This window comes from Anolis sagrei, chromosome X (assembly GCF_037176765.1).
Source record: "Anolis sagrei isolate rAnoSag1 chromosome X, rAnoSag1.mat, whole genome shotgun sequence".
Taxonomy (NCBI): domain Eukaryota; kingdom Metazoa; phylum Chordata; class Lepidosauria; order Squamata; family Dactyloidae; genus Anolis; species Anolis sagrei.
The window spans coordinates 18,748,808-18,892,986 of NC_090034.1; positions in this window are offsets into that span (position 1 = coordinate 18,748,808).

Below are 144,179 nucleotides of genomic sequence, written 5' to 3' on the forward strand. Positions count from 1 at the left end.
GGAAAGCAAGGCAAGTAAACTGGTTTCAAGTTACGAAATCCATTTCTTTCTAACCGAGAAACCCTCTTGTTCAGCAATCCTGTGACACTGCCTGTCTCTCCAGGATTCGGCAGATACTTTCTGAATAGCTGGCTTTAGCTCATGAAGTTAGCTTTTGGCTTTCCATCATAATAAGGTCTCTCTTTTTTTTGACAGAATCCAGGAGAGAATAGCGAATGCATGAATCCCATTCACCTTATGCCCTTTAAGCTCAGTGTATCCTACTGATTCAGTTAAAATTTTCACAGAAAGAGACTCGGAGATTCATGTTCTTTGGCGAGATCCCAAACTATTTTCGTCTATTTTTTAACCTCTTCTGGGAGCAAACCTGCCAGCAAACAGCCTCCATGTTGACACAAAAACCAGCCTGTAAATGCAGTATAATGATACAACCCTGCAATGAACTGAGGAGCCTTCCCCATTTTTTTTTAAATTCTTTAGGTTTCAAGGTTTGTTTTATTTTATTTTTGTCTGGCCTCATTTTGCTCCCCAACGTAAACATATTCCCTTTAAAATACATCTTCAAAGCCTACTTCAGCTTTCACCCTTTGGGGACTTGACATATCAAAAGAAACTTGCTGACATAAACTGGTATGTGGAGTTTGATCTATTCTAATATATGATTTTAATGTTTCTCATTTTCCTGGCTTGCCAACTCACATCTATCATACATTGTCACATTTAAGTTTCCTAAATTACTGCTTTTAACTTTTTTTTGTCACTTCCTCACCAAAGAGATATATTCAAAAGCTCTGCTATTTTCCTCCTGCCATGATTGTATCTTAATATTAATAGGTTGAGGGAAAATGGAAAATTTTGCTCACTTAAGGAGACAGCAATTTTTTGATAGGGCTTTAGAGATTCAATATTCTCCTGCTTTTCAAATCCAAGACTCGATTTAATCTCTGGGCACATAAAATGAAATTTAGGATGGCAAATCAAACAAGGGAAGGGGTGGAGGATGGGAACGTCCTCGCATCGTTTTAATTATGGAACGGCGGAGTGAGAATTTCCTTTCTGCAGATAGGGAGGCAATATCTCTCCTGTGGAGAGAGCAGGAGAAAATATAAAAAAGTGGGTTTTGGGGGTAAATTCTGTTGTTCTGAGGATCAAAAGAAACAATGGAAAGTCTCTTGAGGAACGCAGCAACCTATTTTTAATCCACTTGGTTTTGATCTCCATTTTTTTACATTTCTTCTTTGATCTCTTTTGCTGTTCTTCTATTCTCAGAGCTCCAGCCCAGGTATACAACTGGCAACGGACAATAATATTTTTGTTGCTGGATGGTGCTCTGGGATTTTTCCCCTCGGATTCTATTTGAAACAAGATTTTGAATTGAGCCATAGGAATCCTACACAGGAAAAACTATCCATAGAAATGCTGAGGAGAATAACATGAGAAGGTTAGAAAAGGTTGCTCACATCTCTGAAGTTTTTCCAGATTGTTGGTTGGATTATTATGGCATGGACCTGAGAAATTTCCCTACCACTATTCAATGTAATATTAGATGGAATTGTGTTATTAGATGGAATTGTTATTCCTAATGTTCAGGTGGAATCTCTTTTCTTGTAGTCTGAATCCATTGTTCCATTTGTGCCTGAGTCTCCAGAGCAGTGGAAAACAAGTTGACTCATGCTTCAATGTGACATCCTTTCAAATATTTAAACATGGCTCTCATGTTCCATCTTAGCCTTTTCTTCTCTAAGCTAAGCATATCATAGAATCATAGAGTTGGACAAGACCACCATCCAGATCCCTAAGCTCCTCTTCAGAGGGCTTGGCTTCCAGACCTTTTAACCATTTGGTCACCTTTCTCTGGACACATTTCAGCTTTCAATATCCTTTTTGAATTGTGGTGTTCCATACTGAATCCTTTTTGAATTGTGATGTTCCATACGGCTTAACGATGCAAATGGACATGGATTTAAACCCAGAAGTCATTGATTTTTATAGTTTTAAATTGTTTTTATATGAATTTTATTATGTGCTTTAACTGGTTTTAAATTATGTATTTATATGTGTTCGGCATCTAATTGTTGCCAGTCTGTATGCTGCCCTGAGTCGCCTTTGAGATAAAAAGGGTAGGATAAAAGTGTAGTAAATAAATAAATAAATAAATTTTGTTTTCAGGCCTTCTGGTGACCATTATATAAGAAAAGTGGTCATGTTGATCGCTAGAGTCAATGTGATAAAGCCTGACTAGTTTGGAAAGGAAGCAAGATGTAGTGACCTGAACTCTGGACACTATGGAAACCCATCTTAGGTCAGTTCCACTCTTTGAGTCTCAGAGGAAAGCAATAGCAAACCTCTTCTGAACATATATTGTCAAGAAAACACCATGACTCACCCAACCACCCAATGAGTTTCATGGCTGAGCAAGGAATTGAACCCTGGCCTCTAGTCATAATTCCATGCTCAAAACACTATCAATTGGCTTATTTAACTTCTGCAGATTAGATTTCATTAATATGAAGTTGACCATAGGTTCAAATTGGAGGACTTAGATATTTCTAGAGAGATTAAAAATAGTGGAGCTCTCATTAAAAGACTCTATAAAAGTCAACCAATAACATAGCACACCATTGAATATCAACCACAATTCATTTCTAAGAATCCAAATAATGCTTTGACAGAGAAGGATGTCAAGGTGGGAGCCAAAGAGGCAAGCTAGGGGCAACCACCAAACAGGTTCTTTACCTTGTTCTGACCAAATGATCTTAAGAGTTAATTGAGCAGAGAGAAAGGCTTCTCCAGGAGGCATTTGTGCTCCAGAGAATTCCTTCAGGAAGATATGACTCTTCCAATATCCTGGACCCCAGCCATATTTGTTGCATGAGTAATTGTTATATGAGCAAAGCTATGCCTGAAAGGTTTTGGTGTTATCTAAGTATCATTCCCTTTCTGCATTGAAGAGGAGACAGCCTCAGGCAAAAGGAGTTATCCAACTCCCAAGAACTTTAATTTTCATTAAAATGTTCCTTCTGCTATTTGCGTGCTGCCAAACGCAATGCTAACACGAGTAACATTTATTTATTTCTCAATGCCACAAGGCACTGAGGTTAGCGATTCATCTTAACCTTCCATTTGGAGGCCTAACTTAATTTTGACTTAATTAACAGGATGCTGTTTTGGTATTTTTCACAGGGAAAAATGCAAATAAATATGATAATCCATCACTGGAAATTTGTCTTAATTAAGGGGATGTTCGCGAGGTGATTTCATGCATTTCGAACCACGGTGGACTCCTGAACTGAGGGCCATAACAGGAAGGAGAGAAATGGCTTGCAAAGGTAATTGCAATAGGTCCTGAAGAAGTTTTTCTAAATTAAATGCAAATTATGTTATAGGATAGTACACATGGCATATCATTTGCAACACTCTTCTCTGGTGTTCCTCTTTGTTATTGAATATTTCCCAGATGCAAGGCAGTTCAAGATGCAATTATTCTTTACCTCCTTATTAATGTCATAGTTGGATCCGGATCTCACACTGGAGGGTCTGGAGCTGAATATTGTGCAAGTCTCGCACAGAAAGCTTCGGAGGTTCAAATATCATCCTGCTTTACATAATTTCTCCTCCTCTTTCATAAAACAAATTCACTCAGGGTGCATCTAAACTGTAGAATTAATGCAATTTGTCATCACTTGAACTTCCATGGCTCAAGGTTATGGGATCCTGGGATTTATAGTCCAGTGAGGTACTAGCATTCTTTGGAAGAGAAGGTTTAAATATTGTAAAACTACTAGAATTCCATAACCTTGAGTCATGGCAGTTCAAGTGGTACCAAAGTACTTTAATTCCACAGTATAGATGCACCCCCTATGTCTGTGTATGTGCCTTCAAGTCATTTGTTGACTTGTATTGACTCCATAAAGTTCAGAGGTGATTTTGTTGGTTCTTTCTCCAAAATATAGTCCACAGCATCTAGTCTTAAAATCATAGAATCACTGAGTTGGAAGAGACTTTGTGGGCCATTCGGTCCAGCCCCCTTACAGAAAGCATTCAAAGCACCCCCGACAGATGGCCATCCTGCCTCTGTTTAAAAGCCTCCAAAAAAGAAGCCTCCACCACATTCTGGGGCAGAGAGTTCCACTTCCTCGACAACTTACCATCCAAACACTGAAGCAGGGCTGACCTGCTCTATCTTCTGATGTTTGATGAGCTCTCGCACCTTTAGTGTATTTAGGATTCCCGCTTTAACCAGCTAACAGAAAAGTAGCCATTTTGATCATGCTCTCCAGATGGAGACAGTGTTTTGCAATCTCTCTGATGGTATCCAGAGTCATTATCCAGAGTTATATAACGTTTCCATCCTTTCATAATGGCCCATAGTTCAGCTGAGAGGGAAACTGCTTCCTCAGCAGTTATGTTAGGTAATTCTCATTTAAGGCTCTGGCGTGATCGTTGTCTCTCAGTTGTCAGGGAGCATTCGAAGGGAGATTGGTGATGTGGTGTCCCTTTTGGCAAAATGTCACTTTATTTTTAGGTGTAGGCTGTGAAGAAGAGATGCCTCTCCACCACCACCCCCTGCCTGAAAGGAGCATTACAGAGAAATAGGACGTACAGGGTAAATGGAAGGCCCTGCACTCTTTAGCATTCAGAGCCTAGGGGAGACACTGAGGCACTCCTCATGAGATTTTTTTTTTGCAATTTTTTTTCAAAATGCTGCAAATATTTTGATATTTCTCCTGAGCTGAAACAGCTCAACATGTGTATCAGACTTCTTTCTTTAACTTCAGATGAAACCAAAAGGCAATTGAAGGGCATAGGAACAACTGAAGTTCACTTACACTGAGTCAGCCCAAGGCATTTTGGATTTTATTGCATGGCACAGGCAAACCATTACTGAAGTTGGAAAGTCACCTTTGGTGATGATCCGTATTGCATGATGCATGTGCACCCCATTGTCTACTGTACACAATTATCCCATCCCCCACTAAACACATCAATAGCTCCCATCCCGCAAGGTTCCCATTGCTTGCCTTGGTGCAATGGGTTCATTTTCATCTGTACCAGCAAGATGGAAACGACACCAAATTAGGAGGGAGAGCCAATACTCCAGAGGACAGGAGCAGGATTCAAAATGATCTTGACAGATTAGAGAGATGGGCCAAAACTAACAAAATGAAGTTCAACAGGGACAAATGCAAGATACTCCACTTAGGCAGGAAAAACGAAATGCAAAGATACAGAATGAGGGACAATGCCTGGCTCAAGAGCAGTACGTGTGAAAAAGATCTTGGAGTCCTCATGGACAACAAGTTAAACATGAGCCAACAATGTGATGTGGCGGCCAAAAAAAGCCAATGGGATTTTGGCCTGCATCAATAGGAGTATAGTGTCTAGATCTAGGGAAGTAATGCTACCCCTCTATTCCGCCTTGGTTAGAACACACCTGGAATACTGTGTTCAATTCTGGGCACCACAATTAAAGACAGATGTTGACAAGCTGGAATGTGTCCAGAGGAGGGCGACTAAAATGATCAAGAGTCTGGAGAACAAGCCCTATGAGGAGCGGCTTAAGGAGCTGGGAATGTTTAGCTTGAAGAAGAGAAGGCTGAGAGGAGATATGATAGCCATGTATAAATATGTGAGAGGAAGTCACAGGGAGGAGGGAGCAAGCTTGTTTTCTGCTTCCCTGGAGACTAGAACAATGGCTTCAAACTACAAGAAAGGAGATTCCATCTGAACATGAGGAAGAACTTCCTGACTGTGAGAGCCGTTCAGGAGTGGAACTCTCTGCTCCAGAGTGTGGTGGAGGCTTCTTCTTTCGAGGTTTCTAAACAGAGGCTAGATGGCCATCTGTCAGGGGTGCTTTGAATGCAATATTCCTGCTTGTTGGCAGGGGGTTGAACTGGATGGCCCATGAGGTCTCTTCCAACTCTATGATTCTATGATTCTATGAAACAAAGTGATGTCTGAGGCTGGTATTCTTCCTTCCTTCCTTCCTTCCTTCCTTCCTTCCTTCCTTCCTTCTCTACCTCTTTCCTTCCATCCTCTCCCTTTTTCTTTCTCTCCTTTCTTCCTTCTCTACCTATTCTTGGACTGTAACTCCCAGTAGTCCTCCTGATTGATCTATGTACCTGCTATCTATCTCTATCTAATGTATATATCTTATCTATCTGGAGGATTGCTGGGTGCTGCAGTCCAGGAATAGGAAATAGGAAATATGTACAGATTGAGATGCTCTCAAAGAAATCCAAGGAGAAGTAAGCTTGCAGCTTGGAAGCAGTGCATTTGGAGCATCCTCCTCCCCTAAAGGGCCTGGTCTAGGGGATGCTGGGATGCGTTTTTGCGCATGTGCTGTATTGTCATTTAGCTTTTGGGGTTTTTTAAGCCCTTTCTGCTGTTTCTTGGGCGGGGTTTATGAGTGATGGTCACTCATTGGTCTGTTAGGGGTGTAGTGTCCAAATTTTGTATCAATTTGGTTAGTGGTTTTTGAGTTATGTTAATCCCACAAATAAACATTATGTTTTTATTTATATAGATTTTGTTGTTCTTCTTGGCTAAAATCTCAAAATTAAAAATTGTGACATTACAACATTGCAAAATTATATTATGGGCCAGCAGAAATGTGAGATAGCATGGCCTCGAGGGTACATAGAAGTAAAATCACAGAACCATGGATTCTCGGATTGACACAATTGTGCAAATGAAGAGAGGTCTGATATTGAAGATGCTCATCCCAGTATGTATCTGCCATGAATGACAGTGTGACTGTAGAATAGTGGCTTCATGTGACAAACTCCTATGTTGTATGAGGATACAATGTAGCCTATCTTTCCTTATTCTACATCCAGAAGCCAACTAAACTGGCAGACAAAACATACTTTAGTACTTCTTTGGAACTGTTTTCCAGGGATTTCCACTCAATCACACTAGTGTCCCAACTAGCGTTTGTCCAGTTTTTGAGTCTATAATTCCCAAAATGCGCTATTTGGAGAAACTCAGAGAAATCAAGTTTGGGGGATTTTTCATATCCTTAAAATAAATAAAAATGTTTGTGGGTGCCCATACTTTTTCCTCTTTGGAATATTCTTTCACATTGAATTTAAATCAGAGATTGGGGCTCAGGTGATCTGATGAAATGCACCTTCCAGTTTGCATGTGGCAACATCCATCAGAACCATGCTTCTTTTGCAAGTTTTGTTATATTGAGCATCACATCAAAGCGCCATGTGAAGGATCTATATTTTTATTTTATTTTTTGTTCTTTACGGTATGTGTGCCCCATGCAAATTTAAATTTAAAATGGCCCTTCTCAGCATGAAGGGTTGAATTTCAAGTTTAGCCTGTGCTCACCAGGGAGTGACATGTTGGCAGTGAGGTGATTCTCAGGCTATTTCATAATTTATTCTGATGATAAAAAGGCCCTTCTGTCTTAAAGTCAACAGCTGAATTGTGTAGTGGCATCAGGGGGAAATTAAATTGGAGGGGAAATTATAGCACTTGTGTGAATGTGTACATTATTCCTGAGTCTTCTAATTCTATGGAGCCAAGATGGGTTAAACCGCTAAGCTGCAGAACTTGCTGACCAGAGGTTGGCAGTTCAAATCCATCGGACGGGCACAGTTCATAGAGCAATTGCTCTTTGGCAGCTGATATGCCTTCAATGTTGATTGAGATTATTGTCATGGTTGGTCCTAAAAAGGTCCGTTGGTTAGTTTGCTTGTTTGGTTGCATCCTGCAAGTTGCTTCTGGTCGCTTCTGGAGTGAGAGAATCAGCTGTCTATGAAGATTTTGCCCAGGGGACACCCAGATGTCTTGCAAGGAGGCTTCTCTCATCCTGCAAGGAGGCTTCTCTCACGGGGTGAACTCCCATTGTTAGCCCCGGCTTCTGCCAACTTAGTGGTTTGAAAACATGCAAATGTGAGTGGATGAATATATACTGCTTCGGCAAGAAGGTAATGGCGCTCCATGCAGTCATGCTGACCACATGACCCTGGAGGTATCTATGGACAACACCAGCTCTTCAGATTAGAAATTGAGATGAGCATTACCCCCCAGAGTCAGACTTGACTAGACGTAATATCAAGGAAAAACCAATAATAATAATAATAATAATAATAATAATAATAGGAAGATGAAATAATAGATCATATCCTCAGCTGCAGCAAGAAGATCGTGCAGACAGATTATAAGCAGAGGTATAACACCATTGCTCAGATGATTCGTTGGAACTCGTGCCACAAACACTATCTGCCTGCGACAAAGAACTGGTGGGATCACAAGCCTGAAAAAGTTACAGAAAATGAACACGTCAAACTACTCTGGGACTTCCGAATTCAGACTGACAGAGTTTTGGGGGACAATACTCCTGACTTCACGATCGTGTTAAAAAACAGAGTATGGATTGTTGATGTTGCAATCCCAGGCGACAGCAGGATTGAAGAGAAACAACTGGAAAAGCTGACACAATATGAGGATTTAAAGATCGAACAAAGACTCTAGCACAAACCAGTAAAGGTGGTCCCAGTGGTGATCGGCACACTGGGTGCAGTGCCTAAAAACCTTGGCCTGCACTTAAACACAATCAGCGCTGACAAGATTACATTCTGCCAGCTGCAAAAGGCCACCCTACTGGGATTGGCACGCATTATTAGCTGATAAAATCCCGAGGAAATCCCAGCAGATTTCAAGGATGCCATCACCATCACCCTCTTCAAAAAAGGGGAAAGAACAGACTGCGGAAACTATCGAGGTATCTCCCTTCTAACCTCAGCTGAGAAAATCCTCGCAAGAATCCTTGCAAACCGCCTTGTACCCCTCCCAGAATCCCACAACAGCTTCCGCCCCTCCAGAGGAACTGTGGACATGATCTTCACTGCACGACAGCTCCAAGAAAAATGCGGGAACAAAATCAACCTCTGTACATGGCATTCATCGACCTTGCAAAGGCATTCGACACAGTGAATCGCAGCGCTCTCTGGACCATCCTCCAAAAAATTGGGTGCCCAAACAAATTTGTGAACATCCTGCGGCTCCTCCATGATGACATGATGGCAACAGTCCTGGACAGCAATGGCTCCCAAAGTGACCTATTTAAGGTGGAATCAAGCGTCAAACAGGGATGTTATTGCCCCAACTTTATTCTCCATCTTCATCGCTATGATACTTCACCTTGTTGATGGAAAGCTTCCCACCGGAGTGGAAATCATCTGTCAGACAGATGGCAAGCTGTTTAACCTAAACAGACTGAAAGCTAAAACCAAGGTTACAACAGCATCTGTTATAGAACTCCAGTATGCTGATGACAATGTCATCTGTGCGCATTCAGAAGAAGATCTACAAGCCACTCTAAACACCTTCACAGAAGCATACCAGAAGCTCAGCCTGTCATTGAACATCGAGAAAACCAAAGTGCTGTTCCAGCAGTTGCCAGCCAACCCCTCTCCAATGCCAGAGATACAACTTAGTGGTATAACATTAGAAAATGTTGACCATTTCTGCTACCTTGACAGCCACCTCTCCACCAAAGTCAACATCGACACCGAAATACAACACTGCCTGAGCTCTGCGAGTGCAGCATTTTTCCAAATGAAGCAGAGAGTGTTTGAGGACTGGGACATCCATAGGGATACCAAAGTGTTTGTCTATAAAGCTATTGTCTTCCCAACCCTGCTATATGCCTGTGAAACGTGGACTGTCTACAGACGTCACATGCAACTCCTAGAACTATTCCATCAGTGCTGCCTCCGGAAAATCCTGCAAATCTCTTGGGAAGACAAGTGGACAAACGTCAGCATGCTGGAAGAAGCAAAGACCACCAGCATTGAAGCAATGGCTCTCCGCCATCAACTCCGCTGGACCAGCCACGTTGTCCGGATGCCCGACCACCGTCTCCCAAAGCAGTTGCTCTACTCCGAACTTAAGAACGGAAAACGGAATGTTGGTGGGCAGGAAAAGAGATTTAAAAATGGGCTCAAAGCCAACCTTAAAATCTCTGGCATGGACACTGAGAACTGGGAAGCCCTGGCCCTTGAGTGGTCCAGCTCAAGGTCAGCTGTGACCAGCAGTGCTGCAGAATTTGAAAAGGCATGAATAGAGGGTGAAAGAGAGAAATGTGCCAGGAGGAAGGCGCATCAAGCCAACCCCAACCGAGACCATCTTCCACCTGGAAACCAATGCCCTCACTGTGGGAGAAGATGCAGGTCAAGAATAGGGCTCCACAGCCACATACGGATCCACAAGAATACTGATCCTGGAAGAATATCCTACTCATCCAACAAGGGATCGCCTAAGTAAGTAAGTTTTCACTAATACATCACACAGGCCTAGACACTTGGGAAGTGTCCAACGTGTGATGCAATACTACAGCCAGCATTCATCTTGTTGTGTTTCAAATAACAACAACAACAACAACAACTTGATTTTTGTACCCTACCTCCATTTCCCCGAAGGGACTTGGCGCAGCTTACATATGACACAATGTACCTAAAACAATGCATAGTAAACACACAATACAATACAAGATAAAACTAATAACATATACAACGAAGTTTAAGCTCAAAACAGTGCCCACTATAATGAGAACTGTCACAAAACATAGCCAACTGCAAACAGGAGCAGGGAATAAGATGCATTTTTTAGCTAACAAACGAGGGCATGGGGAGAAAGCGCTGTACTGTGGCATTAATTGCAGACCATTGGGACTAGACATTCTCAAAGGCTTGTCCAAACATCCAAGTCTTCAATTCTTTCTGGAAAGAGAACAGAGTGAGGGCCTGCCTAATTTCCCGAGGGAGGGCGCTCCAAAGCTAAGGAGCCACCACCAAAAAGGCCCTCTAATTTGTCCCCAGCAACTGTGCTTGTGACAGTAGTGGGATCATGAGGAGGACCTCCCCGGCAGATCTTAATGCTCATGCAGGAACATTTGGGGGGGGGGGGGGATGCGGTCATGAAGATAGGCAGGGTTCGAGCCATTTACCTTTACTAATTCTATCAATTTGTGGTTTTGTTTTGTTTTTTTTGGATTAGTAAAGGTAGCTTAAATTTTGATTCTGGGGGAAAGTTTATATATATATTTTTAAAAAACACTTGTGCCTGTCCTGAATATTTGTCATTTCCGCAGATTCCCACAAACCTTTGCAAAAACAAGGTAGAAATGATTTGTCCAAAGTGTGTCATCACACGCAGGAAGAAATCTAGCCTTTCTCTTTGCTTTGTGCAACACTTTCAGGGAAATGAACATTTTCTCCCTCTTGCTCAAAAAGATCAAATCAAGCCTTTTTTTTCGAAACCATGCAATTCAGCAAAAACCTAGCCATTTTATTACATTGCGCTCCCCAGACTTGAAACGCTGTGATCAAGGAGGAGATTAAACTGTTTCACAATGGGATAAACTATTGCTTCGCTTTCCAAAATCAAGTGGAACACTATCAAGGTAATCACAAACTTCACTCATCCATACCCTCACTTACTTTAATATTTAGATTCTTTAGCCTGCAGAATACTTCTGTTGGTTTATCAAGGGGGAGTTGAGAGATTGACTGAGTCAATACAGCTTGCTGCATTGCATCTCTCTGCTCAGGTTACCAGCAAATGATAAATTAATCTGGATTGGCAAAATAAAGGCAAAGGTACAACTAGATGATTTGTAAACAAGGGAAACTCTGAAATAGAGTCTGGATCTTGGCCAGCTCCAGGGAAAAGGAACAATTAGGATCTGCCATAGCTCTCTGCTATGGGATCATGGGAGTTGTCATTGGGTTATTTTCTGGGCTGTATGGCCATGTTCCAGAAGCATTCTCTCCTGACATTTCACCCACATCTATGGCAGGCATCCTCAGAGGTTGTGAGGTCTGTTGGAAACTAGGCAAGTGGGGTTTTATATATCTGTGGAATAATGTCCAGGGTGGGAGAAAGAACTCTTGTCTGTTGGAGGCAAGTGTGAATGTTGCAATTCACCATCTTGTTTAGCATGCAATGGCCTTGCAGCTTCAAAGCCTGTCTGCTTCCTGCCTGGGGGAATCCTTTGTTGATAGGTATTCGCTGGTCCTGATTGTTTCCTGTCTGGAATTCCCCTGTTTTTTTAATGTTGCTGCTTATTTATTGTCCTGATTTTAGAGTTTTTAAATAGTGGTAGCCAGATTTTGTTTGTTTTTATGGTTTCCTCCTTTCTGTTAAAATTGTCCACCTGCTTGTGGATTTTGATGGCTTCTCTGTGTAGTCTGACATGGTGGTTGTTAGAATCATCGAGCATTTCTGTGTTCTCAAATAATATGCTATGTCCAGGTTGTTTCATCAGGTGCTCTGCTATGGGTGACTTTTCTGGTTGAATTAGTTTGCAGTGCCTTTCATGTTCCTTGATTCATGTTTGGGTGCTTTGTGTGGTGGTCCCTATGTAGAAATGAACAAAATCTGGCCACCAGTATTAAAAATATTCTAAAATCAGGACAGTAAATAAATAATAACATTCAGAAAACAGAAAACCATCAGGGCCAGCTAACACCTCCCAACAAAGGATTTCCCTCAGGCAGGAAGCAGCCAGGCTTTGAATTTGCAAAGCCATTCGATGCTAAACAAGGTGGCATATTGCAACATGCCCACTTGCCTCAAGCAAGGAGTCCTTTCTCCCATTCTGGACTTTATTCCACAGATATATAAGCCCCACTTGCTTAGTTTCCAACAACCTATGAGGATGCCTACCATATATGTGGGGAAAACTTCAGGAGAGAATGCTTCTAGAACATGGCCATACATCCCGGAAAACTCACAGCAACCCAGAGTTGTCATTCCCTGCCCCAAAGTGCTGGCGATTTACCAAACTACAAATCCCATGACTCAGTAAGATTGAGCCATGGTAGGTAAAGGGGTATCAAACTGTATTGTATCAGCAGTACAGAGGCACAGTAAGAGTAAGGGTAAGTGATGGCAATTTAAGATGACATCCTCCCCCCCCCCCCCCCACACACACACACAAGGCACACAAGAAAACTATTGTTTGACATCATAATGGCTGTTTTCTGTACAATGACACAAATGTTACCAAAAACATGAAGTGCCTTTTGGTCCCATGATCCCCCTTCCTTTCTGGGCTTTTAATTGCTTTTTTAAAATGCACATATTAACTTTGATTGATTACATTTTCCCATCGTGTAAACTGACTTTTTCTCTCCGTTGATGGTAAAGGGGGGTGGGGGGTGGAATATTGTGTATCACGGAAAGGTTATATTTCAGGTGTCCGAAACCCTTCTACAGAAAACCGGTTGTCAGCCGAAAGAGAGAATGATAAATCAAAAGGCATCTAACACTATGTATGAAATACCTGTAACAATAGCTTCTCATTCCACTCTCGAGCCACTGATAGAGTGTGATTTGTAATCCGAGTATGAAAAAAGGCATCCCTTTCATTTGAAACCAGCCTGGCAGACGGAGAAAGATAACAAGAGAAAGAATATTCAATTTGAAGATGCCTTCAAGGAAAGCCGTCAAAAGGGCCCACCAAAAGATTTATCAGTGTTGAACTACAGATTCAATAAAATCTTTGACACCTTTAGATAAGAAAAGTAATATTTTATGATTCAGAGAGGGCCAAAGGCTTAGCTGAAGAGTACAGTCTTAGCAGGTTTGACTACAAGGCTCGCGCTTTGAATAAAGAATGGGATTGAAACAGCCATCCATGGAACCAATGTTCATTGGAGGCTACCTCCAGTTTTTGCCTGCTAGCCTGGGGCGGACGGGAGGGAAATGCATTAATAAGATTAATGATCCTACCCCCTCTTTTTCACACACGTACAGAGAAAAAACCACATTATACCATCTCCCACCTTGCTCCCTATCAAGCTTGATGTTAAATCATTATCTTTGCAAGCTCTGGAGCTCAATGCCCAGTTCAGACATTAGGAATTTGCCTTCAAGGATATCAAAAGGGCTTTAGCACATTAAAGAAATGATTTTTCAATGGCAGTGGAATCAATGGGATTTGGAAAGCTTTAGGGCATGGGCAATCTTTTCATACTGAAAGAGGGAAGGGTATAAGATGCTGATTGAGCATATGGTTATAGCAAATCCCATAAAATTGATGGTGGACCAATTGGGAAGGAGGAGGAGGAGGGACTTTGATGGTACTAAATGCAGAGAGGGTACAATGTGAAGCTAGGGATGGGAATGTTTCAAGTAGGAGCATTTCCTGCATCTGTGGTGGTGACTCCCACTCTCCTCCATCTCAAATTATGTTTGAGGGACCTCATCTTTGGGATATTTATACGTGTGAAGATTACTGAAGACACAGACTGCAGACAGGAAATCAAAAGATGTTTATTTCTTTGGAGGAGAGCTATGACCATCTTGATAAAATAGTTAACAGTAGAGACATCACACTGGCAATGAAGATCCGCATAGTTAAAGCAATGGTATTCCCCATAGTAACCTATGTGTGCATGAGCTGGACCATAAGAAGGGCTGAACAAAGGAAGATATACACTTTTGAACTGTGGTACTGGAGGAAAATTCTGAGAGTGCCTTGGACCGCAAAAAGATCAAACCAGTTCATACTCCAGGAAATAAAGCCTGACTGCTCACTAGAGGGAAGGATATGAGAGGCAAAGATGAAGTACTTTGGCCACATAATGAGAAGACAGGAAAGCTTAGAGAAAACAATGATGTTGGAGGAAATGGAAGGAAAAGAAAGAGGGGCTGACCAAGGGCATTATTATTATGGATAATAATAATAATAATAATAATAATAATAATAATACTTTATTTATACTCCGCTACCATCTCCCCAAGCAGGAGTGGCTCAACACATTACGCAAAGTAAGCATTTGCAGTATAGTTGATTTTGCCCAGGGGCGCTCTTGAGGCGCTCTTGGGGGAAAATAGACCTTGACATATGTGAGTTGTAGTTACTGGGATGTATAGTTCACCTACAATCAAAGAGCATTCTGAACTCCATCAATGATGGAATTGAACCACATATAGCACACAGAACTCCCATGGCGAACAGAAAATATATATCAGTGATTGGTTGGGGTGGGGGGGAATACTGTTTGCTTACCGTTGAAAATTACCTAGGGCCACCTCTGTCGGTGCGGCTTACATGAGGCCGAGCCCAAAGTACATCAACAGTAAAAGCAATAAGAAAACAATCAATACAACAGTTAAAATAAATCTCATAGACAAAAGTAAACAATAAATAGTAACAATAACAACAAGCATTTAAAACCTATGACTGGGCCAAATGCAATAATTTAAAATTTAAAAAATAATGCTGGACATGGACAAGGTAGGATATAACTGGGATAGAGTTTTCAGGTAGAGATGGGGCGCGCAGACAATCCCAAATCAGTGATAGTGCATTTAGGGACATATTGCTGAGGGTATTTCCTTATTCTGGGAAGGCACACTGGAACAACCACGTTTTCAGGCTCCTCCTAAAAACTGCCAGTGTTGGGGCATGTCTGATGTCCCTGGGAAGCGAGTTCCAGAGTCGAGGGGCCACCACCGAGAAGTGACTGGCTTGACTTTGAAGGAGCTGGGGGTGGCCACAGCTGACAGGGAGCTCTGGTGTGGGCTGGTCCATGAGGTCACGAAGAGTCGGAAGCGACTGAACAAATAAACAACAACAAATCTTTGGAAGGATAGCATTTTTGAGATGAGGTGACCCGAACCCCATCCCAGTGTCATAATAGGGCTGTATACTTCACTTCAAATATCTCCACAGTTTTCTTCTGATTTTTCCAACCCTTGAATATCCAATGGCACAAAATCCATTTCCACCAGTATCCTAGGCACAAAAATATAACACAGATGGTGATGGTGAAGACCCACCATAAAGTGAAAAATATTCCTCTTCCACCTTATCTTAGACCAGTGGTTCCCAACCTTTTTTGATGAGGGATCACTTTAACCAGGGACCACTCTCCAACATTAGTACCAAAAGGATTATGAATCAGTTTTTTATCAACGTTAGATTCGGTTTGGTTATTTGGAGTGCTGATTCTGAAAATTGCATTGGATAGACCACATCAGCTTGAGTTTCTGACACAGAACATATGCCATCCAGTTGTCGCCATCTGCTTGCCCATAGAAAACCATATTTAATAAGCCTCAGCACTATAAGAGGGTTTTGTGAGACCAGTTGCTATCATTGCAGTGGTGTAGAAACAGTGAGGCCATGGACCATATTTTAGTTCTTGGGGAGCACAGATTGGGAACTTCTGTCTTAGACTATCAAAAACTACCGACCTTTAAAGCTTTCTCTAAAAATCCTCCTGTCAAAATGTTGAGCAGGGCATTTATTTTTCTTGCCCTCTCATAAGGGATCACAACAATCCAAACCAAGGGTTCTCAAACTTTTTCACCCACGGAGCCCTTTTTGAAGCAAAAGTTTCTCATGGAGCCTTTTGCTCACAGGGGCAATATTGTATTTTAAAATTTGACAGATGGGACGGGCCAGTGGCAGGTGGGTGGAGAATATTTGTGTGTACTAATTGAAAAAAACATGAACAAATTCCTATATACACTACACATATCTCATTTGTAGTGCAAAAAAAAAATAGAAAGAAGTTCAATATTTAAAATGTGGTACAGTTTTAACCAACATAAACATAACAGTATTTCAGTTGAAGACCCCCAGGGGCCATCCAGTCCAACCCCTTTCTGCCATGCAGGAAAAGCACAATCAAAGCACCCTCAACAGATGGCCATCCAGCCTTTGTAATAATAGTAGTAGTAGTAATAGGAGCAACCCCAGGGGCAAACTGTTGGTAAGGAAAAAGGCTTTGGGGGATGAGGAGGCAGAGGGAAGGGGGAGGGAAAGCTTGAAGGGGAAGGAGGAGGAAACCACAGAGCCCCTCAGAATGCTTCACAGAGCCCTGCGGATGCACACTTTGAGAACCACTGGTCTAAACCATAGCACTCAGCTATGTTCCAATTGTAGTTTATCATGCAAACCAGAATTCCCTTGCATTTCAGTATTATAATGTATTTTAACTATGTTGTGCTCCACCTCAAGCCATAAGAAGAGGCAGGTAACACATTTTAAAAATTATTATTACTTTATTATTACCTTATTTACAAGGGAAACCATACTTTGCTTTGGTTCTAAGGTACAATCTACCAATTAATGAACTTCAAAACAGCATTATATGCTCAGTGTAGGCACATTTAATGCAGTTCAATGCAGTTAAGCTGCATTAAATACTTACCATATAATTCAGATTCAAGGTGGTTACAGATGGGCCACCTATAGGTGAAATCCTATTGATATCTTGGGTGTGTTTGTCTTTCATATGCTGAAGACACATGGGTATTTGTGTCTGATGCAAAATGCTTGCATTCAGTGAAAAGTATAGAATCAAAATGATGTGTATGGATGTCATTGCATATGCAGAAACCCATGCAATGTGCATGCAATGTATAGATAATGCACAACACGTTAGATTGTAATTCAGTTATGTAACACTGATATTCAATGCAAGGTCTATCTTGCATAAGAAAAGAGAAACACACCAGTATGACTCTCTCTGTGGTCAACTTCCATTGAAAGCTGGCCATAGAATCACACTCAAGCTGCATTATGTGGCATTATACGGCAGTAGTAAAGATTCCTATAGAGAACGTTTTAATCAAAGCCATGAATATACAGTAAATTCTGAAATTGTGGCGCGCCAACTGTACCCAATCATGACATAAAATCTTGTTCCTGATTTCAGAGATTTCATTTTGAATTGTAACCCGCTTGCCTTAGGGACCTTGAGCTGAGAATTCAAAGCCTGAACACTGTCAGTCTTCTTGTCTTAATGCAATTCACTGTTTTAAAAGAAACCCTCCGCTCCTCCCGCAGAAGACAAAGAGGGCTGCTAGTGCCAGTCTTCCTGGTTTATTCATTCTTCCGTTCCTTCTTCTGGTTTCCCCTCCCTGTTCCTTGATTTATTTGACTTAAGTTCAAGCCAGAGTATAAATCACTTTAATGTTGCTTCAGCATTGCAGCTGGAACCCACTGGTGCATGCTTTCCATGGCTGCTTTCCAAGAGTTGCATGTTTATTATGCACAGCAATTAAACTTCTTCTCTTCCCCCATAACACACATACACACACACATTTTTTCTTCTTCCCTGAGATAAATTAGAGCCAAACTTGTTTGTGATCTGGCTGGCAGTCTTACAAATCTCACAGTGTTTTCTAATTTTTCGGTATCACGATGGATGTCATATGGCGAGGGCTCTTCCTTTTCCTATGCAAAGCTTGTAATGATTTTCTCCTGATTAAGTGGAAATAATGCCAACTTCCATAACTCCTGGATAGCAGAAGGCTTCTTTCTTTCTTTCTTTCTTTTTCTTTCCTGGTATTGTGCATTCCAAACAATGGAGCTGAACTATCAAGGACAGGAAATATTGCCGTTGGAGGGGTGGGGAGGGGGGGATTCATAAAATTTCTTCCAGAGTACAGGAAAGAGCTCATGGAAGCATTCCAGAGAGCATCCACCACATCCTCCCTTTTGGAAATAATAACAATAAAAGAAAGTTCTTTTCCTCTGGAGAGAAAAAGGAGAAATACATCCATAGGATGGAAGGATACTGTGCACCTGATAATTTCTCAGGGCCGATGGAACAGGGTCCCCATTCGCTCAATGCCAGCCAGACTCCTCTTTAGCACTGTGGAAGACCAAAAGGGCATTGCCTCCTCTTCCCCTCCTTCCACCGCAGGACTTTTCTTCAGAGATGCATTAGCATTTGGGAGTAATCTAATTGATAAATGGGAACTTGGGGTTGCAAATTTGCAAGATAAGGTTAATAATGTTTTACATGAGCAAGGGTCTCTTCTGGAAATGTCAAGGATTATGGATTCTTTTTAAAAAAAGAAAGAAAGAAAGCACATACAACAGTGGAAATATTTCCCCACCTGACCAATCTCCTTGAAATGAGGCCCAGCACTGGAACAGAAAAAGTATCATAACTGCAACAACCGCTTTTGATTTGAAGTACAAAAATACTATGCAGACAATGGCAACTGGAGACTTCCATGCCAATAGGCCTTTTTTTACATTGGAGCTGATAAATGCCAGCATGCTGGAAGAAACAAAGACCACCAGCATTGAAGGGATTCTCCTATGCCATCAAGTCTGCTGGACTGGCCACATTGTCCGAATGCCATTCTCGAAGAATGGGAAATGTAATGTTGGTGGACAGGAAAAGAGATTTAAAGATGGGCTTAAAACCAACCTTAAAAACTGTAGCATAGACACCAAGAACTGGGAAGCCCTGACCCTTGTGTGCTTTAACTGGAGGTCAACTGTGACCAGAGGCACGAATGGAGGGCAAAAGGGAGAAACATGCCAAGAGGAAGGCTCGTCAAGCCAACCCTGACTGGGACCGCCTTCCACTAGAAACGGATGTCCTTACTGTGGGAGAACATGCGGATCAAGAATAGGACTCCACAGCCACCTATGTATCCATCGCCAAGACGACACTTGGAGGACCATCATCCTTGGGCAAAGTAAAGTACTTTGGAGCTATCCAGGGTGATGAATGCTATCTTGCAAAAAGATTCAGCATTTCAGATCCAGTCTGATTTTGGAAACTACATAGGGTCAACCCTGCAGGATATCATTAAGAGGAAGGGACTGACAAAACCATAATTGCATATTCTTTTCATATTTTATTTATCATGTCAGAAGTGAATTATAATATATAGAAAAAACACAAACAAAGTTACGAACTTGGCATGAGCTTCCTTTGACCAGTAGCTGGCCACTTGGAGTGTCTCTGGCTTCGCAGTGAGAAGGTCATTCATTGTATATGCGGCAGGTCTCAGGTTGCATTGTAGTAAGTGGTCTGTGGTTTGCTCTTCTTCACACTTGTATGTTGTGGACTCCACTTTGTAGCCCCATTTCTCAAGGTTAGTTCTGCATCTTTGTTCAGCGCCTTCCAAGTTGCCCAGTCTTCTGTGTGCCCAGGAGGGAGTTTCTCACCCGGTCTGAGCCACTGATTGAGGTTCTGGGTTTTTGCCTGCCACTTTTGGACTCTCACTTGCTGAGGTGTTCCTGCAAGTATAACTGTAGATCTTAGCAAGCTCTTTCTTGATTTAAGGCATTGGCTTGTTGGCTTATATCCGAACAGAGGATGGGCCAGATATGTCAATGATTTGGTCCTTTCATTACAGACTACTACATCCTGACAGATGTCAGGTGGTGCACTACAGGCTTTCTTTCCTTTCCCATGAGATGTTTGAGTTTACTAACAGTTGGTAGGCAACCTGAAGGCACAAACACTACTGTGAGTGAGGTTCACCTTCGTAGATGCACAAAGGTACCAAGAAATGATCTCCATAACTGAATTAAGGGAGTGCTTCATCTTGCCTCTGTGACACCCTCAACTGATGTCCTGTCTTCTTCCACATCAAGTTCTCTTGGATAAGAGTCACTTCCTCTCTCAATTCTTCTTCATGGTTGCTCCTAATTGTTGGGATTTTCTCTCAAGGGAGACAAGAAAAGGTCCTTCTTTGCTCTTCTTCCATTAGCAAACTAAAACTTGCTATATTCCCACAAGCTTTTTAGGAACTGACTGCACTAACATTGAGCAGTGTGCCGTTCTATTTATTTTTACCTTTCGTTTTTTTAATGGATTTGTTTTTCGAATGGCACTCATTCTATAGAAAAGGGAGATCATCCCAGTGGAATTGAAAGAGACAGAATCTAGCTGGTACACTATGCCAGTGTAAAGTGGTTGTGCAACACTCGTCCTTTCCCAGGAGTTGGATTTGACCATTTCCAAAATGTAGTGTTCTCAGCCAGTTGGAAGATGGAAAGTAAACCAAAACTTTTCTCACAACTTTCACGAACTATTTTTCTTATCCCAGACTTTGTAACTACAGTGTTCGAATATGGCACAACTCTACAAGGCAAAATTGTACACCTATAACAAGTAAAATTGCACATTTTTACAGGTCTCTGAGTGGTTCAATGTTGAAAAGGGGAGAATGACCCATAACTGGCCATATACTGGCTGCAAGTGTGTCTGTTTACTTTCTCTACTCCCAGAAAGATCTCAACCCCCCCCCCCCCCAAAAAAAAGCCTAACAAAAAAAGACAAATATGGACACAATCACATTCTCCATTGTTGCCCAACCTGGCAGAGGGCCGAGGGCTTAGTCTACAACGCAGCCCTTGCCTTCAGCTTTAATACTTGGGAAACAATGTCATCTCCTTTGGGCAAATGCACTCACAGTCAGTCTTGTTTTTCGGAGCTGTCATTCCAGTGTACACTTTCAGGATTCCCTTGGGCACAACTAAGCTGGCCACAGCTCAGCAGATACAAAATCGTGAAAGCCCAATGAAACCACACACGCACAACCTGAAATTCAAACCTACAAGGACATTCAAACACAAAGGTCTAAAACTAAACTCCAATCAAGGAGAGTTGATCAGAGTACAAGAAAAACAGTGCCGATTTAAGACTCATTCCTTGCTCTCCTTCTTCCCGCAAGAACCTCCTGACATTTTACAACCCTTTCTGGGGAGGCGTGCGGCACACAGCAGCCCTTTTTGGAAAAGACACTGATCGCCTGCTTTTCAAGAGCTGCCAAACGTTTAAACACCATTTTCCTCTCCTTTGTGGCTTTTATGATACAATTCGTGTCTTTGTTGTTCTAGTTTCAATTGACTCCACTTGCTTTTCAACTCCCTCCAGCCTTCCCTCAATTGCATTTACCTTGGTCCCAAAGGAGGCCACAGACGCTTGAAGGTTATTGATTTTGAAATGAAGAGATGCTGGCTGTTCTTTTATTGAGGTGTCTAAGAAAGGAAGAGGAGGACGGGAGGAAAGCAGGGAAGGGGAGCTTGCAAATAACTAGTTACAAATAACCAGTTGTTTGCAATTTATTCTTTCTTTTTTCTCAAACAGTCAAAGCATAGTGAATTACATTATGGCCCAAATCTCTCTAGAATGGTGTTATTGTAACCTGTTATCAAGTCGACTCTGATTCATGAGCCAAGGCAACGTAGGGTGCAATTACACTGTAGACTGAATGTGGGTTGACACCACTTAAACTGCCTTGGCTCAATGCTATGAAATCCTGGGATTCATAGTTTGATGAGGCACCAGCATTCTATGGCACAGACATCAAAAGATCATGTAAACTAAGTTACAACTGCCATGATTCTAAACCACTGAGTCATGGCAGTAAACGTGATGGCAAACTGCATTCATTCTGCAATGTAGATGCACCCACAGTGGTTTGAGTACTGAACCATGACACTGGAGAAAAAGATTCACATTTTGACCATGAAAACTCATTGGATAGCCTTGGGCAGATCAGACAAACTCAGCCCCAGAAAACAGAAAGATATGTGTCCTTCTTAATATTGTCATAACTTGGATATATATGATGGTAGCCTATGATGATGTATGTATACACACACACATAATTACATGTATCAAATACTTAAAACATACATAACTAAAAATAGACCTTCCCCTTCTCTTCCTTTCCCCCCTTTTTTCTTCTGTCCCCTCCTTCCTTCCCTTCTTTTTCTTTCTTCCTTCACTTCCTTCTTCCCGTTATTCTTCTCTACCTTTCTCTTCTCTTTTCCCCTTTCTTTCCTCCTCTCCTCACCCTTCCTTCCTTCCTTCCTTCCTTCCTTCCTTCCTTCCTTCCTTCCTTCCTTCCTTCCTTCCTTCTTTCTTCCTTCCCCTCCTCCCTTGCTTTCCCCTTTCTTTCTTCCTTTGTTTTCTTCTTTCTTTCTTTCTTTCTTTTATTCTTTCTTTCTTTCTTTCTTTTCCTTCCTTCTGTCCTTCCTTCCCCTCATTTACATGTGGCAGCAGCCAAGCCTCTTCTTTCTCTGTCACATCGTCCTTCACCTAGCCAGTGGTTCTCAACCTGGGGGTCCCCAGATGTTTTTGGCCTTCAACTCCCAGAAATCCTAACAGCTGATAAACTGGCTGGGATTCCTGGGAGTTGTAGGCCAAAACACCTGGGGACCCACAGGTTGAGAACCACTGATAGCCAATTCAATCCCTTTGTTTCTCTCTTTTCTGGGCCCAAAAGGGGTGGGTTTTTTAAAAGGTTGAAACCCCTCCATTATGTTAAGTTGAATCATGAAGAGTCTGTGTGCCAGGTTTGGTCCAGATCCATCAAGGCACAGAGGAGTCTTAGGGGTATAAACCATCCAACCAATCAACCAACATACATACATTGACTTTGAATTGACACTTATATAGAGATATCACATGTTCAGCGCAAAGAAACTCTTTCTTGAACCAGTGGATAGGATACTTGCACAAGATAGATTTAGATTGTATAAGCCACCCCATAGAGAGAAATTAGGCAACATTGTTACATAGAATCATAGAATAATAGAGTTGGAAGAGACCACATGGACCACCTAGTCCAACCCCCTGTCATGCAGGAAAAGCACAATCAAAGTATTCCTTTGAACAGGAAGGCCTTGGCCAGTGAAAGAAAACCAAGGTGTTAAAATAAGGATTGCATTTTTTTCCATGTCAGAAGTGACTTGAGAAACTGCAAGTCACTTCTGGTGTGAGAGAATTGGCTATCTGTAAGGATGTTGCCCAGGGGGCACTCTGATGTTTTACCATCCTGTGGGAGGCTTATCTCATGTCCCTGCATGGGAGGCTGGAGCTGACATACAGGAGCTCACCCCGCTCCCCAGATTTGAACAGCTAACCTTCTGGTCAGTAGCCCTGCTAGTACAAGGGTTTAACCCATTGTGCCACCAGAAGATTGATCCACTCGATTCCTAGCATGAGAGAAAGAGGAGCAATATCCACTAAAAATAGTTTTCTTCCCTTACACCCCTTTTCTCTTTCTTTTTAATTACTCAGACTGACTTTTATTGGCTATGAAAAATGAGATTTCCTGCATAATGAAAGCGGCAAAATGCAACAATTTCTCGAAACTACAGCATTAATTTTCAAGGAAGGGGGAAAACGCAGATCCTCGGACTATATGGAAATGGAAAGCAAGTGTTCTAGAAACCTTCGGTGTAATAATTATTGATTTCTCGTTATGTAAGTGTCGCTGGGGATGACGCGAGTGAAGCTGGAGATATTTTAATTGAGACAATCCTTTCCTTTTGTTCAAAAAGACGACGACGAAGAAGAAGAAGATGGTATTCATTACTGACAAATTGATTAAAATTGATAAACCGGTGACTGGAGCTGTGCAGCGGGATGGAGAAATGTGTTTATATTCATTAGGGAGGACAGGAGAAGATAATAAAATAAAAGGCTGTTATAGGGGATTAGAAAGCCCAGCCTAAGGAACTGTATACAAAACAAAAAACGCCAGATCCATTTTATTATTGCCATATGCAGCAACTTGATAGCGGCATCCAATATCTATATATTTTTTTCTGGAGAAAAATGCGGCGGAGTTATCCGCTGACTCTTCAGTTCAATACGTTAATTGACAATAAATCCCATTTGCCTATAAAAAGCACTTGGCTGGTCGTTTTCAAGATGGCTATGACTTTTTATGACGCGGAACTTTTAATTTACAGGGATGGTAAAAATAGATTTACCTTCAGCCACTTATATCTGATTTAATTAGCTAATCAGAGATAAATCATCAGCTATTGAAAAAGTAATTGAAGAGTGATGATAGTTTGCTGTCAGTTTGCTCTTAAGTACTCAAGCGTTCTGGAAGCAAAAACCTGAAATGTCATTACTGTCTTTTTTAAAAAGGAAGGAAACTAATGTCCACTGAGAAAAGGAGGGGCGAGCCCAGAAATGTTGGATCATACATTCATGTGCTACTTCGGGAACGACTGGATTAAGGGTGCATCTCTACACTATGGAATTAATGCAGTTTGACACCACTGCCACTTTTGCTACCATGGCTCAATGCTGTAGATAGAATCACAAGAGTTGAAGTTTTACAAGGTATTTATTTATTTATTTACTTCATTTCTACCCTGCCTTTCTCATTCGAAAGGACTCAAGGCAGCTTAAAAATCAGGCAAAAATTTAATGCCATAAAAACCAGTACTAACAATAAAAATCAAACAGTGAAAAACAATTAACATTAAGCAATAATACACATACATCAGCATACAAAAATTAAAAAGCATATAAAGTACACAGTTCCATTCGCCCATAACCCTGCTCATAATCCTCAATCCGGGCACAATTCAAAGTGCTGGCGTTAGCCTATAAAGACCTAAACGGTTCTGGCCCTACTTACCTCTCCGAACGCATCTCCTCCTATGAACCGACTAGGACACTAAGATCACCTGGGGAGGCCCTGCTCTCTGTCTCGCCTGCATCACAGGCGTGCTTGGCGGGAACGAGAGACGGGGCCTTCTCAGTGGTGGCCCCTCGGCTGTGGAACGCCCTGCCTGCAAATATCAGATTGGCCCCCTCCCTGCTGGCATTTCGGAGGAAAGTGAAGACCTGGCTGGTCGAACAAGCATTTGATTAAACAGTGTAATTGAACATAGGAATACGGAATAATGGATGATGAGACTGGATTCTGATTTTACTGTTGAGGCGCTAATGATTGTTATACTGATGTTTAATGATTTATGTTACAATTGCTTTTAATTACTTGTCTCGTGATGTTTTTTATCGATGTTGTTCACCGCTTTGAGTCGCCTGAGAAAAGCAGTATATAAATAAAGTAAATAAATAAATAATAAATAAACGTATTCTTCGAACGCTTGTGCACAGAGCCAAGTCTTCAGGTTTTTTTCTAAAACCCAGAAGGGATGGGACCTGCATAATGTCACTGGAGAGGGAGTTCCACAGACAAGAGGCCACCACTGAGAAGGCCCTCTCTATCGCCCCCACCAGTTGCACGTGCGAAGAAGGTGGGACCGAGAGCAGGGTCTCTTAAAGATCTTAAAGTTCAAATAAGCTCATAAGAGGAGATGCGTTCAGACAGATAAGCTGAACCAGAACTGTTTAGGGCTTTATAGGGCAAGACCAGCACTTTAAATTGGGCTCGATAGCATATCAGCAGCCATTGGAGCTGACGCAACAGAGGAGCCACTCCGGTTAGAAGTCTGGCCACCACCTGTTGGACTAGCTGGAGCTTCCAGGCCATCAACCCTACATAGAGCACATTGCAGTAATCTAAGCGGGATGTAACAAGAGCATAGCCAAGTCTGACTTTCTTTTTAGCCTTCACTGCAAAGGAATGCTGGTGTCTCAACAAGCTACAAGACCCAGGAATTCATGGCATTGAACCATGGCAGTGAAAGTGTCACCAAACTGAATTCATTTCACAGTGTAGTTAGTTTTATCTTAAGTAGTCCCATTGAATCAATAGGATTTACCTCTTTGTTGACTCCACATTCCGTAACTGATTCCATTAGCCTAAGTTTGTTGATATTAATCAGTTGAATCCAGATCTTTGTCATCTTTCTAACTTTGAAGCTTGGACAAAGAGCATTCATTCTAAAGATGGGGGATTAGGTGTTGGGGCATCCACACACCAGTACACTTTAGTTGTATCTAAAACGCAAATTGAATTGGATGATACAGCAGTGTATTATTATTATTATTATTATTATTATTATTATTATTCCTTTGTCAAAGAGTGCTGGTACCTTACCCAACTACATCTTACAGGATCCCATAAGACTGAGCCATGGCAGTTAAATAGATGTCAAACCGCATTAATTCTATAGTGTAGATATCGTCTAGGGCTGCGAAAAGCTCCTACGTTCCAATATTGAGGCAAAAATAGCCTAGATCACAGCAAAGCAGCCCTAGATCGCAGATATTGACAAGCTGGAATGTGTCCAGAGGAGGGCAACTAAAATGATCAAGAGTCTGGAGAACAAGCCCTATGAGGAGCAGCTTAAGGAGCTGGGCATGTTTAGCCTGAAGAAGAGAAGGCTGAGAGGAGATATGATAGCCATGTATAAATATGTGAGAGGAAGCCACAGGGAGGAAGGAGCAAGCTTGTTTTCTGCTTCCCTGGAGGCTAGGACGCAGAACAATGGCTTCAAACTACGAGAAAGGAGATTCCATCTGAACATGAGGAAGAACTCCCTGACTGTGAGAGCCGTTCAGCAGTGGAACTCTCTGCCCTGGAGTGTGGTGGAGGCTCCTTCTTTGGAGGTTTTTAAACAGAGGCTAGATGGCCATCTGTCAGGGGTGCTTTGAAGGCAATTTTCCTGCTTCTTGGCAGGGGGTTGGACTGGATGGCCCATGAGGTCTCTTCCAACTCTTTGATTCTATGATTCTATGAAAGTTTGCAGAAAGGGATTGAGAAGAAAGAAAAAACAACAACTAGGAAATTAAAAGAATGTAAAATATTGTCTCAGTTTGAACTCATTTTGCAGCAATTGAAGCCATCTGAGGATAAAAGGAGAAAGCGGAGGAAGGTGAGAGAAAGCAGGACATTTACAAACTACTGGAAAAGTCAGACTTTTGTAAGGGATGCTCAGTGCTGAATCAGAACAAATAGAGGCACAGAAATTATTATTGGACTACATCCCCTCAAATCTGAAAACATAACTTCATTGCATTCAGCCACTAATGCAGCTCTCTATAATGTACCAAGAGTTTCCTGCATATTCTACCTGCAATCCTGGCATTGCAGCTATTACTCAGGGAGAGTAATTTTGTTATTTCTATATGACAGAGGCATCGCAGGCTATCGGCAACACATTGGATTCTTTGTGAAATCTCAATTTATGAATCCATAGAAGAGTTTATATCTTCGCAAAGTCATTTGCCTCCTCGCCTAGCTTTTTCTAGTAGTTAAGGGGGTTTTAGTATCCAGCCTTAAATGTTACAACATTCTGAATGAGAAACAGGACCGTTTATGTGGAAGGAAGAGCTAATTAAAGGAAAAGATGTTCTGGTTTTTATTTTGATTTTTATACATATATATATATATATATATATATATATATATATAGAAATTGGCTAATGAAATTCGGCTTCCAAGCTTTATCTTGCCTGTCCTTTATAGCAAGCAAACTGAAGTGAAGCAAGCAAGAACTTGAGGCAAGTTGAGGGTAAATCAATAAGTTTGGGGCGCCATATCCACAGATTTGGCACATACAGTTTCAACCATCTATGGCTTTAAAAATACATGTTTAAATCCCAAAGCAAAACCTGAGTTAGGCATCTTATATAACGGAATTCCATCCTACTATACCATTGTCATTGAGCCTCCGGTGGCACAATGGGTTAAATCCTTGTGCCAGCAGAACTGAAGTCAGACAGGTCAGGGGTTCAAATGAAGAGAGATTGTGGATGAGCTCCCTCTGTCAGTTCCAGCTCCTCGTGTGGGGACATGAAAGAAGCCTTCCACAAGTATGGTAAACCACCAAAACATCTGGCCGTCCCCTGGGCAATGACCTTGCAGATGGCCAATTCTCTCATGCCAGAAGCAACTATATAGGGTTACAGCCTGTGCTGGACGGGGTTACACTCCCCCTGAAGACGCAGGTTCGCAGCTTGGGAGTGATCCTGGACTCATCGCTGAGCCTGGAACCCCAGGTCTCAGCGGTGGCCGGGAGAGCTTTTGCGCAATTAAAACTTGTGCACCAGTTGCGCCCGTACCTCGGGAAGTCTGATCTGGCCACGGTGGTCCATGCTCTTGTTACATCCCGAATAGACTACTGCAATGCGCTCTACGTGGGGTTGCCCTTGAAGACTGTTCGGAAACTTCAACTAGTCCAGCGAGCGGCAGCCAGATTGCTCACCAGAGCGACATACAGGGAGCATACCACCCCCCTGCTATGCCAGCTCCACTGGCTGCCGATTCAGTTCCGAGCACAATTCAAGGTGCTGGTTTTGACCTACAAAACCCTGTACGGTTCCGGTCCAGTGTATCTGTCCGAAAGTCTCTCCCTCTACGTCCCACCTCGGAGTCTGAGATCATCTGGGGAAGCCCTGCTATCGACCCCACCACTGTCACAAGTGAGGCTGGTGGGGACGAGGAGCAGGGCTTTCTCAGTGGTGGCCCCTCACCTGTGGAACTCATTCCCAGGGGAAATCAGGGCATCATCATCCCTCCTCGCCTTTAGGAGAAGGGTGAAGACTTGGTTATGGGACCAGGCCTTTGGGCACTCCGGCAATTAAATCAGACAACAAGGCGAGTAAGACCAGCAGGATTGATGAAGTGGAACGTAAAACGAGATCTATGAGTAGTGAACGCTGACCATGTAAGAGGAGAATCTGGGTTTGTATTTGGTTTTATTGATTTTATTGATTTTATGGTTATAATGTATATTTGGTGTTAACTGTGTATTGATGTAATTTTGTGTTGATTGTTTTTATGATGCAGGCATCAAATTGTGCCTTGCTTTTGTAAGCCGCCCTGAGTCCCCTTCGGGGTGAGAAGGGCGGGGTAAAAGAACCCGAAATAAATAAATAAATAAACTTGCAGTTTCTCAAGTCACTCCTGACAAAATCAGGGTGGACAGCAGACACCCCAAATTGTAAATGGCCTTAGAAATATAAAGCATTTTCAAAGACTTCTCAGGGCTGTGCCATAGAGATCTTATCTTATGCAAAGGCTGGACATACACGAGATGATGTAGGGTTCCAGAAGATAATTCATTACAGCATTCAGGGTTTGTTTGTTCTTTGTATTGTCGAAGGCTTTCATGGCCGGAATCACTGGGTTGTTGTAGGTTTTTTCGGGCTATATGGCCATGTTCTAGAGGCATTCTCTCCTGACATTTCGCCTGTATCTATGGCCACCATCCTCAGAGGTAGTGAGGTCTGTTGGAACTAGGAAAATGGGTTTATATATCTATGGAAAGACCAGGGTGGGACAAAGGACTCTTGTCTGCTGGAGCTAGGTGTGAATGTTTCAACTGACCACCTTGATTAGCATTTGATAGCCTGGCAGTGCCTGGAGCAATCTTTTGTTGAGAGGTGATTAGATGTCCCTAATTGTTTTCCCTCTGCTGTTTTGCTGTTTTAATTTTAGAGGTTTTTTAATACTGGTTTGTTGTTTGTTTTGTTTTGAGAAACTACAACTTGCTTCTGGTGTGAGAGAATTGGCCATCTGTTTTAACATCCTGTGAGAGGCTTCTCTCATGTCCCCACATGGGGAGCTGGAGCTGGCAGATGGGAGCTCACACAACTCCCCAGATTAGAACCATTGACGTTTCAGCCAGCTCAAGGGTTTAACCTATTGTGCCACCGGTGGCTCCCGGCATTCAGCTAAAATCACTGGAAACAATATGCCAAGATCTCAATATTTGCTGACTCTTGGTTCCAAAAGTTCCTGTGGATACCATGGGTGCTCATTGGTAGATGGCCAATTCTCTCACACCAGAAGCAACTTGCAGTTTCTCAAATCACTTCTGACATGAAAAAAAGACCCGAATGCCTGTAATGAACTATCTTCTGGAACACTACATCATCTCTTATACACCCAGCCTTTGCATACAGTAAGATCTCTATGGTACAACCCTTTGAAAATGCTTTAGATTTCAAAGGCCATTTGCAATTTGGAGTGCTGCTGTCCTCCCTGTTTTTATTTTTGCTTTGAAGGCAAACACAGAGATCAGACCTTCTTTGCATATATGTGTGGCCTTAAACATAAGCAGCTTTTCCTCCCACTCCTAGATTCAATATCCCTTTTTCTCATAGACTTTTTTTAAAAAAAGTTCTTTATATGTAAAAGCATTAAATACAAAGAATTGAATCAGAAAGAGAACCCTTAGCTAAGAAGAGCTCATTTGTTTGTTAGCATATTCCTCCATAGTTTATCTTGGGCGCACAGAGAGTCTCTGTTCCAATTCCTTCTGTTTTTCTTACTGCTTTCATGACAGCACTTGAACCAGATTCATAGTCCATGTCTCTATGATCTGTGCATTATTAAAATTCATCTTCTGTGCTCTGTGCTTATCTCAGTCCCCCTTTTCTTTCAAGAATTAAGGCTTCTCTTGAGCTACCATGTTACAACTGATGTCCTAGGATGCATCTACACTGTAGAATTAATGCAGTTTGACACCACTTTAATCCAGTTTGACACCACTTTAACTGCCATGGCTCAATGCAATCGACGCCGAGGAGTTGTAGTTTGGTGAAAGACTTGCACTCAAGACTTTGCGAACCTACAAAACCCAGGTTTGCCATAGTATTGTGCCATGGTAGTTAAAGTGGTGTCGAACTGTATTAATTCTACAGTGTAGGTGGATCCATGCTTCTCATGGGTCAAAATCCCATTTCAGGATTGTAGCCACTCACCACTGCATGTGGACGTCATTGTGCAGTGATGAACATGGTGTTTAACTTGTGGCCAATGAAGCTATCTGCCCACTTAGCAACTGAATTTGCCACCACCAGTACAGGAGCATCCATGTGCCTTGTGCAAGGCACACACACAGTGCATTTCCATGGACAAATGTGCATGGAACAACCATGTGCAATGGTGACACATATGCAACTCCACTTCCAGAAAATTGAACTGTATGAAGGCAGTAGATATCAGACAAAAATGTTCAACTGCTTCCTCAGGGAACACATAAGACCCCCTTCCTTCCTTCCTTCCTTCCTTCCTTCCTTCCTTCCTTCCACTATAATACATTCCATTAATATTAGAACATACAAGCAAACATTTCCTCACTTGGATTCTATGTAATGGGGAAAAAAAGGATTTGACCATCTTTGATGAAATTAGGCAATCGTGGGAAAGGGGGGTTTCATTAAACCCTCCAAGAGACTTTGAAAGGAGACATACTTCACTAGAGTCTCCAGTAAAGATAGATAAACAGATAGATATTTCTCAACCCGGGGGTCATGAGGGGATGTCAGAGGGGGTCACCAAAGACCATCAGAAAAAACAGTATTTTCTGTTGGTCATGGGAGTTCTGTATGGGAAATTTAGCCCAAATCTATCATTGATGGGGTTCAGAATGTTCAGAAATTAGCAACAACTACAATTCCCAAATTTCAAGGTCTATTTTCCCCAAACTCCACCAGTGTTTAAATTTGGGCATATTGAGAATTTGTGCCAAGTTTGGTCCAGATCTAGCATTGTTTGAGTCCACAGGACACTCTGGATGTAGGTGAACTACAACTCCAAAACTCAAGGTCAATTCCCACCAAACCCCTCCAGTTTCTGTTGGTAATTAGAGTTTTGTGTGTCAAGTTTGGTTCAATTCCATTGTTGGTAGAGTTCAGAAAGCTCTTTGATTGTAGGTTAACTATCAATCCCAGCAACTACAAATCCCAAATGACAAAATCAACGCCCCCCCCCCCCTCCACCAACCCTACCAGTATTCAAATTTGGGCATAACAGATATTTGTGCCAAATTTCATCCAGTGAATGAAAATACATCCTGCATATCAGATATTTACATTACGATTCATAACAGTAGAAAGATTACAGTTATGAAAGTAGCAATGAAAATAACTTTATGGTTGGGGGTCACCACAATATGAGGAACTGTAGTAAGGGGTTGTGGCATTAGGAAGGTTGAGAAGCACTGTTCTACATTATGTAGGATGCATTTTGGCTATGTTCGTAAGAGAAACATGGAGAATATTGTTGCCATAAAATAAGAATTGATCTGTTTTTATGAGCTTGATCAACTCCATTTTGACAATAACTGATGTCTCTCCATATTTTTTTGCTGAGTTTTGTCATTTGTACTATGCTAGGAGTGCTGTAACTACAATATTATGTGCCCAGGGCCAACAAGAAGTAGTTCTGGTTCCATACCCTGAGAACAGCCTCTTAAACAACAAACATATTCTTGATACATGATGTACTGATCACATAGGCATCAGATAAGGACCACAATGTACGTATTCAATATTGTTTATCTGTACTTTGTCATTGTTTACAGAAATCTGAAGTTCTGTGTAATACTGTTGCTTGTGATAATCTCTATCTATCTTGACCAGTGCTATGAGTAAGTTGGACCAAAAGCAATGCTGAGGCTTGGTAGTTCCTTTGACCAGTTATTGTTTGTTATCTGATTGCCTTCCTGCTCAGGTTCAGGGCTCTTTCCAGCTCTGTGTTTCACTTAAGAAATGCAGTAGGGCTGAGGTTTCCATCCTAACCAAACAGGCCCAATACTGGGGATCAATGCTTTGCTTAAAGGTGGCTAAGAAGAACACATGGTGGCAAATCCCATACTAGGAGCCCTCTTCCCCTTTACATCTCTCCTTGAAAATTTGTAAATAGTTTGTATAAATTGGCCCTATTTCAATCCATGCATTGTGCCTGGCCTCTTTATTTTTGAATAGACAAGCAAACAATTAGCAGAAACAGAAATGCCAACCCTAACCATCTCGCCAGCTCCCCCACTCTCCAGCAACAGACAAATGGCATTGGCATTTTTCTATATGTGCCATTCCATTCCCCTTGTTTTGCCTGGACTGACCCATGCTCTTTCCATTTGTTGCTTCTGACTGACCTGTTAACAATCCCAGTCAGCTGTGGCCAGCAGTTGGTGATGGGATGATATGCTTGAGAAGCACTGTGCAAACCGTTCTCCCTTGATGTCAGTGTTGGGTGGCAATCGGAGAGAGTTCAGACCTGGTTGTTAACAACATTTCTCTTGGCAGATTTTGAAACTCACTGAGATGTCATGGGGGGGGGGGAGCAGGAGGGGGTGATAGGACTTTGTGGGACCTGGAAAACTGGACTGAATACTTTGGATCTCTCATAATTTCAGCTATCTCTCAATTTGCTCCAGATTTACATTCTACTCTTTATACTTTTGCACAGAAGTGGAAAACTGTAGCACAATTAAAGTCTTGGAATTCTATTGTTAGTGGCTGTGTGCAGGTGGCTGTAGTGTGAGGTCTAGTCTTAGAAGGTTCCTTAAGGACCCAGTTATTTAAGGTCCTTAAGGAACCTTGAAAGACTAGACCTTGCACTACAGCCATCTGAATAACCTCTTCAGGTCCATGAAGGGTTTTTTTTTTCAGGGCAGTAAACATAACCAGGGTGGTAGATGCAATTGCTCCAAACCATCCCTTTTCAGGAAGTGGAGCTAAACCAGCCCCTTGGTTCACTAAAGAGCTGGCAGCAATGAAATATGTGACACAGAAACTAGAGCAACTGTGGAATTGTGTGAGTTGAAGTCCAAAACACCTGGAGAGCTGAAGCTTACCCATGCCTGCTCTAGACCTTGCCCTTCCTGATTCATAAACAGGACAGAGGGAGACTGGTGGAGTGGGTCAGGGAAGGGATTCATGCCTCCTTATATCAAGGCAAGGTCCCTGTGGGCATCAAGGAGGCTGTGGTAAGACCACTCCTAAAAAAAACAAAACCTTTCCTAGACCCCACAGTACTAGACAACAAAAGAATAGTCTCCAATCTCCTATTTTTAGGCAAGTTTCTGGGAGGATGTGGTAGCTTCGCAACTCTAAGGATTCATGGATGAAGCAGATAATCTAGATCCATTTCAGTCTAAATTCAGGCCTTATTATGGGACAGAGACAGCTATGATCACCTTGGTGAATGACCTACACAGAGAACTGGACAGGGGGGGGGGGTGTCCGTGTTGGTTCTCCTGGATCTTTCAGTGGCTTTTGATATCATTGATCATGGCTCTCTTGTCCCCCATGCTGTTCAACAATTACATGAAACCACTAGAAGAGGTCATGTGGATTTTTGGAGTGTGGTGCAGATGACACCCAAATCTATCACTCCTTTCCACCTAATTACAAGGAAGTGGTTCCTGTGCTAAACCGGTGCCTGGCAGCTGTAATGGACCAGATGAGGGCAAACAAATGGAAGCTTAATCCAGAGAAGACAGAGGTGCTCCTGGTCAGTTGTAAAGCAGATCTGGGAATAGAGAGTCAGCTTGTGACTCTCTGAAAATGCAGGTCCACAGTTTGGGCATTTCACTCCTGGCACAAGGGTTTAACCCATTGCACCACTGAGGGCCCCTGTTATACTGATGATGCTCCATATATCATCAGGCATGGATGAAGCAATGAGTTCACACTGGTTAAATGCAGAAGAAATGTATGTGTAAGAAAGCAAAAGGTTTCCTACCCATACAACAGAGTTGTATACGTGTCCATGCAGTTGGAGTTCAAATTAGAGTTGTGCGCAGAACCATTTTCCTTTGTTTCATCCATTCTTTTGTTACTTTTGTTATCTTCAGGAGCACGTAACAGGAAGCCCTCTCCCAGTAGGAAAATCAGCTCAACACATGGCGCTTTGTGAGCACATGGTGCTCCACACCAACTTGCCTTGGAAAGAGAGTGTGTATGTGCAGGTCCAGAAAGTGTGTGTGCCTGCCTGCAGACAATTGCCTCCTCTAAAGTAAAAATGAGAACATGCCTGTTGCCTCCTTGCCTTGGAAAGAGAATGCGTGCATGTGTGGTGTGCAGGCCCAGAAAGCTACCGCACCTGCTTGCAGCTCAGTGCCTCTTGTCTAGAGTAGAAAAACAGGTGTGAAGCTTCCTTAAAGCATGTGCCTGCCTGAAGCCGAGTTCTTCTCCTCTAGAGTAAAACAGCTTCAATGCCTAAAATGATGGGACGGGGAGCCTGGGAAGCCCCCTGCCCCAATACTGGGCTGATAGAAAATGAATCATTTGGGACCCCAGGGCAAAAAACAGATATCTGTCCTCCCCAATTTTGGCAGGCTCCCAAAATACAGATCAGGGCCCCCACTGAAAGCTGAGGACATGAAATAGGTCAAGGTTTACCCCAAAAGCACAACCCTGGTACAGGTTGCTTCCATACAGTTCACATAATGCTAGTAAAACTCTATTGCTGCTGTGGCTGCTGTGTGCTTTCAAGTCATTTATGACCATAAGGTGAACCATACATGAAGTTTTCTGAGATTGAGAGTCTCAGAAATTCCCAAAGTCTCAAAGTGCCCAAAGTGGATTTCTATGAATGAACAACCTGGTCTCCAGAGTTGTAATCCAATGCTCAAACCATGATATCCCATTCACTTTCTATCCAGCGGTACAGAAAGATGGTATTGCAAAGAAAGACCATGCTGCTAAATCAACAGACAGCAGCTTTGGGGACAAACTGCTTCCCAATCCATCCCACCCCTCAAAATCGTATAGGATGATCCACCAATTTCCAAGTGGATAACTGTCCCTTTAACAGCATCAAATATTTCCCAAGAAATTCACACGTTGGCGGCTCAACAAGACTCTGTGATAAATCCATGTTTATTTTGCAACAATAGGGACATCAGCCACAAAGTATTACCTTGAGCATTGTCTGGATTTTGCATTCATAGACTACGGAGGCCTGCTTCGTATGCTGCATCACAAAACAGGGATAGAGGCCCCGTGTTTGGGCGAAATCTATTCTGAGCCTCTTGTCCTGCTGACAGAAGTGAAGCGTGTGTACTCACAGCCACCCAGGCAATGCTGAATGGGCCCTCTTTTTGTCAGGCTGATTCTATCAACCTAGTTCACTTATCATTCCAAACATTTTACATCAAGTAAAGAAATATAAAGCAAAGTCGCGAACAGAGTGATCTTTTATTACTGCATGCTCCCTGTGCTCTTTTAAAGGGAAACTTTTATTGAAAATGGAAGAAAGAAAAAAACATTTTTTTGCCAGCTTCCAGAAATGAAGACTTCTTGAAGTAATCAAAATGTAAAGTGCTCCTAAATATGAATAGTATAGCATACAAGCTGAAAGTTGTGAAATGTGCTTTGCTTTTATCCACTAACATTGCTAACAAAGAGTCTGCAACGGGCATCCAGTCGAGCCCCCTGCCATGTGCATACGCCTTTAGCTCACAAGTAACTCACTATGTTAGTTAAGAACAATACCTTAGAAACCAGGGCTTCAAACCTAACAAGGAGCAATAAGATTGCTACATTGAATTAGTGGACCCACTGAATTATATCTGCTGCTTCAGGTCTCTGTCTTGACAGAACATTGTCATCATCATCATCATCATCACTTATAGAAGTGTTGACTTATCAGCATTTGCTGATGCCCTTTATCTATGGATTTGATTAATATATTCTCTCTAGGAATTTCTAGCTCCTTTCGCATGCCTCTGGGGTCAAGCTCTGGCATAGAGTTCCACTGGAGGACCATGACCCAGTCAGTTCTAAACATGAATTTTCTGTATTCACTATATTTTAATCTTTGACTGTGTATTTTAATATATGTATTTGTAGTCAAAGCCATGGTATTCCCTGTAGTAACCTACGGATGTGAGAGCTGGACCTTAGGGAAGGCTGAGCGAAGGAAGATCGATGCTTTTGAACTGTGGTGTTGGAGGAAAGCTCTGAGAGTGCCTTGGACTGCGAGAAGATCCAACCAGTCCATCCTCCAGGAAATAAAGCCCGGCTGCTCATTGGAGGGAAGGAGACTAGAGACAAAGTTGAAGTACTTTGGCCACATCATGAGGAGACAGCAAAGCCTGGAGAAGACAATTATGCTGGGGAAAGTGAAAGGTAAAAGGAAGAGGGGCCGCCCAAGGGCAAGATGGATGGATGGCATCCTTGAAGTGACTGGACTGACCTTGAAGGAGCTGGGGGTGGTGATGGCCGACAGGGAGCTCTGGCGTGGGCTGGTCCATGAGGTCACGAAGAGTCGGAGATGACTGAACGAATGAACAACAACATTTGTAGTATTACATTTTAATATGTGCGTTTTATAGAATTTTATTATGATTTTGAGTTTTAGCTATGTTGTAACCTACCTTGAGCAACAAGGAGAGGTGGGTAAAAAATAAAATAATTATAATTATAATAACAATAATAACAACTATTATTCTGACACAAAAACACAGTATGACGCAGCAAATGAGATATATATGCTGGATTTCGTATCACAAAATCACAAGACGAACACTTCCCAAGCATTTAGGACTGTGTGATATATTTTCAAATGATGTGCACAGATCCAAGTAAAGTGGCCTTTTGCAGTTGACAGGTTGTGATTTTTTCAATATTTATTATTTCCAAATGCCGGCTGAAATCTTTTGGCACTGCACCCGGTGTGCCGATGACCACTGTGACCATCTGTACTGGTTTATGTCAGAGTCTTTGCAGTTCAATTTTGAGGTCTTGATAATGGCTGAAAATTTCCCATTCTTTTTCATCAATTCAACTGTCACCTGGTATGGTGACATCAATAATCCAAACTTTTTTCTTTTCCACAGTCATGATGTCTGGGGTTTCAGTGTATTGTGTTCCAAAACTTTGTCAATTTAGATTCAAAAGTCCCACAGTAGTTCTGCATGTTCATTTCCCACTACCTTTGCAGGCTTATGATCCCCCAGTTCTCATCGTCATCATCATCATCATCATCATCATCATAGAATTCTAGACAGAATAATCCTCTGGACATTTGTAGGCCTTCCAATGTGATTTTGTGGTAAACCTCTGTTAGAAATAGATAATACAGTTGTGCTGACAGACTTAAGAGATTCCTTGTGAGGTGTTTTCTAAGATTTAGAAAAAAGTGTTTTTTTAAAAAAAAAATGTGGGTTTTTTTTTTTACTTTTTGTGGTCCTGCAAACCTAACCTCTGCAAATGTGGAGAGTCAGCTGCATTGATACTTACTTACTTAGGCGATCCCTCGTTGTCTGAGTATAATGGCCTTCCAAGTGTAGGGTCTTGGCAGTGGGTACATAGGGGACTGTAGAGCCCTACTCTTCAACTGCATGTTCTTCCACAGTGAGGACATCGGTTTCCAGGTGGAAGACGGTCTTGGTCAGGGTTGGCTTGACATGCCTTCCTCTTGGCATGTTTCTCACTTTCATGCTCCATTTCAGCCTCTTCAAATTCCACAGCACTCCTAGTGACAACTGACCTCCAGATAGAGCGCTCAAGGGCCAGGGCTTCTTTATGTCTATGCCACAGGTTTTAAGGTTAGCTTTAAGCCTGCCTTTAAATCTCTTTTCCTGTCCACCAACTTTCCATTTTCCATTCTTGAGTTGGGAGTAGAGTAACTTCTTTGGGAGACTGAACGGGCATTTGGACAACATGGCCAGTCCAGCGGAGTTGATGTTGTAGGAGCATCATTTCAATGTTGGTGGCCATTGCTTCTTCCAGCATACTGACATTTGTCCACCTGTCTTCCAAAGAGATTTGCAGGATTTTTGGAGGCAATGCTGATGGAATCATTCCAGGATTAGAGTATGATGTCTGTAGACAGTCCATGATTTGCAGACATATAGCAGGGTTGGGAGGACAATAGCTTTATAAACAAGCAGTTTGGTATCCCTACAGATGTCCTGACCCTCAAACACTCTGGGCTTCATTTGGAAAAATGCTGCACTCTCAGAGCTCAGGCGGTGCTGTATTTCAGTGTCAAAGTTGACTTTTGTGGAGAGGTGGCTGCCAAGGGAGTAAAAATGGTCAACATTTCCTAATGTTACACCATTAAGCTGTATTTTGGCATTGCAGAGGGATTGGCTGGTGACCACTGAAAGAGCAACCTTGGTTTTCTTGATGTTCAATGAGAGGCTGAGCTTCTCTGAGGTTCTTTTATGAGGTCCTGAAAACCTAACCTCTGCAAAGGTAGAGATTCAGCTACATTGATTCACCCTGTCACTGACATTGGGATCTCTCCACTGCCTTTCCCCAGTTTGGGGATTTTGGACTGTGACATCATTGCAGCTCAGCCAATCCCTTCCAGAGCCCATCATCTCTTAATGCTTTATGGAGTGCACCTGAGACATAACCAACAGAAAGAGTGGAAAGAGTTGGGCCCACTGATCTCTCCCAGCTGTGTTTAGCTGGGAACAAGCAAGTTAAAACTAGATCTAAAAGTAAAGCTTTTTTTGGAAAAAAAAATCCCAGCACACATTTTGAAAAAAAAAGACCAAACCAGGTGGCTTAAAGCCACCCCACCTCCTGCTTTTCAAAGTTTTGCACCAAGCACAATCACTCCTAATTTCATCCATCTCTGGTTTTATGCTGCACACCTCTCTCAGTTCCAGGGGGAGAAAAAAAGATAGATAGATGCAGTTGTGAATTTGGAAGATTGCATTGGCTCATTTGCAGCCAAAATGTTCTGTCATCGTTGACGTATAGGCTTCAATGGGCACCGAAGCATGACTGGCCATCTGTCCACACAAACCAGAGAGATGCTCGCTGCGGAAATGAAAATGGGAAGCAGGTTTACGGCTGGAGATGTCCTGCCAGCATTCGAGGTTGTTCTTTGGAAGCTCTTTTATCGTCCTGCAAATGACATATATTCGCCCTGCACAGCCAAGCAAGTCTCACAAACCAAGTGTAATTTTAGACCATGGCTCCAGATTGCTCATTTTTTGTGGTCGGTAGATTTAAATGTTGTTTTTGAGGCTGAATGTGTGGCTTGTCACTAGCTTTGCAGCCATCTGTGCTATTTAAAAACAAAACAAAAACCCAACAGCAACCAACCCATCTTTTAACTGTCTTAAGGGGTTTAATTAAGGCTTGCCCAGAAAAGCTAGCATTTTACATTGTTTACCCCACACACTTACACACACGCCATATTATCTGATTACCATTGTCTTTTAAACAAACCTTATGTGATAGAATTTATTTTAAAATCTTCTTTTAATACCTACAACAACAAATGCAATATAATAATAATAATAATAATAATTTTATTACCTGCCTCTCCCTGAGGCTCAAGGCAGGATCCATTATGAAACCAAGAGATACAACACTATTAAAAGACATATAACATGATAAAAGGTAAAGGTAAAGATTTCTCCTGACATTAAGTCTAGTCATGTCTGATTCTGGAGCGTGGAGCTCATCTCCATTTCTAAGCTGAAGAGCAAATGTTGTTGTAGACACCTCCAAGGTCATGTGACTGGCATGACTGCATGGAGCACCGTTACCTTCCCGCAGAAGCAATACCTATTGATCTACTCACATTTGCATTTTTTTAATTGCTAGGTTGGCAGAAGCTGGGCCTTACCCGTTCCCCAGATTCAAATTGCCAAATTTTCAGTCAGCAAGTTCAGCAGCTCAGCAGTTTAATCCTCTGCATCACTAGGGGGTCCATATAACAAGATACACAGAGTTAAAATACAAGTTAAAATCCACTGATAAAATACAGATTAAAATTTAAAACTTAAAATTATGGGTCATTTGGATAACCCATTGACCTAGGCTATCCAAAAGAGATAGCTATGTAATTTGCTGTTAATATTGTAAAATCATTTATTAAAATATGGCTTCAAGATATACAACAACAACAACAACAACAACAACAACAACAACAACGCCCCTTTCCTACCCCAAGATGAATTTCCAAAGACAATGGGTGTAAGTTTCCTTTTTACTGTACAAGATAATCCTAAGAAATTTCTGTTGTTTCATAGAATCATAGAACAATAGAATTGAATGAGACTCCAAGAGCCATCTAGTCCAACCCTTTCTTCTAGGCAGGAAAAGACCAACCAAAACACCCCCATTAGATGGCCATCCAGCCTCTGCTTAAAAGCCTCCAAAGAAGAAGCTTCCAAAGAAGGACTCCGAGGGCCCTTTCACACAGCCCTAGATCCCAGAATATCAAGGCAGAAAATCCCACAATATCGACTTTGAACTGGGTTATATGAATACACACTCAGATAATATGGGATTTTCTGCCTTGATATTCTGGGATATAGAGCTATGTAGAAAGGCCCCAAGACAGAGAGTTCCACTGCAGAACATCATTTTTTATGGCCTGAAAGTTCTTCCTCATGTTCAGGTGGAATCCCCTTTCCTGTTATTTGAACCCATTGCTCCAAGTCCTAAGGCCCTTCCACAAAACCCTATATCCCAGAATATCAAGGCAGAAAAATCCACAATATCGGCTTTGAACTGGGTTATCTGAGTCCACACTCAGATAATGTGGGATTTTCTGCCTTGATATTCTGTGTGAAAGGGCTCCTAGACTCCAGGACAGCAGAAAGAAAGCCTGCTCCCTCTTGACCACATAGCTTCACACTCCACTACCCTGTCCTAATCCAGTTTCTGTTGTAGCAATGTAAACTGGTTGGCTGCGACTCAGGAGATGCAGGAAAGTCACCTTGCTCTTTGGGGAGTTCTGGGTCAATATTCATTGAAACAAAGCGAAAAACAATCTCAGGTGGCTCTCCGGAGGAAAACCAAATCTTTTCTTCACTTGGCATGGTGTGAAAAGGTTGCAGGAAAGGTGAGGGGCCAGTCCATTACCTTACAAACTGCCTGTTGAGAGCACAACGTACTATGTCACCGCCAATAGCCATTTTTATCAAGATAAATCTTGTGTACCTCCAAAGGATATTAATAAATTACCCCATAATGAAAAATGTGAGGAGAACCGTACCCCCGCATCAAGACCCAATGATTACTTTGATAGATGCACTGGCAAGTTTTTCCTGACAAGGCAGAAATGAAAAACACAACACATGGACCTTTCAGGATGACCTCGGAGGAAAACACAAGTTAGCGAGTGATAGAGGAACGGAATGGGGAAAACAGAAGCTCTGAAGTGCTTGCTCGGTGTCAACAACCAGATAGATGGGCTCTGCCAATCAACTGATCATTGAGTTGACTATCAAAAACAAGAAAGAGACAAACAGAGACGGCTGGGTTGGCCTGGATGGCCAGCATGAGTCCTGAAGTATGAAAACAGATAAGATTAAGAACTTTTGAGGCCCAATCCAAAATATAAACAATAATAAAGAATAAAAAAATATTTTTCTGAAATGAAACAAAACTTAGAGTAAGATGGAAAATAATGTTTATTTTTTTACACTTCCACTGAATTTCTATTTGAAGTGTGCTCTACTTTTTGAATGGCAAAGTCTTTTCTTATGGGAGTCCCCTTTTTGTGGAACCTGGTTTAGTGGCACCATTTACAATTTTGCACCATTTAGAACATTGCAAATCTGACCATGGAAAATGTCTGTGACACCCAAAGCATATGCTTATTTTGCTTAACGGTGATCTATTTTTGTATAAAACTGTCTATTAAAAAAACACAGAACCTATTAATTTTACAAGAGAGTGTACTTCATTGTGATGTACAATGATAGTAGCTTTGATAGGAAATGAAAGTTTCCCATTATTTTACTGGACACACCACGTGGGAACAATGTTAGAGAAGACTGAGGGTCAGTTTAGATATTAAGCCGGTTACATGTTTCTTGCTCTTAAGTCCCCTTTCATTCCCAAATTAAGCATGGTTTAGAAAGAAATTTTGCACAATTGCAAAGTAGATGACGGATACATTGAAATAGTTAAAGATCTCCCAAATCTTGGCTCAACCATTTATCAGAAAGAAGATTACAATGAAGACATCAGAAGAAGACAAAGACTTGGAACGGCAGACATGACAAGGACTTGGAAGGGTAGCCAGACAAGATCCTAAATTGTGAAGATAAAGTATTGACTGCAAAAGTCAGGACAGTCCATGCCATTGTTTTCCTCCTTTCTATGTATGATTGTGAAAGCTGGACAGTGAAGAAAGTTGGTAGGAATAAAATCAACTCATTTGAAATATGGAGCTGGAAAATGGTTTTCCAGATACTGTGCAGCACTACTGAAAAAATGGATTCTAGAGCAAGATAAGCCTGAATTCTCCATAGAAGCCAAAATGACTAAACTCATTCCATTATACTTTTGCCATGCTATGCCTCACTAGAGAAGATGATGATGTTTGGTCAAGTGAAGAAGAATAGGAAAATAGGAAGATGGCATTCCAAACCTGAGTAGGTCTGTTGATGTTTGCTGTTGTCCTCAGTTTTACAGTCAGAAGACGTCATGAGGCTTTCACAAACTCCTTGAGACTGTCACAATTGAAATATGGGCAGGGATATGTATTATATGGTGGAGTGGCTATCTAAAGAATCAACCCTTGGGTATAATGAACAGTGCCTTCCTTGTAAAGGTCTCTGAGATGGGACTTCTCTTTCAAGAAGGAGATCTCTTCTGTTGTGCAATCTTGACAGTAATTGAGCTTTCCCATCCAAACTGATTGCAAAAGAAAGCTGGCATTCCAAGCCATACTTGATTGTGTGTATAAAATTGCATTCTCCCTTGTTGCCATTCAAGGAAGGGATGTTATAAATGTACATGCAAAGAAACAGCAACAAGAAAGAAACTGTGATATGGAGTAAGCTTTTAGAGTTGATGGGTCTCTTTGTTGCAACAGGCTAATATGTCTTCCTCTTCTGGGAATGGTCGAAAGGAAGCAGGTAATTCCAGACCACGGAAGTCAACCAAGAGTCTCCTTCGTAATGAGCAAGGGAATTCAAGAAAAGGAAGAGCACAAACTGCCTTGCCTTTGTTGGTGATGAACGTTTGTGTTGGATTGTGTTTCAAAATTTCTTTTCAGAGAGTGGAGGGAAGAGCAATATTTTGGCGCGCCACTGTATAATTACGTTGTAATCTAATATCCCTTGACTTCCGAATGACAGCTAAAGGAGATTAAAGCTGTTTACAGCCAATGGGAAGTAGTACAGTCGCTGCTGGCAATCTTTCTCGCTCGCTTAGGAACCAAAAGTCTGGTCATAAATCTATATTCTTCTTCAAGGAGGGAGTTTGTGATTAAAGGATTCTTCCTGCAGCTGTGACTCTATGATAAGAGTGTAATGTTCAAGCCACCCAAAGCTACCAAGAAGCAATATATGTGCCATTCCAATGTGGGGATGGGCATATATGAAAGGGCAAGACATATAACTCAATCAGTCAACAAGTGATTGCATGTTTAACAGGTTTTAAAAGATATCTATGGAGAATTACACCAACTGAAAAACTAGCCAACAACTATGAACACAGACACAATAAAATCAACTGGACACTTTGGAACTCAATATGATATGGTTGTTTGACAATTGGACTACAACTCTGGAGACCAGGGTTCAATTCCCTACTCCGCGATAGAAATCCATTGAGTCACCTTGGGTGAGTAACACTCTCTCCGTCCAAGAAAACCTTGCAGTAGGTTCACCTTCAGGTTACCATAAACGGCAAACCATGTGAAGGTTGTTCCATAGTGTAACAGAAAAATCATTAATTTCCCCCTGTACCTCAATGAACAAACATGGATTGATTTCAAACATATACATCATTGCAGTTGATTGCTATGGGGACACTCTTAGATAATTACAGTTTGTCAAATTTAAATGATAGTATTGTTGCTTGTATTTAATGTATCATACTGCTTTTTAATGGTATGTAATTCTAATATGCAAAAACGTTTATGTCATTTATTTCAAACTATCACTCTTTTATATTGTACTAGCTGTGCCCTGCCACGCGTTGCTGTGGCCTATAGTAAAACTTATCAAAGTTGAGGTAGATATCTGGACTATTATGAAAGAGAGGTCCCTACCTATTCCTTCCCCCTTTTCCTCCCCCTTTCTCTCCTTTCTTCCTTCTCTACCTCTTTCTTTCTTTCCTTCTTTCACTACTTGGTTTCATCCTTCCTTTGCCTTTCTTCTCTCCCTGTTTGCTTCCTTCTTTCACTTTTTATTTCCTTTTATTTCACCACCATCATAACAATAACAATAATGCAATGCATTGCCTCTGGGACCTGACACCTCTCCCATTCCCCCTAAAAGGGTCTCAGAGGAAGAATAGCATAATAATAATAATAATAGAAATAACAACCTTTACCCGCCACGTGTTGCTGTGGCCAATCTTCCCTCTTTCTCTCCTTCTTTCCCTCCCTCCCTCCCTCCCTCCTTCCCTCCCTCCCTCCTTCCTTCCTTCCTTCCTTCCTTCCTTCCCATCTTTCCTTCTCCTCTTCTTTCTCTATCTCTTTCCTTCCTTCCCCCTTTTTCTTTCTCTTCTGCTGTCTCTCTTTCCTTTCCTTCCATCTTTCCTTTTCTTTCCTTTTCTTCTTCCTCTAACTTTCCTTCCTTCCCCCTTTTTCTTTACCTCCCTTTCTCTTTCTTCCTTCTTTCCTTCCTTCCTGTCTTTCCTAGATTTTGACAGGGCGGGAAGGGGCAGGGTGGGGTTTGGAGGTGGTCTGAAGTAAAAGGAGGTAAGATTGGGGCAGGGGAGTGATGGAGCGTGGGGTTGCGTGTGTGTGTGCGGCAGCGGGGGGAGTGATGGAGCGTGGGGTTGCGTGTGTGTGTTCGGCGGCGGGGGGAGTGGGGTTGCATGTGTGTGTGCGGCGGCGGGGGGAGTGGGGTTGCGTGTGTGTGCGGCGGTGGGGGGAGGGATGGAGCGTGGGGTTGCGTGTGTGTGTGTGGCGGCGGGAGGAGTGGGGTTGCATGTGTGTATGCGGCGGCGGGGGGAGTGATGGAGCGTGGGGTTGCGTGTGTGTGTGCGGCAGGGTGTGTGTGTGTGCGGGAAGCGGCGCGGCGGGGCTTGGAGTGGGCATGGTTTCCGCAGAGGGAACGTTGGCCGTAAGGCCATGTGCGTGCGCCAGGGAACTTGCGGCTGGGCGCCAATGCGCATGCTCAGTTGTTTTGCCGTTTTGTGAGTGTGTTGTTGTGTTGTTTTTCATTTTGAGTAGATATGTTTGTACCTTGTGGGTTGTGTTATGGGTATGGGAATTTTGGTTAAGTTTCGTTGGGGTTTTTTTGAGTTTTGTTCTTTTGCCGTTTTGTGAGTGTGTTGCTGTGTTGTTTTTCATTTTGAGTAGATATGTTTGTACCTTGTGGGTTGTGTTATGGGCACGGGGATTTTAGTTAAGTTTCGTTGGGGGATTTTTGAGTTTTGTTGTTTTGCTGTTTTGTGAGTGTGTTGTTGTGTTGTTTTTCATTTTGAGTAGGTATGTTTGTACCTTGTGGGTTGTGTTATGGGCACGGGGATTTTGGTTAAATTTCGTTGGGGGATTTTTGAGTTTTGTTGTTTTGCCATTTTGTGAGTGTGTTGTTGTGTTGTTTTTCATTTTGAGTAGATATGTTTGTACCTTGTGGGTTGTGTTATGGGCACGGGGATTTTGGTTAAGTTTCGTTGGGGTTTTTTTGAGTTTTGTTGTTTTGCCATTTTGTGAGTGTGTTGTTGTGTTGTTTTTCATTTTGAGTAGATATGTTTGTACCTTGTGGGTTGTGTTATGGGCATGGGAATTTTGGTTAAGTTTCGTTGGGGGGTTTTTGAGTTTTGTTTCCTCGTTGGATGCCCCTAACAAATTTATATATATAGATTTATTCCAATGTACACAAATTTTCCTATGGTCCAATTATTAATAAACATCAACTAATGTACAACCCATTGAGAAACAGTGGTGTTAAGTTGAGGTTTTATATAAGTATAGACTCTATTACACACCGAATTTAACCTGGCACACCACTGTTTCACAATGGGTTCCATAAATGGCCGCGATAGCACAATGAGTTAAACTGCCAGCTGCAGAAAATCTTGCTGACCAGAAAGATGGCAGTTCAAAGCCATGGGTTGGGGTGAGCTCATGCCATCAGCCCTTGCTTCTGCTTACCTATCAGTTCGAAAACGGTAATGTGAATAGATAAATAGCACCACTTTGGTGTGGAGGTAAAAGGCATCCCTGAAAATATGCTGACAATTGGATCAGGAAAGCGTCCACGGACAACAGGCTTCTCATCATGGAAAATGGAACAACAGCACCTCCCCATGGCCAGAGTTGAACACAGCCTCCAGATGCCAGAGATGGAAAAAACAGAAACTTTGTCTATTTACTGTCTGTCTTTATTGCATATATGTGCTCTGTAATCTGCTCTGAGTCCCCTCGGGGCGACAGAGCAGAATATAAATAAAGTATATTATTATTATTATTATCTTCATTTTACAAGTGCATAACTGGACTGCTTGTTGCATTTCACAATGGGGTCACCATTGTACTATTTCACACTATGCAGCATTGCCCAATACAAATCCTAGCAGCTCACTCTCATGAGTATCATGTCAGAGATGTAGCTCCATCAGCATGAAGTTATGCATCATGGCCTCCAACGCAAGACACAATCTATATGAATAGCTATAATCTTTGTGTGTGTGTGTGTGTGTGTTTATGACACCATAGTGAAATGAAAGTATTTGCAAACCCAGTGAGCCCTAATTGGAATGATTCAAGCATTTTTGTGCATGGGCTGATGGTTCCTCGTGGCACAAAATTATTATTCTATGCACAAGCTAATTAAGCAATAAACCAAAAGTGTTTCTGGGGTAATGCAAAGCATGGTGCTATCAAGAGAGAATAGGGCCACACCATGAGCCTTCAGCAATTGTTGTCTTCTCTGTCTGAAGCATACCACCAATTTTGTTTTATTTTGCCAATAAAAAGAAGGCACACTTAAGATGATTTCATTTCATTGTGTTCTATAATTTCTTCATTTTTTAAAATTGGGATATATTTACATCAGATTATCGGGGCAAGGAGTTTATAACACCAAACATTTAAATCTGCGCTCCGCACGCTGCTGAGAATGGAAAAGAGGGTTAATCAAAGAGTTTTATCACTCCCTTTTTGTTAATGATCTTCATTACGTCTGAAGGAGATGTAAATTTTAATTTCACCTTATTAGCTGCAGTCTGCCCCCAAAATTTTAGATTTGCTAATCAGCTGTCATTTTTAATAAGAGCAGATGCTCCCAGTTTAGAAACCTCAATGCCTATAGATTTTGGAAGGTTTATTAAATTCACAGATATATTGCTGGATATAAATTGCTCACTGCTATTAATGATGTTTAATACTAGTTCCTACATGCAGATAGAGGGGATTGCAAAAATTAGCAAATACAAAATAAACACCTTTGTCCTAAGACACATAGAAAAGTGAGATTTTTGCCATGTGAATTAGAGACTTTGGGTGCATCTACACTATAGAATTAATTCAAGTTGACACCACTTGGTTCAGTGCTATGGAATCATAAGACTAGTAGTTATTATAAGGTTTCTTTGCCTTCTTTGCCAAAGAGTGTTGGAGCCTCAGAAAACTACAACTCCCAGGATTCCACAATAGTAGTAGTGTCAAACTGCATTAATTTTCCAGTGTAGAGGCACCCTTCGACATCACTGGACTAGTCTGTCCAAAATAAGTTCCACACATTAGATAGGTACTCTGATGTTGTGAAGGAAGTCACTCAGAAATCCATATGAGGATTGGAAGCAGAAAAAAATATTCTCAATTATTCCTTCCAAGCAGGGATACTTACAAGCCAAGAAACCCTAACAAGAATCCTGAGCTGATACAGAGTTAGCATCCTGAAGGAGTCAGAGATCACAGGAGACCACTGACCAATGAAGGAAGACTTTGAGATGTTTTTGTGAGATTTAGATTACACTAATTGGGGAATAATCCAAAATGGAGCTCTTAATGCACATCAGCATACTGTAGTTTACACTAGAGTGTACTGATACGCGTTAAGGACTCTATTCCTCAGCTTTGCTTATGTCCATTTAAAGTATATTTTCATGGCATACATTGGATAGCCATCAAACTTTCAAGCTGACTTTGAGCTGCCTTAAATAGTCACTGTAGATGTGCCCTTAAAGGTTTCCTCGGAGCAGGAAGAACTTCACTACATTTACTCTTTGACTGCTTCGAGAACAAAATCAGGACCTTATATCACATATGGTGGACCTGCGAAAAAGTAAAGCCCTTCTCGAAAACAATCCAGGAAGCATGTCATAAGATGTTGAAAACAACCATTCTCTTAAAACCAGAGCACTATCTCCTAGGGATAGTTAATAAGGACTGGGATATAAATATAGATAATATTTTTCATCTATCTAATAGCAGCAGGGATTGTGTTTTTGTAGGTTTTTTCTGAGGATGCTTGCCATAGATGCAGGCGAAATGTCAGGAGAGAATGCCTCTAGAACATGGCCATATAGCTAGAAAAAAAACCTACAACAACCCAGTGATTCTGGCCATGGAAGCCTTCGACAATAGCATGGATTGTATTTGTGAGAGTTTGGAGACAAAATATAATACCAACAAAGGAAGACTGGCTAGAAAAGACACTATACATAATGATGATGGATCACCTGACATTTTTATTAGCAAGACAACAGAACATACATATCAAGGCAACCAACTGGACCCCCATCAAGGAATGGATAAAAGAAAATAATCTCAAGATGTTACTATGAAGAGAGTTCAGGAGCTGAGAATTACCAATGTCAAACAACCTAGAAAGGAAGAAGAAAGGAATTCCAAAGTGTTTTCAATACCATTATAAAGAAGAATGGAAGTTTAATACACTTTGTTTTTGCTTTCTTTTTTTCCCTTTCTTTCTTTTTCCTGCCCCCAAGCCCTAACCCCAATCGGCACCCAAACCCTAACCCCAACCCAAATCCCAACTCTAACCTTACCCCTTTTTGGACTTCATCCTTTTTAATGCTTACCCTTGAAAACCTTCAATAAAAATTATTTTGTTAAAAAAAAAAAGAACAAAACCATAATGCTACTTCAGACTTGTAACTTTGGTTCTTGTTACATCTCGGGTATGTGGTTAACACTCCTCTGAAATCCAAATGATGTCTGTTTCACTGGATAAAGATATTCTCTCGACTTCCTACATAGTACAATAAAGGTTCCATTAAAATATTAACAAGATAATGAAAATATTACTGTTCATTTTAAGTGGCTAAATTACCACCAAAGACTTGTTTCAAAATGTCAAACTTCCATTTGTCTTCTCCTGCAGAAAGGGAGCCAATGGTTCTGCATTGCTCAAACCAATTACACTACAAAATCTCATGTCTTTTCTCTCCAAGGGCAAAAGTCTCACAGATACACAGCCAAAGGCAGTAGAGTTATGTATTAATTGTTTGAAATTTTTGAGCAATAATTCTGCAGAAACCTCCACTGAAATGAACTGAAGCTATTAGAATGCAGATTTAGGATTTGGGCTAATCTAGACAGGATGCAATGAAACAGCAATGAGATTTCAAAAAAGCTCATTCGGACATTTAGGAGCAGTAACACCAGGGTTTTATTAGCCCTGGTTATAGAATCATAGAATCAAAGAGTTGGAAGAGAGCTCATGGGCCATCCAGTCCAACCCCTTGCCAAGAAGCAGGAATATTGCATTCAAATCACCCCTGACAGATGGCCATCCAGCCTCTGTTTCAAAGCTTCCAAAGAAGGAGCCTCCACCACACTCCGGGGCAGAGAGTTCCACTGCTGAACAGCTCTCACAGTCAGGAAGTTCTTCCTCATGTTCAAATGGAATCTCCTCTCTTGTAGTTTGAAGCCATTGTTTCTTGTCCTAATCTCCATGGAGGCAGTAAACAAGCTTGCTCCCTCCTCCCTGTGGCTTCCTCTCACATATTTATACATGGCTATCATATCTCCTCTCAGCCTTCTCTTCTTCAGGCTAAACATGCCCAGATCCTTAAGCTGCTCCTCATAGGGCTTGTTATTCATGTTTATATCTTTATTTTGTATGTTGTGAAAAGGGTATTAATCAGGCCAAGAGCTGTCATTATTCCAGAATATAAATTCAAAAGGAGGACCTGCTCTAGAAAAGTTCCATAAGTTCCTTTCATAACAATGTCTGGGATTCATAAACTGATAGATAGACCAGAGGATGGCCTAAAAATCATAAAAGAGGCCAGAACCTATCTTATCTTGGAAGTTAAACAGGTCAGCTTTAGTTAATAGTTGGATGGGAGACAACCCAATAATGATAATGATAATAATTTATTTTGTTTCTATTCCACTTTGTCTCCCCGAGAGGAGAGCAGATTGCAGAGTATATATATAGCAAACGTTCAATGCCGTTATACAATTGACAACAAAGACAGACAGTATATAAACAGAGGCAAAGCTTCCCTCTTTTTCATCTCTGGCATCTGGAGGCTGTGTTCGGCTCAGCCATGGGGAGGTGCTGTTGTTCCATTTTTCTACATCGAAGAGCCTGTTGACCATGGACACCTTCCTGATCGAATTGCTAGCATGTGTTCAGGGGCACCTTTTACCTCCCCACCAAAATGGGACCTATTTATCTACTCACACTGCTGTTTTTGAACTGCTAGCTAAGCAGAAGCTAGGGCTGACAACAGGAGTTCACCTCAACTCACAGCTTGAACTGCCAACCTTTCAATCTGCAAGATCTTCTGTAGCTGGCAGTTTAACCCGCTGTGCTAACCATGGCTCCTTGCAGGCTCTATTTCAGAGGAAGGACCTGGCAAAACCACCTCTGAGTATTCCTTGCCTTCTAAAAAAAACCTATGGAATTTATAGGGTCACTATAAGTCAACAGATGATGAAGTCTATTTAAGGGCTGGGGAGAAGCTTCTCTTTCTATTCCTTTCTTGAATATCTTTCTGATACCTATCTAAAGTGTCCTATATGGGCAAAAGCCTTCAGTATCCCCATTGAAGCATCTCCTTTAGTACTGGGACTGAAAGCAAACAAGATATGCTTCTCCTGCCAACATGTGTGCCACTGGCCACTTCTGACCTATGCATTGCAAGTCATCCCAAATCCAACTCAAAAAAATGCCCACTGGTGATGGTTCTGATGACCAGCTGTCTTCCAAAAGGGTGTCTCTTCATGTGCTAAGCCCAAGGAGAAGCCTGAAACACCAGCCCAATTTTTCATCTCCCTCCTAGATTAAAAGCTTTGAAAGCTGACTCAGTCAGAAAGCGGGCTCTCTGCTTGTTTCCTGTGGCACCTACAGGGCTCATTAATTTAATTACAGCTGTTTTATCTTTTCCCCCCTCTTTCATTCTTTCTTCTTTTCTTCCCTAAGAGCGAACTTCATACCAAATGCAAAGCGATGCCAGCAGTAAACTGTTGTTCCATTATTAATGGGATTTGTAATTGTTAGTGTGAAATTCTTTTTCTTCTACCTCCAGCATGCGAGGAGCCAGCTCACTCTGCATACAAAATGAGGAATGACCGGGACAGGGTTCCAAATAAGGGAAATAAAAGTTCAGATGGACAGCAAGACATATCCAAAGTCTAGACAGCAACTGAGTAAATGTGTACCAATCTTCCTTTCTGTTCTCTGCCAGCTGCCCATTGGACCAATTGGAGCTACCAAACAGTCTTCAAAGGCAACTCTACATAGAGCGTGAGATTTATAATTACTTTATAAACAACATTATAATAATATCTTTATTTTTATACTCCGCCTCCATCTCCCTGAAGGGACTTGGGACAGCTTACAAGCAGGACCAAGCCCAGAACATACAACAACTAAAAACACAATTCAAAACATAATAGCGTATAACAATCTAATTCAAGCAATTAAAACACAGCAGGGTATAAAAACATCATTAAAAGTATATCAAACCAAACTCAACAACCAGTAACCAGGACGAGGGCATAATCAGACTAGAGAGGGCTGGGCATGGGCTTGTGCAAAAAGCAGACTATAGGCCAGGGCTAGGGGTAAAGTGCTCAGAACAACCTTATCATTAAATTAGGGTGGGCATTTATGAACAGGGACGAACTATCATCAAATGTACACTGGGACATCCCATACTCATACTGGTAACTGACCACCTTTCCCCAACATGTCGACCAACAACTTCTATATCCAACTTACATATCAACAATTTTCCCTAAGGAATTGCAAATGCTGAGAATAACAATTAAAATGATGTTGAACTGCTCTCATTGCTCAGTGAGAGTCTCTTTTACCTTATCTAATTAGAATGCTTCAATTCCTATTTAACATGATATGACATTTTGAGTTTTTCAGTTTCAACAGGGGGGTTGAATTCTCTGCAAAATAACTCCCCAAATTACAAATCCCAGAATTCCATAATAGTACAAGTAAAGTCAAAGTGTGTTGTGAAAAAGACTTGGTTATAATTTGCCTACAAAACACTTTAGAATCACAGGGAGGAAGAGGGAAATACCTTTTCAGATAAAGAGGTCTCTTCTGCGATGGAAGACTTGATTTTCCTTCCAGTCTCCAAGCCAAAATTCAAATAGGCACTACTTTTAAATAAAAAACTGAAAACAGAAAGGAAAAAAATATACAGAAGCAATAATGTGAAGCCCCCATTCCCATGAATATGAGAATAAAATAACTCCCTTTCTGCCATGTGCGGTCTTTATGTAATACAAGCAAAGATGGATTGCATCTCAATAAAACAGTTGTTTTCAATAGCTTATCATAATGAAAAATATTACAGCATGAGGATATCAAAGTAAGGATAATTTCCATTTCCTGTATGAATGTTCAGCAATGAATAAACTATTTAATCACATCTTGATAACATTGAAGGAGGCTGCCTTTAGCCCATCAGGTTGCAATTTGTCACTTGCCACTGGCAATGTTTGTTTCTAATTTTTCATCATTTACATGAGGCTGAAATTAGGGATATGGAACCATCAAGGGTTGTGTTATTATCTTGCATCTCTTGGCCTTATGTCAAATGAATTCTCATCCCAAATACAGAAGGGCTCCATTTCATTTCTCAGGTCCTTTCTCAGGTCCTTGTTAAAAAGATAAAAAGATTAGTTCAATAACTAGATCAGTTACCCAAAGAGGTGAGGATTCTCCCCTGGATGTCTCTAAAAAGAGCCTGGACCACTTCCTGCTGGGTATGATCCATCTGGAGATCCTATATGCTGTGGTTCAGGCAGAGGCTGAAGACGAGGGGATTGTCCAATTAGAGGTTGTGAAGACTGATGGGCTTGCCAGTGTGGAAATGAGGAGATTTTAGATCACAATTCTGCCTAGGAGAATGGATCTGTGTCTGATGAGTCAGAAATAGCTTCATAGCATAGTGGAGAAGATAGAGAGAACCTTTCCCCTAGTTGTTCCTTGGCAACAGAAGATAAGGAGATGGAAAGGAGAGATCTTTCCCCTGGGAACACACCTGAGGTTAGTAGGAGTTTGAGGCTCGATGTAAGGGAAAAGGAAGCCAGATTATGGAGGTCACAGAGACTCCATGGGAAATCCTTGAAACAACAGAGCAGATGTCAAAGGCATGACTTCATGGCTTTGTGGTCTTCAAATTAAAGGGTTGTTTACTAAAAGGGTTAGAGCAGGCAATGCTGCACTACCATGTACACCTTGGTCTTGTTTCACATTCAAGTCTATGTTTAAGTTCTTTGGGAAAGTTTTGTGCTCATGTTCATGGTTTCATGCTTTGAAAGAAGTCCCCATGTTCCTGATTATAGATTTATGCTTCTGTTTTTCCATGTACCTTGTCACTTTTGAACAGAACTCTGGTATATGGACTATTGCATTTTAATAGCCTTTTTTCCTATTGCTTTTTGGGATATTGCTTTTTGTATTGCCTTTTGCCTTTTTTGCCTTTTAATATTTGCTTTCTTCAATAAATCCTGGCCAGAGTGCAACACTATATTGAGTAGAAGGTAGAACTCGCTGGTCTATGGGACTTCTTCTGAATCTATAATTCTGTTATCGTGATCCTGTTGATTCATTGGGGACAAATAATGTAGCAGTTAGTCCATCCTATAGTTTGCTTTAGCATATATGTATAGTTTGCTTTAGCACAATCAAAGCACTCTCAATAGATGGCCATCCAGCTTCTTTCTAAAAGTTACCAAAGATGGAGGAGTCACCACTCACCAAGACAAAATTCAATAAAGGCTTATGGGGTTAGTATCCTTCAAAATGTGGAACAAAGTGTAGAACAAAATGTGGGACAAAACATTCCTACAAAGTACCAACTATTGGATGTCATTGTCTTCTCGACTTTAACATACTTTGGATTTGTTCAACCTCCCAGCTGCAGAAAATGAAGTCCATGTAGGAATCCATCACCAATAAAATATATAGTCTTTAAAGCGTAACAATGTAAAATCATGGCCTAATTATTTGCTAATTCTTTTGCTATTTATCGCCCGAGTTTTAATAATGATGAAGTCATTTAGTTTTAATGGAGATGTCATAAGAACTTCAATAGGATTTCCTCTACAATTTATCATTCATTAACATGTCGTTATTAGAAAAAGCGGCCCATTCTAATGTTTAGAGCAGCTATAAAGTGAGGCTTATATTTATTAAGTGGGAGAGCTGAGATTTTTATCTTTAGAGGTGAAATAAAGTGGCTATGAAGGACATTCCTTGGATGTTGAGGTTTTACATTACTCTACAAATGGTGGGTTGAAACACTGAATGGGTATCTGCTACTAAGACTGATTTTTTTTCAGTTTAGTTGTCTATTGCATCCAATTTATTTTCAGTTTTGTACCATTCCATTTATGTACTGATTTGCCCCTCTATAAAGTCTGTATAAAGATTTCTATGCATTTCACACACCTCATCCCTAATTTACCAAGCAGCAACCACTCCGGACAATGAGTATCCCACCTATTGGGGTTCAACAGACTGATGTTTCTATCGTTCCTGAGAATAGTCTCTGATATAAGAAAGAGTTGCCACAAGATTCATGTTCCTTACTGTCAGACATGAGTTCATTCATGGGAAGGATTTGGAAACATCATTCTGCTGCATCCCAATTGACAAAAGAACAAACTCCCATTGCTTGCAGAGGCTGCTGCTCAGTAAATCAGGACTGGGCAACTTTTACAACTTTTATGTATTCCCTACACAATTGAATACATAAAGATCATGAATATGAATCAGTAATGATTGTGGAATCCAAAGTTGTGCATTTGTTACTGTGAGTAGGAATCCCAGTCCTAATTTAAATACATATGCATGGAGCTTTGCAGAAAGACTTTTCACAACACACGAGTTTCCTCAGTGAGCAATGCCAATAAATTTCCTCCCTTTTTCTCTCTTTTCAAAGTGTTGCTAGTCTCATTACAAATGCCTTGCTGAACATATCTATAACCTTGATAAGTCCATTCACTCTGTTTGTAATGGCCCCTTGAACAGTTATAGCATAACAATAACCGCAGCACACATCAATATTGCATGAGGAGTCTATTGTTACTTATTTATCATTTATAGCACAGGCACCAAAAGCATTCCCGAATATTTATTAAACATTTATAGATAATTTTATGTTACTACTAGCCTGTGATATAAATACATTATTCATGGCATTGTGAATCATTGATAGACGACCCTTGAAGTGCGGAAAGGCCAACAAGGGGCTTTCAGACCACAGAGCTTGAAGATGTACCGTCTAATTGAGCCCGGCTTGAACTTCCTGTCTCAAAGTGTGGAGTTATTTTGCTTCATTTAAGCTGCATTAAGAACACTTAAACAACAGACACGTTCTAGGGAAATGCACAAGGTGGGATAGCAAAGTAACATGGCTGCTCTACTGTCTATGTCCTCCTAAATTAGAAAGAAATGACTGGCAAACCTGTGCTTCAATCAATTGGGAGAAAACCCCAATCCTGAAGAAGTCAAGCCACTTAATGTCAAGCAAACTCCAGCCAAAATCAGTTAGCACTGGGCCTCTAGTCTTCATGTGACATACATAAACCACATTTCATTTTACATAGTGTTTTAACAACGAACTTGGAGATGTAGCATTTAATTCAGAATATGTTTGACCTCCAAACCCTGGATGTCGTTCTTTTTTATTCAAGGAAGTGTCCATGGGGAGAACTAGACAAGCAAAGCATGCAAAGAAGCGGAACCATGGACAGCTCTGAATGGAGACTGGGGAAACTTGAACTGGAAATGACCCTAGGGAAAGGAGCTGAAGGAAGAGAGTTCAAATCTGGAATCAGAAACATGGACAGATCTGAGTGAGCCTGGGACAGCTTCACTTAGGAAAGAGGCTCTCAGGAGAGATTAAGTGAGATGTTACTCCACAAACGTCAGGAGTCAAGGGAGATGTTAAAAATAACCATGCTGCCAAGTTGGATGTTCTTCGGTCTTGTGTTGATGCTTAAACAGGATACAACGTATCAAAAGAGCTGGCTTAGGCAGAGGTCTTTACCAGTAGTATGAGTTTCATGATGAAATTGCAAGAGTCAGGGCAAAGTCTTCTTCAGGCCTTGAGATTATGAGAAGACAAGTTCACAGGATGTCCATGTGTTGTCCTCACACTATCCTGTGCATGTAAGTATTTTTAACCATCTTTGTTCAATTTTCTAAAGTAAATCAAGCCAGAACTCTCCCTAGAAACTGAGGACATCATACTTTGGTCATGAAATGAAAAGCAGGATTAATAGGAAAAAATAAAGACTACATTCCAGGTCTATAGACTCAACCAAGGGAATGATTGAATCTGGAAGACCTGAGCAAAACAGCTGAGGACTGGGCGACCTGGAAGTCTCTCATTTATGGATCACCTTAAGTCAAAGTCAACCTGAAGGAAACTAGCAACAACAATGAACATAACACCTTTCCAAAGTCTGGCAAACAGGTACACATCCGCGTACGCAATTCTTTCCATTGCCATTAAGGTACTGTTCAAGCAAAGTTTTGCTTGGATCTTAGCTGTGGCCCAGATTTTAGCGCATGGACTTTGGACTCAGTGAGAATTGTTAAGCACCTTCCCTTCCATCTTCTCCCATCCCAACCTGCATAGACCAATCCTAGTTTGTATTACCTGGTCATGCTCTGTAATGGTGGATTCCCATAACATGGGTTCTAAGACATCAAAGTATAAAAGATAATACATAAATAATGTTCCATTAAATATACATTGACTTTCTTTTCAGCCTTTACCCTGTTCTAGTCAAGGTTGGAAAGACTGTGTAATGTCTTCCAACTATTGTTGATTACACCCATTCATACACTTCTTAAACCCTTCACTGAGACCTTCTTCACTATCAGTTGTCAAAAGTAAGGTCTTACTGAACTCTTGCAATGTACGGATTCCCAACATAATTACTTAGCAATGCCATTATGGGGTCAGATGCCTGTGATAAGGGCCACATCTTGGCATTTTCAAATATTCATTAGTCTCATCTTCCAGGGCTTTAAAGGTTTGTTATTAAAGAAAGCACCCCTGAAAAGGAAAGGACAGGGGATGCTCGAAGCTAACAAGGGACAGATTCAGAGGTGAAGCCTTTTGCAATGGCGGGTGGCTAAATTAGCTTCCCGAGACTTAAACGGAACATGTAAAGACCACCGGTGTCATGCAGCAAATTCTCCAGAGGTTAAATTTAGGCTCCACAGCTCAGGCTGCCAATTTTTAAAAGACAGGAAATGTCAGCAAGTGTAGATTTGAGGTTCAGGCTATGTTGCTTGTGCAAATTCTACCGACACTGATGTTAGATATACATAAACTCAGCCTCCGCTTCAGAGGTCTTTGAGCATCCCTTTTGCTTGTTAGTCCTCTGCTTTGCTCCAGCACAACATGCATTTGCTTTGGTTGACTTGACAAGCCGCTGTTCAGCCTACCTTCCTACTTCTCTTCCCAAATTCTTTGTGTTTTTCAGCTGGTAATTTGTATCCCACTCCCAAACATGAATGGGTGATCCATAGAAAGGGAGACCCATATTCTTTCTCTCAGCCAAGCATAGCCTGAATCTCTTAGGTGTAACTCCTGATAAACCACTATTATAGCCAGTGAAAAATGAGAGACAGAAAGTGAATCACTGAACCATGGACATTAAGCATAGCCTGCTTGAGACTTAAGGGAAAGGACACCTTCCAAAAGAACTTCAACACTTTTTCTTTTGGAAGCCAACTTTTGCAAAAAGGCAGTTAGGTAATGTTAATTCAGCATGTGAAGACCAAAAGCCTGCCTTGGGAGATATAACAACAAAACATTATGACATCAGGTGCAATGGGTCCACAAGGAACACATTCCAGGACCTTTCACATAAAATAATTTTGAGTTATCATTTGGAATCCTATTTTTCTCATCTAAAATGAACAAAGGTTTGGGCTTCCTGCACAAGAATACCATGGAGTTGGGCTGATGACCTTATAATCCTTACACATCACCTGTCACATCAGCACTTTTAATCCTGTACCCTTTACTCTGGCCGGCCCAGTTTTTATTGTGTTTTGGTATATTGTTTACTGCTGTTGTTGTGTTGTTTTTAATATTGCTTTAATTGTTTATTTTTGCTTTAGCTGTATTGTATATACCTAAATTGTTGTAAACCGCTCTGAGTCGCCTAAGGGCTGAGAAGAGCGGTATGCAAATAAAGTAAATAAATAAATAAATAATTGTTATGTTGTGTATTGAGACCTTGGCCTTTGTAAGCCGCATCGAGTCCTTTGGGAGATGCTAGTGGGGTACAAATAAAGTTTAATAATAATAATAATAATAATAATAATAATAATAATAATAATAATAATAGAAGTGTTCTCTCTAGGTCAACAGCTATATTTCAGAAAGATGGCTAAAAGGGTTCTCAATGCGGGCAGAGACCATTCCCATTCTTGGTCTTGTGGAGATGTGAACAAAAAGCAGTAAATGCTAATAATAATATTTTAAATGAGCAACAAAGTAACTTTCATTGAAATCCAGATAATCTCTATCCCAAGAAAGATCAACAATGCCTCTCTTAGGCAGAGAACATTTAATTCCTTAAGAACTCTCCGTATAGTTGCATCTGGAAAAAGCTAATAATAATAATAATAATAATAATAATAATACTTTATTTGTACCCCGCTACCATCTCCGCAAGGGACTCGGTGCGGCTTACATGAGGCCGAGCCCAAATACAACAATACAAGCAATAATAACGACAATACAAGCAATTAAAATAAAACATGGACAATACAATAATGCAACATTAACAATAAGACCACACGATTAAAAACTATGGGAAGGCCAAATGTAAAATTAAAATTGAAAATAATGCTGGAACATGGGCAAAAAAGCGATGGGGCGTTTGTGGAAAACATACAAGCAGACCTTAAAAAATGTAAAGTGCTTTGGAGGACAAAGTGCTATGGGATCATTATTCTGGGAAGGCACACTGGAACAGCCACGTCTTCAAGCTCCTCCTAAAGACTGCCAGAGTTGGGGCCTGCCTGATGTCCTTAGGAAGTGAGTTCCAGAGTCGGGGGGGCCACCACCGAAAAGGCCCTCTCTCTCGTCCCCACCAATCACGCCTGCAATGCTGGTGGGATCGCGAGCAGGGCCTTTCCAGATGAACGGAGAGATCGTGTGGGTTTGTATACAGAGATGCGGTCACACAGGTAGGCTTAGGTGCTGTTTTCATAGAAATTGCTAACTGTAGTCCAATGGAAGAGTTTTACTATTGCTGGACGTTAAAAAAACTCAACAGCTAAATCCTAATCCAGTAACTCCTTGTTAAAGTCCCTCTATGGTGGCAATATTATTATAATATTTCTATTGCTCTTGGTAGGAGACTTTTTCTCCCTTTTTTGGTCTTAGGTTGCCTCTACTCTGCAGAATTCATACAGGTTAACACCACTTGGACCACAAATGGTGTTATGAAATCATGAGAGCTGTAGTTTTACAAGGTCTTTACTTTTTTCTGTCAAAGACTGCTGGTGCCTCAACAAATTAAAAATCCCAGATTCCATGGTGGTTAAAATGGTGTCAAACTGCATTAATTCTACAGTACAGGTGCAGTTGTGAGAAATCCTTATAATGAATTGGTGTGGATATTTATGGTTTTACAGAGTAGTGTAATAGTCTGAGTGATGGACTAGGACTTGGGAGACCAGGGTTGCTTGGTCATGGAAACCCACTCATTGTCCTTAGTGTTGTCCCACTCTCTCACAGAGGAAGCAAAGGCAACCCTCCTTCAGACAAATCCCAAGATATCCCATTATAGGTTCACCTTAGAGTGGCCATGGCTCAGAAACAACTCGAAGGCACACAAACACAACAACAAATAAGCAGGAATGAGGTGATGGCGCATATGCATTTCAGATCCCTCTGCAGCAACGAAATTGAAAGAAATTCCAGGGCACACGGCCAAAGCCCTGTTTGATCCAGCCTTGGATGTGCAGTGCAACTGCAATCTGGAAACTCATTATCGTCCCAAACAACAGATGCCACCTTTCTGACGGGAGCCGAAGAATGGCTAATCAAATTAACGATTAGGGTGCCATTGCTATGTTGGTCCCATTAATGAAATAACTGCAACTCAGCACGCACCTGTGTTGCTACCTCTGCTATGGTCTAATTAGCTCAGCTAATGAATGATAATGAAATTAATTGGGAAGGGGCAGGCAATTTGGTGGAATAACCATGCAAGAGTGCCAGGATGAAGAAGATCTGGGGAGGGTAAAACTTAAAACAAAGGCGTGCTCATCAGAAATATATTCCTTATGCAAAGGTAAACATCAGAAGAGAATATTTCCATGTATTACTCCCGTTGATCACATAAAAATAATAACATTCCCTTAATGGTACAACATTTGAGAACAAAGTATGTTAATACATAGGATGGCAGGCTCTTCTTTGTTGGAGATCTTCAAGCAGAGCTTCAGGGAAGATATAATTCCCAATCTGATATAAGCCTGAACTATGGTGTCTTTCATGCAACATACTTCTAGCACTTTGATACAACTTTAACTCTCATGACTCCTACGATAAAATATTAGGATTTGTAGTTTGTGAATTCTCTGCTAGGACACGGTAGTGTTGGCTAGTGTTGGGTCCAGAGGAGAACTAATCACTTCTCTCCAAGATGAACTTATATATGTCTATGCTACCAACAGGAATCCAAGCTATATTTTCTTTTTTCTTTTTTAATTATGTAATGTCCAGAGTCAAAGCAAAAGAGGTCCATTGCTGATGGACATGCAGCATGTTATCTGCTGTTGTGTTGCCTTAACAACATGTCTTTCAAAAAACTGGTGATTCAGAAAATTTTCTCCTGCTTGCCTAATGATTAATTAGCCTTCTCAGTAAGGAACAGAGTTTCCTCATTATGCATGTTGTCACTGAGAGATTCATTGTCTTTCTGAAACATATACCGGATGTGCTTGGGGCTTTTAATGAGAAAGCAAGCCCAAGGAAGACCACCATTCTCTGAGCAAAATGCATTTGATTTGGATTTCTTAAGCTGGCCCAGAGGGTGAGGGTCCAATCAATATACGTCGGTGTTGGGTTGATGTGAGCAGTTCCTCTTTGAATTAAAGGATAGCTGGTTAATCAAGCTGAACTTGCCTGTTGAACCTCAGTCATCAGAACAAATGGGAGAGATATCTGGTCTAACCCTGGCAGATATCACGATTGAGGAAACACTTACTTCTGGGTCTGAAAAATCTATTTACAGAAAGAGGTATAAGCATGTGAAATCTATGTATGTGTCTCCAAGTTGCTTGTGGGCCTATAGTGATCCTATGAATTTTGTATGGTTTTCTTAGACAATGAGTACTCAGTGGTGGTTTGGTAACTCCTTCTGAAAGATAGCCTAAAGCACCTTGGTAGCTCTTGCTGGGTTGCAGATGGTTCTTCTTTTTGGACTGCCACTTGCAAAATCACCCAACCAGGATTTGAGGAATGACAGCCCCAAAAGACACCTTTTGTCATACTCTTAAAGTTCTAGCCTGCAGCATTGGAGGGAAAGGAACCCAAGTCAGATCTTGTGGGTGTCTCTGTGCCTTCAAGTCACCTGTCAATTTATGGTGATCCCAGGAATTTCCTAGGATTTTGCTAGGCAAGGAATATTCACAGTGGTTACACCCATATACTTTCTAGGAAATATAGCCTACAGCACCTGATGATAGCCAATGTATTGTTTGAGCATTGGACTATGGCTCGGGGACCAGGATTTGATTCCCCCATTTAGCCATGAAAACCCACTGGATGACCACTCAGCACCAGAAAACCCCATGATAGGTTCACCTTGAGGTCATCATAAGTGAGAAATTATCTAAAGATCACAACAAATCATCTGGTGTTTCCCAATGCAAGTGCAGTTGGCCTTCCATATCCATAGGATCTGCATCCATGAATTCAACCAGAGCCTGAAAAATATTTTTCAAACAAATTCAAAGGAATTTTGGTACTTCCAGGAGGTCATGAAACCACACCCAAGAACACATCAAGAACTTATGGATCAGGACTTATTCTTTTTAGCTTCTAAAATGAAAGAGAATGTATGGTCTAGGTTTTGAAGACTTAGTACATTTTGATCAAAAGCCATCTTTAAAATCAGGTGCAACTTGTGCCTTTTTTCAACCTATTTAATTTCCCTATCATTCTTCCTACAATGAGTTACACTTGGGTGGATAGAGAGGTCCTCTTTGTGGAGTAGTTCTGGTTCCCCTGCAACCTTGTTGGTATTTATTTTATTTTATTTTAAAAAGGATCAAAGCAAAGTAGTAATGTAGAGATTTCAGCTGGGACCGTGGATAAGGAAAAAATATTTTCAGGCTCTGGTTGAATTTATGGATGCAGATCCCATGGATATGGAAGGCAGTGAGCTTCCGTTAAACTGGATCAGCCCAAATTGAGATCAAGCACCCTGGGTTGATGGCAAAGCTGTACAGTTACAAGTACAAATCCACAGAGAAAATACATAACATTTATGCAGTTCTGACTGCTATTCTGGTTTCCCACTCTCCCCCTCCCTCCCCAATTGTCAGAAAAGAGAGGCAGACTAGGATCCATGATGGAATTGACTGGGGGTTCCTCTGACATTGCAGCTTGCAGGAAATTTCCATGGCGAGAAGAAAGAGAGCTAGTAGCTGGCCAGTTAGAAGAAACAATCCATTGTAGTGATGCCCCCTGGAAGGGCACGAGCCTGGAGGAAGTGGTGATGTGGATATGCAGATGAATATTTGATTAACATAAGTGTCCAGTTCCATGTGAGACAAAGAGTGCAAGACTCAAGATACAAAGGTAGCAGTTCCAGATAATCAGGGACCGGGCTTCCATTCAGAAAGTTAATGAATTCATGTTTGCTGAGACTCCTCTTCCACAGGAGCAACATACTGTCAGCCTCAAGTTAAATGGACAAACATCCTGAGCTCATCTTTGTGACATGGGATCATCTGTCTGAATGCACACACATACACACACGCATTAATCTGACTTGGGAAATAGCTGGAGGAATCCTGGCCACGATTCTCGTTCCCAAGGGATTATGCAAATTGAGAGGGCCTTCTCGGTGGTGCCCCCTCCCCCGCCTCTGGAATGCCCTTCCTAGAGAAATAAGATAGGCCCCATCCCTCCCCTCCTTTCGTAAGAGCTTGAAGACCTGGTGGTTTCAACAAGCCTTTAAAAACGACTAGTTCTAGATCAGCCCCAGACATTGTTGAATATGGCCAGATCTTTTTCTACCGATTACCCAGGTCACCTTCCCCTAATAGGCCACAGAAATGAACAGACATAGACGGTACCTGTTATTGTTGTGGCCTGCTATAGCACGGCACCTAATGTCCCGGGCCCTCTAGAAATTCTGAGCTTGCACTAGCCTTGGCCTAGACTCTTAAATTGCCTTGAACAGGCTGGATTATTTTTAAATATATATGTGCTACTATGACTTTTTATGCCTATATTGTTTTGTTAATTTATGTTTATGTTGTTTACTTTGTATGTATTGATGATGTTACTTGGAAAACGCTCTGAATCCCCTCGGGGAGATAGAGCGGTAGATAAATAAAGTTTTGTTGTTGTTGTTGAAGTCACAGAAAGGAAGCCACCATCAAGACACATATACTTGATACATTTTAAAAATTGATACAGTACATAAAAGATGCAAGTGACTCATAAATCATCAAGTTATTAAATGTATTTGAGTTAGAGTTGATAGAGTTTTATAGATACAACTCTTGCTTGGTCCATCTCAGGGCCTCTAGTGGCTTTGACATTTTGCAACTTTGGAGCCCTAGAAAATATTTTAAAAACAAAGAAAAAAATCATATGTCTTGTTTGGAGTCTCTTTAATGTCCATAAACTTTTTGGGAGGGGATGCAGTGACTTGACAACTATAACATGGTAGTAAGTCATGTTAGGGAGTTGAAACAAGCTCCAATTTCTTTTCTGCCTCCCTTTCTCTCACTTTCTTTTTTTTAAAGAGAAGGTTATCAAGGGGATGTTTTGCATGACTACACAGCGGTTCATATTTGACTGCAAAGCCACAGAGTGTGTCATGGTGGTTTAGTTAACATGTTCGGTTGTGATGAAAAAAGCAAGTGCCTTTGATGACTGCAGAGAGAGAAAATCGGGAGGAAGGCAAGAGAGAGAAGGAGAGAGGTTTACACATGGAAGTGGGCAGATAAGGTAATTCTACCAGCTCAGAGTTCTCCTTTGCAAGGAAGGTGAGGCTGCTAAGCTAAATAAGAGGAGCAGCAAATCCAAGGAACTTGGAAGGGGGATAATATGATTAAGATGTTTACCAATGACCTTGGCAGAGGGGTGCTTTTCTTTAATGTCAGTCAGCTGCACATAAGAAAGATGGTGCTGCTAGGATTTCCATGGAGTTTGATGCAAAGTGAACTCAGACATCCCTATTGAGAGTAACATAGGGTGCATCTACGTTGTAGAATAATGCCATTTGAATCCACTTGGAACTGCCATAGTTCAATTCTGTGGAATCTTAGGAGATGTACTTTTACAAGGTTTGTGCCAAAGAGGGCTGGCACCACACCAAATGACTTGTCCCCATTCAATAAACCTGGGGTTATACATAGCATGCATTGCAAACTGGAAAAATATATCTGAAAAACATGGAAAAGCAAGGGCATATGCAGCACATGCTCCTAGGCCTTTGTTTCACTTGGGGACAAATCAAAACCTGCAGCTTGCATCTGCTCATATTTTACCTCCTTCCCTTTCTTTCTTCCACAAATAGCAATATGCCGGTGTGGGAGGAATTGCTTATGTGATGCATGATTGTATTGGGAAATGTTATCCTAAAACGTTGCTTAACATGCAGTGTTACTGAGATGTTGCTTGCTCTGGAAGAAATCATTATGTGCATATATATATACACACACACATACACATACACACATACAGAGTATATAATTGTCTCGGCTATCCACATTTAAATTAGAAGAAAGCAAAGAAGCAGCAGAATTTCGGTTCCTTCCCCACTGCCGTACGACACAAAACATATAGCTCTGCATGCATTATTAATACGGGGTTTATTGCTTGCTTTTATTGGCTCCACTGCCGCTCTCCTCTTGGGAAGCCCCTGAACATGGGGAAAGATTGTGCAAATGTCCACATTAACTAGAGCAGCCATATACAAGGCAAATAAGACTACACAAATACAAATCTACGCTTTCCACAGTTCACATAAGCAATAATGCAGAAACGCCATTTCCCTCGCCGCCGTGTGTCGAGGCAGATTGTTCATTCATTATCGGAGGAATTTGGGTGGCTCTCAGCATACCAAAGCAAAATCAGATTTCCATGCTCCCCAGAAAAGGAATATAATTGCAATTCCAGTTACAGAATGGATTAAGGTGAGGCGGGCAAGGCCACCTCACTATAAGACCATTAAAGGATATTCACAAATTGTCCATCCTCAGTGAGAAAAAGTATCTTGGCTGATTGAGATGCCTCATCAAGAATCTGAAATTTCTTTATTTCTTTGTCAAAAAGGCAATATTTGTGCAGAGAAATTGCTTTGCAGGTCAGTAATTTATCTTGTAAAAAATATACATATGTGGTGGCTGTGGGGGTGCAATGGGTTATAAATTAGACTTACTGCGACCCTAAACCTCCGCAGGGGTGGAGGACAAATTAAGATGGTCCGCCCTAGGAGACTGATGGATCCGGACGGATTCCTGAGGAATCTTAGGGTTCTTCCTGCCTTGGAGCCTGGCGATTCTATCGACGCCTTGGTAACTCTCTATAATGGGGAGATGGCCAGGGCGTTAGATACGATCGCACCCGAACGCCCCATCTCGTTGCGTCGTGACAGGCCATCTCCTTGGTTCACCGAGGAGCTGGCTGTGATGAAGCATACGAGAAGGGGGCTAGAGCGCAAATGGAGGAAATCTCGAGATGTATCTGATCGAACACGGGCTAGAGCCTCTCTTAAGGCATACTCCGTGGCCATACGGGCGGCCAGGAAGTCATTCACGACCGCTCATATAGCATCTGCAGCAAATAGATCATCGGAGCTGTTTCGGGTCGTGGGAGAACTCCTCCACTCACCTGCGGTGGAGGAGGTCCCTGACGACCCCGCAGCTCGGTGTCGCGATTTCGCACACCATTTTGCAGATAAAGTCGCCCAGATACGTCTCGAGCTCGACTCCAATTCCATCGCAGTACCAGGAGAGGTGACGGAGGCACCTGCTTGTCCAATTTTGTGGGATTCTTTTAGGCTTGTTCTTCCTGAAACCGTGGAGGAGATTCTTGGGGCTGTGAGAGCGACCACCTCATCTCTAGACCCATGCCCATCTTGGCTCATTAAATCAGCCAGAGGGGGGTTGCTTGATTGGTTTGTACTGATTGTCAACGCATCGCTGGAGCAAGGAATTTTTCCATCCAATTTGAAGCAGGCCGTGGTCCGTCCACTTATCAAAAAAGCTTCCCTTGACTCCACGGTGCTGAATAACTACAGGCCGATCTCCAACCTCCCCTTTTTGGGTAAGGTGCTGGAGAGGGTGGTCGCCTCTCAGCTTCAGGGTTTCCTGGACGATACCAACTACCTAGATCAGTCACAGTCTGGTTTCAGGCCTGGTCATGGCACCGAGACAGCCTTGGTCGCCTTGGTGGATGACCTCCGCAGAGAGCTGGACAGGGGGAGTGTGACCCTGCTGGTTCTCTTGGACATCTCAGCGGCTTTCGATACCATCGATCATGGTATCCTTCTGGGTCGTCTCTCCGGGATGGGCCTTGGGGGCACGGTTCTGTCGTGGCTCCAGTCCTTCCTGGAGGGACGAACTCAGATGGTGAAGCTGGGAGACGCCTGCTCTGACCCCTGGCCTTTGACCTGTGGGGTCCCGCAAGGCTCTATTCTGTCGCCCATGCTTTTTAACATCTACATGAAACCGCTGGGAGAGGTCATCCGGAGTTTTGGAGTTGGGTGCCATCTCTACGCGGATGACACACAACTCTACTACTCTTTTCCACCTAACTCCAAGGAGGCTTCTCGGGTCCTAGACGAGTGCCTGGCCGCTGTGTCGATCTGGATGAGGAAGAACAAGCTGAAGATCAATCCCGATAAGACAGAGGTCCTCCTGGTCGATCGCAAACCAGATCGGGGTATAGGGTGGTCACCTGTGTTGGACGGGGTTACACTCCCCCTGAAGCCACAGGTCCGCAGTTTGGGTGTCCTCCTGGATTCTTCGCTTACACTTGAGGCCCAGGTGTCGGCGGTATCCGGGAGGGCCTTTGCACAACTGAGACTTGTGCGCCAGCTGCGACCGTACCTCGTGAAGGCGGATCTGGCCAGGGTGGTCCACGCCTTGGTCACCTCTAGAATGGATTACTGCAATGCGCTCTACGTGGGGCTGCCCTTGAAGACGGCTCGGAAACTACAATTGGTCCAGCGGGCAGCAGCCAGGATGCTAACTGGAGCTCATTATCAAGAGAGGTCAACCCTCTTGTTCAAGGAGCTCCACTGGCTGCCATTTATTTTCCGAGCCCAATTCAAGGTGCAGGTGCTCACCTACAAAGCCCTGAACGGTTTGGGACCACCCTACCTGCGTGACCGCATCACCATCTACGAACCCACACGCTCGCTCCGGTCATCTGGGGAGGCCCTGCTCGTGATCCCACCCACGTCGCAAGCGCGCTTGGTGGGGACACGTGACAGGGCCTTCTCTGTGGCGGCCCCCCAACTTTGGAACGCCCTCCCAAAAGAGCTCAGACAAGCCCCCACTCTAGCCGTCTTCAGAAGGAACCTAAAAGCTTGGCTGTTCCGTTGTGCCTTCCCAGACTAGGAATCCCCACCCAAGCCCTAGTAGCACCTTAGCATAACAAATTGTCACTGCACATCGCACTTTTAACCCTACGTGCCTCCTGCCATTCAGCACTTTTAACCCTTGTACCCCAGTGCGCCGGCCGAACCAGTTTTTAATAATGTCCTGATGTACTGTCTTTGTTGTTATTCTGCTTATTGCTTGATTTGCTTAGTATTGTGGTGTTATATTACTTTGCTTATTGTTTGATTTGCCTTGTTGTTGTGATGTTATACTTTCTACTGTATTGTGTTGAGGCTTCGGCCTGTGTAAGCCGCATCGAGTCCTCCGGGAGATGCTAGCGGGGTACAAATAAAGTTAATAATAATAATAATAATAATAATAAATCCTTGTGCTGCTGAACTGCTGAACTGAAGGTCAGCAGTTTGAATCTGTGAGACCGGGTGAGCTCCTGCTGTTAGCCTTAGCTCTTGTCAACCTAACAGTTTGAAAAATGCAAATATGAGTAGATAAATAGGTATCGCTTTGGTGAGAAAAGGCAAAGAATGCTTCAAGCAGTCTTGCCAGCCACATGAACAGGAGGTAACAACACAGGCTCCTTGGCTTGAAAATAGAGAAGAACACCTCCCTAGAGCCAGAGATGAGCACCACCTCCAGAATCCGGGAATGAAAAAGGAGAAGCCTTGGCCTTGTCTGTGTTTGTGGGTCTCATTGTATGTGACTGTAAGGCATTAAATGTTTGCCTATGTCTGCTGTAAATGATTTAATGCGCTCTGAGTTCCCTAGGGGAGAATGGCGGAATATAAATAAAGTGTATTATTATTATTAAATTTTTTGCTCATTCCAACTAGGGTAGACCCACTGAATCTATGCAACATGCCTATATGTTGAGTCAACCAATGGCTTTAATAGATAGCTTTGGTTGCAATGAGCCAACATTCTTCCGATTATCTCTGCCAAAATCTAAAAATATGCTTTTTGTTTTTAGGCTTAAGAGCAAAACATGATTCTAAATTATTTCCCAACCTTCTAAGCAAGTCATGACCTAAAGGAACATTGACTTATTTTCTTTTTGATCTAGTGATGTTCCTAAAATAGATTCATAATTAACCGCTTTGAACGTTGCCTTGTTTCACAACGTTTTCTCTCTTCTTCCCAGAAGACTATGACTACCTAGCTAATGCTGGACTGACCTTGGTATTGTTCCTTCCCTTGATCTGCAAAGATACAAGCGGACACTTTGATCCCATTTGGCTGTTGACAAACAACCAGGTCAGGAGGTAAAAAGGGCAGGCAACAGGGAGAGCAAAGCAGAATAAGTTGTCGACAATTAGGAAACTCAAGCAAGAAGGAGAAGGTGAACCAAAGCTGAAATTCCATTTATATATATGAGAGCACAAATTTGGGGGAGGATTGTCTTCCCTTTAAGAACATAAACTGGCTTTTTCCTTTCAGTGCGGAGGGGAAAAAAGAGTGTAAAGGAAGGTAATACTCATCTCCCACCATAAACAGCAGCTATATGAAACAGCTTAGGCAACTGGATATGTTTAGCTTGGAGAAGAGAAGGTTAAAAGGAGAGTGGGGGCCATGTTTAAGCATTTGGTAGGATCTCATATTCAGAAGGGACCAAATTTCTTTTCTGCTGCTCCAGAGACTAGGGGCACATCTACACTGACTATATAAATCAGTTTGAAACTGGCATAAAAGAAAGCGGTATCAATGTGCATATGATGATGTTGGAAACCCTGGAAATTGTTTGAAACCCAGATGTTGTTTATACAAACCACAGAGGCTGACCTTGAACTGCTTCCAGGACTTACAGTACTATCTGCAGCTTGACAACCAAGGAAAATGCAGGGATTTCTTTAAAGCATATGTACATCAGTGGAGCACCACAGCATTCTGTGGAGCCGATTGCACCATGTGACATGGTTTACACTAGAGCACCCTGATGCACATTAGGAGTTTCCTCCACTTTTGCTTACCTTGATTGAAAGCCTTTGCATTGGTTCTCAACTTGCGGGTCCCCAGATGTTATGGCCTTCAACTCCCAGAAACCCGCACAGCTGGTAAACTGGTTGGAATTTCTGGGAGTTGTATGCCCGTACCTTGGGAAGTCTGATCTGGCCACGGTGGTCCACGCTCTTGTTACATCCCGAATAGATTACTGCAACACACTCTACGTGGGTTTGCCTTTGAAGACTGTTTTGAAATTTTAACTAGTCCAATGGGAAGCAGCCAGATTACTCACCAGAGAAACATACAGGGAGCATACCACCCCCCTGTTATGTCAGCTCCACTGGCCGCCAGTCCACTTCCGAGCACAATTCAAACTGCTGGTCTTGGCCTATAAAGCTCTTTATGGTTCTGGCCCAGCTTACCTGTCCGAACGCATCGCCCTCTATGTCCCACCTTGCAGCCTAAGATCATCCGGGGAGGCACTGCTATTGGCCCCACCAGTTTTGCAAATGCGTTTGGTGGGGATGAGGGACAGGGCCTTCTCAGCAGTGACCCCGTGCCTGTGGAACTCCCTCCTTAGCGGGATCAGGTTCACTTCTTCCCTCCTTTCTTTCAGGAAAAAACTCAAGTCATGTTTCTGGGACCAGGCCTTCGGACAGCAGGTATGACAGCACTTTGGATGATGATCTAGACTGGAAATGACTATATGGTTTGACAATCTTGCTTAAATTGTTTTTAATTCAGTTGTCTTATTTATGGTTTTTAAATTGTTGTTATAATTGTTTATATTGTTTGTTTGTTGTGGCATTGAATCGTTGCCGGTGTAAGCCACCCTGAGTCCCCCTTCGAGGGTTGAGAAGGACGGGATAGAAATTCTGGAAATAAATAAATAAAATACCTGGGAACCCACAGGTTGAGAACCATTCCCTTAAAGCATGCTGCAATGCACTTTCTGTTGTGTGTCATCTAACCACCATGCACTTAACTAGCTTGAATTTACATTTCATGGTCATTACATTACATTACATTTGATGTGCCCTTAGGGGCAATGGATTCAAATAACAGGAAATGAGGTTCCACCTAAACATTAGGAAAACTTTCCTGACAGTAAATATTGTTGGGCTATGAAATCCACTGATGCCTTTTAGTTGAGTGGAGTCTCCTTCTCTGGAGTTTTTTAAAACAGAGGTTGGATGGCTATCTATTGGGAATGGTTTGACTGTGTCTTCCTGAATGGCAGCATGGGGTTAAAGTGAATGCGCCTTGTAGGTAAGAAATAAAATTGTTGTTGCTGCTGTTGTTATTGTTAAGGGACTGTGGTGGTGCAATGGGTTAAACCCTTGTGCTGCTGAACTGTTGACCTGAAGGTTAGGAGTTCAAATCCATAAGGCAGGATGAGCTCCTGTCTGTCAGCCCTAGTTCCTGTCAACCTCAGGAAAACATACAAATGTGGGTAGATAAATAGGTACCACTTCGGCAGGAAAAGACAAAGAGACACTCTAAGCAATCTTGCCAGCCACACAACCAGGAGGTAACAATGCAGGCTTCTCACTTGAAAATGGACATAAAAAGCACCTCCCAGAGCCAGATATGAGCACACCTTCCAGAAGCCAGAAAGGAAAGGAGAAGTCTTGCCTTTGTTTGTGTTTGTAAAAGGTGTTGAATGTTTGCCTATGTATGTAAATGCTGTAATCCATTCTGGGTCCCCTAGGAAAGAAGAGTGGAATATAAATAAAGTGTATTGTTATTCTGTTGCCTGGTCTCATCATTTCATAATTGGTAAGCAAAAGTGTTTTGCCCATCTATCAAACTAAAACTTAAAAAATACACCAGGATTGAAGCCCTAAGCCAACTATTCAGTACATTTCTGGCCTCATCTACACTGCCATATAATGCAGTTTCAAATTGCATGAAATGGTCAGTGTAGACTCACACAATGCAGTTCAATGGAGTGAGTATTTGACAAGAAGTCATGGTTGCATCTCAAGATGGAGATGGCATACAAGGCAATACTTAGTGAAATGCAATTATTAGATTCTGATATAAGTATGATGTGAATTAATGGGGTTTTTAAAAAATGAAGGCGTCAAACTTGAAAAACTGCACTATGGAATGGGATGCCAGTCACAAGATTATTGGGACCTCCGAATTTGAAGTGGGGTTGGGGGAGGGAAATCATTTGCATGAAAATATTTGTAATGTTTCTGTGCAGAAAACAGATTGGAGGGGCAGAAAAATAAAACTCCTATATAAAGATGCATGCAGATAATTTGTTAGACCAAATTTTGTTCTCAAGTAGGTTTTCTGCACAGGAAAACTATATACATTTTTATGCAAAATAATTTTATCCTCCCCCCCCCCCCCAAAGGGAAAAAATCAGACAGTATTTTGTATTAATTTCTGGTACATCACTTGTGACTCCATGTCATGAGAAAGGTGGTATATTAATTAACTAGTTACTTAATTAATGGAAAGTGCACAGAAGCCCTTTTATGTTACGCAGTAGAGGATGGGATGATGGGGGGAATTTCATTTCTGTATGTTGCAATGAAATAACTCAAGATTTACATCCCTGCCTCATGGTGCCTTGGTAGATTTATTTCCAGATGCAAAAATAAAGAGAAAAGGAGGGGATAGCATTTCCCCCTCTGGTTTTCTTCTTCTATTGACTTGCAAGTCGTGATGGCTGGTATTCCAAAAACTCCCCTCTTTTCCCTCCTGCAACCTCTTCTACAATTAAAAAATGCTCTCTGCATCACATTAGCAAGAAATTCATTCATTGCCAGTTCCCTCCAGTTCTGTGCACTCTGCTTCTTTTCCTTCCTGAAGGAAATGCATTCTTCAGAGGCTCCTCTGGAAGACTGTTTGTGATACAAGTCAACATGTACAGTAAAGCCCTCTGGTTATGTTCTACTCTGAGCAACTCTCATTTTAGATTTCAGAAATCCCCTTAAATGCTCATTACCAGAGACATGTTGGTTCTTACAGAAACTTTCATTGAGAATATTCTGTGCTCAATCAGAATCAGGCATTTGCGGGGTCCATCCCTTTCTTCCAGGCCACTGGATAAAGAGGCCAGCAAGTTGGCGAAAGAACAGGACCAGTTATGTCAGCCTAGAAGCAGAACCCATCACGCAACTTGTATTTTTCCCCAAAATGTCCTCCTCTTTGAAATTCAGCAGGAGCCAAGTTCTAAACCATCTTTTTAAATGGTCAGAAGGAATAGTCCATAATAGACTGAGGTCAGGTTTAAAAAAAAAAAGCAAAGAGGGATGAGGAAAGGCAAGAGTATTTGTGCAGCCTACTGGTAACTGGTAGCTCCCATGTCAGTCTTTACTTTATAGGAACTATCCAAAGTGCTGAACATCAATGGAATGCTTGTCTTACTCTCAAAGGGGTTCAGAAGCAGAAGAAGGAAAGGTCTAAGATAATACACAGCCCAGCATCATGAAGCCATAAATCAGAATAAAGTCCAAGCAGAGAAGAAGAAGAAGAAGAAGAAGAAGAAGAAGAAGAAGAAGAAGAAGACACAAAAGAGACATGCACAAGAAATGGAAAAAGGGAGAAATCCCCAAAGAAGAATTCAAACAAATAGCCAACTCCTGTAGGGAAAAGGTCAGCAAGGTTAAAGCACAAAATGAGCTCAGGCTTGCAAGGGCCATTAAAAACAATAAAAAGGGATTCTTTTCTTATGTCAGTAGAAAAAGGAAGAACAAGGAGGCGATAGGGCCTCTTCGAGGAGAAGATGGGGCAATGCTGACAGGGGGTAGGGAAAAGGCCGAACGACTTAATGCCTTCTTTGCCTCAGTCCTCTCACAAAAAGAAAGTCATCTTCAACCCCAGCAAGATGGAATGGATGAGGGATTAGAGGACATCCAACCCCAAATTGGGAAACAAGTCGTCCAAGAATACATGGCCGCTCTAAATGGGTTCAAGTCCCCAAGGCCAGATCAACTACACCCAAGAGTATTGAAGGAACTAGCGGAAGTCATTTCAGAACCATTGGCAATCATCTTTGAGAGTTCTTGGAGAATGGGAGAAGTTCCAGCAGATTGGAGGAGGGCCAATGTGGTCCCAATCTTCAAGAAGGGAAAAAAGGATGACACAAACAATTACCATCCGGTCAGCCTCACATCGATACCAGGCAAGATTCTGGGGAAAAATGTTAAGGAAGTGGTCTGCAAACACTTAGAAACAAATGCGGTCATCGCTAAGAGTCAACATGGATTTATCAAAAACAAGTCATGCCAGACTAATCTGATCTCTTTTTTCGATAAAGTTACAAGCTGGGTAGATGCGGGGAATGCCGTGGATGTAGCATACCTGGATTTCAGTAAGGCCTTCGACAAGGTCACCCATGACTTTCTGGCAAGGAAACTAGTCCAATGTGGGCTAGGCAAAACTACGGTTAGGTGAATCTGGAATTGGTTAAATGGATGAACCCAGAGGGTGCTCACCAATTCTTCCTCTTCATCCTGGAAAGAAGTGACGAGCGGAGTGCGACAGGGTTCTGTCCTGGGCCCGGTCCTGTTCAACATCTTTATTAATGACTTAGATGAAGGGTTAGAAGGCAGGATTATCAAGTTTGCAGACGACACCAAATTGGGAGGGATAGCCAATACTCCAGAGGATAGGAGCAGGATTCAAAACGATCTTGACAGATTAGAGAGATGGGCCAAAACTAACAAAATGAAGTTCAACAGTGACAAATGCAAGATACTCCACTTAGGCAGAAAAAAAATGAAATGCAAAGATACAGAATGAGGGAACGCATGGCTTGAGAGCAGTACGTGTGAAAAAGATCTTGGAGTCCTCATGGACAACAAGTTAAACATGAGCCAACAATGTGATGTGGCGGCAAAAAAAGCCAATGGGATTTTGACCTGCATCAATAGGAGCATAGTGTCTAGATCTAGGGAAGTAATGCTACCCCTCTATTCCGCTTTGGTTAGACCACACCTGGAATATTGTGTCCAATTCTGGGCACCACAATTCAAGAGAGATATTGACAAGCTGGAATGTGTCCAGAGGAGGGCGACTAAAATGATCAAGGGTCTGGAAAACAGGCCCTATGAGGAGCGGCTTAAGGAGCTGGGCATGTTTAGCCTGAAGAAGAAAAGGTTGAGAGGAGATATGGTAGCCATGTATAAATATGTGAGAGGAAGCCACAGGGAGGAGTGAGCAAGCTTGCTTTCTGCTTCCCTGGAGACTAGGACGCGGAACAATGGCTTCAAACTACAAGAAAGGAGATTCCATCTGAACATGAGGAAGAACTTCCTGACTGTAAGAGCCATTCAGCAGTGGAACTCTCTGCCTCAGAGTGTGGTGGAGGCTCCTTCTTTGGAAGCTTTTACATAGAGGCTGGATGGCCATCTGTCAGGGGTGCTTTGAATGCAATATTCCTGCTTCTTGGCAGGGGGTTGGACTGGATGGCCCATGAGGTCTCTTCCAACTCTGTGATTCTATGAGAAGGAGGAGAAGAAGGACTTTATTTTTATACCCCACCTCCATCTCCCCAAAGGGACTCGAGGAGGCTTACATGGGGCCAAGCTCAAACACATACAGTTAAAAACATTGCAAATAAAATATTTAAACAACATAAAACAACATTATTACAATAGAAAAACAAACCCTCATAAGCAGCAACCAGAAGCACTTCAAGACTCATGGGGGGGGGGGGGGTTGGTGTGCAAACAAGTTAATCCTTCTCCTCTGTGTCCCCCGGCTTTGGAACTCATTGCCCGGTGTGATTAAGCAAGCCCCCACCTTAGCGGCCTTCAAGAAGGATCTCAAAACTTGGCTTTTCTGTTGCACCTTTGGAGAGTGATCAGATAAGTCCTTTTGTTGCTCCGCCCAAAATGTTTGTCCCCATATTGCAATTCCCCCCCCCCCCCCCGCCTGATTGAAGGCCTGTCTCCACTACTCCATCTCCCATGAGCTTTTTCCATACAAATATTTCTCCTTCATCTTTATCTCATCCTGCATTTTAACATTTTATCTTGCACATGCACATGTGTCCCGCCCATTGGGATTGACTCTGTGTTGCATTATTTTGTATTGTTTTATTGCATTCTATTGATTTTATTTATTTAATTGTGAGGTTTGTTTTGATGTTTTGGTTTTATTTTGCTGTAATGTACTGTTGAGCTTGGCCTCATGTAAGCCGCCCCGAGTCAATCAAATGCACAGCAGAACATCCACATTTTTAGTTCCTTACAAAATGTGAATAGGGAGGGTGCTAGCCTGATCTCCCTGGAGAGGGAGTTCCAGAGTTGAGGGGCCACCACTGAGAATGCTCTTTCTCTTGTCCCACCAATCGCTCCTGAAACGGGGGTAGGAGCGAGAGAAGAGCATCCCTAGAAGGTCTTAGAGACCATGTGGGCTCATAGGGGAAGATATGGTCACGAAGATAAGCAGGTCCTGAACCATTTAGAGCTTTATAGGTGATAACCTGCAACTTGAATTGGGACCGGAAACTTATCGGCAGCCAGTGGATCACAAATTGATGACATACAACAGCAATGTCTGGTAGTCATGAAATAGTTTTTTTTCAGTACCAGCCACTGGTCTGTTTTTAATGAGACTCAGCTTAACCCCTGACTACATAACCAATAGTATTTTGAAATTGCATCTCACAGCTGGGAGTATGTTGCCTTTCACTGACAATGGCTTTTGGAAGTGCCCTCTAAGGTTGCACCAAAATGCAAGCCAAATGCATTTCTCCCCCAGCTGAGCTTTGTGAGAATTGTCCAGCCATTTCTATGTCACGTTAGAAATTCTCCTGCTGCAGTGTGATGTGTTCTGGCAGGCATTCTGCCACAGAGATAGGACTGTTCATGCAGCAGAACATGCAGAACAACAGGGGCTGAGCACCAAACATAGAATACTTTTGAAAAGATTTCAGAATAGTTGCCAGGAAACAGGATATATTGGCCAATGCCCTTAAAAAGACAAATGCCCACTCCCCTTCACCATTCATTTTATGACACCACATTTTGCAACCTCCCGATGCTTCCAAGTTTTAAATATAACCATATATGCCATTGATTGATTCTAGAATGTCAACGTCTTCTTTCCCCCAGTTCTCCTAAAGTCCACCCAGTTTGTTGAAACCAGAAGGAAGGAGGACGTTTTACGGTGAGTGCCTCAAACAGAAGCTAACGGCAACTGCATTGGCGCTTGGCCACTCCGTGTTTGGCAATGCGGAGGCATTCACATTACGCAACCTGTTCTGAGCAGCATTAAATAACCCAGTTTATTTCATAAATTTATTATGGACATCTGGCCAGCCAAAGATCTGCCAAACCTTTCTGAGGCATATTTATCCATTGCATTCCCCGATGAGTCCTGGAATCATCTCTGAAGGTATTTTGTAAATGGATCCTTCTCTCATTTGTGGTTATTAAAGTAATGTGATTTCACACTGGCTGTTCTCTTTGACACTGGCCTACGGCATTTTCCTGGTTGGGGTATCAGTTGAAAAGGGAAAGAATGGTGTGCAGTATGCCAAGTTGGATGGAAGAGCACAAGGAGCTTGTCCAATCCTTACAATCTGCAACTGAGGGCTTTCTCTTGATCCTATCAACATCAGAGGTATGTCTGGCGAGGACACAAGAGAGGGCCTTCCTGGTGCCTCCTCTGTCCAAATTCTGAAACTGCCTTACCTGGGAGACTTAGTTGGCCCCCTCTCTGCTATTTTCCCACAAGCAAGTAAAGATGTTGTTATTTAGAGATGCATTAAGATTTTGAAATGCTGCAACAGATGAAGCTGCTTTAACAGAGAGGTGTTATGTGTCTATTTGAGTTGCTAATGCCTTATTAATTTGATTGCCAAGCTTGCGAAGCTGGCATAGGGGAGATTTTTGCCAATCCCGCTGAGGTGAGACCAGCCCTGTTAGAAAAAGTCAATTGTAACTATTTCCAAGGGGGTGGGGCTGCCTTAGGGAGCAGCTCACCCCTATTAGCTCATTTTGAGTTTTTTGCTGACCCGCACATTACTTACTTACTTAGGCGATCCCTCGTTGTTTGAGGATGATGGTCTTCCAAGATTGGTGTAGTGGCGGTGGGTCCGTAGGTGACTGTGGAGCCCTATTCTTGATCTGCATCTTCTCCCGCAGTCAGGGCATTGGTTTCCAGGTGGAAGGTAATATCGGTTGGGGTTGACTTGGCGTGCCTTCCTCTTGGCATGTTTCTTTATTTCATCTCCATTCGTGCCTCTTCAAATTTTGCAGCACTGCTTGTCACAGCTGACCTCCAACTGGAGCGCTCAAGGGTCAGGGCTTCCCACTTCTCAGTATCTATGCCAGAGTTTTTAAGGTTGGCTTTGAGGCCTTCTTTAAATCTATTTTCCTGTCTTCCAACATTCCATTTCCCGTTCTTGAGTTCGGAATAGAGCAACTGTTTTGGGAGACGGTGGTCGGACATCCGGACAACGTGGCCAGTCCAGCAGAGTTTATGGTGGAGGACCATCGCTTCAATGCTAGTAGTCTTTGCTTCTTCCGGCACGCTGGCATTTGTCCACTTGTCTACCCAAGAGATTTGCAGGATTTTTCAGAGGCACCACTGATGGCATTGTTCCAGGAGTTGCATGTGATGTCTGTAGACAGTCCACGTCTTGCATGCATATAGCAGGGTTGGGAGGACAATAGCTTTATAAACAAGCACCTTGGTATCCCTACGGATGTCCCGGTCCTCAAACACTCTCTGCTTCACACCCGCACATTAACAGTTTAATATATTGGTCATCTATTGGGGCCAGGTAGGAATTTTTTCCCTCTATGTTCTAGGTTTCTATTTTCATTTCGCATATGCTATACTTTATACAAGGGCAAATTGGAAGTGGGGGGGGGGGGCATTAAATAGACCATCCCCCTAAAAGCAACTGTAGGTTTACATTTGGTGTACATCTAAGGTACCCTTTTGTGGTGTGAGCCAGGAATGGAAACCCTCACCTCTGTTTACGTAACTGGGTGAGGGAAAATCGAAATGACCTTGAAATGGGAAGAGTTCTGGCTCTGTAAAATCCCTTGGACATAGGGCAGAATTCTTTGTACGTTGTCCTTAGTGGTCGCCCTGGAGATGTTAAAGTTGGCTGTATCTGTGGAAGCAGGTGCTTTGCCCAGCTTAGCCGAGGGATAAGTCAGCGAGGGCCACTACCTCAGCATAAAACACACACCAGGTTCATGCCCCTTTAGTTATATATTCCAAATCACATAAAGTTAATTCAGGTAACCTTTTAAATAAAAGTTGCCCATATTTCAATTCACACTGTTGTCCGGTCTCTTAATATGGTGTTGGGATGGCAAACTTGCATTTACTCTACTTGTTTGATGAATTTACTCTCCACCTTTCTCCTGGAATTTGTAATCTTCTCCTACACAGCTGTATGGTGACCTATGGGGGAAGCATACTATAAAATTACCTAAATGACCATTTTTCCCCTGGGCATGAGTAAATAAATAATGAACCTGGATTTCAGAGTTATGGGATCTGTCCCTTATCTTTATCCAACATGCTGAAAATGGTGGTGTAAGGGAACGCCTGTGAGAAAGCCTTCCCTTGCAGGTTTGAACACTCATATAGGGAGATACTATATTTCAAATAGGCTGGGATTAAACCCTACTCCTGACTCCCAACTCACATATCTATGTGTGACATTAACAGGTTTCAATCCTCATCTCTTGACCAAATCTGCCCCATCAGATTAATTTCACTGTCAAATATTTACCCCCAAATGGAAACATAGTAGGATAACAATTTGAGTTATCTAATTGTGAAACGTTTGATTCTAGGCCTGGGTATAATTGCATAAAGATTTACAGTTCCTTCTGCTGAGATACTGCGAACAGGCTGAAAACTCCACAAACAGTGTGCATTGTCTGAGGCTGTTCTTTCCCCCAACCCTCCCCAAAACAGCACTCTTTGCTCACAATATAGCAGAGCTGTCTGGTAATGATAAATGATGTACTTTGCTTTACATTTCCTTTCTGCTCAGTAGTAGATATTGGCCAGTTTGGATGTGTGTTTATTGCGGATAAATGACTTTGGCAAGTTGTGCCGTCCTGATGTGCATTGCAGCAGGCACGTGATGGCCCGTTTGTTTCTTTGTCAGTTCCACCTGCAGCTGTTTATAGCTGAAAGAACACATTCTCCCCCCAAAAATTCCTCCTCTGCTTTGTTTTATTTTATTTTGTCTTTTCATTCATTGTGTAGTTGAACTTTCCTACCTGCTGCAACGTTCCTTAAGGGCAAAATAGGACAATGGAATTGCTGGGCTGTTGAAGACAGCCATTACTGGGCATTGATCCTTTTCGTGAACATGTGTAATGCAGCCAGGTGATCCTTTATGGGAGGTTTTATGCCTACACAAATGGGGACAAGGTCTTTTGTTTGCTAATGAGATTTATTATAGACCAGCTGAGGTGCCTATGCTGTTGGGAAGTCTCTTGGATACAAACAATCTTGACAAAAGGTGCTTTTTCAACAAAAGAAAGGGCGAGAGAGAAGGAAGGAAGGAAGGAAGGAAGGAAGGAAGGAAGGAAGGCTTGTTCATTGCCTTTAAGTCAACTCCAATTTATGAAGATCTTATCATGGGGAGCTGGCAATACTTCTTCCAAGGAATCCTGCCATTTCCTTCCACTTAGATTGAGAGAGTTTTCTCAAGGTCACCCATGGATTTCCATGGCAGAGGGGACCTCTGAATCTTCTTTCTAGTCCAATGTTTAAACCACTACATCATGGTCACTCTCAAAGTTATGTGCCTTCTGATTTATGTCATCTCTATCCTAGAATTTCCTTGCCAATACTTCTTCAGAGAAATCTTCTTCTGAGACTTAAGAGAGTGTGATTTTCCAAGGTCTCCAAATGGATTTCCATTGCTAAACAGATATTTGTATCTTAGTCCATTCAAACCATTATGCTATATACCACCTTTGAAGATCTGAAGAAAGGACAGAAGGTCTATAAAGTTTGGTAAACTGGGATACAAATGCCCGCTTTGTCATGCAACCCACTGGTGATGTTGAGTGGATGGCAAAGGCAAACCTCCTTTGATGAAATCTTGCCAAGAAAGCCTTGTCAACTTGAAGGCAGTGGCACCTATCAATAACAAGAAATTTGAAAGCCATGGAAGTTGCTAGATATTTTTATCCAATATGAAGACCTACATTCGGTTCAAGGTTGTACACTTAACATTATATGTGTAGTACCATTATACATGTACATTTCGTTATGCATTCATTTAAATGTGCTATCATTTGCAGAACATTGCCATTTAATATAGAGAATGAGTAGCATAATTCCAGTTACAGAGACTGTGTGATCTGATGCAGATGTAACATCTTTGCCACATTTGCAACCATTTTCTTATCCTCTTTCTGATCATTTTTTAAATCTTTAGCTCCCACACAACTTCAGCCATTTTCCTGCTCCTTCAGATCTTTTGACTTTGGAGTAAATTGGTCTCTTCGCCATTTATTTCTTGGACTATGTTGTATAAATAATAATAATAACAATAATAATAATAATAATAATAATCTTTTATTTATACCCTGCCACCATCTCCCATAGGAACTCGAGGTGGATTACAAATAGCACACATAGTGCCACATAATATATAAAAAGAAACAATAGAAATTCAATAACAAATTTAAAGCCAAACATGTAAAATTGACAAAAATAAAATATAGCAATAATCATTTATTTAAAATCCCTGCAATCAATTAAGCCTTCTCTGGCTAAAGAATAGTCTGGTTGCTATCTTAAGCATTATAAAAAGCCTTTTGAAAAACCAAGTTTTTAGTTCTTTCTGAAAGTGCTGTAGTGTGGTGGCTTGTCTAGGTTTCCTAGGGAGGGTGTTCAAGAGCTGGGGGCACCACCGTGAAGGCCGTTTCCCTTGTCCTCACCAACCATGCTTGAGACAGAGACGGGACCAAGAGAAGAGCCTCCCCGACAGATCATAGAGCATGTGCCGGTTCATAGGTGGAGATGTGATCAAGAAGATGGGCTGGGCCCAAACCGTGAAGTTGGTCTTTCACATTTGCAGGTTAGACTTTAGTAGATTTGATTATTGACAGGTTTGATTGATTAAAATTGGGCCACCTGGTGGCACAGTGGTTTAAACCGCTGAGCTGCTGAACTTGCTGACTGAAAGATTGGGAGTTTGAATTCAGGGAGCAAAGTGAGCTCCTGCTGTTAGGCCCAGCATCTGCCAACCTAGCAGTTCGAAAAAATGCAAATGTGAGTATATCATAGGTACTGCTTCAGCGGGAAGATAACGGCACTCATGCAGTCATGCCGGTAACATAACCTTGAAGGTGTCTATGGACAACGTCAGCTCTTTGGCTTAGAAATGGAGATGAGCATCACCCCCAAGTCAGACACAAGTAGACTTAATGTCAAGGAGAAACCTTTACCTTTTACCTTTGATTAAAATGTCTTTTGTATGAATCTATTTGTATGAAAATGGAGCATTTTTGCCCCTTCACATGGAGCAAAAATGCTTCATTTTGCCGCCTTCATGTGCAGCTTTGACGTGGCCTGCCATTTGACATCACATGCTGCACAGCAGGCTCTATCCACTTTCTTCCCAAAGTAGAGACAAAGTGCAGAAAGGTGGTTTGCCAATACAGGGAGGAAAACATCACGTGGGTAGCTCCAATGGAGCTGTCCACACTTTCAGCCCCAAAAGCACATGTGATGACAGAAAGGGCGGCAGGAAAACGCACATTGCTCTGCGTTGCCAACCTTTCTACCATGTGATAGGGGGTGGGAAAGGGCACCCTTTCCTTCCCTATATGTGTGATGAGTGGAGGAGAGAGAGTGTGTGGGCCACTATGAGACACCCTGTGTGCCTTTCCTTTAGCTGGCAAAAGCTGGTGAGATGGAATGTCCCAACTGGGCCATGTGACAAAGTCCTAGATTCTCCAGTGAAACTCATGCTGGAGAACCTCAAGATTCCTACTGATAACTCTTTATAAGAATGTCTAGGTTCTCCCAATGTAATTATATGGACAAGATCCAGTAAAACAAATTGACCTAGAGATTCCAAGGCAAGTTTCTCATGAGTTAAAAAAAAGTTTTTTAATTCACATTACGACCAACAGGGAGCTCTGGCGTGGTCTGGTCCATGAGGTCATGAAGAGTTGGCGACTGAATGAATAAACAACAACAATTCACATTTTCCCCATTTTAGGAGGGGTTCTTCATCTATGTTCCCAGAGAATGTGGAGGTTTGAGTGTATACTCTCCCATTCATATGGCACCCCAAAACAGGACAGCCCCCCCCCCCCCACATACATTTTGGTGTTGTGTTGATCAAAATACATTATTTTGACTCTTCAACCTACCCAATCCCATAAAAAAACACTTCAGAAACACGTTTCTAGGAGCAAAAAACCCCCTTACCATCAAAAATCAGGAACGAAAGAGTTCTTTGATGCGTGTGTGTTTTAAAAATAATAATCCTCCATTAAATATTATATTCAATTACAGAGCTGTTTTCAGCAAAGCACCTTTTCCCCTTTCAGAAACGTTTTTACATCATAGCGACTTTCCACTTCCCTTCCCTCCTCCCTCTCCCCATCCGCTGAGGAAAAAGGCTTTCTATTCAAATAGTAAACCCCATCGACTACGCATTCTCCCATTCCTTTCCCCTCCCTCCTCACAATAACAATATGGTAAATAAATGGGGAATCTAAAGAGTGAAGGTAGTTTGTAATATTAAAAAAAACTGAAGCTTGTTGAGCAAGGCTATTTAAAACCATTCTGAACACCCCATAATAAAGGTTCTATCAGCAAGTACCAGCCCTGCATTCTTCGCCTTTACTAGCTTTACTGGTCGGTGAGTTATTGCCGTGGTCAATAGATCTCTTTTCTGTAGCATTCTGCTTATGTAGGTGATAAATCTTCAAGCCTTATGGGAAAGAAGGGTCAGGCTGCCGTTACTCTGCCCCATTATTTTTCTCCTACATCATTTAGAAAACTGCTGGACTGGACCAATTTTTGATGCATAGACTTTTTGCTCAGCTACATACTAAATTTTATTGTGCATATTAAATTTTTAGCTCTGTCCCTGTTTTAAATCTCCATCATGGAAGGAGGGGAGGGGAGACAGAGGAAGGGAGGAAGAGAAGGGAAAGACATATAATTCTCACTTAGATATCAGGAGGAAGAAACATTATAAAAAAGGTGGCTGGCAAAGGCTGTCTTTATGGGATTTGGAGAGATGGAACAGGAAGGGAATAAAAGACCTCACCCAAATTCCCTGTGCAACAACACACAAAGCAACCCAGATAGACACAGGAGGAGAGGAAGATGTGCCCACCCAGGGACAGATTTATGATACTTTTTATATGCCTCTGAAAACAGAACAGGAGTAAAATCATATCTGATATGTTCAAACCTCCTTCCTGACTACATTGGCACTCAAACCCAGACCTAGAAAGGGTGTGTGTTGCATTCCTACATCCCAAGACTGCACACCATCTTGGTGCTTGAATGATGGAGCCGGAAGGCTTAGCTGTAGTCAAAAGGAGGAGCTGTTTGTATGACAAAAATGCAGTGAGGAAGTAAGGAGCAGGGGTGCAATTCTCTGCTCATTTCCTCCACATCAATTACTAGCACACAACCACCTCAGAGTATTCCTTACCCACCTAGGCTCTATAATATTTTTAAGGTTGTTATAATTCTACATGTCACAAACACAGACACACACATCATCCTAAGATATTGAATGGTTTTGCAACACTTTGGCTAAGATCCTATAAAGAATACTTCTCCATATATTCTCTCACACAGACACACATGCACACACACATACATGAATGACCAAGAAGATCTTCCGTGTCCCTTCGATGGGGACGATATGGTGTAGGATGACAGAGAAGGTGTCCTCAGCTGTGGCAACCCTTGGAGATCCCCATACCATCCAAACATCCATGGATGGAAACTAGGACACATGAAGTCAAGTAATATCAGAGGAGAAATGTTCAGAGGGAACAAACAAGCTAGGAGAAGCTGGACCCTTTTCTTTTTCCTGAATCTATTAGGTAGGCAAGGTTCCAACTCTCCCCTTCTCCTGCTGAGTTTATATATGCAAGGAGAGGAGTAATATAGCATTATTATTATTATTATTATTATTATTATTATTATTATTATTATTAGGGCAACGCTATGAAAAACCCTGCAGGGAAAGATGCTGTTTGGGTGGTCTCAATGGTCATAGTGGCAAGAAGTCACTTTGATCTTCCTGGGATGTTTGCAATCGGGGTGGCTGCCTTATTGGCTAAATGATGGGGAATCCTTGTCCCTTGTCCATGGCAAGGCACTTTGGTGAGGGGTAGGACTTTAGAACAGCCTCCACAGGTCCTGGGAAGATGTCTATCCTTGAGACTGACCTGGGAGCTTCTCCCATTTATAAAGTTCTGGGACCTGGGAGGCAATATCCTCCATTTTCCTTTCAGAAAGTGCCTAGTTGGGGAGCATCTCAACTAGTAGACTGTCTTCAGGTCTCCAGGGACATTTGAGGGTAGACACCCGATCTGAGCTGAGCTTACAACAGATTGCTCTCCCCTCTTACTCCATTCAGATTCAATCTATTTGAAAAGGAAATAGGTGAAATAAAGTGAACCTAATTTAATCCAGCTTTCTGTGTCTAGTCTGGTTATTCCACAGTTGGTCATCAAAACTGAGTGCAAACTACTTTTGCCACTTAAATATTCAGAAGTTGAAGCAACTGTAGACAAGAGTGGACAAAGAGGGAACCTTTCCTTCTACAGAATAACAATAGGATTCAGGTTATTGCTAAATATCAAAATACAGGTCTGCAAGTTATAGAATGTGCTGCAAATGAATAGTTGACACCCAAGTGAGTCTTTGGGAGCGAGGTTTTGGGAGCAAATTAATTTGGTTTCAAGACAGAAGTCCCATCAAAATTCCTCTGCAGATATTCACTGCAGCTCCAGTACTCTGCCTGAATGTAGAGCCTAGATATAAATCCCACATACTCTCAGCACTGTCAGAAAAAAAAAAAAGAAGAGCCAACCTGTAGGTTGCCTTTTGAGAGCACTGAAAAGATTAGGCATGTCACTAACCTCACTCCTGACGGATTTGGAATTTAATGGGAAGAAGCTCTCTCTTAGATCTTGACTGGCAGGCAATATCATTATTTTGACTGATGTTCCCCAATCAGTCATGCAATGTATTACAATGCAGATTACTTCCAAATCCCAAAAGAAAGAAGCTCAACTCAGGGAGTCCCTCACCTTTTCATATAACTGTGCCATGCCTGGATGCCGAAGGTGCTGCATATGGTTAGGCCTTCTGTTCCATCTGTGAAAGGTGTTTTCTTACTTTTGTTCTCTGCCTTTGGCTGTCTGGTTGCCCAGTCCTACCAGGAGGAATCTTCCTTGGATGATGAAGAAAGGAGGACAGCCAAGAGAGTGGTTCCCAGTAGGAGTCATAAGAGACTGGCAGTCCTGACATGGCACTGGTAGAAACAGAGCCCAATCCATTCCAGTGAATTGGGATGATCTTGTAGCTTTCATTGGTGTGAGGAAAAGTAAATCTGAGTACCTATAATAGAAAAATGCCTTACAGGACTTCAGGTTACTTTTCTATCAGGGATGGGAAACATTTCTTATTATTGGGCTGAGTTAGAATTTAGGAAGGTTTTAGAGGACCATAGTCCAGCAGTTGAATGAACTAGGGCCAAAGTGGAGGCCATATGTAGTTATTTCCTACTTGGATATATTCCCAACAAGCATTCAATGTATGTGTGTGGTTTCAAGTCGCCTTTCGACTTATGACTACATTGCAGACTTCATAAGGTTGTCTTAGGCAAGGAATACTCAGGAGGGGTTGCTCTAGAGCAGGCATGTGCAAACTTTGACCCACCAGGTGTTTTGGTCTTCAACTCCCTCAATTCCTAACAGCCTACTGTCCAAAGCCAACCATAAAAACTCTGGAATAGACACTGAGAAATAGGAAGCTCTGGCCCTTGAGCGCTCCAGCTAGATGTCAGCTGTGACCAGCAGTGCTGTAGGATTTGAAGAGGCATGAATGGAAGGCAAAAGAGAGAAAGGTGCCAAGAGGAAGGTGGGTCAAGCCAACCCCGAAACCAATGCCCTCACTGTGGGAGAACATGCAGATCAAGAATAGGGCTCCACAGTCACCTACATACCCACTGCCAGTACACTGATCTTGGAAGACAATCCTACTCGGATTAAGTAAAAGTAAGTACTGTCCAAAACACCTGGAGAGCCAAAGTTGGTCCATGCCTGCTCTAGAGCTTAGAGCACCTGGGATTCATTGGTGGTCTCCCATCTAAACATATTTTAAAGTTGACATTAAAAGAGTGTTAAACTGTTCCCAATATGACGGCCAGTGTGGTATGGTGGTTTAAGCTTTGGACTAAGACTTTGCTGACGGAAGGACTACAAGGAGGACATTCAGATGGGAATTCCAGGAGCAGACACCGAGGAAGCCCTATCTCACATCCACACTATCCATGTCTATGAAGGTGGTTAGACTAAGAGAAGGGCCTCTTCTGAAGATCTTGGGACCCAAATAGAGGTGATGGGGTCTGTCAGATAATACAGACGTAATACATGGCTTTGATTGTTCCCTGAAAACAGACTGGCAACTAATACATGAAAGCTGCACTTGCCTACTAGAACTTCCAAACATTTCAGCTGCCACATTGGCCTGATTTCAAGATAATGGGCATTGCACCCTTTTTCATGGGATGTGGCTGCCTGCCATTTTCCCAATATTTTCAGCCCCACAGTGGTTCTCCTTTCTTACTTCCCCAGCCCCTTGCTGTAGCCTCATCCTCCACACATCACCACCCTTAGATTCAGAGCATGAAGCAAAACCCATTTGCCCTTATTGACTACCATTACATAATAATGTGCTTCATAATCATGGGTAACAACACTATCGGAGTCTGCTGATTACCTTGAATTACAATGGTCACCTTGAAACTACTGTTACCTCGCCTTGTTGTAATCGTAGAGTGTAAATGTGGCAATAAATGTTGCACAGATATTGTGCAGATGGGCTAATAAACAGCCTTATTATTAAAAGGTGGGAGAAGTCACCTCTAAAAGAAGAGCTGGGTTTTTGATAAAGTAGAGTCAACATGACTGTTTTTGGATGGGTCACTGTGCATTGTCATTTGTGGCTTCTTTCAGAGCATTCATCTCAAAGTACCAGCCTTCAGTAAAAATAAATCTTGAAATCCCAATCAACTGCTTTTTAATGGAGATGTAACTAAGTAGCAATGGGACTGTGGTGGCGCAGCTGGTTAAACCGCTAAGCTAAGGTAAGCGGTTCGAATCCGCAGACGGGATGAGCTCCCGTTGTTAGCTCCAGCTTCTACCAACCTAACAGTTCCAAAACATGCAAATGTGAGTAGGCCAATAGGTACTGCTTTAGCAGGAAGGTAACGGCACTCCATTCAGTCATGCTAGTCTCATGACCTAGGAGGTGTCTATGGACAACGCAGGCTCTTTGGCTTAGAAACGGAGATGAGCACCACCCCCCAGTGTTGGACATGACTAGACTTAATGTCAAGGGGAAACCTTAACTTTAACTAAGTAGCATCTCTTTGCCACATGCCTTCCCTTAAGAGTCAGTCACTGTAATGGGTAATCTGGTGCAAGGCTACAACAAGGAACAAACCAAGATGGTTGAAAGGATTTGGAAACCTCCTCCTCTGTGCCTTAAGATCCATCCAGCAGTTGAATCTTAAGGTGGATTAAGAGCTGCAAACTATGCAAAATTAATGCATTTATAGACCCATAACTCTAGATTATGAATCTATAAGTGCAACACCGAATGCCAGCATCAATCTATTTATGGAAGGACAGGTAACTAGATAGATTGTTGTTGTGTCCCTTCAAGTTGTTTGTGATTCATGGCATCCTAAAAGTGAACCTATCATGGGATTTTCTTTGATGGAGAGAGTGTAACTCACTGAAGGCCTCCCAGTGGGTTTCCATTCCTGAGCAGGGAATCAAATCCTGTCTCCATAGTCATAACTCAATACTCAAGCCACTACAAAGAGAGAGGGGTGCATAGAAAGATGAATTTAGCTTGGAAGAGGGGAAAAACCTCATTCTCAAATGGTTCTAAATATCAAAGTTATGTGGCAGGACTCATGCGTATCAACGTTCAACTTCCTAACTAATGTTGGGATACAATGGGCAAGAATTTATATCATAGAATCATAGAGTTGGAAGAGACCTCATAGGCCATCCAGTCCAACCCCATGCCAAGAAGCAGGAAAATCACATTCAAAGCATCCCCGACAGATGGCCATCCAGCCTCTGTTTAAAAGCCTCCAAAGAAGGAGCCTCCACCACAGTCCATCAAGGCTGTATAGAATGTGGATTTCCATAAGAGACAACTGCTTCCATGAGAGAATTTGAGCACTGCCGTGTGCCTTCCAAATCATTTTTATTATCAGGGTATGATTTCTTGGTAGATGGTTTGCTTCTTGCAAACCATCTAAAGCTGAGAGACTGCCACTTGCCCAAGATCACCCAGCAAGATTCCATGACTAAGTGGTGCTGCTGTTATGATTGCTTTTATGGGATTTCAGGTTTGTCCAACTTATAACCCTCTACCAAAAATGACTCCAGTACATAGCTTCCTGGGAGTATATCTTTCAGGACTAACACCTAACAACAAGAGCTGTGAGAGATGTTCAGCAGTGGAACTCTCTGCCCTGGAGTTTGGTGGAGGCTCCTTCTTTGGAGGCCTTTAAACAGAGGCTGGATAGCCATCTGTCAGGGGTGCTTTTTCCTGCTTCTTGGCAGGGAGTTGGACTGGATGGCCCATGAAGTCTCTTCCAACTCTATGATTCTAACAACAACAACAATTTTCAAGTTTCTTCCAAAATGAAGGTTCTTCACATTGCATTTGTGTGTCAAAGTCAACTTTACAGGGGATGATAAACAGAATTTTCACCCATGGAGCACTATAAATCTTGTATCAATAATATACTGAATGAATGAGCGCATTGGTATCTGATAGAGGGCCAAGCATCTTTATAAACAGAATATCCCCCTCCCTTTACAAAAAAGAGAGAGTTGAAAATAAGCACACAGATCACTTTGAAGTCCTATCAAGGAAGCAATTAAACTGAAAATAAAGCTAATCACACTGGCCTTAACCCAGTTTATTATAACTTTGTATCTTGCCTTTTATTGAAATATTAATGATAATTCCTACAAGGGAATTTTTTTCCTTTGCTTTTTTGGCTTTGCCCTGTAGCAGTTAAAAGAAGTTTAAGAGTATGTCCTTTTACAGCTTCAAAAAGTCAATTTGCTCAGTAACCAACTGCAATGCAACTTTCCGTAGCCCAGCTGACCTCCAAAGATGGTTACCCCTCTTACAATCTCAGGAAGTAATTTCACAGTGCCATGATCACTTGCTCTCTGGTTCTTATTAGGTGTCTCTCATTGGACAATTTGAGGTTTGGGGTTAAACCCAGAATGTCCTCCCCTCCCCTCCCATAATTTTGCTGTCTTATTTGCAATCTGTGAAAGAGTAGGTAGGTATCAAGGGCACAGTAGGGGGGAAATCTCTTTGGAAAAGACATGGTGCTTCCCTCCCCTTGCCTCAATTAATGTTGCATTTCATTGAACACTGTTTTGTCTTCTGGGAATGGTCAAAGTTGGACCAGCCCACTGGTCAGCTTCATGAGAAAATGAAGAGACATAATATATCTTAATCACTACCAACTTGTACCAAAAGGGTTGATTTGTCTATGGTTTCAATCTAGCAAAGGAGGCTAAGATTTCTATCTGTCCCCCTCAGTCCCAGGATATTCCAAAGGATAATGACTTACACCAGAAATGATCAACCTATGGTCCTTTGGATTTTGTCAAATTACAAATCCCATTATTCTTCACAATTGACTATGCTGACTTGAGTTAAAAAGAAGGAGACCTGAGAAGATGGGGGAGCACAGGCTCTCTACTTTGTGTCAACTTCTCAAGCTCGTTCCAAGCAGGTTTTAACCCGCACCCAATTGTGTGTGTGTATGTGGGGGGGGGGGTATAGTTGCCCTGCCAGACCTTCCCACAGGGCACCCATACACAAAAGAAAATCCCCCCCAAAAAAGTCTTAAAATTAAAAATAACGTACCCAGCCCCCATTACTCTGGTGCTGGAGTACTCCTGGAATGTAGAAATGACGCACCAAGGGGGGGGGGGGCAGGAGTGATTTGGCTCCTGCTCCCCTTCCCCTGGCATGTCATTTCTACATGGCAGGAGAGCTCCACCACCAGGGTAATGGCAGTTGAGTAAGTTATTTTTAATTTTGAGGTTTTTTTTTAAGGGGTTAGGGGGAGCTGTTTACAGCCATCTGGGTTTTCTGGGCTCAGAAGTCCCAGTACTTTCAAGCGGGCAGTCCACACAGGACCCATACTGGATTAGACCTGGGTCTTTCAGGAAGACCTGGGTCTGATCCAGTACCTAATTATTTTGGGACAAAACAGGATCTTTCTGCTTTATCCCAAATTAATTCATTTTTACTGGACGCCTCCAGTTAAAGTGCACGAACTCACGCATTTTGGGCCTTGCATGGATGGGCCCTCAAAAGCCAGGGCACCAAGGTTGATACTCAGGACTTTCTTATTAGTAGCATTACTAGCACATAATAAGATCATACAGTAGGTCAGGAATTTGGAAGTAAGGAAGGGATCATCTCTCAATTTCTATTTCACTGCCTTTCTCTATAACCCACTTGTCTTATCCTCCCCTTCTTGCTTTGTGTCAGGTTGCAGAGTCTTTGCTTCCTCATATGGAAATCTGTTCTTATTTTAACGCATCCCTTTCCTAATGTGCATATTTATTTATGCATTAAGCATTATCTAACTTACACATCTTCCCTCTTGACAAAAGCCTGTTTGTGCACATGCATTTTTCTGGTTTTCCTTGAATCTCTTTCTCTTCATTTAAGACCTATTTTACAACTCTCATTTTGAAATGTGTGCTTCACTTGGTATGCATTTTATTTCCCCAAAATGCCTGTAAGCTTCACAAATGAACAAATCCTTGATGTATTTCCTCTCAAACAGATTCTGAAGAGCAACAAAAAAGGTCACTTTTATCAACTGAAATCCTCTACCATTATTACATAACTTTATGTATATATAGCTATGTAGTGGAGGTGCTAAGGAACCCTATTAGTGAATTGAAAAGAAGTGTATTAGGATATTGGCAAGAGTCTCTCAGTGCTCTCCTGAGTCAATGTCCTGATCAACATTGGTCCTATTTCACATCTGTTCACTTTACTGAATCCCTTATCTAGTAATATAACAGCAGCCCTTTACTGGATATTAACATTACAGAACTGCCCAATTCTAACTCTAGGTCTAAGTCCCCAACAGGATTCTAGCCATCAAGACTACCAAGTGCAACAAATTTTCTTTCCATTCCTACACAGAAGTCATATAAACGGATCCCTGTCCAATCCATGATCTTCAATGCCCCAAATAATAATAATGATGATGATAATGATAATGATAATAATTTGAGAGCCAAATTGACAAAGAAAAAACATGGCTGTGGCTCACAAATGGAACTTTGAAAAAGGAGACAGAGGGCCTGATTCTGGCAGCCCAAGAACAAGACATTAGAACAAATGCCATCAAAGCCAGAATTGAAAAGTCAATGACAGATCCCAAATGTAGACTGCAAGGAAGCAGATGAAACAATAGATCACATCCTCAGCTGCTGCAAGAAGATTGCACAGACAGACCACAAGCAGAGGCATAACACCGTTGCTCAGAGGATTCATTGGAACTTGTGCCACAAATACCATCTGCCTGCGACAAAGAACTGGTGGGATCACAAGCCGGAAAAAGTTACAGAGAATGAACACGCCAAACTCCTCTGGGACTTCCGAATTCAGACAGACAGAATTCTGGAGCATAACACTCCTGACCTCACTATCGTGTTAAAAAACAAAGTATGGATTGTCAATGTTGCAATCCCAGGTGACAGCAGGATTTAAGAAAAACAACTGGGAAAAGATGACACGATATGAGGATTTAAATATCGAACTGCAAAGACTCTGGCACAAGCCAGTAAAGGTGGTCCCAGTGGTGATCAGCACACTGGGTGAAGTGTCTAAAGACCTTGCCCTGCACTTAAATACAATCGAAGCTGACAAGATTACCATCTGCCAGCTGCAAAAGGCCACCTTACTGGGATCTGCCAGCAATGTTCGCTGATACATCACGCAGTCCTAGACACTTGGGAAGTGTCCGACATGTGATCCAATTCAACAGCCAGCAGAGTGTCTGCTGTGGACTCATCTTGTTGTGTTTCTAATAATAACAACAACAACAACAACAACAACAACAACAATAATAAACTTTATTTATATTCTGCCCTATCTCCCCAAGGGGACTCAGGGTGGATTCCAACATAACAATGGCAACCATTCAATACCTACATAAAACATACGATACTAACATAAAATCCCAGGAGAAAAAAAACACCATATGAAAACAACATTAAAACCTAACATCAAATTGAAACCTAACATCAGTAAATTAAACATAACATCAATAAATTAAACTACACATAGTCAGACAAAATTTTATAATAACATAAATCTAAACAAAACATCCAAATTAGTGTACAACAGGCAGCAAGGGTTCACAATAGACATATGATCAGCCTTGGATTAAGTATATCTTCAACCATGGAGAGTTCTCTACACTAGGGCTGAGTTGGCAATTATTTCAAAAACCATGAACTGGATTTGGATGTTGTTGTTTGTTGTTGTATGCCTTCAAGTCACTTCCGGCCCACGGTGACCTTAAGATAAACTTATTGTCGCAATGAAGATTAATATGTGTAGTCACAAACAGCCACGGAAGCTTTCCCCCTCCAATCAAGGAGTAAACTCACACCTTTGTCTTTGCAACAGACTTTATACAAAAATATATATACAGAGTCCATTTACAGTGACTGAAGACTGGAATACGTTTCCAGCCTTCTTTTCTTGATACTTCCAGATAACTGGAAACTTCTTACTTGCAGCAGGCTAGTTTTGAAAAGTAGTTCTTCTTGATACTCCAGTCTTCAGTCTCCTCAAGACACAAGCCTCTCAGAACTCCAACCTTCCAACTCCTTTATTATCCCAGCAGTTATTTCACCCTGGCTGTAATTACACAATGCTAGCCAAGTGGTTTGACTCTTACTGCTTGCTGCCCTGATCCTTACACTACTTGTTACTTAAGAAATGATTAAAAAAATCTCTAACACTTATCACAGGGTTTACTTGGTAAGATTTCCTCATAAGAGGTTTACCATTCATTGTCTTCCAGGCTACTGTTTTCTACACATAAAATGTTGTTTTCTGTGCAAAAACAACCGCATGTAAATTTTGCACAGCCCCAATTGGAAGTCCAAAACTTCAGAGATCTTCATCAGTTCAACATGATGTTTTCTCAGTTCTACAAAGACACAGAAAACATTTAAAATATTTTCAAATATTCCTTCTATCCCTAAGAAACAGTACACTTAATCTTCTTTCTGTTGGTTCATCACAACGTTCTTTCAACCATTACTCCTGGACCTTGCTTTCCAGAAATCTCAACATCTGGTTACCTTCCATTGGATGTAAGGATGATGTGGCTGTGGCATCTGCTACCTCATTGGTGTCCAGTGACCTCATTGGTGTTTTCACTACCCCACATATTGTTGTTGAGCCCAGTGTCACACATCCTATAGCTGAGAATTTCATTCTTTCTAAGTGTAGTATCTCGCATCTTTCTCCATTAAAGTTCATTTTGTTCATTTTGGCCCAGCACTCTCATCTGTTAAGGTGTTCTTATCATGTGATGCCCAGAACTAGGCAAAGTAGTCCATCACCAACAAGTGACCTGAACATGATGCTGTTCATGCCATCCTAGATTATGCAAAATTATGGCTGGTGCAAAATGTTGTCAGACGGCACTTCCCACACTCACCCTCTCTTTAATGTCTTGCCCAAATGAATATTTTAGATCCTCAGGAAAGGAGGATACAGCCGTACTCATTTGCCCAAAATTCTCTTAGGCATACATATTAAATATTATCACTCCATGTTTAATGTTTAGAACAAATTAATTTTTCATGATTCTGTCAATATTTTAGATGTTTACTTAGACCTGAAGAGTTATCCAGGTTACTTTGGCTTGTGAAAAAACACTCTAAGCTGCCCTCGTAACCCTTTCCCCTCTAAACTTTTAACAGGAAAGTTCAGATCTTCCAGATCTTAGAGTTTTCTAAATGCCACCCTATAAAAATGTGAGGGCATGGATGAAAAAAATCCTTTAGAGTGAAAGGCCAGATGTTTATCCCAGCTCTCTGCCTCCACATTCATTGGATGATGTAAGGCAACATGGCCCGTTTTCTTTATGTTCCAGGGATGGCTATGCTCTCTGATGCATAAGTCCTTTAGCCACAGTGTTTTCAACTGGAAATGCAGTAAAGAACCTGAATTTGCTGTTATCCATTCCTAGGACAGAACCAGAGACATGGGAGTGGAGTGATTATTCACTCCAAGTTTTCACTAAAGTTTTAAAGTAGCTGACTACAATGCAAAACTGATTATGGCAATAGGATTCAGGGGGTTGGACCTGAACGGCCCATGTTGTCTCTTCTAACCTATCATTCTATGACTCTATGAATCCTTGGATACCTTCTTCAAAGTTTGGACTAAAAACTTGAGGAAGTTAGCATCAGAGCAGGTAACATCCAGATTGAAAACACCTGCACATTTATCCAACACCTTGTAAGTCTGTAGATGCCTGACCTCAGCACTCAGCTGGTGATACACATCTAAGTAGCTTTGCTCCCTATGGGTTTTTGCCCTATGAGGAAATGATAGTGGAAATAAGCTTCATGCATACAAAAGCACAAGATACAGAAACACAGTTGGAGATCTTCACTCATTCTATGATTCCTCCCATTAGTAAGAAGGAAGAATACATAAGGACACCTTCCAGATCTGAGCATTGGTTTTAGAAATAGTATCTGAAGCTGTTTCTTGGATGTAGCCAAATTTACATGCACCTTGTGCCTTCTTTTGTATGAAAGAACATTGTGGATACAAAGTAGTTTGTTCTTTTGGCAGAAAGCAGAAATGGTAGTAGAGATTTCTTTAATACCACTGATATTCCACACTTGGAGAGAACATAGCACCATCTTATTTCCACCATCTTAAGTTTGCTATTGTTGTATGCCTTCAAGTCAATTCCAACTTACGGTAACCCATGGGTTTTTCTGGGGCTAAGAGTGTGTGACACACTCAGTGTCACATAGTGGGTTTCCATCATCAGGCACGTCATCTAGATCTGATCTGATCTCCAGGGTCACCATCCAATGCTCAAACCTAATCAAAATGTATTTTTGCAATTCAACAGAAGCATTACACACTGAATCTCAAAAACTCACCCGATTGTCCAAACTAGCTGGATTATCTGAAGGATAAAGCCAAAGAATATCTGGGAGTGCACCTAAAGCAGAGCACTAGGACATTTCATGCATGGGATGCTTTGTCCATTGAATATGTTCTGTCAGGAGTATGAGGTGGACTTTCTACCCTCTTTGCTCCCCTTCTGATGAAAGCATGAGAAATGCTGGACAGAAACCCAACAAAGAATGAGAAGGGGACATATTCTGGAAAGAAGGAAGATAATCTCATGTCATGGAGTAGATTTTGGTTGGATGAATCTAACTCTGGAATCTGGGGTAAAATAATGAAATTGATGTCCTGGTGGGAAAAAATTCCCTTGATCTTTAAAGGTCTTGTCTCCTTGAATTAATAGGAGGGTCATAAATATCAAATTGTTTAAGAATAGAGAAGACTTTTTCCCTAAAAAAATAAACAAAAGGGATAGTTTGGAAGCAAAGCTGAATTTTTTGTTTTTCTTTCTACCAAGATGAAAGTCAATAAAGGCATCTTCCTCAACACTCCTCAAGTGGATTTATTTTCTAAGAAAAAAATTAATTTGTGGTGGAAGTTCTAAGAGACTGAGAAGAAAATGTCCTTGCATCCCTAAGCTACTTTGCATAAACTTTGAATACAGATGGGGGGAGGTTAAACAGGGGTTGGGGCGGCGAGAGGAGCACACTTCAAGGAAGCGTTATTGTTAAGACTCCAGATGCTCCTTATTATATAATGGGTATCATAAAAGGTCGTCATGTACAAGAATCGAGCAGCATTTCTTCCTTCCCTCTCAAGAGCCATACTGGGTCGGCGTTTGCATTTAAATTAAAGAGTAATTAGATCCAGGAGGAGACATTACAAAAATGCAAAGTGTATGTTAGTTCCCAACTCACATGAAAAAACAAGGAGGGGAGAACTTTCCTACAATTAACTGGTCAAAGCAAATGAACAAACTAAGTCAATGTCCCCAGTAAAAAAGGGGGAGTGTTTCCAGGGTCAAACTTGGTATGGCATTCCAAATTGTATTAATGTCTATCTGTGTACTGAAGTTGGGGAGTATATTCGGACTCAGATTTTCTTCCAGTTCTAACCTTAGCATTTCCTGGCACTCCCATACCGTTTTACCTTGGATCTGGTATTTGGGTCACAAGGCAACCTCTCTACTGTATAAGCAACTATAGTATTCAGTTCTATGTATACATAGCCAATAGTCCTTGTTAAGTATGAAATTAAAACATTCAGATAAAGATGTAGAAAAGATCTATTAAAAACCAAATGAACATCTAGCTCTTGGCTGGTTCCATGCACAGTACACTGTAACTTCTCTGCTTCAAACCAAGTGACACTCCTCCCTGAACTCCCTCCATTTTCTTGGCTTCCAAAATATTATTCAGATCTCCATTCCTTTCCTCCTGACTGACCTTCACTCTAATTCTTACTGGTCCTAACTAATTCTAAGTTATAGCCATGCCTCACACACAGTATTTCATGCACTGTATTTGGCTGGTTCTACTAAGGTTTGCCCAATTTCTTGTTTCACAGAACCCATCTGAATGGTCTTCTCAACTTGGCTCTGATTTTGTACTTTCCCCCATCTTCCTTTTGATAATGGCAACGAAGACACAATGAAGTTGTAACATCTTCCTGAGAGTTAGCCATAAGGTCCATCACTCCCTCTCTAGGCTAATCTGACCTCCCTCTTTGTATGGCCACAGCATCAAGATACTATTTGCATCCTTCTTTGGATTGTGCTCATGACAGTTTCCAATTCTTAGAGACTTTTTAGACCGATAGGCTTGTCAGCATTTCCTTCACTGGCACCTTCAATTACAGGATTTAGCAGTTTCCAAATCCAACATCATGGAAGTTGCTATTTTGGGACAACAGAAAGGTTCTCTGTGGTGTAGGAGGTTACTAGAGTATCTCCTAAATGCCATAAGGGTTGACAGGACCACAAATCAAACAATTTCCATACCTCTCTAAAATAAGAGAAGAGACACCATTTTGGTGGTGTTAATCATACAGTGCCAATGAAATGGTCACCCGTAACACATGTGCTGCACGCGGCCCATATGGTGGATCTAACGGACCCCATATGGGTCATTCTTGCTCTATTTTGCTTTAGAGTAAAACAAATATAGGGTGGTATGGTAGAAAGAGAAGAGGTCACCTGAGCCTCCAAGAAGCTGTTCATGAGCTCTGGTCATCACTAATAAGGAGAGACCTGGGGATGGCTTAGCCTGAGATAAGGAGATGACAGGAGGAATCTTTTGGATAGGGAAAGAGAGCAAGTGCATTGCATACTGATCCAATGCTGCTTCTCCTGGTCCATATTATGCTGCTATTAAGAAAAGAGGGAGCTGATTCATTTTCAGATGGAGAGCACCACGCTGCCCAGCTATGCCAACCCACAAGACAAGCCTTGAAGCTTGGGACCCCCTGCATCTTAATCAAGGGGGAAGGCAAAAGGACATTCCCTATTCATGTGTTACCACTTATTATTTACTTATTATTTTTTGCAAAGTGCCAATGTTTAACTGTGGTAGGTGTTGTGAGTACCCAGCGGGTGCGCCATGCTATAAATCAAAGAGAAAAGAGCAGGGAAAGGGAAAGGACATGGGTCAGTTCTTTCAGCCAATATTTTTACAGTTTAGACATGGGGAGAAAAAAGAAGAAGAAAACTATAATAAATGGACACATCAAAACCAAACACCCCTGCCATTAGTAAAACACTTTGTCATTGACTCTGAAAGCTCACTGTGAATTATACCAACCCATTTCTTAACCACCGATGGCATTTTTAACTCTTCTTTTGGAGTCTGTAATGCACTCAGAAAAAGGCCAAAGGTCTATCTTGATCACAGAATCTCAGAGTTGGAAGGCAGCTTGGAGATCATCTGATACAATCTCTCATACATGCAGAAATCTCAAAAATATAGCATTCCCTACAAATTTCCAGCATAAACTGAAATATGTTCAGAAAAAAGGAAGGGATCAATTATTTTCCAGAGCATTCTGCTCTAGTGTGAAACAGTTCTCCCTGGGGTAGGACTCCATCAAAGAGCTGGTTTAGACTCAAATTCAGAGATTGGGGATACAGTGTTATTCTGCTTAGATCATTTTTGAAATTTAAGTCATCCATTTCACCAGGTGAATAAAACCTGCTATTGTGTTCAAACCTGTTCATGTTTTTCCTGGCTTTCAAAGCAGCATGGTGTGCCAGGCAATGGGCCAACATTGGGCCATCAACTAATACGTCCAGATGACATGGAGAGCAAAGGAAGGATATTGGAAGATTTACCTAGATGACTTTGGCCCCATCTACACTGCTACATAATGTAGTTTAAGTTCACTGAACTGCATTATAAGTCTACACCTACCACCATATAGTGACACCTTCACATTTCATAATCTTTAAAGACACTCTCCTGAACTTAAAATGGTTTATGGGGTGAACTTCTGTTCTTTAGAAGGCATCTGACATAAACATTTTGTGGTGAAATGTGGCCCTTCATGATATCCTGTGGAGTTAATGCATCCCCCTACACAATGGCTCAAGGAACATAGAGAACTGCTTTATATGGAACCAGTCTACCAGTCTAATTAAGTATTATCTACTTTGGCAAGGTGCATTGGTTCTCTAAGATTCCAGGAAGACATCCTACCTATGACTACTTGGAGATCCCTTGGTTGGTCTCCCACCTAAGGATTAATCAGACCTGATTTAGCTTATCATCATAATCAGAGGAAATCAGGTGTATTCAAGGTGGCTTGAAGGCAAATGGGATCTCCTCAGAGTTGACTTCTGACTTTATGTGGAAGTCAAAGTAGATGTGCATCCAGACTGAAGTTGCAACCTAATTCTCACTTACACCATAAATCCTACGTCACACAAAGGGATTTACTTCCAAGTCAACACACCTTGACTGTGTTTAATAGGAATGTCCCTTACAGTTGTGGATGTGTTTTTGAGTACCATGGACGTTGGGGTTTCCTTCCTCTCCACACAGTACATAGTGATCCCCTCCCAAAGGACGGTAAAACCCCAGAGTTGCTTCATATGGCCATTCCATACTTCAAAGTTTTTGATTTTTTGAAGTCAAAGAAGCTTCTGGAAAGTACCCCCTATCCTGGCAGAGACTCCCAGATGACCCCCTACATCGCATCACTATAATCCTCATTGTATGTTTGGCTCTGGGGGTGATAGTCAGATCTTCTCCAATCCTGTTTTCTTATTTGGAAGCATGGAATGAACATGTAAGATGGCCTTGGGGCTTTGGAATATTCTGGTTGGTTGATATATGGTTCAGATAACATAGCTCCACATGCAGATATGAACACTATGCTAAGACAATATTGAATGGGTGTCCTAACACCACATTGTGCACCACGGACTTTATTATATCCACTTTCCTTCTTACTATGAGACATCACAGACTTTCTGGTGTAAAAACAATCTTCGTTTCATGACTGTCTTCACCTAAGTATGAATTGTGACTGGGAAGGTCATAGATTTCCACACAGATGACAAGACAATAACTCCTGAGACTGGTTTATCATCTTCTTTTCTCTGTCTCACTCTCTTCCCTCCTCTCTAAAGACGTAAAAATCTGTAGGGGATAAATGAGGTGGAACATTTTTGGATCAATTCTGAGCTGGCAGAGAAGGAATCGAATTCATGAAAATATTTTATTCCTCCCTCCTTCTCATCCTGAGAAATAGCTCAGGACCCAACCCATGACTCTGAAGACTGCATTTGTCATGATATATTAGATAGGGTGACACATTGGGATATGGGATGGCACTTGAGAAAAGTTGAGATGGATCACAACTGGATACCTGATCCAAAATTTTCCTCTTATTCCTTCATAGAGGAGCAACACCCCCCCCCCCCCCCCGCAAAAAAAAAAAAAGATCTCAGGAGAGATGAAAAATCTGATTTTTGAGAGGACAGAGTAATGTTTACTCAGGGATAATCCCTAGTGACTTGTGGTGAATCAATTGTATAGCAGAAATTGGTAAAGTACAACTTCTGACCCATGTCAGCTGCTTTGTGGTTCTCAAAAAATGGGCCCAAAAATGTTCTGTTTGTAGCCCCAAAGAAGAGGGCAAAGTGTCTTTTTAGGAAGCCTCCAAAAGGCAAATCACATATGAAAGATGCTGCAAGTAATGTTCAAACCAAAAGTGGATTTCCATCATTTCCTGGTGTTGTTGAATTGTTTTGTTGCATTATTTTTGACCATTTGTAAGGGACCTAGAAGGCCCTGAGGCAAAAAATAGATCCTCAAACCCAAGCTTGAATGAAACAGTTTCCCAATTACCAAAATAAGCTATCCTCCACCAGGGTGCAGTGTACACCTGTTGCCTGGCATGCCATGCTGCTTTGAAAGCCAGGAAAAACATGATCAGGTTTGAAGACAATAACAGAAGTTTTATTTGCCTGGCCAGCTAGATGACAGAACACGTAATTGCCAAAAGAACTGACATAACATATAATACAGTGCAAAGCACTTTATCACCTTTGGCAGCCATTTAGAAGAATTCTTTCTGATGTCACAGACCAAGACGGAGAGGAAGAGAGAATAGCTGGGATGGGGGAGTGGTTCAAAATTAAAGGTCTGTTGTGCCTGCCTCTGAGGGATGTGGGCTCCCATTGTTCAGACTGTAAAGAATGGGTATTTAGTAGACTTGGGCGGTTTCATTCGTTAATTTCATAATTCGTTATTAATTTGTATTTAAATTAGCTTACGATCCAATATTGAGCCATGCAGGAATTGTGTGAGGAGTAATAAAGATTCGAAACAATTTTTTCAATTTATTTCGTAATTATTTCGTAATTATTTCGAAATTATTTCGTAATTATTTCGTAATTATTTCGTAATTATTTCATAATTATTTTCGCATGTCTGGTGCAAGTTTTATAGCTGTTGTTTGTTTTATCACACCAACAGTCAACAACAGAGGGAGAGGGAAGTTTCAGAAGTTCCTCCTGTCCCATTTGGAGGTTTTTTTAGCATATTGCGCAATCTCGTCCGCCATTAACGAATTGATTCGTAATTTTACGAAATTTCGTAAATTTCAAAAAATTTTAAAGGAAAATTTCAGAATTATTTAAAAAAAGAAACACAAGGGCCCTCTAAAAACAAAACGAGTTTAGAACCAAATTTTTCCGTGGTTACCCAAGCCTAGCACTTATTGACTTTGGAAGCTTGGAATAATCTCTACACAAAGAGTGAGGCTTGGGAACCAGAAAATCAATCAATTGGGTAAACAAAGTCTTTATGAGTCCTGGGGGTTACTGGCAATCAGTGTCTCAGCAGGGAGTCCACTGAAAGAATTTGTGTTGTTTCCCAAGATAATCACATAGTCCAAAGTCATATAAGTACTACGTAACATATATGATATTTGATAACCTTGGGTCTAATGGATCTTGTATTGGTCCACTGTTCAGCAGGAGCTCAGTTGTAAAAACAGAATGGTAACATATCAGAGATGGCAGTTCAATTATACAAAGTTTTGTAACAGTGAAGAAGTTAAGAAAGAAGAAAGAGACACCTAACAGAGAGCGTGGGGTTCAGGAGATGAGTGAAAGGTCAATCTTGAAATGTTGGGGTCACAGCCTAACATGGACTCCAGGGGTTTCCTCAGAATCATAAAAGGAGATCTGATCAGATTAAGGTGCTTGGAGTTCCTGGATGTTCAACCGTTCAAAGGTTTCCCAAGGCTACATATTATATTAAGGTTTTTTGGGTGCACAGGAATAAGTCTATGGTCACACCCCAGTTTTTGTGGGTAAGTCATCTCCCCTCTCTGGTTATTAATAAAGCATAAACCTGGATAAGTTCTAAAAGTGACATAGGATAAGTTCTAAAAGTGTCAATGTAAACCTCTATAAGGGGGTTGTGTCCATTGTCTTCTTTGAATGGGCATTGTCTTTGAAAGGTTTCCTGCCAAACCAGTTTTATGCTTGGTAAATGATTAGATTAATCCTTCCAAAAATGTTTGGGGCTGGGCTGGGGCTGAGCTAAGCTCAGCCCCAGCCCAGGAGCAAGGTGATTTTTTGATAACACCCCTAAAAGTCAACTACAAGGTTTTTTCTGCTCCACCTACTCTTTTTCTGTTTAACAGGTTTGGACTCTCCTCCTCCTTGCCATGACCTTACAATAGCAAGTAGACCACCTACAGATTTGGAGGAACCAATATGTGAGTACTAAAGCCTCTAGTGACCTGGAAGAAATCCTGTAAATAATTAAAGTTTGTGGCAATTTTGGAGACCCTAAAGTGTTGGAATGACTTGATCACAAGTAGAAATGCAAAAGTTTACATCTTCCCCCACTAGAGCTCACCAACAATCTCTCAAAACTACCCAAATCAGACAAAATGGCAACTGGAATACGATCCTGTGTGCTGAATCAAGATTGTGAGACCCAATGGGAAATGGGGGCAAAAACTGAGTCTATTCCTTCTGTGATTGGCCATTCCTGACTAGACTTTCTTGACAACAGCCTTGCCTAAAATGTTTTGGAAGTCAAGCCATTGCTGCACTGTTCTCATGGCATTTTGGGAAATGTGGTTCTTGGGAAGGTCAGTGAGACTTTATAGCTATTCTCTCCCATCCTTCATTCACATTAGAGAGAAACAGGACCCAAGAACAGCTTCAGGACTAATAGTATAAACTTAGCCCTCCATTCTCCTATTGCAGATCAGCAGGAGACAAAGCTATGCAAAAAGGTGGCTGAGCATAATTGAAGTACACTGAAAATCAAGAGGCGCGTTTGATCTAAAAGACACTGGCCTCAAAATGCTTCAGTGTCAGAGGTTTATTGGCTGATCCAGGAGCCGGTTACTGCAAACGCCCAAGGAGAGGAAGGGAGAAAAAGTTACAAAAGAAGGGAGTGTTAGATGTTAGGTTTTACTTAAATTATCAATGGAGGCCTGCAGGCTGAGTCTAAAGTTGAAACTGCTTTTGCCAATTAATCAGCCGCAGCCAAGTGAAGAGTGAAAAAAAAGAAAGGGAGAGAACAAAAACCTGGGAGAGCCAGGAGTTTTTCACAAGGAACTGCTTTTCCATTTAGTCTTCACATTGTTCACGACAGCTGATTATCTTTGCCCATAACCCAGGACACAAAAGGGAGACCCATGAGCCTGATGGGTCATTTCTGTTTGCCCATATTTAATTCAAATTATTTGCCTCCAAATGAACCCCAATACCCAATAAATAATATATTTTTATCATTTAGGAGGCCACACACATGGTATATTGTATAACACATTTGGTTTTAAATTGAAATAAATTGGTTCGTTGTTTGTTGCCACCAAGACAACTTCAACGTATGATCCTGTGTCCTAAAAACACCAGGCTCCATCTAATCTTGGAAGCAAAATTAGGTCCACCCTAGTTAGCATTTGGATGGGAGATTGCCAATGAATCCCTGGTGCTATGCAGAAGACGGAATGGGCAAACCCACCTCTGAGGATGCCCTGCCTAAGAAAACCATGTGAAATTTCATGAACATCACAATAAGTCAACAGGCAATTTGAAGGCACATATACACATGGGTGAGAAACATCCATGAGCCCTGATCACCTTGGCTCCTAAGGAGATCTTATTTGCTCTCAGAGCTAAAAACTTTCTCTCAGTCTCATGGATGTGTCTTTTTAGCAATCTACAATATCCTTAGAACTCTCTTCCAGAACTATATTTCTATCATGCTTATTTTCCTCCACTTTTCTCGACTCCATCACTTTCATACACATCCAAAGTGTGAAACCTGTTTGGTAGGAAAGGTTCAACACCTAGGATAGCTCCTTCTAATTTTTGATTAGAAATCAGATGGATACATGGCCCCTTCAATCTAGAAGATAGCCGGTATTTCTGATGTGTTCATTAAAGATGGAGGAGACTTGTTTTGTCCAGGCAGGATAGAAATTACATTTAAAAAATAAACAAGGGATATGAAAAGCATCTCTGCTTTCTGCAAGAAATCAACATGGCAAGTGTGTGCCACCCTCAGATGCTATGCAGGACATCACCTCTTGTTTAATTAAACTCAGGCAGGATTGAAAAGCAAAGGTTAATTTGGGTGTCTTGGACTTCCAGGAGAATTTACTGCCACCTCTTCTCTTCTCTTCTCTTCTCTTCTCTTCTCTCCCCTTCTCCGTCTCTCTTGTCCCCTCTTGTCTTCTTATTTTTACAAATGCCACTACAGTATGAGGCAGCCCTGATAGATTTACCTTCTCTGCTGTTACAGCTTGGGAAAGTTCAATAAGTCAGCTGTCAGAGCTCCGGTCCCCTTGCAGGCTAAGGAATTTCAATTTCAAAGTACATGAGACTGAAGTCTTGAAACAGAAGCTCATCAAATGCTAATCATTCCTGACTCTGGCTGGAGCCGGGAAGACGGGGAGGCAGCCAGGCCTCTGCTTCAGGGGTGCGAGTGCAGCAGGGAAAATCTCCCGCTCAATTAATTCTGCGGGGTGCGATAAGGATGATATGAGGGAACTCGGATGGGAATGAACAGACCGTTTAAGGGCAGCGAGAAGGAGCCGAATGACCACCAAATTGCTTTCCAAGTAACTGGAGAAAGCACTCGTAGGCATTCAATCTCATTTAGGTGACACTTTTGAAAATAGACCTTTCTCCCAGGGACCAACTCTCTGGGAAAAAAAGAAGAAGATGAAGCCAACTGGCATTTACCATTGCTCAAACTTTGAGCAGATATGACTGGAGGTACTCAGATGCTCCTGGCTAGGCCCTGACTCTGTGTTCTCTTTCTCCCAAGTCCTTTGACATTTGGGTAAAGTTTAAAAATAAACATAACAAAGATTCTGCATTACACCTGTAGAGCATAAAATGAAGGTCCAGACCTTTCAATTGTAGGTCTAAAGTTATTATTATTATTTGATACACAACAAGATTAGTACACAGCAAACAAGATCACTATGCTGGCTTTTGTATTGGATCACATGTCAGACCCTTCCCAAGTGTCTAGGACTATGTGATGTTTAAGAGAAAAATACATGCAGTTTTGAGTATGGTGGCCTTTTGCATTTGAAAGGTGGTACTTTTGTCAGCATTGGGGCTTTAGCACAGCTCGTAAATCACCAGCAATGATAAGATCTACAAACAAAAAGGGTGCAAGTTCAAAAACCTGGGTCAGCATGAGCACACGACTGTCTGCCCTGCTCACTGTTTACCTAAACAGTTCAAAAACAGCTTACAGCTGTGATTAGAGAAATACAGGGGAGGTATTTTATGATACCATAAAGAAAAAGATCAAAGAATGCCGGTGGCCAAAAGGAAGGAGGAAGTCCTGATAGCTCTTCATCATAGAGGATGGAGCAACAGCGCCCCCTGTGGCTGGCAACTTTCAAAGGCACCGACAAGCTGGATGTTCAACTGGATGTCAACACAACACAATATACCTCTTTCCTGTTCTGTCTGTCTTTGGCCCATCCAAAAAACGGCATTGAATGTTCGCAGTGTATCTGTATTGTGATCCGCCCTGAGTCCTCTTTGGGGTGAGAAGGGCAGAATATAAATAAAGTATTGTTGTTGTTATTATTATTATTATTATTATTATTATTATTATTTTCAAGTGTTGACCAAGGTCATAGAATCATAGAATCAAAGAGCTGGAAGAGACCTCATGGACCATCCAGTCCAACCCCCTGCGAAGAAGCAGGAATATTGCATTCAAATCACCCCTGACATATGGCCATCTAGCCTCTGTTTAAAAGCCTCCAAAGAAGGAGCCTCCACCACACTCCGGGGCAGAGAGTTCCACTGCTGAATGGCTCTCACAGTCAGGAAGTTCTTCCTCATGTTCAGATGGAATCTCCTCTCTTGTAGTTTGAAGCCATTGCTCCGTGTCCTTGTCTCCAAGGAAGCAGAAAACAAGCTTGCTCCTTCCTCCCTGTGGCTTCCTCTCACATATTTATACATGGCTATCATATTTCCTCTCAGCCTTCTCTTCTTCAGGCTAAACATGCCCAGCTCCTTAAGCCTCTCCTCATAGGGCTTGTTCTCCAGACCCTTGGTCATTTTAGTCACCCTCCTCTGGACACATTCCAGCTTGTCAATATTTCTCTTGAATTGTGGTGCCCATTATTATTATTATTATTATTATTATTATTATTATGTTTATTTATGTCCCACTTTTTCTCTCCACAAAGGAGACTCAAAACGGCTCTGCTGTTGACAGGGAGAAGGAGAAAGATAGCTTAGGCAACCCCAAAACTGTCTGCTTTAACTTTGTGCTTGTTTCATGGAATGATAAAGTTGAAAAAGATCGCAAGGGCCGTCCCTTCCACCCTCATTTTCCATGCAGGAAAACACAATCCAAGTCATCTTGACTGATGGCCATCCAACCTCTATTTAATAACCTCCAGAGAAGAATACTCTTCTTGACTCCCAGACAGCAGCGTATTCCACAATTGAACAGCTCTAAGTATCCATCATGAAAATCTTTATAATATTCACTTGAAATCTCTTTAATGTGGTTGAATCTATTGCTCTAAATCTGAATCTCCAGAGTAAAAGAAAAAAACCTTGCCCCATCCTTGATATGACATACTTTTATGTTTAACCATGACTATCGTGTCCCTTTCTTTCTCTTCTCCAGGCTAAACATACACAGCCCACTTAGCTGTTTTTCTGAGAGATTCATGACTTCCAGATATGTGTCCTGTTTTCCTGAAAGGGAGCCAACCTCAATTTAAATGGGCCAGCTTTTAAAAATCACAACCAGCATTGAATTAGTGCCGTTTCTCAACCTTCCTAATGCCACAACCCCTTAAGACAGTTCCTCATGTTGTGGTGACCCCCAACTATAACATTTTTGTTGCTACTTCATAACTGTAATTTTGCTACTGTTATGAATTGTAAATATTTGATATGCAGGATGTATTTTCATTCACTGGACCAAATTTGGCACAAATATTCAATATGCCCCCATTTGAATACTGGTGGGGTTGTGGAGGATTGATTTTGTCATTTGGGAGTTGTAGCTGCTGGGATTTATAGTTCACCTACACTCAAAGAGCATTCCGAAACCAGCAGTCAGTGGAGCTGGTGCAGCAGGGGGATTGTGTGCTTCCTGAGAGCTGCTCCTGTTAGTAACCTGGCTGCTGACTGTTGGACCAGTTGAGGCTTCCCCACATAGAGTGTGTTGCAGTAGTCTATACAGGATGTAACCAGAGCATGGACTACCGTGGCCAAGTCAGACTTCCCAAGGTACAGGTGCAGCTGGTGCACAAGTTTTAATTGTGCAAATGCTCTCCAGGTCACAGCCGAAACCTGGAGTTCCATGCTCAGCGATGAATCCAGGATCACATCCAAGCTGCGAACCTGTGTCTTCAGGGGGAGTGCGGCCCCATCCAACACAGCCTGTAACCCTATGCCCTATTCGGCTTTACAACTGACCAGGAGTACCTCTGTCTTGTCTGGATTCAAATTCAATTTGTTAGCCCTCATCCAGATCATCCCAGCAACCAAGCATCGGTTCAGGACCTGAACAGCCTCCTTAGTAGCAGGTGGGAAGGAGTGACAGAGTTGGACATCATCTGCATGCAGACGACGCTGCACCCCGAAACTCTGGATCATCTCCCCCAGTGGCTTCATGTATATATTGAACAACATGGGAGACAGTATTGAACCCTGAGGAACCCCACAAGACAATGGTTGTGGGGCTGAATGGGTGTCTCCCAGTAACACCATCTGGGTACGACCCTCCAGAAAGGACTGGAGCCACCGTAAAACAGTGCCTCTAAGGCCCATTCCGGCAAGGCGTCCCAGAAGGATACCATGGTTGACGGTATCGAAGGCCACTGAGACGTCCAGCAGAACCAACAGAGACACACTCCCCTGTCCAGCTCCCGGCATAGATCACTAAGGCGACCAAAGCTGTCTTGGTTCCATGTCCCGGTCTACAGCCAGACTATGCCGGGTCCAGATAATCTGTGTCTTCCAAGAATACCTGGAGTTGTAAGGCCACCACACATTCCAGGACTTTGCCCAAAAAGGGGAAATTGGAAACAGGCTGATAGTTGTCGAATTGAGTGAGGTCCAGTGTTGGTTTTATTCAACAGCGGTTTTGTTATAGCTTGTTTTAAGCTCACTGGAATATTGCCTTCTTGAAGGGAGGCATTAACCACCACTTTTACCCACTCGGCCAATCGCCCTCTGACTTCCTTTAAAAGCCAGGATGGGCAGGGGTCTAGGATGCATGTGTTCGCTCTCAATCCTCCAAGTATCTTGTCTACATACTCGGGTTTCACCAATTGAAATGAATCCATCAAAACCGAACAAGCAGGTGCTGGTCTTACATCCTCAGAGACTGCCGTTAATATGGTGTCCAGGCCAGAACAGATCAAAGCGACTTTGTCCGCAAAGAACCGAGCAAACACTTCACAGAGGACGGTTGAGTTGTCCTCAATAGTGTATCCAAAAAGTGTTGAGTGGATATGTATACAATAGTTTATCCTGCAGAACTACCATACTACCTTGTGGTGTGTAGAATCTTATCTCACAGAGCTAGGAATCGCTGAAACGACTTTGCAGAGACTTTTTATGAGACCCATTTAATCTCCAAATTTGGGATACTGTGTTTTAAAGGGAAAAGGGAGGGGAAGAAGCAGTGATATTTAACATAACTTTTTAATGGTACAGAGGTTCATGGAGGTTTTCTTCAGCTATTTCTTGGTGAATGTATCTTTATTGCTGAGCTGAAGCCTGCGTCTTTACTGCTCCCATTTTTATAATGGGGGGAAATGATAGGAAGGACAAATTACTGCAAGTTTAATCAAATGACTGAGCTTGTTTGGATTATTATTTTTTCAAAAGAAGCCTTCCCGGCTCGCTCGCTCTCATTCACTTGGCTCTTGTGTTTGCGTGATTGCTTCAATTTGCATTTATGGGCCTAACACATCAAGGCATCAGCGCTAAGATCTCGACTCAGCGGTGTCGAAATATGCACCAGGAAATTTTATTTAATCAAAATAAAATTTTAGCACATGGGGAGGATGGGGGGAGAGAGATGTTGAGATGGCAGAGTAATGAAAGGATACCGTTGAGCAAACAGGCCATTTAGCTCCAAAAGCATCCGACTATTAATATGTGCAAGGATTTTTTTCATTCATTTGTCTTGTCTTTATCAATTTGCAGCCATTGCCTTTGGAATGATAATTATGTGGAAAGGGGGGGGGGGGTTCTAAGGAAAAAAGACAGAAAGAGAGAAACATGGCTGACTATGATCTTTCATAACAGATAAGTAGGACAACTGTGTCCCTTTGGATTGTAAAGGGGAATCTACCACAATTATAATCTCCTTTAATTTTGAAAGCTAAGCAAAATCACAGCTGGTAAGTACCTGGACACTATAGAAAGGATCTCCAGATAGAGTTAGGGAAAAATCCTGCTCTGAAATTCTGGGAAGCTATTGATGCCAGTCACATTGACCATAATGGGCTGGCAGAGCAATAGTAGACTGGGTGTAAGGCAGCTTCCTTTGTCCCTAGAAATGGTAGCTTCTCAATGTGAAATGATTCTTTGCACAAGAAGAGCAGCAAGTCAGGAGGAAGCTTCCCAACTTAGGCTTCTCCTTGATACAATACCACGCGGAACCCATTTGATTTTAGAAGATAAGTAAGGTTGGACTGGGCTTGGGGCTTGGAGGGGAAGCCGACAGAGAATTCTAAGGTTCTCTATATGTGGCTAGGAAAGAATCCTGCTTGAAAACCTAAAAAGTTATTGCTACTAGGTGAGCCACAGATTTGGTTCAGTATCTAGCAACTATTGGTATTTTCTGCATGATGTATTATTATTATTAGTAGTAGTAGTATCTTACTTTGAGTCTTCCAAATGAGACTCAAAGTGGACATTCATGTCCTTATGAAGATTAGACCTAACAGGAATATTGTGGGTCTGTTTTCCAGACTTCTGGGCCTACTGGGAGCAGATCCTCCACCATAATCTTCCACCAGTCTCCATTTAATACCAAGTTGGACATCGGAGTTAGCATTTCATTTAGCAGCATATTTTGCATTGTGATCAACTCTTTGGTGAATCATTGATGCCCACAGCCATTATGACCACAAACTCAGTTACACTACATAGATATTGCATAGTCTTTCACTTTAATTACTGTGTCAAAACAGTATTCTGGCACCAGAGTTCTGTGGGTGTGAAGAATGAATTTTCCTCCTCAAATTGCTAGTACTAATGTTCCCAGGTTGATGTCTTGGAGAATGAAGTAGAATCATAGCACTGTACTGGGGGACATGAGAGAAGCCTCCTCGCAGGATTGCAAGATATCCGGCATTCCCTGGGCAACGTCTTCGCAGACGGCTGATTCTCTCAATCCAGAAGAAACCAGAGATGACTTGCAGCATGCAAGCAAGCAAGCAAAACAACCAACGGACCTTTTCAGGACCAACCATGACAATAATCTCTATCAACATCGAAGGCATGTCAGCCGCCAAAGAACAACTGCTCTATGAGCTGTGCCGAGATAAGAAATGTGACGTGCTGTGTGTCCAAGAAACACACAGGGATGAAAGACAGAAATGACCCAAAGTTCCAGGAATGGTCTTAGTAGCGGAAAGACCACATGCACAGTATGGAAGCGCCGTCTTTGTCAAACCAGGCCTCCAAGTCAGCAGTGCCCACAACACTGAAGAAAACAATATCGAGGTTCTAACAGTAGAGCTCAATAACATCACCATCACCTCTGTGTACAAGCCCCCAAATGAAGAGTTCTGCTTCTCCTCCCCCGAGAACTTTGACAGGCACCAAAGGGCGGTAGTAATTGGTGACTTCAACAGCCATAGCCACGTATGGGGCTATGCCCAAGAGGACAGAAATGGAGAGGCTGTCCTCTCCTGATCTGAACTGCACAAACTATCTCTCATCCATGATAGCAAGCTCCCACCATCCTACAACAGCGGGAGGTGGCACCGAGGTTATAACCCAGACCTCTTATTTGTGAGCGACAGCATCGTACAGCAATGCACCAAATCAGTGGGACCACCAATTCCAAACACACAGCACCGACCAATAATATGCCAACTGTTCCCAACAATAAGGCCTCAAGAAGTTCGATTTAAACGAAGATACAACTTCAGAAAGGCAGATTGGACTAAATTCTCAGACATGTTAGATGACATGATCTCATCAGTCACGCCAATCCCTGAGGAATACGAGCATTTTATTGAAATAGTGAAAACCTGCTCACGGGCCTCCATACCGAGAGGCTGCAGAACCAACTACCTTCAGGGTATTACTCCTGAAACAGCTGTCTTGTTGGAAAACTATTACAGGCTCCACAACGAAGACCCATTTAGTGAGCAAACCCTTCAGGCAGCGCAGAGCATTGTGTCCTCCATCTCTGAAGCCAAGAAAGAACAGTGGATCAAACTGATCACAGAGGTCGACATGGGCAGGAGCAGCCAGAAGGCGTGGAGGCTGCTGAGACGGTTGAGCAATGACCCCTCACAAACTAATACCCATGCCAACATAAAGGCAGATCAGATAGCACACCAACTCTTGAAGAATGGGAAACCCAACTTTGCCACCAAAGTAGGAAAGAAACCAATAGCCAGACAACAAGAGATTGAGAACAACCTTCATGAACCCTTTATATCCACTGAATTGGACATGGCACTCAACAAATGTAAGAATGGCAAAGCAGCTGGCTTGGATGATCTACGGATGGAACAAATCAAGAACTTTGGTCCCAAAGCAAGGCACTGGCTGCTGGAGCTGATGAACAACTGCACTGCATCCTGTCAGATCCCCAAAATCTGGAGGAAAGCAAGAGTCATAGCCATCTTGAAGACAGGCAAAGACCGCAATGACCCAAAAAGCTACAGACCAATCTCCCTGTTGTGCCACCTCTACAAAGTTCTGGAGAGACTTATTTTGCATAGAATTATGGAAAAACTAGACCCATGTCTGATCCCACAGCAAGCTGGCTTCAGAAAAGGCAAAAGCTGCACATCGCAGGTGTTGAACCTCACTCAGCACATAGAAGATGGTTTTGAAAGGCAGCAGATCACAGGAGCTGTCTTCATAGACCTGTCAGCAGCCTATGATACTGTGAACCACCGCCTCCTCCTGAGGAAAATGTATAATATCACAAAGGACTACCACCTCACCCGCCTCATAGGAAACCTGCTACAAAACAGGAGCTTCTTTGTTGAGTTCCAGGGTCAGAGAAGCAGATGGCGGAAACAGAAGAATGGCCTGCCTCAGGGGAGCGTGCTTGCCCCATCCATGTTCAACATCTACACAAATGACCAGCCACTGCCAGAAGGGACAGAGAGTTTCATCTACGCTGATGATCGTGCCATTACTGCTCAAGCAGGGAGCTTTGAGATAGTTGAACAGAAGCTCTCTGAAACTCTAGGTGCTCTTACTGCCTATTACAGGGAAAACCAACTGATCCCCAACCCATCTAAAACACAGACATGTGCCTTTCATCTCAAGAACAGACAAGCATCCCGAGCTCTGAAGATCACCTGGGAAGGAATCCCACTGGAGCATTGCAGCGCACCCAAATATCTGGGAGTCACTCTGGACCGTGCTCTTACCTACAAGAAGCACTGCCTGAACATCAAGCAAAAAGTGGGTGCTAGAAACAATATCATACGAAAGCTGACTGGCACAACCTGGGGATCACAACCAGATACAGTGAAGACATCTGCCCTTGCGCTGTGCTACTGAGTATGCTGCTGAGTATGCATGCCCAGTGTGGAACACATCTCACCACACTAAAGCAGTGGATGTGGCTCTTAATGAGACATGCCGCATTATCACAGGGTGCCTGCGCCCTACACCACTGGAAAAATTACACTGTCTAGCCGGTATTGCACCACCTGACATCCGCCGGGAAGTAGCAGCCAATAGTGAAAGGACCAAGGCAGAGACATCTCCAGCCCATCCCCTGTTTGGGTATCAGCCAGCACGTCAACAACTTAAATCTAGAAATAGTTTTCTAAGATCTACAGAGACACTCACTGGAACACCTCAGCAAGCGAGAGTCCAAAAGTGGCAGGCCCAAACCCAGAACCTCAACCAATGGCTGTTACCCAATGAGAGACTCCCCCTGGGCACACAGAGGACTGGGCGACCTGGAAGGCACTGAACAGACTGCGCTCTGGCACCACGAGATGCAGAGCCAACCTTCAGAAATGGGGCTACAAAGTGGAATCCTCGACATGCGAGTGTGGAGAGGAGCAAACCACTGACCACCTGCTGCAATGCACCCTGAGCCCTGCCACATGCACAAGGGAGGACCTTCTTGCAGCAACACCAGAGGCACTCCAAGTGGCCAGATACTGGTCAAAGGACATTTAATCAACTCTCATACTCACAAATTCTGTAATCTGCTTATTTGCTTTGTTTCTGTTAGAAATGTAATATAATTTGACTGGTTGTTCTGACATGACAAATAAATATAGTACTGTACTTATGCAATGTGGAAGGGCCCTGATGGAGGGGGGGGGGGTCTATTCAAAGACATTTGAAAGCATACTGATATTTTGTTAGTTTGGTGCAGAGTGTTAATTATGTGAACTTAGACTTGGTTTCAGAAGCCCACAGAATTGGCTTCTAGGCTTGCTAGTTTTCTCAAGCAGTCATAATGGATGCTTCATGTACTGCTTACAATCTTCTGTCTGGGAGATAAATAAACAGAAATTGTAAAGAAAGAATGTTTTTTAAAGGTTGTACCTTCTTGTCATATAACAATTTAAGATGAGGAGCCCAGTGGTGGGGGGGGGGGGGGGGGGAGCAAGGAGAGATAGGTGACAATCCGAACTTTGAAAACTGAGCAGTCCTGAGCTTGGATGGACAAATCCCTTCTATAAAATGTACAAGAAAATCAACCACTTTTGGAAAAAAAATTAAGAATCAACAGAAAATCTGCCCAAACTAATATCTTATCTTTCTCCTCAAATGAGACCAATTGGAATGTGTCTACAGGATTCTGTGTAACGTGTCACATGAGATAATCCACAGTAGTAACTGTCTACCAATTAAGTTAAAAAAAACAGCAGTAAAAAATAAACTATAGTGTTATGTGATTATAGTGTCTACATCGAGGGAAGTCATGGTGCCTTTGTATTCTGTTTTGGTTAGCCCTCATCTGGAATACTGTGTCCAACTCTGGGCACCACAGTACAAAAGAATTATTGACAAGCTGGAAGTTGTCCAGAGGAGGGTGACTAAAATGATCAAAGGTCTGGAGACCATTAATCCCTATGAGGAGCATCTTAAAGACCTGGGTCTGTTTAGCCTTCAGATGAGAAGGTTGGGAGGAGACATGATAGCCATGTGTAAATATGTGAAAGCGTGCCATAAGGAAGAGGGAGCAGGCTTGTTTTCTGCTCCCCTTGAAACTAGGACTAGGAGCAATGGGTTCAGATTGCAAGAAAGGAGATTCCACCTGAACATTAGCAAGAACTTCCTTACTGTATGAGCTGTTCAGCAGTGGAACTTTCTTCCTCAGTGTGGTAGAAGCCCCTTCCTTGGAAATTTTTAAACAGAGGCTAGATGGCCATCTGTCAGGGATACTTTGATTGTGCTTTTCTTGCATGGCAGGAGGTTGGACTAGATGGCCCATGTGGTCTCTTCCAAGTCTATGATTCTAAGTGTCTAATAATTCAGAACTGACAAAGGCAAGGAAAAGTCAAAGCCTAAATAGACCCCTTGCAGAATTGGATCTAGTAGGGCTGGCGGCTTTCATGCCAATGAGGCTGTGAATCCAGTCTAGTTTTAGTCTGAAGTTTAGTCTGAGCTGTACATAGTGCTGTATCTTACCCCACAAAAACTGGTTCAGTACCTTGGATAGTTCTTTATTATTTGAGTCAAGTCCGCCAGCGGATTTCATGGAAAACTAATATAAGAAGATGTTAATCGAGACATTAGAACTGATGCCACGTTTTACCTGAAGCAAAATTGGAGGTGAAGCCTTTATAGCAAATATTAAGGGAAACAGAGTGATTTTCAAGAAGATTAAGAGATGCTCTCTCAGGGAAGTTCAACATCTCTCTCCATGGCCATAGATCTCGCCCGAAGTGAAGCTTGAGGCCAGTTTACAGGGTCTTGCTCTGGCAAACATCAAGGGGAGAACCTCAAGCGAATTCAAGAGCATTGCAATCAAATTAGCCAAGTTTCCTGGGAGAGTTTCTCTGATGTGTCTAAACAAGGTTTCATCAGGGAAAGGGCTTACTGTTTTCAGCATGCAGACAATGTATACATAGAAAGCCTTCTTGAGATGGGCTTTCCTGTTGCCAAGCAACCCTAAATTTGTGGATTAAGAAGGACTAAATTGTGCTGCTTACTTATCATCCTGGCACACAGCCGTGATCCCGATTGTCTCCTCGATGCTTTATGTTGTTTTCCTACTCCTGTGACAATGATAAGGGAAGTTCCATTAATTGAATATTGTTGTTTAAAGTTTGGTGTGCTATAGATGCAATAAAGTGGAGGACCAGCAGCATGAGCAGTCAAAGATGAACCCATTCAGATCTGGAATGGAAACTAACCCGGGACTCAACCTTCTCAAGATACCCATGTCCAAGGACTTCATTTCCAGTGCCCCAAATGCCAACATCTCCAATATGTTTCAACTGAAGCTATAAAGATAGGTTTAGTGGTGCTTTGCTAACCATAACTATGATGATAGAGTTCTACATTCATAGGTATGATGACAACAGCGCAGGATCATGGCCAAGACTGATAACATTATGAGTAGAGCTAAACTTTGGGTCACCACATCCACTGCCATAGATATTTCCCTTTACTGCATAAAAACATGTTCATTAGCTCTCTATCGTGTTCCATTTGAAACTGTTAATGACTGGGTCACATTGGAGGTTTTAATTTTTTAAGAAAATTTAAAAAAGTCCTTTTATGGAAAAAAAACTCAATACATTTTTAAAAATAATTAAAAATATTTTATTGCTGGGGAAAATGGAAGGAAAAAGGAAGAGGGGCCAACCAAGGGCAAGATGGCTGGATGGCATCCTTGAAGTGACTGGATTGACCTTGAAGGAGCTGGGGATGATAACAGGGAGCTCTGGCGTGGGCTGATCCATGAGGTCACGAAGAGTCAGAAACGACTGAACAAATGAACAATAACAACAACATTGCCCTCTTCTCCATTAGACTCAAGGTGGGGCACTCAACAGAGCCAAATACATCTACAGAGCACATATTAAAACATACTTGAAATACAACCATAAAAGCATGTTAAAACATTTATTTATTTATCATGTCAGAAGCTAATTGAGGGTACAGTTATAATGTATGTATTCAAAAACAAAGACAAAGTTAAAAACTTAGCATTGTGCTAAATGTCCTTTGACCCGAAGTTGGCCACTTGGAGTGCCTCTGGTGTCACTGTGGGAAGGTTCTTCATTGTGCATGTGGCAGGGCTCAGGCTGCTAGTAGGTAGTCTGTGGTTTGCTCTTCTCCACACTTGCATGTCGTAGACTCCACTTTGTAGCCCTATTTCTTAAAGTTAGCTCTGCATCTCATGGTCCCACAACACAGCTTGTTCAGTGCCTTCCAGGTCGCCCAATTTTCTGTGTGCCCAGGATGGAGTTTCTCATCTGGTCTCAGCCACTGATTGAGATTCCAGGTTTTAGCTTGCCACTTTTGGACTCTTGATTGCTGAGGTGTTCCTACAAATATCTCTGTAGACTTTAGGAAGCTATTTCTTGATATAAGGCATTGGCTTGCTGGCTGATATCTGAACAGAGAATGGGTTGGAGATGTCCACGCCTTGGTCTTTTCATTACAGGCTGCTACTTCCCAGAGGATATCAGGTGGTGCAATACTGGCTAAACAGTATAATTTCTCCAGCAGTGTTGGGCACAGGCATGCTGTGATAATGTGGCATGTCTCATTAAAAGCCACATCCACTGTTTTAACCTGGTGAAATGTATTCCACACTGGGCATGCTTATTCAGCAGCAGAGTAGCAAAGCACAAGGGCAGATATCTTCACTGTGTCTGGTTGTGATCCCCAGGTTGTGCCAGTCAGCCTTCATATATTATTTCTAGCATCCACTTTTTGCTTGATATTCAAGCAGTGCTTCTTGTAAGTCAGAGCATGGTACAGAGTGACTCCCAGGTATTTGGGTGTGCTGCAATGCTTCAGTGGGATTCCTTCCCAGATAATCCTCAGAGCTCGAGAGGCTTGTCTGTTCTTAAGGTGAAAAGCCCACATCTAAATTTAGGATGGATTAGGAATCAACTTGTTTTCCCTGTAATAGGCAGTAAGAGCACCTAAAGCTTCATGTTAAAACATACACATATTAAAATACATGAAACCAAGATAATAAGAAATTTTGAGCAAAATATATATTTTATACCAAGACATTTTTTTTCCTCTGGATGATTTTTTTTGGAAAATGTGAACAATCTCACTGGGCCATTTTGACTGAGGGAAGGCTCCAATGTGTCAAAACATCCAGTCTCATGGAAGCCATGAAAAATTGCAACTATTCTTTGTGTTCCTATTAAATAGAGAGATGAGGGTTTGAATCCCATTTAATGCATGCATTTCATGTTGGGTCAGACTGGTAGCAAAGCTGATTAATCAACTGCAATAAATCACTACTGACCAAAAGGTGGCAAGTTCGAAGCCCGAGTCAGAGTTAAGCTCCCGACTATGAAATAGCTGTTAAAAAATAGCCCAGCTTACTGATTATCTAAGTAGTTTGAAAACAGATGTGCTGTGAGTAGAGACATTAGGGACTGCTTTGCGGTAATTTATGACACCATAAAAATGCCAGAGGGCAAGGAGGATATACTACGATCAAAAGGCTTGGCATCATAGTGGATGAAGTGACAGCTCCCCGTGTGGCCGAGCAACCTCCAGGATCCAAAGTGGAAGAAAATGCTGAATGACCTCTGTCTGTCTGTATGTCTTGTATGTCAAAAACAGCATTGAATGTTTGCCATGTATGTGTGCATTGTGATCTGCCCCGAGTCCCCTTCAGGATGAGAAGGACAGAATATAAATACTGTAAATAAATAAATAAATAAATAAATAAATAAATAAATAGCTAGCATAGATTTTGCTTGTTCTGTATAGTCCAAAGCGGCTATTCTCTAGTCCTTTAAATCCCATTCCTAATTGTCCTCTTCCCAGAAGATGGTAAGCTGCATGGGATCACTGACTGCATCCTATTACATTCTGGGATTTGTAGTTTGTTGGCATAGTAGAACTCTCTGGATGAGAATCTCAGATGTCCTTCCCTCAATTACCAATCCCAGTACTCCATTATAGAGAACCATAGCAGTTAAAGTGGAATCATAGCAATATAGCTGTATAGTGTGAATGGGCCCCAGTTAGAAGAAACAAAGTGAAGGAAATTGATCCCACTGAAGAAAATGTAAACTCCAGAAAAGTGTATTGCAAGCAGGAAACAGTCAAGCCTTGTGGGTGGAAGCCAATGTGGTATCGCAGCAGAAAACTTAGTCTGACAAACTGACAGTGAATTTCATTCAAAGGAAATTGAAAGCTTCCTCTTGGGGGAGAAAGTAAACTTCAGATGAATGTTGATGGATGCAGAAAGAGCTTCAAAAGGACTAAAATAATTTCATCAGTGTAAAAGTACAGAGTGGATTCCGTGTCAGTCTAGTTGAGTGTGGCTTTTTTTTTGTTTGTTTATTTCCAAAATTCTGATAAAAGAAAAGTGAAAGTCAAATTTCATTTCAGGTTGTTTGGGATGGAAATCTGGAGCCAGTTCAGGGAACCCATAACAGGAGAGAGTGAGAAAGACGATTGCCTCTTTTATTTCACCTGGATCCCAGTGTTGTGCAAACAGAAAGCTACTTATACAGTTTGGACTATATCTATATGCTTAAAGACTGGTATGCTGGATATATACAACTTGTTTATGAGTAAACAAGATATGTTATTTTTAAAGAAGACTACTTTGTTTTTGTTTCTTGAGTGCATGTTTTAAACAAGAGGGAGAGCAGATGGGCAACTTCAAATTCTGTTTCAAAGAAACAACCATCCCCTACTAGCCAAATATATCTTTGTAGTGGCATGTCTTTATCCTTGGCAGTTTAAAGACATGGTTCTTCAGTTTAACAGCTGAGTTACCTGTGTGCCATTACATGAATGCTTATAAATATCACTTGTTCAAAGAGTTGACTTCTAACATGGTCATGCTTTTCTTGGCTAGTGGTTTTCAAAAGATGGTCTCCACATGTTCGTGAGGATTCACATTTGCCGAACGGATATGACATCATTTTTACCTTTTTCAATAAGGTAATGACACAGTTGATTCCAATAGATTATGGAATTTCCAATAGGTTATACTTGCATGAATGTGGTCTCAAGAGTGGAGTAGGAGTCCTGGCTCATGTGCACCATGCTTCATGCCTGTTGTGTCTATTGAATCTGTACTGCACTGTGTGGACCAATTACTTGCAGCATTCTAATGTTTAATGGTGTGCCTGCACTGCAGAATGAATGCAGTTTGACACTGCTTGAACTGCCATGGCTCAATGCTACGGAATCCTGGGAGCTGTAGTTTGCTGGGGCACCATCTGTCTTTGGAAGAGTAGGTTCAAGGCATTTCCTGTGATTCTGTAGCACTGGCTCATGGCAGTGAAAGGGTTAATTAATTCTGTAATGCATTAATTCTGTAGTGTAGGTGCACAATCAGTAAATAATAGTCATTTTTTTAATGTTTGTGTAAATGGGGGGAAAAAACCTAACAGCTATCTATGTACAGTAGGTAAAGGTAAAGGTAGTCCCCTGACATTAAGTCCAGTCATGTCTGCCTCTGGGGTGTGGTGCTCATCTCCATTTCTAAGCCGAAGAGCCAGCATTGTCCGTAGACACCTCCAAGGTCATGTGGCCGGCATGACTGCATGGAGCGCCGTTACCTTCCCGCCGGAGCGGTACCTATTGATCTACTCACATTTGCATGTTTTCGAACTGCTAGGTTGGCAGAAGCTAGGGCTGACAGCGGAAGCTCACGCCGCTCCCCGGAATCGAACCTGTGACCTTTTGATTAACAAGCTCAGCAGCTCAGTGCTTTAACCCACTGCGCCACCGGGGGCTCCTATGTACAGTACACTGCACTATATCCCAGGATCGGATCCCAGATTATTTGGCAGTGGAGACTCAAATGATCTAGTTTAAAGCCAATAATCTGGGATCAGACCCTGAGATATAGGGCAGTGTAGAAAGGGCCTAAGTGTAGCAAACAGGTAGTCCTCAAGTTACAAACAAGATAAATTTTGCAGGTTTGTTCTTAAGCTGAATTTCTTTGTGAGTCAGAACAGATGCATTTTAATGTGTAACTCCAGCCACGCACGCACGTGTGTGTTAGCTTTGACTAGCATAGAGAAGGGTTAACACCCCTGCAGTGTTTTTGTTTTGCTTTCTGTGCCCCTGGTCAGAGGATTCCACCTCACTTTCTGTGCCCATGAGGATTGGATTTTGGAACATTTGCTTGTTGGAGAACCAACAAGAGCCCTGGTTGTACAGTGGGTTAAACCGCCAAGCTGCTTAACTTGATGAGCAAAAGGTCGCCAGTCCAAATTAGGGGAGCGGGGGTAGCTCCCGCTGTTAGCCTCAGCTTCTGCCAACCTAGCAGTTCAAAAACATGCAAATGTGTGTAGATCAATAGGTACTACTCCAGTGGGAAGGTAACAGCGATCCATGCAGTCATGCCAGCCACATGACTAGGAGGTGTCTAAGGGCAAAGCTAGCTCTTCGGCTTAGAAATGGGACACAACTAGAATTAATGTCAAGGGAAACCTTTACCTTTACTTGGAGAGCCAAGGATTAGTGATAATGTTTCAGTGGAGACACCTTATCCCCATTATTATTTTTTCTGGAGTGAAATTCCCTTCCAAATGGTAGATTTCTCATGTACTGTTTCTCACCCCATTCTTAACTAAGAGTCGTTTGTAACTCAGATGTTTGTAACTCAGGGACTGCCTATATTTACATCAATGTGAGGCTTACACAATGTTTCTAAAAAATAAAGTGTGAACAGAACAACACAGATTTAGGAAACTGACACCAGATGAAATGAGCCTACTGGAAATGCGTGTAAGCTTTTTTTTTATTAACCGAGAAAAAGTTATGTAAATCAGGCAAATCGTACAAATAAGTTGGCAAACTAGGCATTAAAATGCATTGAAAGTTTGAACACATTTGAATGCGAGAATGGGAACTCAAGAAGTAGAGAAAATACAGATGGGATGTAGAGAAACGATGAAATCAAGACTGAAAGATTTTCACATCCATGAACTGTAGCTACTCAATTTTAAAGGTACTTAGGCTGCATCTACACACGCAGTTTGACACCACTTTAACCTCCATGTCTCAATGCTTTGGGATCCTGGGAGTTTCCCATTAACTGGTCCTCTATGACTGGATTCTCATGTCACTCAGGTTGCCAAGAATGGCTGGGTTTGAGAGAAGAGAGATTTCCTCTGTCTTTGGGACTTCTCTCCAGAAAGATGTAGCATTGCACAGCCTTTGAAGCTCTTTGGATGCTTTGCCGCAGAACTCAATGCTCTCCTTATAATACTGAAGGGAGGAGCTGAAGGTCAAGAGTTGGCTTCTGCTTGATTTAATATACAGGGATCAATACCTCCATGAATTACTAACCAACTCTATTCATCCATGGAATGCCTATTAAGGATGAACTGCAAAGCTGAGAGGAATAAATGTGATCGTGGCTCTTCCTTTGGGACGTAGAAATTAATGGGACTTTCTCCGGGTGGACGCTAGCCCATGGACAATGATAGTTATATAAAGGTGGGGAAAGATGGCCAGCAAGCGATACGGCTGGCTAGGTTTTGCACAAATTACATTATTACTGTGTCCCATTTGATCACATGCTTTAAGAAAGTGAAATATGTTGAGTGCAGACAGAGAAAAGTTTTGCATTTTTTCTGCTTCATACCTGATGGCCATATCTCTCCCTAGGGATGTTGCATTATACCACCCCATAATGAGAAAGAATTGCTTTGCAATCTTATATAAAAAGTATGCTGCCCTAAATATCTCTATCTATACACATTATAAAAGTGAAAATCTGAATGTGTGTATGTGGCACAGGTATCTGTCCACACAGACTCTGACCTCCACAAACAGGCTATTGTTCCCAGTGCTGAGGAGACACCAAGTCACGCTCTCTGAGAACATTGCAGCTTATAGCGAGCACATCCCAGTGTTCCTTTCTCTCTTCATTTGTATGACCCCTCCCACTGCTTCTCCCTTATCTGTTTCCAACCCTTTCCTATGGTACACAGCAAACAGAGGAATTGATCAGCAACTGAACATACTGGAGAGGTTTGGAGAGAATTCATGATTTATAGGAGTTGTGGGGACTGGGACGTATAGTTCACCTGCAATCTAAGAACACTCTGAGCTGCACCAATGATGAACCTGGAACTTCCTTGGCACGCAGACCCAACACAGGCAACTGTGCATACTTGCAGAGTTTAGGGGTGATTACCCTGGGAGTTGTAGTTCACCCTTATCCAGAGAACAGTGAACCCAGCTGATGATGGATCTGATCCAAACTTGGCACAAAGAAGCAACATGGCCAATTGTGCATACTGGCTGGGTGATTGCCTGTGGAGGTGATTGCCCTGGGAATCTGGGAGTTGTAGTTTACCTTTATCTAGATATCACTTTTTTGTCATGTCAGGAGCAACATGAGAAACTGCAAGACGCTTCTGGTGTGAGAGAATTGGCCGTCTGCAAGGACGTTGCCCAGGGGACGCCCGGATGATTTGATGTTTTTATCATCCTTGTGGAAGGCTTCTCTCATGTCCCCGTATGAGGAGCTGGACCTGATAGAGGGAGCTCATCCGCCTCTCCCCAGATTTGAACCTGTGACCTGTCGGTCTTCAGTCCTGTCGGCACAGGGGTTTAACCCACTGCGCCACCAGGTTCTCTAGATATCACTGAACCCAGCTGATGTCGGATCTGGACCAAACTTGGCACACAGACCCAACGTGGCCAACATTGAGTAATGGTAGGGTTTAGATTGACACACGATTCTGGAAATTGTAGTTCACCCACATCCTTATGCATTTTCTATTGGGAGATTCATAAAAAAAAACAAAAAAGAAAGGCTATCTTTTCTTTAATACATAGTGTTACACTTTAGCAAACTGAAATTACAAAACTTTGCAAAACAATGATTTCTCAAATCACCTGAGCACTGCCAGGTCCCCAAGCTAGTAGTTAATAAAAGAAAGCTGCTATTCTACTTTTCTGGAGAAGGCCTTCCAAGATATATGACATATCCCTCTCCATCTTCCAAGGCAGAAATACAAGCTGGTTCTCTATGTCCCATAACATACAGATCCCAGAACTCAGACTTAGAAAAGGAGAGAAAGAGTATATTCAAAGACTTATGACAAAGTCATTCTAAGAGAGTCTTCTCAGCCTCTTTGATTCTCCCAGATTAATAAATCTAATTGTTGTCTTTGGAATTAGTCTAGAGACAGTAAGATCCCCATATCAATTAGACTTGTGAGTGGAATTTATTTCTTCTGTTTCTTCCATTTCTTTCAGTACCTTTGGTACTTCGGGAGCTCATAACGGTAAGGACCCTCCCAGTATGAAAACTTGCCCGACACAAAAGCAACTGGGAGCCAATCTTGGCTCCTCCTTTGCTTTTCAGCATCACAGTTTAATCTTTTTTATGGTCAATGCTCTTTAAGTTTTTACCTAATTTTGATCCCCAGAGTTTTGAATTACAACTCCTGCTACTTTTGATGAATCATCACGAGAACTGGGACTGCAATGGCTCTTTGCATTGAAAATGTTAAGAGCAGCAACATGGACCACCAGTTAGAAATACAACCGAGACATCCAAGAAAGGGGGGACAGGGAAAATGACCAAGGAAAATGGGAACATAGCAAATGTAAGCCTTGCAGGGATGGACAGCATTTAATGTCTAGAAATTCAGTGCTAGAAATTCGAGAATGAAGTGAAATGTAACTGGAGGCGGAAGGCCTCCCACTGATACAATGCTGAACGCACTCTGGCATTGTAAGGATACAGATTCTTCTGACCTCAGAATATCCCGTGGACACAATGATGGCTTTCATTGGCCACCCTACCTCTGAACTATAGACCATGATTTCTGGTTTGTTCTTTTCCTCATAAGGGCTCACCCTCCCTCTCTTATCACACCTACAGATAATAGGAATAAGGCGCTGGAGGAAAATATAAATCATGCACTTCTCCTTTCAATCAAACTATGTTGCGCTCGCTTGTTATTTATGCAGGCAATTTCCAGAATAGGAGGGGAGACTGGAAAAGAGTCTTCCGACATGGCAGCTTATCTGCTCTTTGCCCTGAAAGCATTTGTTGCCCTCAAACCCTGGCAGCCGAGTGGTGATATTTAATCTGGTGTTCAAAAAACAAATGTTGCCCAAACCAGCTCAGGAAATTAAACTACTTCAAAGCCTTAGGACTTTTTCTCTTCTGCTTCAAGTTGCATCCACTGCGTTCATTCTTCATTCATGCCATGCCGTCGGGATCTGGTTAATTTTATTGTTTATTTTGCTCCCTATGGGGTTACGGAGCCTACCAGTGCATTCGATTGCTCTTGTTTCCCAGACGGTAAAAAAAAATACTGCTTCTATAATAGTAAAAAAGCAGCTCATGATTACAGCCCACCTCTATGTGTATGTAGCAGAGATAGAGAAATGTCCGCATCCAATTTTTTAGGGTTGTGGATCCACTTTTGGTTTCACTCTAATTGCGACTATGATACAATTTTAATCCTTGTTGTTGTTCAAATAGAAACTTCTTTAAAACCCATAAGAGAGGGACAGTCCTAATGTGGAAGCAGTAGAAATAGGGGTCTCTTCCTTACCTCATTTCCTCTTAAATGGAGTGATGATGCCTTAGCCCCAATAGTAAACCTAACAACTGGGTCACTGTCGAGCCTGCTATGTATTGGGAGACGAATTCAAGGATCCCTAAGGGTCCTTCCAGACTGGCCCTGTATCCCAGGATCTGATCCCAGGTTTTTTGCTTTAAACTGGATTGTATGAGTCTACACTGCCAGATAATCTGGGATAAACAGAAAACCTGGCATCAGATCCTGGTATATAGGGCTTGTCTGGAAGTGCCCTAAACCCCTGCTTTAAGCCAAAACCAAAAACCATATCCAAGTTCCATCTCCTTTCCCCTAGCCTGAGCTTCGCTGTTTCAGAGTCTCAATCTTCAACATGATGGGTGCCATAGGTGTTCACTGTGAATTCAACTTTATCCCCTTTATTACTTGCCCAGTGACACCTATGAAAGACACAATTTTACGTCAAAGTCCTCATTTACAGTGTTGGGTAGGCAAAATAAAAACATTATAAAAGAGGACAAAAAATTCCTGCCCATCCATAAACAAAAGTAAACTTACACTTGCCCACTGTCTTCATGATGGTTTCCTTTGGTGGAAGGGGACCCCAATGCCTTTTGCTTTTGGCAATTGGATTATTTATTAACCTCTTCAATTGTACAAGGTTCAGTATTGGAATCTCTGTCTTGGTAATATTCCAGTATAATTAACAGAAATTGAAGATTACTACTCACAGTAGAGCCATAGCACACATGACAACATTTGGTTTACAATTGAGATCTTTTCCAAAATGGAGTTGATCAGTAAGGCTGGATCTATGCTGCCAAATATTGCAGTTTGAACAGTAATATATGGTCAGCGTAGGCCCATGTAATGCAGATCAACACAGTTCAAACTGTATTATATAGGTCTACACTGGCCATATATTGCTGTTCAAACTGCATGGATTGGATGGCCCATGAGGTTTCTTCCAACTCTATGATTCTATGATATGGCCAGTGTATATATATATTTGAAAATCATTATACGGCCAGTGTATATATATATATATTGAACTGCATTGAACTGCATTACATGGGTCTACACAGATCATATAATGCAGTTCAAATTGTAATAATAATACACTTTACTAATATTCTGCCCTTCTCCCTGTGGGGACTCAGAGTGGATTACAGTATAAACAGATATCCGCAAATATTCAATGCTTGTTACAATACAATGAGACACACAAACACAAAAAAAGGCAAAGACTTCTCCTTTCATTTCTGGCTTTGAAGGCGGTGCTTATCTCAGGCTCTAGGGGAGGTGCTGTAAAGAAGTATTAATGCCACCAATTACTGTAAGGAACCTCCGTCAATGCTAATTAAACTGCCACCATAATGTATAGAGACGCTGGTATTAAAGTCTCTGTTAGTCTCTGTTTATGTTGTGAGGAAATTTTGGTAGAGTGGAATGCACCGAACGTAAAATCAATGGAGATGAGGCAGTTTTTAAAATAACAAAGAGAACAAGTTTATTGTTGAACAAAGCTTGTGGTTGCAATATAAAGATGTTCAGCTTGGCATATACTTGATGGTTACAATATGGAGAGGTTATGCTTGGCATATACTTGATGGTTACAATATGACTTGGTAGAGATACACTTCAGCCTTTGATGTTACAACTTTTAAACTCTTGCTCTGGTGAAGGTGTCTATTATTCAGTGTTCCCTGCTGTGAATATTCTCACTGTTTGATCTTTACTGGATCAAATAATAGAACTCCAGTCTTCCACCGACTGGCAATCGTACAAAGCCTCTGTTAGTTCTTTTTAACTAAAGAAATCTAACAAAGTTTTACCCTTCAGCTCCCTAGCTGAAGAAATATTCACGAACACTAACTAACACTACACTTCTTCACTCCTCAGAGTCTCTTCCCTGACTCTACTACTCTCTCAGAGTCCCTATCTGACTCTGCTACTCTCTCTCAGGGTCTCTTCCTCCTGACTGCTACTCTCTCAGAGTCCCTATCTGACTCTGCTACTCTCTCTCAGGGTCTCTTCCTCCTGACTGAAACTTAACTGTCACTTTCAAACCTTTTTCTCTCTAAGCTCCTCCCACCTCCTCTTCTGCCTTGTTTCCATGGCAACATATCTCTCACAGCTGGGCCGCTCCAGCCATAGGCAACCAATGTAAAACACAAATACAGATTTTAAACACATTATAATAAACACTTCTGTACAGTGCTGTTCTCCATTTCCAATCTGAGGATCCTGTGTTGTCATCTCCTGGTCTGTGGCGGCATGACTGCTTGGAGTGTCTTATGCCTTTTCCACCGAAGCGGTACCTATTTATCTACTCACATTTGTATGTTTTCAAATGCTAGGTTGGCAGGAGCTTGGCCCAACAGTGGTAGCTCACCCCGTTCCATGGGTTCAAACTGCCAACCTTCAGGTCAGCAGTTCAGCAGCACAAGGGTTTAACCCATTGCACCCCGGTGGCCCCAAATTGCATTATTTGGCAGTGTAGACTTAGCCTTAGATCAGCAAATAGCTGAATCTTTCATTCTTATTCTTTGCAATGTTTAGCTGATTGCATTTCTTTGAAGAAAACTTTTCAAGAACCTGAGAAGTTTGTTTCTGAGCCAGGCTTGAGCAAACTTCCATAGCATCCTTGAAGCTAGGTCAACTTCTTTGCATGCCGTCATGCCTTCTGATCCATGTCTTTGACCATGTAAAAAATGAGAAAAAGCTTTCATTCCTTCTCCTCATGCCAGCAATTGAGAATCCCCTGGTAGTTTTCTCTTTCATGTGCCAATTGGCTCCATTAGTCATATGTTATCACTTCCACTCACCCATTGGCTGACTCGGGCTTATTAATTTCACAGAAAGGGCTGGAGAATTAAGAAGACTTGCTGTGGGCAAAAGGAGCAAATAAGCTGAACCCTGGGATTCCTAAGAAAGCTTTAATCTATTTTCATTCAGGAGCAGACAGTTCTTTCTTGAGGCACCGGTTTCTACAAGGCTACTGTATGATTTATTAGCTCGGCACACAGTTTTAATGTAATTTTCTTCCATTGTGTTCGCAGGGGCCCTACAGCTACCTCCAAAGGCCCCAGTCCCAAAACTGCTGACTTGAGAATACAATACTTCCACCGCAGTCAAATCTATGTATGATTTGTTCATCTGTTTCAGGTCTGCCTGTGGGGTTTCATGGAGTCCTTGCCTTCCTTCTCAGCCCAGTGCAATAAAGACATTTTTTCCCAGTTGAAAAAAGCTCAGTAGCCCATGATAGGAAATGATACACAGGAGAACTATGGAAATGTATTGCCTTGGAAATAGAGGGAGCATCTACACTGAGGAATGAATCCAGTATGACAGCATTCTAACTGCCTCTCCATGATGAATTGCTTTTGGGAAGCTCCTCCCTCTTTCTTTCTCTTCACGTCTTCTCATCATCTGCAATGTAGGAATAATACTACTTCCCTTGCTGCCTTAGAAGGCTGCCCGTGGAATAATGGAGATACAGGGTCAGCCAGTGGGTCTGTTATTGGAGGAATGGTGAATAAATTCTCAATTTTCTCTGAAGGCTTTTCAGCAGAGGCTGGATTGCCATCTTCAGGAGTACTTTTTTGCATGGCAGTCTGTTGGATTGAATGGTTCTGTTGTAGATCAGCCACCAGAGGCTGATGGTTTAACTGATGATATAGAGAGGATGGTGAACTTTCCTGTGGCACAAAGTGATGAACTCTCAAGTCTGAGAAATTCAAAATGATTATTCTCTCTGTGAGAAAACTGACTTGGAAAGTGCAGAGCCTCAAGGGCATTCAGGGGAGTCAGAAGTAGTAACAGCAGATAAGGAGTTGAGTGAAGAGCTGGGTGATAAGGAGGGTTCTCATGGAGATCCACCTGTAGCTATGGAGATCAACAAAGGTCTTCATTTACAAATCAGACCCGAAAATAGATTTGGTGGGAAAGTTGTGAAGAAAATTCACAGGAAAAGGCATGATTTCATGGGTGTCTATTAAACAACAAGTTGTTTACTTTAAGATCGGTTCAGGCAATGCTGCATTAGAGTGAGAAGCTAAGCATGAGTTTTCTTGTTCCTGGTTCAAGTCAAGCTTTGATTTTGGATTTAATATATCCTGAACATTTTTTCTATTTTCCTGTTCATGCACTTCTGCTCCAGTTTTACTAGTTATACCGTCTTGATAGTGGACTTCTGCTGTATCTGTGATTTCTGACTGTTCTTGAACTTTGTCACCTCTGGAACTTTATGAGACATTTGGATTATTGTCTGGTTATCACCTGTTGCTAAACCTTTTTGGATTATATCTCTTCCTTTCTTATTCCTGATTTTTATATGCTTTTAATATGTTTTTGCAATAAACTGTTTGCTTATATTCCTGGACTCTTGTGTGGTGCGGGGGAGGGGGGGTCATAGGTGTTTCTTGGCCTGGAGTACAACAGGTTCTATGATATTGTGCTTCCATTGATTATTCTGGTTTCAGGGGAGCTGTCCTGGTGCTGAAGCTGAAAACAGAACCCACACCTTCAACTTGGAGAAGCAGTAGGAGAATCAGGTATAAAACAGAGAATGGGTTCCACTACTTCAATGGAAATAAATCAACTGGAATCTCTTTGCTGAGAAAATATAGAGGGGATGTTCTAAATACTTCTCAAGTGCTCTAAATGAAAGGAAGGAAACCCTTTGCTTGTTTCATCCTCCCAGCCAAGGGCAAAAGGACATTAGAAGGACATTAACTGGAACGGTTATACGGCTGATGAGATTGTTTTACGGTTTTAATGATTGCTTATGTATTGTTTTTAACTATGACTTATGTTCAATTGTGGTTTTATTATTGCAATTGCTATGTAGTGGCATCGTAACAGTGCCCATTGTAAGCCATCCTGAGGCCCCCTTTGGGGGTTGAGAAGTGGTGGGATAGAAATATGGTAAATAAATAAATATAAATTTAAAAAGTTTCAGAAGTTTAATCCCTGTTGGAGGAGACTTGGGGAAACCTGAGTATCTCGCCAGACCCGTTCCAGCAAGTTGATATCCTTCTTGAAGTATGGTGCCCAGAATTGGACACAGTCTTACTCCAGGTGAGGCCTGACCAAAACAAAATGGAATGGGATTATGACTTATCTCAATCTAGACACAAGACTCCAATTGATGCAGCCTAGAATCACATTGGCCTTTTTAGCTGCCATATCACATTGTTGACTCTTATTCTGCTTGTGGTCTACTAAGACTCCTAAGTCCCTTTTGCATAGACTGTTTTCCCATCCTGTATCTGCACATTTCATTTTTATTGCCAAAGTGTTGCATCGTACAATTCTCTCTGTTGAAATTCATTTCGTTAGTTTTGACCCAGCTCTCTAATCTGTTAAGGTACAGATCCATAAATTTAGATTAGGAATAGGTAACAGCATTACAGAAGGCCAGTCACTGCATTTGCTTTTTTATTATTTGTTTACTGGTATAAACTCTTCATCAAAAGGTAGAATGTTACACTATTAAGTGCTATTAAAAATAAGTAAAATATAGAAGTGGAAAACTTTTCGCTGCATGTCCAACCACAGAGAGCAGGCAGGCAGCTAATTCTTTACATCCTTATTAAACTCTGGGAAGCCAGCATCAAGCCCGGAGTGATAAAATCTAGCCATTTATTAGCAGCAATCTAACATATGGACATTAAATAAATGTCCTTTTTGGGTAAAGAGTAATGGAATATGCTGTTACCATTGAATACTTCTAACCTACAGTGATCTGAGTTAATGTAGTCCCCTATGAAGTGCATATACAGCACCATCATTTATCCACCTGTATTTCTCTCCGCAAAAGGAGGATTTTGGATCTCTTATGCAATTCACGCTGTAGATAGAGCTAAACCCCAGGCAAAATGCAAATGACACAAATAATCCTCTGAATGAATTTCTGGGAGTTAAAGCACCAACTTGTAACAAGTAATCTGAGCCAATGGGGTGTGGGGATAAATGTATAAATAGTAAGCAAAGCATAGAATGCATGTGTTAAACTCAAGGCCTGCGGGCCAAATTCAGCCCTCCATGTCCTTTTATGTGGCCATTCAGATGCTAGACTACAACTCCTATGTTCCTCATCATTAGAGGTTATGGGAGTTGATTAAAATGAGTTTGACGCCCCTGGGATAGAATATTATGTTTTAAAATTAAGTTGAACATGTTAAATGTTAATAATAATAATCATAATATTTATTATTATTATTTACTGGTATGAATTGACTCAAAGCCAGTGTGGTGTGGTTTGAGAGTTGGGAACCAGGGCTCAAATCCTTGCTTGGCCATGAAATCTATTGAGTGATTTGTGCAAATCACTATTTATTCATTCATTCATTCATTCATTCATTCATTTACTTACAGTATTTATATTCTGCTCTTCTCAACCTGAAGGGGACTCAGAGCGGATCATAAAAAACATATATTGCAAACATTCAGTGCCATTATACATTGACAAGACAGACAGCTGTACATAGAGGTATATATAGGCTTTCCTATTTTCGGCATCTTGGAGGCTGTGCTCGGTTCCAGCCACGGGGGGCTGGGAGGGGGGTGATGTCACTCCACTTTTCCCTGAGGAAGAGCTTTGTTTGTAAACTGCCTCCTTGATAGAATCTCTGGCATTTTTTCTGGCATTTCCTTATGGGTGCCTTAAATTCCTCCCTGCGGAAGCGGTACTTATTTATCTACTCACATTGCTGTTTTCATAACTGCTAGGTAGGCACAAGTGAGAGTAAAGGCCAGGAGCTCACCCTGACCCGACTTTGAACAGTCAACCTTTAGATCGGCAAGATTTACTACAGCTTGCAGTTAACCTGCTGTGTTAAAGTCCAGCCCAGCAATGATGAATGTCTTCTGAACAAATCTTGCCAAGGGGACCCTATGATAATTTCACATTGGCATCACCATAGGTCAGAAATAATCAATACTCCCTTTTCAATACAATAGTCTCACTTATGCAACATAAATGGGCCGGCGTAACATTGGATAAGCAAAAATGTTGGATAATAAGGAGGGATTAAATGTCAAATTGCATTATGATCACATTATGATTTTACAAATTAAGCACCAAAACCTCATGTTTTACAACAAATCAACAGAAAACACAGTTCAATACACAGTAATGTTGTGAAGATATTACAGTATTTACAAATTTAGCACCAAAACAGACCAGGGTTCTTTCTTTCTCCCACCCTGGACTGCGCTGGATAATACAGAACATTAGATAAGCGAAAGTTGGATAAGTTGGATACCTTCCTCTCCTTACAGCTCAAGGTGGGGTGCAACATGGTTAGACACACAGATAGAATATAATACTATTGAAACGTATATATGAAAATACAACTAGGCCCTATTGCCTTTCTACACTCTGTTTAATATGGACAATCAGTGTTTCCACAAAAACTTTCAAGAGTTTTGATATAATTAAGTGATTAGGCCTGCAAGACATACATTCAACAGATACGGCTGCAACATTTCCTTTCGGCAGTTATTGCCCCTTATTTCTGTGTCTACTGATAAATCAGAAGGCTCTGTCTTTTATATATCATTTTAGCAGCTACTGTGTAATAAAAGTTTACTAATTTGGGAAGGTTTTGCCATGGGTTGACTTGAGGAAAGACAGTAAAATGTGTTTCTTTAAATGAGTATTACGGATGACTTGAGACCTCCCTAATGCCATCACCAAAATTATTCCACTTCTGAAGATGAATATTGGATATATAAAAAACAAATAAATTCCGTATAAAATAGCTGATGGAGCCCGAACAAATTTACAGGAAGAAATTACCAGCTCATCTGCTTGCTAATGATGGTTGGGGGAGATTTCAATATGGCATGAAGGCCTAAATATATCTGAGTCGTAAATGAGAACTCTTAAAGTTGGAGGATTTATAAAGGCGAGGCTCTCACAAAAACCTTGGGACTATTCCTTCCCATTATTTCTGAGACTGAGCTGAGCATTATCAATAAAATAGAGATTGGTCGGTTTGAAGATTAATAGGAAGGATGGCAAATTATCAGAGAGAGGACTGTCAGGAGGAGACCTAAGATGGCAGACAAGTGGATTGCACCTCTCTCTCTCATAAAACCTCAAACACAGACCCACCAAACTAAATCAAAAATGGATGTATAGGACTTTTCGCCACTCACATTTTAAACATACACACACACACACACATATAGAGACCAGTCTAAGACATCTTGCTGTCTGAGGAGGTGAGGCAAATGTATTGCTGGTGTTTTCCTGGCAAGTGTAAATCCCTCTTGTAAAAGCCATTTGTGTCAATGTAGAATACAATAAATCTACATAACCATAGGGCAAACATTTCAGGACTTTACAAGGATATGTGAAACCATGGATAATAGTTAACCCTATTGAAAGGACAGTCTTCTGGATCAAGAATAACACCGAGCTGAGATTTCCGTATGGACTACTGCCACGCGCTCTACGTCGGGTTGCCTTTGAAGACTGTTCGGAAGCTCCAAATGGTCCAACGGGCGGTGGCCAGGTTGCTAATAGGAGCAGAGCTCAGGGAGCACAAAGCTCCTCTGCTGCACCAACTCCACTGGCTGCCAGTCTGCTACCGGGCACAATTCAAAGTGTTGGCTTTAGCCTATAAAGCCCTAAAGCCCAGCTTACCTGTCCGAACATATCTCTCGTTATGAACCATCTAGGACTTTAAGATCCTCTGGGGAGGCCCTGTTCTCGGTCTCACCTTTTTCACAGATTTGTTTGGCGGGAACGAGAGACAGGGCCTTCTCAGTGGTGGCCCCTCGGCTGTGGAACACCCTTCCTAGAGATATCAGATTGGCCCCCTCCCCCCTAACATTTTGTAAAAAAGTTAAAACCTGGCTTTTCAAGCAAGAATTTACAAATGCAGTGTAACAGACAAATTTAGATCTATGGAACGACTGGACACTGACACTGGATAGTGATTTCAGTAATGAGACACTGAAGATTTATGTTTTTATTGGTTTTAATAGTTCTGTATGGTCTTTATATTTATGCTAAATGTTTTAAACTGTATTTTGTGTTGTTGGGGGCATTGAATTGTGCCGACTGTAAACTGCTTTGAGTCACCTTCAAGCTGAGAAAGGTGGTATATAAATATGGCAAATAAATAGATTTCCAAAGGGTGTGTCATGGCACATTCGTGTGTTGCCTGCACTTAGAAGGTGTAACAAATGAATGTAATGAAATAAGCGAAAAATGAAAGGTTTTCATGAGCATCGTTGAGACCTCATACATTTTGTTATGAGAATTCATGTATCTGTAGGTACTTCTTATCAGAGTTTGGATCCCCCCTCCCTCCCCCCCCCCCCCCCCCAGCTTATGAATAAAAGCAAATTACTTTGTCTCAAAATGATGCACGTCTAAAAAGCATGTTACCAACTTGAAATACTTGGAAAGTGCTACCACAAAGTCATGTTCATGGGCCTCAAAAATACCTACCTAGAGAAGACATATGAATAAATGAGGGGCTGGTTATCACGAGTGTACACCTTACTTGTTGAAATTGCATCACTGGCTATTGGTCTGTTTCTGAGCACAATTCCAAGTACTGTTTAAAAGCCATAAAGCCCTATAAAGCTTAGGGCCAGGTTTTCTGATCAACTCTTATAAGCCTGCCTCTCAAACAGTGGTCCTCCAGGTGTTTTGAACTTCAACTCCCAGAACTCCCAGGCAGCTTAACTGCTGTTAGGAATTGTGGAAGTTGAAGTCCAAAACACCTGGAGGATGAAAGATTGGGAACCACTGCTCTAGATGCATCAACGGGCCCATCCAGATGGGCCCAAAAACCAGGACCTATCTCGATTTTTACCAGAGGTACCCAAATGATGCCTCTAGTAATAATGAATTAATTCAGAACAGGCCATGGTTTAGATACACCATTCCATCTGGGCCTTCCTATAAGACCCGGGGCCTTGTGGGGTATTGAGTCCAGAAGATTGGGATGGCGCACACTCTCTCCAAGCTCTAAATTTAGCCTTGAAATGCACTTTAAAGGTCCCTGGCCACTATAACTTCCCTCCTCGCATCCTCCTGGCATGATGCATGAGGAGACGGGAGCGGGATTTTCCTCCTCTCCCCTCCCTTCTCCTTAGACAGCCTTTTCTTATGCCAGGAGGACATGAGGAGGGAAATTTTGGTGGCCAGGGACTTTTAAAGTAAGTTTTAGGGGTAAATGGGGACTGGAGGGGAGACTTCATTGCATCCCAATTTGTCTCAGTATGGCATGTAGCCACCACCCCAACCCAACTCACTCCTGGGTTTCTGTGGGGAGTGAGGTCTGGAATCCATGCCAAAGTGTGTTATTTAAATCTGCTTGGCGCAGATTTTAGTCCTGTGTGGAAGTGCCCTCTAGTAGAAGCAAATGCAGTCTGACATCTCTTGAATAGCTATGGAATTGTGGGATTTGTAGTTTGGTGATAACCTTCCCTGTTTCCAATGCTTTGCTCTCTTCCCTACTCATTTCTCATTCTTTCAGGTTCTCTGGCAGGCACACCATCCATCCTGTTTTTTCCTTCCACTTCTGTTTTCCTTTTTTTTTTTCTTTTTTTTTTTTTTGCCACCACCTTTTCTTCTGATTCTCTTTGTTATATGAATCTACACGGACCAAAGAATGCACTTTCAAACTGCATTATATGGCAGTGTAGATGGAGTCTTTCTCCCTCTTCTTTCTAGTGTAGCAGACAGTCATTGGAGAGGCAGCTTGTTCCTTTTTCAATTAGTTTCTGGACTTCAAGTTGCCCACCCAAAATGCCCCAAATTTGACTTCTTTGCTTCCATCATTCTTCTCCTTCGGCATCATTCAAGACCCTTCCCACAAGCAGAGAGAGGCCTATTTTGGTACCCATTTATTTATTTATTTTCCTTTTTAAAAAAAAAAGCACACGTTGATTATGACAATATCATATGGGGTCATTGCTCAGTCAACTGTTAAATAAATTCTCCCCAAACAGCAGTCAGCCGGAGTCATTACTAACTGTAATGTTGCCACTCCGAGCGGCATTACATCTGTCTGCAAACGGGCGTTGGAGGCATAAATTAGACCGCCTCTGATTATCTTAAGGAAAATTCCATCGTTAAACTTTATTTTTATCGGCGCCAAACAAGGAGAGCTGCTGAGAGGAATCTGTGCATCCCAGAAAAGCCATGAGAAGGAAAGTAATTGGCGAAGACTCCTTCCCATCACTGCACCTGCAGTTTGATGTAATGTTTGCCCTCCATTGCTGCAGTTCAGCCTCCATCCATAGCCAGCATCTTTCAGACAAAGAGACCATAAGGGAATGATGGGAACCAGATGACTTTCTGACTTACTTTACAGCTCTACAGCTTTTCTCTTTCGTCCTCCGCAGCATTGGTTCTTAGATGGAAAATGTGAGGCACAAGTATATTCCAATGATACTATTCTTCCTTGGTGCATCTACACTGTAGAATGAATGCAGTTTGGTGGCACTTTAGCTACCATGGCACAATCCCTTGCCTAAGAAAACCCTATTTTCAGTTGTACAGATTTGGTCCGATCCAAATAAATCCAGGACACAAATTCCAAAACTTGGTATTCAGACATTGAGTATATAATGAGGGTGAAAGTGCATGGGAAATTCAGAACATGAGTCTTTTCCTAAAGTCATCACATTGCTACTTGAAACCTAAACTTTCATAAATTGTTATGTATTAGATCTTTATTGGTCTAATTTGGTGAAATGTTTTATTCTGTCTATTTAAGGCTGACTAATATTTGCGGAAGATAATACATTTTGAAGTAAAATAACATTCATTATATCACCATAATTGCTGCGCTTTATGTAATTGAATTCATTTAAATAAGCTTGGATTGGGGGGAGGGAGGCAACATCATACAAAGAAGCAATAATAATAGAAAAACTATCTTCAACTAAATCTAGAAAGCCAAACTACACTATAGAATGTATGCAGTTTGATACCACTTTAACTGCCATAGCTCAATGCTATGGAATCCTGGGAGTTGTCGTTTGGTGGAGCATCAGAACACTGAGGCAGAGAAGGCTAAAGATCTTGTAAAGCTACAACTCCCAGGACTCTATTGCATAGAGCCATGGTATCTTCAAGAAGGGGTGGGGGAAGCACGAAATGGGGAAACAAGGATTCGTGATAGAGCTTCAATGGAAGACCATTTCCTTAACAATCTTTTCCAGAATTTTGCCTGGTATCGATGTGAGGCTGACCGGACAGTAATTATTTGGGTCGTCCTTCCCTCTTTTCTTTTCTTTTTTTTTTTACATAGTAGTCAGTCTCCAAATTGTGTTCCTCTTGGTTCCATAGGGTCATTAAACTTTTCGTCAACTGAAATGGCATCTTGTAAAGTCCAAGGTCCTCATCTTTGCCACTAAGTTTCACTTTCCTCCTTCTAATCTCAAGCCTAAGACGTGTTTTGGGAAGAAGGAGGCCGGGAGGGAGAGAAGCACGTTCTGTTGGTGATTAGAAAAAAGTCTATCTCTCCCAGCTTTGTGAGCAATGGATTATAGTAAATCAAATTGCCCTCCCTCCTTTCTCACTTAAAAAATAAAGTTCTGCCTTTAAGGAACAAGGTTGGAGGATTTGGGCTGCCAATTGACTCATCCCAAACACTTTTAAAATTCTATCTCCTACCATGAAATGTGTCAGTCTCCGAGGTTGTAATTTCATCTTTGAATCCCCCAATGCAAGCATCACTCACTCAGACTAACAATACAACCTTTTTCTCTCTCAAATAGGGAGTAAAAGAAGAAAGTATACAGTGTATGCACAAGTGTGCGTTCTCATACCATATGTCTTTACCTTTGCGTAGGTGTGTTTGCTGGATCAGATGGAGGGGAGAGACTTAAAGGTTTATTTTTCCAAAACAGGACTGGCTATTATGATATACCAATAACCGGGGGGAAAACTCTGCCTCCCTCTCTCTTCCTGGAAGAAAACCTAGCATTGGACTGGGACCCCAAGAGGATTGCTTTTGGCCCCAAGGCCCAAGGTTCCCCAGGCTTAACAACAGTTTTTGAGATGTTTCTCTTATTTCCTTTACCCACAGAGGCATAGCTGTGACAACAAATAATGTGTGCTTCCAAAAGCATCTACTGTCTAATTTTAAAACACTACGCTATACAATAGGTATTGTCTATTGTATCTAATTTTCTCCAAGCAAGAATAGCCGTAGGCGCCAAGCGCATGAACTCTGTGTCACAGGGGAGGTAGCAAATAAGACCTATTACTTTAATTTGCCAAAGGAACAAAGGGAGCTTTGCATGCTATCGTCAAACAAAGGTGAGAAAACATTCTGTATCTACTTTCCATGTAGGCTTTCTTTGGTGTGTTAATAATATAGCAGAAGGGGAGGGTGGTAAGGTATAACAGTCCAATTCTAATAGGTCTCTTCTGCCAAAGGAAATTTTGTTGTACCAGGGTCTCACTTTGAGAGAAAGGCAGCCTAATAAATAAATTTGCGGTAGAGCAGACAAAAAAAAAGAGAGAGGTAGAGAATGGGCACCAAGGAGTACACTTGTGTATGAAATTCATTTCTTCCATTGTCTCAATTTCTTTCGGTACCTTCAGTACTGCAGGAGCCCATAACGGTAAAATAAGAAAACGGTACAAAAACTCACCCAACATAAAAGCAAGTTGGAGACAATCTCAGCTCCTGCTCTGCTTTTTGGCACCACAGTTTAATCTTTTTAAATGATTTTTAATGATTCCCCCAGCAAAGAAAATTCCCTGAAACCTACTATCCTCTTCCAGGTCATCGTTCTTCCTTACCTGGAAGTGGGAAGCCTCCTTAAAATGCCTTGGAAAGAATGTGTGGCTGCTGGCATGGTGCAGCCTGGAAGCAAAAGTGTGCATGCCTGCCTGGAGCCAAGTGCTTCTTAATCTCCTCTAGAGTAAGAAACAGAACTTGCCTACTTGCCTTGGAAAGAGTGTGTGTGGCATGCAGGCCCAGGAGAGAGCGTAAGCACGCTTTCCTGCAACTGAGCACTTCTCCTCTGGAGTAATAAACAGCTTAAATGCCTAAAATGACAGGGAGAGTGTATGCATGGCTGCTGGCATGGTGCAGCCTGGGAGGGAAAGTGCGCGCACTTGCCTGCAATTGAGCACCTCTTCTCTAGAGTAAGAAACAGAACTTGCCTCCTTGCCTTGGAAAGAGTGTATTTGGTGTGCAGGCCCAGGAGAGAAAGCGTGGGTACCTGCCTGCAGCCAACCACCTTTTCTCTAGAGTAGAAATAGGGAAGAAGCCTCAAAGTGTGTGCCTGCCTGCAACTGAGCGCCTCTCCTCTAGAGTAGCTTAAATTACTAAAATGATGGGAAAGGGATCCTGGGAATACCCCCCCCCCCTCCATAATGGACTGATAGAAAATTGATCTTTCAGCACCCCAGATCAAAAACAGTTATCTGCCCTCCCAATTTCAGGAGTCTCCCAAAAAGTAGATCAGGACACCCACCGAAAGCTGGGACATGAAACGGGTCAAGGTTTACCCAAATTGCACAAGACTACCAGGGAGTGAGAGGAGCTTTCTCCAGCCAAAGAAGATAAAAACCCAGTGTAGTACAAGATTAAGACAAGGTAGGTGTAAGCAATTTCCAACAGCCCTAGGCTAAGTTTTGGATTCAGCCTAACTTTTTCTGGTCTAGAGTTTGCACAGCTGGGTCTTACCTATCTCGAATAACCAAGAATACACTCTTGGTCTTCTTCAGAAACAAATAATGTTCTCTGGTTAGAAATCTGTTGGTGACATCTACCAACAGAACTGTATGTCTAGTTTGAGTCACTGCAGATAGAAATATACAGCACATCTATCCTGAATAATATCCCACTCTCCCACTATTGTGCAGTTCTGATTTCCTCTCACGATCATTTACTGGCCAGGGTAAACTGGTGAGAACGGATGAATCCACTTTGTCCCAGATGAAGAGTTAGACCTCCTAATGGATCTCCCATTGGTCCTTCAAGAGCTTTTGAGGACAATATCATTCTCATGCACCCAACTGCAAGAACAAAGGTCTTCTGGCAAAATTGTTCCCCCAGTTCACCTTGGTCACTAAATGGTTGTAAGGGGATAATCCAGCTGCCAAACGGAAAGTAGGATAGGGAGCATATTTATGTATGGTTCAGCTTTACTCTTCACTAGCATGAACTAGGACAATTATTCTCAAACCCCAGACCTTCTGTTGTTTTGGACTTCAGCTCCCAGCAGTCTCGGCTACTTTGGCAAATGTTTAAATATTCTGGGAGCTAAAGTCCAAAACACGTGGAGAGCACAGGTTTGGGAATCACTGCTTTAGGTTATCATTCTCCAGTCTGTTCTTTTGGAATGAGATGGAGAGATTCCTTGAGTCAATTCAGAGGAACTTCTCATCCACCTCTATTATCCACAGAGAAGCACCTTCCACTAGTAGTATCTCTCTGTTTACATGCAGGTAAATCCTACTGTGATAAATGGTGTTTCATTCTCTGCAGATTTCAGTATGCTGAGATCCATTGCAGCCTAAACTTTGGTCTTATTTCCAATTATGGTTGATCCTAGTTTCTTGTGGCCAGACCAGAGAAGAAATTTCCTTGGGGATTTCTTCCTTCATCTTCTTCTTTTAATTAGCAAGGTTAACTCTCTTGATAACACCTTTACTCATCTGCGAGCAAATCCTTTAAAACCTTTGTCCAGCCAAACATCACATTTCCAAAGGGTCACTTGGGTTGCTGTGGCTGATATTGCCTCCACCATACGTTTGCGAAATAGCTTTGTAGAAAGGCCAGGAGGTTAGGCTTGAAGATAAATGGGAGAACATACTGCACTCCCCAAGAAAACGTGTCAAAAGCTTCAATTTAAATCAGGCCATTCTCCACTCTTTCTTCTCAACTCAAACAAAAAAAAAAACCTAAGCAAACGGAAAGAGAACTTCCCCTTGGTGTGAAGGGTTGCACTGCTATGTAGTTTGTCATAACAAATTCCAGTTAGGATCCTATTAGTGATTTATGAGCATGGAAGTATGGGTTATTCATGGGTCTGTATCTTTCTCAATATCCTTTTGCATTGTATCCAGACACTGTTGTCCTGGTGCTGTTTCTTATCATTGCAAAAGGAAATGGAACAACACATAGGGAAAAAATGCAGCTGGTCTCAGCTCCGAGGGGAAGGGAAATGGTGGTGCATTGCATCTGGGGACACATCTTCATTTCCTTTCAACTGCATTATTCTCCACTTGGTGCAGTATGCCATGTGGAATGTTGGTGGGAAAGCTAAGATGCCTAGTAGCCAATAAGAGAAGATGGAAATGTCCAAGCTAGTTGGACAAACAAGAATTAGAAGGTCTCAGCAGACCAAGGATAATCCCAAGAGCATCATGGAACTTGATACAACTCATAACTCTATGAGCAGTTGAATCTTCCTCCAAGGCTGGCAATAGGACATTGCCACTTTTCTTCTCCTATATAAATACAAAGTGCTGGTCGTGACCTATAAAGCCCTAAATGTTTTGGGTCCAGGCTATTTGTGTAAT